Genomic DNA, 144,179 nt, shown 5'->3' with positions numbered 1-144,179 from the left:
TGCTGTAATAAATCTCCCTGTGAAGCACAGGACATTGGAGCCAAGCACAGAGGCAGCTGTTAACATCCCTGTCCAGCTCTGACGTTGCTTACGTTCCTTTGCAGCTTAGGAGAGATTTGTCATTAATACCTAATGCTAACCTCTGTAACCTCATAGACGTGCTGTCATCCTTTCTGCTCCTGACTGCATGCTTATCATTCAGAGCCATCACACAGGTCTCCATTGATATTTTCTTGATCTACGTTGTTGAGGAATAAAATAGTGATCACAATAACAATTGAAACCAGTTGCAGTTTTTATTCTACTTATTCATCATATTTTACTTGGTTTATTTATCAATGCAAATGTTTACAGCTGTATAAAATGTGTCTAAAAGCTAAGTATGTTTTATCTCTTCTAAACACTGTTTTAAAATTTTTTTTTCAGGTTGAATCTTGAGAAACAATCTCTAGGGAAAAAAATAATGTAATTTATTTGAATATCACCCCACTGCCCAGATTGGCTCATCTTATCTGGAACGAGATGCAATTAATCACAGTGAATTGAATATTAAATGCAATAAAATCCCCTCAGTAAGTTAATGAAACATCATTTTTACCAAGGAGGACAGAAGTGTGTAGATTCAAAATACATACATTCCTTCCCATAAGCTTGATCTACAAAGAAAATCCCCCCTTCAATTATTGAAAAAGACTGAAAATAGATAAGCTGGTTAATAAAAATTACATTATATGTTTTCTTAATCTGCGTAATAGATTTTTCACTTAAATATGTGACAATTTTTTTATCATTAGCAATTTCTTTGTAAGTAAGTACTATGCCTGGAAAGCTGTTCCTATGGATAAGTCACAGAAGAGGTCTGAGATAACAAGATCAAATCATTCATTGGATCTTCATATCTCTTCAGTGAGAAAAAAGAAACTACAATAACAGCTTTGCAAGTGGTTACAACTGTGAGATGGAAATTTGTGCATCCAGACTACCATAAAGCATGAATCATAAAGATCTCATTATGTGATTATGCAAATATACATTAATTACACCATTACAAGCATCTATGGTGATGAAATATGATTAATTATATAACTTGGTTCACTTGCTGAATGCAATGCCATTAGCTGCTAGAGGTCCATAGATGTGTTTCTTTTTTTGACTCACTGACATTTTAATATTATGAGGGAATTATAAATTAGTGTAACAACAGATGATAAAAGCAGATGGAATAAACTTAACTGAAGCCAACATGATTTACACAGATTTAAACTGAACAGTTTGTGTGTTTATCTAGCTATAAATGTTTTGCTCCATGCTGATGAGTTCTGTTTGGAATGAAAGCTTCAAAAAATAGTGACATATCTGGAAAAGACCCTTTGAACCTGTGTATTAAAACATTAAGCTGTACTGAACCAAAATAATCAGTGGAAGGTAATGTAGGGCTGCCAAAGACACAGCTGTACTGGCACACTTGGAAAGTAAGAGTGTACAATCTAGCTTACTTGCCTTGCTTGTCCAATACAGTAATCACTACCAGAGAACCACATATATCCTACCTGCCCCAAACACCACTCTGGGGACAGATCAAGGGCTTTCTGCGTGAGTTTATCTCTTTCTGTTGATTAATAAGTCTTGATATCTAACTCAAAGGTGTTGCTCTGTATAGAGGTATTTGACATTAGCAAAGGTGAATCCTACCTACGCATGTGATTCAGGATTAGACCTCATGCAGGAGCACGGGGTAGGTATGATAGCTTAGATAAATAAAAAGGAGTAGCTTGTTCTCCTTAATATAATGTCTCTTGTTCTGTTTTGGGTGTAGGTCTCAATTCATGAACAGCTGCTTTGAAATACCTTACATAGTCAGTCTGCCATTAGTGCTGGGACTAATTGCTACTTGTGTAGGATAACTGAGGTGTTCTACAGCCACTTCTCAACTTCTTGGGTCCAGTGCATGGCTGACATGTCTTGCGTGAAATCTTTCACCATGATCTTCACAGAATCATGGAGCGGTTGTTTGGAAGAGACCTTGAGGTCACTTGGTACAATTCCTCCAGCTCAAAAAGGGCCACTTAGTTGCCCAAGACCATGTCCAAGATGGCTTTTAAATATCTACAAGGATGGAGGCTTCACAACCTCCCCATGCAACCTGTGCCAGTGCTCAGCAATCCTCACTGAAAAAGAGTTTCCTGATATTCATGGGGAACCTCCTGTGTTTCTGGTTGTGTCTATTGCCTCTGGTCCTGTCACTGGGAATCACTGAAAAGAGCTTCTCAATCTTTTTTCTCCCTTCGGGTGATTACATGCATTTAAAAGGTCACCCTGAGCCTTCTCTCCTCCAGGCTGAACAGTGTCAGGTCTCAGCCTTTTCTCGTAGGTGATATCCTATTAGAGAGTCCCTTCATCATCTCTGTGTCCCTTTGTTGAACTCTCTCATGTATGTCCATATCTTCTGTACTGAGCCCTGCACTGGACACAGCAGGTATAGTCTCACCAGCGCTGAATGGAGAGGAATGATCAACACCATTGGCCTTCTGGCAATTCTTTGCCTAATGCAGCCCAGGATACCATTTACTTTCTTTGTTGCAAGGGCACATTGCTGCCCCGGCTTCGGCTTGATTTCCCCCAAGACCCCTGGGTGCTTTCGTACCACACTGTTTTCCAGCTGTGTGGCCTTCAGTATTCATTGGTGCCTGGGATTTTTCCTCCCCAAGAGCAGGACTTTTTTGGTAGAGGTCTGTCTGGATAGAAGCACAACCACTCCTCCCATGCAGTCTCAATACTGTATTTTACTTTTGACCACTACATGGATCTTCTGTTTGACACTGAAAATTCTTCTGACTAATGAAGAGAACAAAGATACTACTTAAACTATATCATTGTCCTCCAGCTTGGGCTTGGTCCATACAGACCAGCAAAGTCCAATATGAATTCTGCTAATCTACTCCTTGCCTTTGCATTTGTGATGAAATAGTTGCTGCAAGATGAAGAGGAAACCTCCTCCTCCTCCTCCCCACTCTACACAATAACTTCATAAAGTGTGATTTTTCCTTCTAACAATAACTATGTCACAGAAGAGAATCTGCAGTTTTTAAGACGGCAACTATTTATAAAATGCAGGAAAGTTCACTAGTAGGTCTAGCAAACTTCAGATGAAAGCATAACCTAATCTGTCTGTTCTCTATTTTTTTCACTACAAATTTAATATCTGACTATCTTTTAATAGATACAAAAATAAGGTCCCTTCTAAGCACTAAGATGAAGCACTTCAAATACTGATTACAGTGCTAAACTTGAGATGTACTTTTATATCAACAATGGGACCATGTCAGCCCTAAAATTAATTTGATTTGCTTGTTCATAATACAGATAATTGAAGACATTTAAGAAAATACAGATATTAAAAATTAAATGGTTCTTTATGATTAAATTATTATTTGTAAAAAGTGGAATAATCTTCCAAAAGAATACACCTGTTAGAAAAAGTCAGCTTGTGCAGAGGTGCTTGAAGTCACCCTCATTTCTTGTTTAGAAATAATTTATTTCAGAAAACTAACTTATGAGTGTATTCTTTTAACATTTGTTGTTGACCCTAACCTTTTTTCACTGAAATCAGAGGTAAAAATTCAAGAAGACTCATACTAAGTGCTTTTGAATATGTCAATTAACAGTGTTTGTCTTTCTTGGTGGTGAACTTCTGGAGCCTTCCTCTGAGTTCACTACTAATTAGAAGCTAGTATCACTCTGAAAATTCATGGAAGGTCTCCACACTTCTGACAACATAAAAGTTATTGTACATTACTGTACATTAACACAATCCATTCTCATTAACACCATCAGTAACAGACCTCTGTGCCTCAAAGAAACCACATATATGGCTTCTTCTTTTGTGGTAGGAGATGTGATTCTCACAAGCTGCTTCATTGCTTTTAAAGGATTGACAAATGCATGTTTTCCACTGACAGAGACACTGAGTCTCTTGGGGAAATATCCTCAAATATGTCAAAATAATGGGTGTATTTCCCTGGAGAAGTGGTAGCTTATTAAATATACTTACTACAGAGATCAAAGTCTTTCACTTACTGAAAGATGGCTGTAAAACCACTTTCAGAGGCTCTGGGATAATACTAGGGACTGTCCAACTCCATGGCTCAGCTGCTAAATACTTTCCTAAGCATCACACACCAAATTAGGCTTTCTTTTGGGATATCTTAGGGACTGGGACCCAGGAAAACAACGGGGGGGTTGTTTTTCACATAGCTGTAACCTACAGTTAAATCTTTAATAGCAGTTGATTTGTACAGCCAAACAGGAAAGTAGAGGAACTCAACCAAAACTAGAGGAGAGGTAACCTGAACATGCTCATAGCCATTACAAATTACTTGACTGAGTAGCTTACTAATATATTTCTAGAACACTGTGACAGTTAAATACTAAAACAAGAATAACATTAGCATCTGATAAACCTTAACAATGTGTTGCTGTTGTATCACATAAAATAATGGTTTCTGCCTCAAATGAATTTTGGGATAAAAGGATGATAAGGAGCCTGGTTTTCTGCCAAAGCCAAAGCCAGTCATCCAAGTCCTGCTGGATGCCAGCTAGTCTCAAACTGCAGCTGGGGCCAATGAGCATGTTAAAGACCTGGCTATATATCTCTATCACAGCTGTGTAGATGCTTCTGGCTCACCTCCTCAAAGTCCCTAGAGATCAGACAAATAAAGCCAGGGTTTTCTAGGACTCATCTGCCCAATGCCATCCGAGCACTGCAGTCTCAGGGTGGGCTCCAGTAGGTGGGGAAATTATATGGGGCCAAGAGGTACCAGGGAATGCTTCTCACAGTGCTGGGTTGGACCTGCAATCCTGAGCTCCATCTGCCAGCAGCCTGGAGCCAGCATGGGGTTTGCAGCTGTGGGTGGGCAGGGGCCCACCTCACCTGAAAAGGCATGTTAAACAATACCTCTCTCTCTTCCAGATGTTACCGAGCAAGCTAAAGGAGTTAAGTGAGGGATGGGGCTATAGAAGGAGCAGCCAGCCGATCTGCCAGCATTTGGGGCACAATCTACCATGCAGATTAAAGATTTCTTTATAGAAAGTAAAGTGGAGATCAGAAGCTCATACCATAGGAAAACCTCTAGATCTGTGATGCCACTGAACTTGCAAACACCATATGAGTAGAAAAGCAGCCCATAACAGGTTAAAACTTTCCTTTCTACCTGATTTTCTCAGAGAAGGCATGAACACTGCAATTCTCATGCCAGTCATCCTTTGACCCAGAAAAATTGGTTGACTTCACACAGCCCAGTCATAAACCCCCAGTTTGCCAAGTGGAAGACTGACGTGTCGTGTTCTGACACTGAATTTGAAAGCCAGATCAGCCAGTTGGTTTTATTTTCATGACAAAGTGTCTTTCTCATTAATAAAAACAGGGAAAATAAACTCTGAGGAAGAAACAATCATTTATAACATGATCATGTAACAGTAAATATATGTGTATATATAAATAAACATATATTTATTTATAAGTTAAACAAAAGTCAACATTTCCCATGCAAACTCATCTGTCAGTTCAAGAAGTAAAGGAAAGTTCCACTCTCCTTTTCATTTGAAGCAAGTACTGTGAGCCAGGTTTGGTTCGTATTTTCAAAATTTATAACACTGTGATGCTAGCCAAAAATCCTTAATTAGATCAGAGGAGCAGCAAAGCTGTCAGATTCAATAGCAGAGTACAACGAAGGAATAAAATATTCTGGGGTTAATTGGATAAGTTCATTCAGCCAGTTTTGCCAGGCTAGTTTTCTACAATGATTCACAGACAGATCATGAGGATGGAGTTTTTCTCAGTAACAATAAAACTGATTTATCAAATATGTTTCATTTACAAGATCCCAGAAATTGTTTATAGCTAACTTAAATCAACAATCAACATCACCCTTCCCACAGCACCCATAAATTGTGAACATTTCATGAACTCAGTTGCTTAGAGAGCAATTTGGGTATCTCACTTGTATGAGAATTCCATGGCAAGTGCTGCTGGCTGAGTTCTGCAGTGAGGCTGAGACTCAGTGACACCTCTAGTTGCACAAACTATTTGGGCTTTCATGTATTCAGAAGAAGGCTGTAACACTTGAAAGGACAGAGTAAGAGAAGATGGTGCTAAACTCAAAAATGAGGCTGTAAACCATGTTTCACCTGATTCCCCCACTTATTTAGAGAGCTCAAATAAAATATAACATTCAGAAGGTTTTATTTGCCATACTTTATTAGCACAAGAACATTTCTAAAAAGGTAAGAAATAATATTTTTAATGGAGACTCTGTTTTTATGTGAGACTTCTTGGTAATAACCTTAGTCTTTTTTGGTTGTTTGTCCCCCTTGTAATGGGCTCAGTACTCTAGGGACATATCTAGAGGGAGAGCAGAATATTTGATCCCAGGGTATTTGACCATAGGGAAGAAATAAACCACACAGCTTAATGACACAGGAGGCAAAGGCCAGCTTGTGCATCATTTTGAATAGGCCCTTCCAAACAACAGCTGAGTGCTAAAAATGCAGCACAGCTATTCTGTAAATGTCTTGCCTTTTGTTAAGCCCCAGAACAGCCAGTCAGAATGAATTCTGCTAGTATAGTGCTCTACTAAATCATGTCCCAGCCAGAGGAGAATGTTATTTCTTTATAAAAGAATGAGCACTGAGATACTTCCTTTTGAAAGGAAAGAATAGAGAAGTCTTGCCATTTGATCTAAGTTTTGTCTGTTGACACTGTAGTTAGTACTCACAACCACTACTGTGAAGTTAACAAGTAATTTAAAGTACATCCTATGTAGTTCACCTGATAATGTGAGTATTATATAAAAAAAATTTAGACTCAAAATTGTTTTGAACACCCTAGCATGATTTCACCAGTTATTTGGGAAGATTTTATTGTGAAATAAAGTGCAGTGATCTTCTTCCAGAGATCCAAACAGACTTTCATAATTCAAAATACTTTCCTGTCAATTAGGGAATAGCACAAACAAGATTGATGTCACATCTGGCTCTGCTAAAGTCTACACAGTGAAAAGCAAATTTGAAGAAGTAGGGCTATGAGCAGCTGCTTCAGTGGGAGTTCATATGTAGCTGGAAAGGAGCAGATGGAATTCTTCTTATCATGTTTCTGTGTTCAAAAGGAGCTTTGGACTTACCTGAACACTGTTGACAGTACCGCAGTTGCACCCTGCTCCAGGGTATCCTTTATTTCTTTGTGGTGTGTCAGACAGTCCCAAGCCCTCCTCTTCTCTGGAGACACAATGGAGGACCTTGTGTAGCCATGGTAAAAGCAACATTTGGCCTTTTCTACCTGTAGGCTCTTTCATCAATTAATTGCTTCTAGGAAATGTTTAAATAAGCTGAGCACAACACTATCAGTGAAAATGGAAAGATTAAATAACAAAAGCATACAAGTAATTCCTGTATTATGTACTATTATTCATGAGCCTTCTGTTCTTCTGAAATGGAAAGGGGAAAAACTGCAAGGGGGTGGTCCCACTGAGAAAATAGAGAAGTACAGGGCTGACAGGATACATAATGCACATTACACCTGTCGGCCAGCCTTGATATTCTGGCTTGCTATTGCAGGCAAAACAGTATCAATACAGGGATTTTCAGATAATTCGTTGTAAACTAACATAATGTTTTCCTTATTGATTCAGGTATTGAGAAACAAAAAAAGACATAGACAATTAAACAAACAACAAAGACGATCACGTTTCAACCCCCTTCCACAGGTTCAGCTTCAGTCCAACGTGCCTCCTCCCCATTCCTTGTCTCTGCTGGCCTCATTTTCATCACATTTATCTCAATCCTTCCCAATCCTGCCCCCAATGGGGCAATGGGCAGTGCTGGAAGTCGATGTTGGTGAAAAATAGTTTCTTAAATCAGTCCCTGTTTCTTGTCCTTCTCCTCCCCTCCTCCTTGCTTGTTAGTGTTCTCAGCTCCAGTGTGGCTCACCCATGGATCACAGTCTCTCAGGGGTGTCCCTGTTCCAGCATCAGTTGCCCGGAGACCCAGTCTTGTTCTCCTTCCATGAATGCTCTGCAGCTATGACCCCAACAATGTCCCTTTCTGTGTCTTCTTTGCTTTGTTTCTACAAAATGTCTCCTCCCAGTTCTCCTCACGTGTCCCTGTTTTGTGTATCCTCCTCTGTGTCCTCTCACAACTCCTTCTTATGCCTTCTCCCATGTGCCCTCGCATGTGTGGTTTTGCATCTTCTGTTATGCCTCTTTACAGGTATCCTCTGGTGTCTCCTGCCCAAGAGACAAACACTCTTTCCTAAGCATGTCCACACAGAGCTACCACAGGCTTCACGCCTGCCTTCAGTTTTGGTGGGCAGTGGGTTTTCCCACCATTTTGAAGCCATCTGAAACCATCTGCAGCTGGCCCAGAGCAGTTCATGCCTCCTCCCATACAGGGCACCCCACCAAGTACGCCTGTACACAGGATCAGAGTAAAACGCAGGACAAGGGAAGGGGCGCTCAGCATTCAGGAAAAGGTTGTAGGAAACAGCTTGTGCATTATCTGTCTTTTAAAGGAGGATTGCAGATGTAGTATTAAAACCACTTACCCTCTCCCCTAGAAAGCATTGAGGGCTACATGATACACAAGTTTTTACATCTTTGTGCCTCTCAGCATAAACGACAATCAGTGCAGAATTGCTGATTCCTCTCACAAAGATATTTGTGCTTGAATGCAACAAATTCTTAGAGCCCAGCAAGCACAACAAAGGGTGCTCAGGCTGCTCAGTGGAGCTGCTGTGGCCTGTGTGTATCAGACTGGGTCTAAGCTCATGCTATGCAAATTGCTGAAGCCAGCAGGTATCTGAATCATGGGAACTGGAGAAGGAAAAAGGGTTGTTAGTTCAGTTTGCTTAGGGGGCATCTACCCAAGGCCACAGACAGATCCGCTGCAAGAGACAGGAGCATTCCCTACTGCATTTTGTGAACATGGTCAGGTTTTCGTAGCAGTGGAGACTTTAGAGGTGGCCTTTGTGAGAAGACACCAGAGGCTGCCCCTCTATTGAACAAAGCCAGTTCCAACTGTCTCCAAAACAAACACACTGCTACCCAAAGCTGAGCCCATCAGTGACACTGGTGGCACCTGGTAAATAGCATATTTAACAAAGGGTAAATTACACTGCACAGCACCTGTGGGAGAGAGGAGCAAGAAACAAAGTAGGGGAAACAACTCTGCAGACACTGAGGTCTCTGAAAAAAAGGAGGAGGAGGTACTGCAGGTACTGGAGCAGATAGTCCTCTGTAGCCCATGGTGAAGATCATGGTGAGGCAGGCTGCCCCACTGCAGCCCATGGAGGACCCCATGGTGGAGCAGACTGAAGGCCCTGAAAGAGGCTTTAGCCTGTGGAGAGCCCATGCTAGAGCAGGTTCTTGGCAGGAACTGTGACCTCTGGAGAAGAGCCCACACAGGATCATTATTTCTGGTAAGACATGTAGCCCATGAGAGACTTATAGAGCAGTTCTTGAAGAACTCCAGCGTGTGGGAAGAAGCCACATTGCAGAAGTTCGTGAAGAATTGTGCACCTGGGTGGAACCTCATTTCGAAATCTGAGAGTGAGAAGGAAGGAGTGGCAGATATGGTGTTATGAACTGACCACTGCCCCTGTTCCCTATCCTCCTGCACCACTAAGCAAGAAGAAGATGGAAGAGTTGGGAAAGACATTGAGCCTGGAAAGAAAGGGAGTGGGGAGAAGGTGGATTTAGTTTTATTCCTGTTTCTCACTATCTCTATTTTTAATTGGCCATAAATTAAACTAATCCTCCTCAAGCTGAGTCTGTTTTGCCCATGATGATAACTGGTGAGCAATCTCCTGTCCTTATCTCAACCAACAAGATTTTTCATCTTATTTTTCCCCCCATCTTGCTGAGGAGGGAGAGTGAGAGAGCAGCTTGGTGGGGACCTGATAGCCAGCCAAGGCCAACCCACCATGCCTACCCGGCTGTTGATATAGAGCAGATTCCTGCAAGAGGACAAGAGAACTCAAACCTACTCAGTTGTTTTGCAAGCAGATACCGGGTTTCAGTCACCTGCTGTCTCATTCCCAACCTTGTACCTGAAGTATAAAGACAGCTTCAGGACTGGAATATGTGAAGTGGAATATGTGGAGTGAGGTGAAATTTAACAGCTCACAGAAGAAGGTCATGCACCAAAACCTAACAGCAAGAATTTCTGAAATAAAGGAGAAGCTTATTCTACAGCAATAATGGAGGAGGTGAAAGACCTGCACCAGGCAGAGAGGGGTTACAGTGAGCCCTCACTGCAGTGGGGCTGTGAAATGAAAACAATGACCCCAAGAAACATTAATGAGTCTTTTCTACAGGGAGAGACACATTACTGCCATTGCACAAGAACCAGCTCAGTCTCATCAGGAATGTGGAACATGACCCTCATTGCCTGTACTCAAGTGAAATTGAATCTGTTGCAATACACACAAAGGAGAGCTACTAGGATGACCAGGTGAGTGGTCAAACCAGTTTTCAATATAAGGCTGAAAGACTTCAGCAAAAGTGGAGTTTAAAACAAGGACATGGACTTTTTTTCTGTATGTATATGTGGGAGATATGCAGGAGGGGATTTGGAAGGGATGGATGGATGAAGGAGAATAGCAGGAAGGAAAAAGATGTTTAAAATATGTGTTTCTCTGGCAGGAGAACAAAAGAAAATATAAACTAGGAAGGAGTAGAAATTTTAAAAGCTTTTCTGTTTCCAAAATGATGAAGCAGCTTTTTGGTAGGAGGAAAAAGTGCAAGAAACATATGTGGGTTTAAGGTGGTTCCTGACAAATTTATGAATGGAATTATCTGTCCCATACAGGAATCCAGAACTGTCTGGTTTAATGACTTCCAGGAGTGTCTCCAATCCTCTGCACGGACCTGCTTTTAATAAATTTAACCTATATATATCTCCAGATTAAATTGTTTGTGATGTCTTACTGAATTACATAGTATTACAGACTCGACAGGAGTTCTTTTTCAGTTCCATTTTAGTTTAAAAAGCCCCACAAAAAGGGAAGGATTAAATGGGTATACAAATATATATGCAAAAAGATGTATAATCAGATATACGAGACAGAGTAAGAGAGATTATTATGCAAAACTAAGGAGAAGTAAGTTGAAGAGAAACAAAAAATGTACTAAGACTTAACAGAACACTATAAAGAGTATAACAATCAATTACTCTCATTAGTCAGTGAGGCTGAACAAGAAATACTACCAACTAGATTAAAATGCAGCAGGGAAAACTTATAACCAGAGGAACAGTTACATAATGAAACAAACTGACAGTGAAGGTTACAGCATTTCCATCACCGAAGATATTCAAATCTATTTTAAGAATAATGGAATCCATTCACCAATGATTCAGACTGATGGACTAAGATGACCCAAGACTCATCTCTTCTACTGCAAATGATTCTATTCTTCTGCAAGCACGCAGATGCTTAGTAAGAGCTGCACTTCAATGGAATGTTTCATCTCCTTTCTACAAAGAAATCATGTTATAATAAATATTAAGTGGAAAGATAGCTAACTGGTTTTGTCAATTAGTGGAAAATTATGTTTCTGTTACCTACATTCTGAAATGTTTTTATTAACTTTCAACTAAATCTATTCACACTGCAGTTCCTCCAAGAAACAACTATTTTCAAAAGCAAAAACCAGTCTTCTGTCATGTGTAGTATTACAACAACTTACTGTACATATCTATCTAATATATTATACACATATTTAAGAAACAGTAAAAAATCCTCCCTCTTTCATGTAAGTCTGCATTCATGTATTCCACTATTTGTATGCATGTTAAGCACATTGAAATGAGCCTTGCGTGTTTTCTATTTATTGGAATTGACACAGTACGCATTACTTCTGAACACATAGGCAGTATTTAATCCCTAACAACCCAAAGTTCAATTAAGATTATTCTCTTTATGCTCTTGCTTGTTACTCTTCTGTAACAATCATGGTTCGTCAATACCTCAGAATCGTCTATGCGGACCACGCACATAGAATTCATGTAATGATTAGGTGATATATTAGAAAGGACTGTATCCACTGAAATAGTCATCATATGTCAAACTTAATGGGGAACACCTAAGAAATAAATGGAAGAATTAGGCTGGTTTTTTTCTGCCTATTTAACCAAATATATGTTACTATTGCTAAAAAAAAACAGAAACTATATATAAATGTATTTTGTGTATTTGCTATGGACAGAAGATTTTCTAGAACTGACATCAAACTGTCACAGAGAAACTTTCTCAAGACGATTGCCTTGGTGTCCTAAAAAGGAGATCAGATCTTTTAGTCCCTCTCCTGGGAAACACATATTCTCACACGTCAATCTTGTATGTGGCTCTTTGTGTCTGAAACGTCATCTACTCTCAGCTGGCTGATTGCAGTGTACCTGGGAAACTGCTTCTGGTGCCAACAGACTTTATACAACAGGTGAATGAAGCAGGTGTAGAAACAACAATAGCACGAAAAACATCAGTACAAAACTCTACATTTTTGGTTTCTTGGAAACAAAAAAGAAAATACAGACAGTAAAAAGGTGGCCTATAAAGGACTTGCAAAAGGATCCTTCTAGTAATCCAGAATATTATCTACAAAACATCATACCACTGCAGAATAAAAGAAAAAAGTGTTTAATGCGGTAGTATATAATAGTTCTCAAATATATGATTTCAGCAAATAGAATGGGCTTAGCTTGATTTTGCCACTTTACCTAGAAAATGTTGTAAGGAAATTATAAACAACATTAAAGAGTTATAATTTAAGAAAAGATTGGATACGTTTCTTTTAGTGAAGGATACTCTGTACTGTACAATCAGTAACTTGTCTGTTATTTTATCCCATATTAGAAAAAGAAGAAATTAGAAAAAGAAGATGATTATCTACTGTTCTGCTTTCAAATCCTTGAAGTCTTGATATTATGCCTATTCCTGTGTCAAGTACACAGCAGAAATAATTTGGTTTTCTGTATAAACAGATTGGCAGACTGAAAGAAATTAGGAGCTTCAAAAGAGTTACCTTTCATTATGCATGCCAAAAGTTTTATAAATTACTTTTATAGTTGCATTAGTATTTAGCAAAGCTGCTCCTAAGTACCATTTGAAATAGGGCATTTAAGCTAATAATAACTGAATTGCATATTGAAGGGCAGTTGCAACATCCACCTGAGGAAAAATGCATCCTGTACTTAGCAAAAGGGTGTTCTCTTTCAATTTGTCTTAATCTAAACTGTATTTGTTATTTGTCTGTCCCTTTTTTTCCGTTCAAGAAGTACTGTCACCCTACTCCAGGGGAAATTTTGAAGGTCTGTAATTTGATCTTCTGTCTCTTTCTTACCAAAAAAAGAAGCAAGGTTTGCTCATCAGCTTGTCTACTATGAGCACCTGCACCCTAACTTTCTTCTGAATATGCTCTGTTTTTTCCAAAGCAGCTGCAGACTGGGACTGGGAAGGCCAAATAAGGGGGGACGGAGTAAAACTTCATCAGTTCCTGCCGAACCCTTCCACACAAAGGTGTGTGTGCAGGTACGAGAGCACATGGATTCACAGAGCTCTAAAACATGGAATGGGGAATGAGAGAGGAAAAGGGTCCTGTAGTTTAGGATATGGATTTTTCATTTTGGACATGTATTTCTGTGACTGAGAGTGGTAAGTCTTTCTGCAGCTCTGGATGTCAGAGGGGATGATTTTGGACCTTGAGGAGAGTGTGAGATGTGGAGAGGACAGATTCTCCAGCCTGGGTGTCTCACCACAGGTCAGGCAAAGTTGCAGGATCCAGGAGGGTCCCTGAGAGGTCAAGAAGATTGATCAGGTTATTAGTGAGGAATAAAAACAGCCACATGGGATTGTATACATGTCTTACAGATAGTTCGAATGAGGTGATAGTGTCAAGTGAGCAATGAGGAACTCTAGAAAAAAACAGAGATCACAAAGGTATTGCTACTGTGGGTAATCTGTTGATGTGATTTTCGTCTTGAAATGAAGAGGGATGTCATGTTTCGTCTCATCTCTTCTGAACTTCCTTCATTAGCAACCAAAAACTCAGCAATATAGTTTAAATCAGCATCCAGTTTTTTATCTCTTAGAAGTTATCAACCTGGAAATAATGTATACAAATAAGCCGAATCAACTTCCAACCTCATAGGTACTTATGCTGGCACAGCCTTTTGCATATTCCAAAATCACCAGTGTTAGAAAAAAAGTACTCACCAATTACAAGCCTCTGAACTGAGTGATGAGATGTAAAGGAAAGTTTTTAATTTTTTCCTCTTTTGCGGACAGAATAAGGGAAGGATACTGCTAACATTAAGATCTTCTTTGAAAAAAAGTATTTTAAAAATTATTTTGAGTGCTTTGAGATCCACTTGCTCACTTTTCAAGGAATTAATTATGCAAAATCCCCTTTTATATGTCTGGATCACAGGTGTTTTAAATTGTTTCAAGTAAAGAACAACAAAAATCTTACTTAGCTACCAAGAGACAACTATATAGTTGGTGTTCACTCAGCTAAGACCAGAATATATTACAATTGCAGTATCCACATCAGTTACACTGGACTGGAAGAGGTCTGAGGTAAAACTACCATGATAAAACAGCCACTTCACTTTGCTTGTGAGCTCAGCTACTAACAGAGTGAGCTTTTTCTTTATTTAATCAAAGATCTCTCAGGGAAGGGAACTGACAGGCTGTGGTTCCCTGGAAGTAGTGTAAAAAATAATAAGCTCTTTGAGGCAGAGACTTCCAATGAAAATTTTATTCTTGATTTTCTTTCAAAAGGACAGTGATTACCCTCCCCAATATAAAACACATTTTAAACCTCTAGCAGTAATGACAAGTTATCACCAACAAGATGTCTCTAGACTCTTCAATTTGATTTTTAGAAGTCCCATTGAAGAAAAAACATATACTGAGAAAAATTAAAATAATTAAGTCTTCAATTAAAGCACTTAAACTTCGACTTAGAAACAAGAATATTCTACCCTCTTGAGAGGCATTTGTAATTATTGTTTGCTTTATGACTGCAAATTTGTTTTATGACTGGGATAGTGGTGTGCTGTGATCAGTAAATAACAGTTAATGTTATGCCCCAAAAACACATTACTGCACAGGGCAGCACAGCTTTCCCTGATGGATGTATCCAGACTAACCCAAGCACTGGCCTAGCTCCATGTGCCAAGGGCATCACCCTTATAACCTCCTTCTCAGGAGTGTCAGCTTCACAGGAGGGAAAATGAGGTGAGGACAGCACTGTATTAGCAGCACTGTCCATCTTCTGGTGGCTCAGTTACAGTTTGCTTGGGTATCTTTTTGCTGCTCCACTCTGTACAAATAAACCATGAAGGCCAGAGACAGGAAAGGAGTAAAAGCTGATGAAATAGCACCAGAAATGACAGGTAGATCAGTACTGGTCAGCATGTCAGCAAGAACAGACGACTAGCCCATCTATTAGCAAACTGCAAGTGGGGAAAGAAAAAACATTTTTCTTTCAATGAAGAACAGAAGAAAGTAATTCTTCTGCCAAAATATGAGAGGTAACATGGGACGAAGTGTGTATCTAAGGAGGGAGGTAGAAGGTGCTACTATTAAAGGTCTTGGAACGATGGCAACAATAAAAAATTTGTTTGTTGTAGGAGAGAGAAGCATCTAGAAAGATACAAACAAAGGTACACAGACCAAGGAAGAGGCAAAGAATATCATCTTTTCAACAGCATTCTGGAGAGAAACAGGGTAGGATCAGGAGCTTTTGGCTCCTGTTTTTTCCCGTTTATAAGTGGGGTTTTTTTAAATGGAAGAGTCAGTTGCAATAAGGAGAAATTATAAGAGAAAGAGAATGTAAAGAGAAAATCAAAACACAAGGAAAGGAATAGGTCACTGGAGAAAGTGGAGGAGTTAGAGACATGAATGAAAAACTGCACCTGTAAGAAAGAGAGTTAGTGAGAGTAGCAGTAAAAGAAAGGAGTAAGTGGAGGTGAGCTGATGGGAAGAACAAAGTAACATCCCACCTTGTCGGTTGCACCTTTTGAAACACCAGCATGAATCTAAACTAAGGCAATAAAGTGAGTAACTGAAATTCTATCTCAAAAATAAGCTCCTTTTCAGATCATTACTACATACAATATGGTAGAGCTCAAAATGTAATCTGTAGTAGTATGTATGATATAAAACAACTACCAGAAAGCAATCTTACCTGCCAAAAAGGTCACAGAGAAAACGACTTTTTACAACAGGTGTTTAAAGCAGAGAAAGGAAAAATAGTACAGTAACAGTCAACTTGATAAGATGCTGACCGAGATAATACTTTCTTCAAAAATAAACTAAATAAGAATGTCTCAACATAAGGAAAATCCTAGCAAAGGCCATTTTTCTGACAGGGTTGATAGGACAGGACAAAAAGGACCACTATAGAAAAAAGAAAATACAGAAATGTTAAATAAATTTTCCTAGCAGCCCCAGTGAATTTGGCAACCTCAAATATATTACAATGAAAACTAGGCTGTATCTTCTATTTTGATGTTAATTTTCTTGAAGCACATAATGTTATATCCTAGGAATATAATATGCTGTTATATCCTAAGAATAACAGTACGTGGCGGGCACTGCCCAGCACATGCACTTCTCCTTCTCTTGGCTTTGAGGGACACTATAACTTCTTTTCCTCAGTACTGGAAAAATACAGATTCTGTGGTCAGGGGATTTTGCCATGGGAGCAGCAGTAGAGACACCTGCCATCTTTCTGAAGTCATTGCTAGAGCTTTCAGCAAATAGAAGGAATAAGAGCAGAGCAGCACATAGGAGGTGTCAGGTTTTAATTGGAAGTCCTTCATCTGGCTTCTGTAGCAGACAGCTGTGGTACTCTTGCGAACCCTCCCTTTCTTTCAACAAAACTGGAGGGGGGGAGGAAAAAAACCAACCAAACCAACCAAAGAACAACAAAACAAAAAAACAAAACTACAAAAAAAAAGACCAAAGAACCACAAACAAACAAAAAACCAAAACAAACAAACAAACAAACCATAATGGAAAGTTTTAACCTCTTTCATTATTTCTTTTAAACCAAATAATTTTCATCTGGCATGTTTATATATTCTCTTCTATTTTTGCCTGTCTCATACACTCAACTCTTCTTATTTTGCACCACAAGAGCCCTCTACTTGGGCTGCCTACACTGATCTACTGTGAATAGTTGAGTTGCAGAGAGGAATGGTTTTTGTGATACGTTGTTGCACATCCTATACACATTCAGGACTGCACCTGGCTCATGACCTTATTAAATAGAGATGCAACCATTTGGTTAGGTTTTGTGAGGTCTCTAGAAGAATTGCAGAGAGGGGCTTGACAGAGGAACAGCAAGACCTGTTGATAAAATGGGCAAGTGCTTTTTCTTCATCTGCTTTATCAAAGTAGTCTCTTCAAAACACAAGTGTCATAATTTTTTTTTCTTCTGAGACACACAATGTTTCCCTGACCTAAGGGAAGAATAATCTACTATATGATTCAGAAATAAGTTTAAAGTGTTTTTCCCTTTCATGTCTCAGTATAAAACCAAGAACATGATGACACTTTCAATCTAATTATGAAATGTTTCATTTTTTTTATGCAACCTTACAAAATCCTTAACAAGAATTCCCAGTAATATTTTTTAGTGTTTTCCCACTCATTTTCTATGCCCTTAAATTAGGTATTTGTTCTTTAACTTTTCTAACTTTCAGCTTTCAGCTTGTTAAAAATGGAAACTAATTGTTCTCCTAGACTTTAAAACACTCTAAGAAATATTAACTTTGGGGTAATTTTGATACATAAAGTGATTTTATTTTGACCCTGTGCTGTCAATACATTTACATTGGAGCCTGGCACTACACAATGAAAGCTTTTGGGAGTAAGAATTGTTAATGTTGTCTAGTTATAGTGCATAAACTATGGGGACTCTTCACTGGCAACACTTAGTGGCACCAGAGTACACCTACTGGAATTATCTCATTGTATCAAATGGCCTCATAACCCATCAGAGATGAGGATGACTGCAGGAGGGCCTGAGCATTAGAGAAATCTTCCTCTGGATGCATCAGTTTTACTTAAAGTGATTATACCAACTGTAAATAATAACAGTAATAATGCATTCTCCTTGGGTATAGTTCCCTTTTCAAATACGGAAAAAAAATTTAGCCAGAAGTGCTTGAAAACTTATGGACTGCTTTGAATTTAAGTTCCTCTCGGTTGTTGTTAAGGCCCCATGTACCCCCATTAAGAAATGCTCTGTCAATCAGAGACCACACAAAAAATTCAGGAAGTAAGAACTGGGAGTTGTGTTCCCAGGGTTGAGTTCAGCAGCCCCTGCCTCCTGGGGAGAGAGAAAGTATATTCATCACCATTCATATGGCTTCACCTGCTGCCACTACTGCATCTAACATTTTACTTTATTTACAGGTACTTCTGGATCCTGGTTTATAGCAGCTGTACTTTGTTTAGCCATTTTGTGGCACCAAGAAGGCTTAATCCATTGCCCAATTTGAATAGTGAGAAGGAGCTGTAAAGTCTCTATGAAGCCTAAGTTTGTTTTCACTGTTTCAGAATTGATTTGCTACATGCTTTTCTACGGCTATTGTATCATTTATAGAAGGGCTATTGAAAGAGTCCCCAAACGCTGAGAAAATGGAATATATGACAGTGTAATTTTTCAGTGTACCTATTGTACAGTGCAGGTCACATTCTGATTGGTGAGGTGAATTTCGAGCTAAATTCAATTCGCTCATTTCGCTGGCACAACTACCCACAGGTAATACAGATGCAGAGATGATAAGAAATGTGACTAGTTTGCAAGCAACAGCCTCTAAAATGCTAAACACACACGCACAAATAAACTTGTGTTCATAACACCCAGCTCTGCATTAGCCTAACTCCTTCAAAGTCATCTGAGTCACACTGGCTTCTTCCGGTCCAGGGAGATCCATGGCTACTCAGGACTGCAGCACACAAGCCTCAAAAAGCTGATATCAAACACTCGAAATTAGAGTTCACCTTGAAACAGTGATTCATCTGATACCTCATTAGCTTGGTTTTATTCAAAGCTTTATTCTTACTCTTACCCTTTCTATTCCTAAATCAAGCTGTATGACTGAGGATCATCTTATGCACTTGCCAGACAGGATCATGAACAAGCATAAGAAGTCCAGGAAGCCTTTATACACGCTGAAATGTGCTTATATGTGTCCAGAATGTTAGACCAAGTTCAGTCAGTGAATTGTGACTTTCAGCCAGATGAGCTGTATTACGGATGTGGAAACAGTTTTTATCTCCTGTGTGTAGATACTGGTCTTCATTTAAGTCGACCAAGTGAGAACATCAATTGTTTTAATTGCTCCCTGAGAGTTGCCATCTGCTCTTTTTGACTAATAGAGAATGTATATAGGTATCAACACAATATAAACTATATAAATATAGAAGCTTTTCAGGTACATTACTTTGTTTTAAACAATTTGACTTTGGTTGCTGTGGAAACACTATCCAAAATATTTCAGTGGGTTTGTGAAAGTTAAACTCTAGCTGAGGTTTTTGGATGATCTTTGAAAAAGGTGTGGAATCTGGGGTTTTGTTTGTTTCTAAATACCTCCTGACATCCAGATTTCTTAGTCTTCTCATCTACAATAAATAAGTGAGCTTTTACAGCCTTACCCTATCTGACAGTCTGCAGTTCTGATATATGAAGCCTGAAATGCGAAAGATCTCCAAAAAGTTATGTTTTGCTTTAAAAAGCTAAAGCAATTAGTAATAAAAGTTTCTCAGAAATCTATACATATTTTCAGTATAACAGTATTCAAATTAAGGTAAGACTATATGCCAAGAAGTGTTGTCATAGTTTTTGGATAACAGACCACAGACACAGAGATTACTCAAATCCTGAATAATGACAATCACTTGGCTATAAGTAATATACCTGGTTTGTGGTTTTTTTAAAGTATATTTTCAATGCCCATAGTTCTCTCCGTGGTATATGTTTCTGGTTGTTCTTGAAAATGTCTCAAATTTCTTAGCTGGACCTGTGTCCAAACTTTCAAACCATGAGTCACATGAAGAATTCTTATCTATGTGGAGTGAGACATTACTTGTTGGGTCATAGGGCTGTGAAGGACCTCAGAACATTATCTTGTCTGTTCCCAGACTATCCTGTGGGATCTGCTACGCAAAGGTTGTTCCCAATACATGTGTATTAAGACTGTGCTTGAAGTTTTAGTGAGAGAGAGAGAGAGAGAGACACCACAGTGTCCTTGGGAAAAGCTGTTCTTCTGGTCCACCTTTCTTATTCTGGGAAAGTTTTCTGAAAATGTTTTACCTGAATGTCACATGTAATATAAACGTTCTTAATCATGGAGAAGGTTTTAGGCTGGTGATGATTAGGATTAGAAGAGAAAACCTATTTATAAAAGAGGTACTGCTTATACACTGCAACCTCATAAGACCATTGTGGAATATTTCTGGCCACAACTTAGTGCACAATAAGTGAGATGTTCATGGAGTGAAATCCTCTGAGATGGGTGAAGAAGAATATCTCTCTCCCCAGCCACACCATGCAAGCTAAAGGCTGGCTGTCTACAGGGATGCAGAATTTTATGTGGGATGTAGGGGGAGAGAATTTGGGCATTACACAAAACTTATTATGGGTTCTTTTAAGGGGATTGTGGAAATGCATAGGATTTCCTATGGGATGTTTAGAGAAAGGACCAAAGGCAGGGAAAGGAAAGGATCTGGGTTAATAAGGAACAAAAGTGGACAAAGAGCATTAAAGCAGTCAGTCCTGTAAACAGGCTGCTGCTCCGTTCACTTGCCTGACTGAGCCCTGTGCTTGGTCACAGCAGTCTATTTTCTCATTTAATCCTATTTCTATCTTCTATGTGTGTGCAAACCCTGGTCTTTGCATGCATGTGTTTGTGAATGCCAGCAATTTTTTGTCAGAGTAGACAATGGGTAGGATGAGAGGTCTGAGTGCCAGCAAGTGGTGAGGGACCACAAACCTCGAGGACTCAGAGTTTCAGGGCCAGCACCCGGGAGGCACCAGGGAGTCAAAATGCCAGCACCTGCCCACATCAAATGTCCACAAAGAGATGCTGGAGAGACCCACATGTTGTGTGTCTGTGCATCTGTATGTCCCTGTGTGGGTATATACAGTTAGCAGATTTCAATCCTCATCCACTGGAGAGGAAGAGTAGGATGGATCTATCCACACTGTGTGAGATCGTGTGAGCGCTCCTAAGGACATCTCCCTCTTGTTATGCTGATTTGTGTGGCAGGCCGTGTGCGTATGTGTGTGTGTGTGTGTGTATTTGCATGTGCATTCACACCCTCAGCCTTGACTGTATGACCTAACAGCTGGGACAGAAGAAATCTCGTACCTCCCAAGGCCCACAAAATTTGACTGTCCCTGAAAAGTCTGCCCATTAAAACCAGCATGGATGCATACTACATGCTTTTCAATGCCCAGATTTACACATATATACAAAAAAATATGTGTGTATATTAAGCTAACCATTTTCTGGATACATGAACAAAAAATCTTTCATTATTTTTCAGTAGTTTTAGCCTACGTGAAAATACTGAGAATCAGAAAATAGCATAGAAACTTTACAAAGACTAAACCAAAAATTAATTTAATAGCTGTGTGTCACAATGTGTAAGTCCAGGAAATTAAATCTACCAGGCACAGATAGTTATCCAAAAGCATATGCAGTTATCCTCCAGCTGTCTGTCATGTAGTAAGTCCCAGGTTTATTTATTCTTATTAGTTATTTGCCTAAAGTCATCACTGATGGATACCATGCACCAGAAAGAGCTGATAAGCCTTAAAATGCAGAGATCTTCCAGAGCACAAGAATAACTGAACTGCTCTAAAGCACATAATTCCTAGGAGAAAAATACATAAAGATTGAGGAACAAATTAAAAAAGCAAGAAAGCCAGGTAGGGTACAACCAATTTTAGAATTATTCTGAGTCTTCTTTTTAACATTGTATCAGATTTTGTTCCTATCAAGTGTTCACTTTAAGCGGCATCTATTTGTCAACAAGTTTAGAGAGAAGACTACCAAGAGGTGTAGGTGAATGTAATGTATTTGTCAAAACAAGACAATTATTTCATAAGAACTATCTAGACATCTCAGCCTCAGGAGACAGCGGGCTTTGAAAAATACAGAGTAGGTTGCTAACTATAAAACAAACCGCTGAACTCCAGCTCTTACCTGAGATATGTGTGTGGGTGCACATGCACATGTGTGGAGGTGTCTCACAAAAGCTACTAAAAACCCTTGGGCTTCTAAGTACTCTCAAGTCAACAAAGCATGGAGAGCTACACTCGCTTTGTTTTGTAAAAATTAAAACCACACAATGAAAAATGAAAGCATGTATGAAATCAACTCCCCAGCAACTGTAGGAAAGTAATAGTTTCATTATGTTTCTAGCATACAACTTTGAAACAGAACTGCCTCTGAATCAGAATCATATTCTTAAAATACATCTTCATTAGCTACCAGCTGAGAAGGTATAGTATGGATCCCATGTCCTGGCTGAAGTGACGGGTCTTTTCTTTAGTTCTTTTTGGGTTATATTCCTGGCCTAATACAGCTGGACTTCAGGAGATTCATCCTCTTGAGGAACATTTTGACTAATATTATTTCTGTTTGGAAGCCAATGGCAATTTTGCAATTGCCTTTCATGGAGATAGCAGCAGACCTAAACAGGACTCAGTTAAAGCTTGGGATTTGTTAATGGATGGGATAACTATCTCACAACTCTTTTCTCATATACCTTAGAAAAGACAAAAGCCAGGAAAAAATATTTTGGCTTTTAGGAGGTTTGCATTGTCTCCCACAGGCTGTTACAAAGTCTATGCTGCAAACTGCAAGGGAAAATGTCTATTCGCGCAAAAATAACTAAAATTCTTCCTCTGTCTTGACTCAACATGAAAAAAAAACAACACACAATACAGTGAGATGTAACTAATATAAAATACTTTACCTGTGGAGGTTTAATTGCATTGATACTGCTTTTCTGCCATTTTATCTTCATGCTGTTAGACATTAAACTAGCAATTACTTATAAACTCATACAATCTTCAAGTATCTGTACATCTTACCATTAAAAAGGCAACATTAGCCAATGAATCAACTAATTTCTTCACTAGAAATAAGGCTGCACAATGGTATCTGAGACTTTGCTACAGAGTAACCTAGCAACCATTTCGTTGTCTGGGTGGTGATCAAAGTATATACTTTGAAAAAATGGAAAATGTGTATTATGGATTGAGACAGTATCAAAATTGCCACAAACCTGATACTGTGTATGTGAATATGGAACAGAAAAATGTAGTAGCTACTGAGGTAAAGCTTTGCCAGAAAGACTTCCACATGAATTTTTTCAGATTTGTTTGTCTCCTGTTTGTATGAACATTTTTTAGTTTTGCACATTCTCCTGCATAAGCACACATTTGTTTTCTGATTATGTCTTCCTCTCTTAGACCTATATGGCCAGAACCTAGTGATTTATATAAACTTTAAACTATTTTATTATTTATACAAACACATGAAGACATCCAAAATTCTATATTCCCAGTAGTTACGATACTATCTTTAGTGTTACCTCTTTGTCCTGGTGTCCTTCAACATAGAGGGAAAAGCAATTTATACCAAACTTTGTATTGCCTCAAAATTACCTACTGCCTACAGGGAGTCCAGGTAAATGTAGCATTTGCCAAGACATTTAATGTAAAGAGTGATTGTCAGTGTATGTGTTTGTACACAGCAAGTTTTCTGTGATGTAGATAGGGCTGATCACACCCTGACAGAAAGGAGGTAACATTACCTCCACAACGGGCAAACAACTGGTTTGTAGTGACGTTAAGTACTTGGCCAGTCAGCACTTCAGTTCCTTTACTATATGGTCACCACCAGAATTTTCTTTCTTACAGAATTCAAAGGTCTGAGCAGTCTAAAACGAGTAATGCTCTGAGAGTAGTATTAAAATTTGATGCTATTGATTAAGTGCCAGATTTTAAGAACTAAATGACAAACCTATCAAATCCTGAAGGGGAAGTGATCTGAATTTGAGTAGATCTCCAAGGAGAAAAAGAGTATATAGTGCGGCACTTGTCCAAAATCCCAGTTCTCCCCACTGAAAGCAGTGCCAGTTATGAGGACCTGGTCTAAGAGGTGGATCTCAGATAAAATATCTGCTCTAGACTTTTTTAGCTCCATACGTGGGAGAAAGAGCAGAAAACCTTGGATGGCTGGCCTGCAATGTTGAATTTTCTGCCAGGTATGATCCTCTTTCATTCGTATGCAATTGTACATATAGAAGTGAGATGAATTGTTAGGACTCCTGTAAAAGTGTTTTCCCAGGTCTTTTACTTCTGAAATTTTTGGTGCTAGGGTGGCAACACACTGGCATACAATTCATTGGGGAATAGAGATCTGTAAAGAGAGATCTCATATATTCCCACATGATCAACAATTTAATATAAGATCAGGTAACTCTATAAAGGCTGTTCCTTCATTAAACTGCAATGGCTAACCTAGGATCTTGAAATACAGGTTATTGATTTGAAGACAATCTCTTTTAGTGCTAAGCACTAGTCAGACACAGATGTGCAGTGGAAGAAATTATTTGAATCTTGAAGGTTTTCTACAAGTTTGTAATATTCCAGTATGGTAGGAAAGCCTGTAACTTATGTAAAAGTATGATGAGTTGCTGAAGCAAAAACCTTTCACCTACAAGTAGCCTACAAAACACCTAAATTTATTCTGTAGAGTATTAGTGGACTCCTGTAGCTATTGATTGAAGAGAAAAATGAGGAGCAATTTTTTGACAGAAAGCTTTCAACATCCATAATTGTAAAGTGTTGCTGTCCAAATCTGTAGCGACTTGGCTTTGCTTGGGCTGCCAAGTGCTGCAAATATCTACCTGCCTAAAAAGCAAAGGGGCAGAAATAGAAGAAGTATACCTTCAAGTAGATTGATCTTCCCTGTGTTGCCACTCAGCCTGCCTGATACAATCTGACAGTGAGCTTTAATGTATGCTAAAGGCAGGTCTTGATTTAATTCAGAAACTAAGATCCCTTTAGTTACTGTTCTTGGATTGACAGATGTGTCTTTCTGTCATTCCTGAGATTGTTCCTAATGTAAATGTCCTGCTGCAGTTCCCCAATATAAGTGCTGACTGATTAATTTTCATCTGATTCCTTGGAAGAATGAGTAGGTCAGGCAGTGGAAAGACTGCTAGATGAGGAGATAAGTGTTTTAAAAACATCCATACAAATCTTTTCCCTAAGGCGCTGTTTGTTGTTGTCAATATAATGCTAAAGCCAGGGAATTTACTAATTCTTCAAGAGCAGTTCTGCTTTATCCTAATGTTTAGCTTTTTAACATAAATTTACAAATGCAACTTGCCTTAATCCGGCAAAATAAAAGTAAATTGGATTAAAACACATGAAAATGAGAGCACTCAGTGAGCAATGGAGACTTGCAACAGATTAGCAAACATGGTATTATACAGTCCTGAAAAAAAAGCATATCACCTGTCAGAAGGACCAACAATTTGTCAAGACAGAGGTCAGTTGTCTCTGTGGACCATTTCAAAGAATTTGTGTGAGCCACAAAACTAGGAAAATTTAATGCTTCACCATCAAAACCACTGGGGTTCATCAAAGGTAAACTTACTTACTTCCACTGGCACAGTTAAAATTGCTGACCACTTTTGTTTTTTCCAAACTCAGAAGAACATCCCTTGACTGAGATGGTAAGATTTTGGTTTTAAAAGATACAATCAAAGAGTCTGACAGCACCTTCATTGCACTCACTTAAAATACATGATAAATCCATGATGCTTGATCCTGAGGCTTTGGGATTATTTTTTTTTAGCAAGTAGACCAGCCATATTCATTTTAGTGTTTTCACTGAAGTTTAAGTTGGGGATACCACAGAAAAAATAACACAAACTTCTGAAGCATCAGTGAAACCTACATGTCTGTAAGTGATGGGATTTATCAGCATATTTAGGAGTTAGTTTTTGATTCTGATCTTCTCCCTCCAACCAAAGTCACAGAAGTTCTGCCTCATGAATGGACCTGCTGAACTCCAGTTAGCCCTGCAAAGAAGCTGCGACCTTTCAAATGTAATGCTATTTATCAGGAGAAAAAAGAATCAAAGTTATGAAAATCTGGGGTTTGCTTAGCAGATTATTCCAATTAAAGAAATGAGAGTTTGGCTTAAAATATCTGTGAGGTAAAATAATCATGAATAAACAAGTGATCTTGAACAGATGCATGCACAAGTAATGACAGCCAGTCCATATTTTATTTTGTTGCTGAAAACAAACAAATATCATACTTCTCTCTCACTGAAACAATCCATATTTCAAACAAACATTTAAGCAGCTAGAGGTTTTCTTAGCAAAAAATCAAATCTGGTTAACTGAACAAATATTCATGTGACAACTTGTCACTGTGTTACTTTTTATTAATGGATTTACTTAGTTATCTTTTCAAAAGACACAGTTTAAGAGCCATAATTGATAACCATGGTCTTGATAGTCCTTCAGCAACTTCTTACAGCAACAGTGTACTACAGCTGACAAATTATATCTGTAATTTAACACACATACTCCTAAGTGCAATAATGGACATTAAAAGCATGCTCCATAATGTATCTATTAAATCTATTATATAAACTGCTATAGTAAAGTACCACCTGGGCTTACTTTCAGCTATTTGAAAACCATTAAAAATTCATGTTATATGAACAGGAACATCCAATACTCAACTTCCGTAAGCGAATATTTAAGATGCACCATGAATTACAGTGCCAACTAGCAGGGCTTTAAAGCACTCTGGATGTTAGTAAAATCATTGTACTATAATGGACACACAGAATAAGTCACATCAGCCTACTGGTGCTAAATATTATGATATATCTGTAAAACTCAGGAATTCTGTGAGGCGATGGGTTCCAGTCCCATAACAAGAGTTATGCAATATTACACTCTTTCATGCAGAAGTGTGTCATGGTTTAACCCCTGCTGGTAACTAAGCAGTACACAGCCACTCACTCACTCTCCACAACTGCACCCAAGCAGGATGGGGGAGACAGTCAGAAGAAAAAAAGAGAGAAAACTTGTGGGTTGTGATAAAGGTAATTTAATGAAACAGAAAAGGAGAAAAATAATAATAATGGTAAAAGAACTAGAATATACAAAACAAGCGATGTGTAATGCAATTGCTCACCACTCACTGACCAGTGCCCAGCCAGTTCAGAGCAGTGGACTCCAGCTAGCTTTCCTCCTAGGTTATTTCTTGGCAGGATGCCATATGGTATGGAATATCCCTTAGGCTGATTGGGTCAGCTGTCCCGAATGTGTCCGCTCTTAGCTTCTTATGCCTCTCCTTCTCAGTGGCAGGGCATGAGAAGCTGAAAAGTTCTTACCTTGGTATAAATACTGATTAGCAACATCTAAAACATCAGTGTGTTATCAACATTATTCTTATACTAAATCTGAAATACAACACTATACCAGCTACCAGGAAAAAAATTAACTCTATGCCAGTTGCAACAAGGACAAAGAGTCAATTTATAATTTTTATATTTGATGTTACAGCCATGGATGCTACCATCATACTATCAATATTCAAAAACTCTTTATCCTATAAGCTTTTACTTAAAAAAATTGTAATCACTTCATGAAAACAAAACCCAAATGCTTTGTAGCTACTTTTCTATTCTCAAAATCCCATTACTTTATTTGTATGAATATCTCATGGAACACTTTTTTTTTCAACTGGTGCTGACAAGACTTGATGAACTAAATTGTTCAATAATGCATCAACACATTATTTTGTATTTATGATGTAGTTGTTCCCTATCCCCTCATAGTGCTGTGCTGAAGTTTGGAGCCAAGCATGAATTACAAGCCTGCAAAGCAACACGTGTGCTAATTGTACTTCATATATTATTAATATGCAATGTATCCTGATACCAAGCTTTCAGAGCCCCAAGGCCTTCTGAGAGATTTAAAGAAAGAAAAGAGGAGATTCCACTTGTCCTCAACATTTTCTACCTCCTTTTGTCAACTTTCAGCTAATGCTCATTATCATAACTGGAGGGAGGCAGAGCTTTGTGTGGCAGTCACTCTCCATCCTGGTCACATCGCTCTGCCTGTCAGAGCAATGTGCACATCTGCACTGCAGCGTTATCTCACTTGAATTTTGGCATACAGTGTCAAGCTGTTTATGCTTTTGCTGACATGGATGCTTTCTATAGTGTTTTCTCTAAGAAGACCCTTTCCAAGAAAACCTTGTTAAGCACCTGACAGAACCAATCTTCTTTTAATTTCAAGACACCTGGACCTTTAAATGTAATTACATGTATAAATAGAATGACTCATGCAATTTTGCTGCTGTTTGTAACTTACATTTCATAATTTTCATTTAGCTGACAGAGAGCTGACAATTGTAGTCGTCCCTGGAGACGGTGTAGTGAATCCAATTTACAGACATTCCTTGTAGCTGTTTGGCAACAAACTGTCTGGGCATGCATTTAGGCACAGAGGTGAACTTATATATATGAGGATGAACCCAGATCAAAGTACCACATCTTATTTTATTTTTAATTAAAACAGCGGAAATTTAAGGGTATGGCAAACTGTACAGGCATGAGAGCCCATCTGGACATATTTGACAGGGCTCCTGACATGTTGACAGCTTTCTACAGCTCAGTGGTGTCTGACAGATTTAAAAACTATTTTCTGGGCATATCGAAAGAAAATTGAAAGGGTAATAACATGAATGGTCCCTGACTGCTGCTCAGCACTACATCTGCTCTGCTGTTGTCCTGAATGCAGGCAGTTCTGTGGGCTGCTACAGCTGGTGTGAGGGGACTGCTCCAGAAATTAATGTGCTACCTGCTCCTTGGTAAAAGAGACAGGAGAACCATAGAAGCTGCTGTCTTCCTGGCAAATACGTCCCTAAAACTTAACATCTCCCTTTGCTTCTCTTAAATTCACTACATTCCTTACACATGTTGCCGCCTTTAAATTCATTATACAAATACAAAATTAAAAGCTTTGAAAATACTAACATATTCCTATCAAATAGAAACTTCAAGTTTGTTCTTTTCCATGACTTCATTGAAGTTTACCCAAGTGAATACTCCCAGCTCAGATGTACAGTCCCAAATCTCACATGGAGACTCATGTGCCTTTGGTACTCGGCATGGCTCAGTCAACTGCATGGCAAAGATAATACAGAAAATACCATCAAAAACTGCAGCCTTGGAGTTCTGAAAAGGAAAAGCATAAAAATACAAACAACTCGTCTGGTAACAGCTTCATATTATGCTCCCTCTGGAAAGTAAATACAGTCCATAGGGAATTTTCCACATAACTGCAAGGCTCAAACAAACTACAAGGGAAAGAAGAGAGAGAGAAAGAGGGAGGAGGAGAAGTTATGGGGACCTAGAAAAGTTACAGAAGTTACAGTCTCAAAGCATTCAGTTCATTTTTAAGTAATCTGTTCCATGTCTATTAAAAGAACTGGCAATCAAAAGACATTTAAGGCCATTTTGTTTATTTACTGGACCTTTTGCTTCTAAGTACTGTGACTTTTTTTAAGCAGAGGTTATAAAAGTACTGACATGCAGTTCTAGAAAGTAAACGAAAATCTTACTGAAGTCCAAGGGATTCTTACAAAATATGACATTTCCCTGTTGCATTCAGTTTTAGTTAACACAGTACTACAGATAAATGGCATTGTTAATGGATTAAAAAATAATAGTACAAAAGACGTGACATAATATAACAGGAATTGCTGTAACGATTATGTGTTCCCTGTCCCTTCAGTCTATTTGATCCATTACTTCTTAATTAGTATTTTATGTGTATTACACATTAATGTGACAGCCTGAAGCAGGAGTGCACTTCTGAATCAAATCTCCTACCATTTCTAATTGCCCCATTTTGTTTCAGATCTCAGAGTGACCTGAGAGCACACAAGCTCCATTTCATCGTATGGGCCTAAATGAGAAGCTGAACTTCACAAGCTCACCTGATGTGCTCCAACCACTGATGGGTAATCAGTCTGCAGGACTTAGAAGGGAGTCAGTCCCGTTGCATGACAGGACTGCTGGGCCTTTATCACCGTTTCCCCCTAAAAAACTTCGTGTTGCACTGATCTGCCTGCTAAAGTGGACATAGTTTTCTTTCATTCTTTCTAACTACCTTGCTACTACTATTTACAGCCTGACTAAAAATGTAACAAATCTGAAATATGAAACCTCCTTAAACCTTGTTAAAATTCTTCTTTGCTGTTAAACACCTTGTTAACAACGTAATCAAATTCTGGGAGTTTTCTGGCATGCTAGCCATAAACCTCTGGAGGAGCAACATCTGAAAACAGCTCTGTATAATTTTTACACCAATAAAATAATCAAATAAGTTTTCAAATGTGTCACTATCAGAAACCATCAAATAGTTTGCTCTATTGCTTCACTGTTGTCCTGGTTTTGGCTGGGATAGACTTAATGTCTTCTCAGTAGCTAGTATGCACTATGGGTAACAAACAAGAGGAGCTGGAAGCCATCATGCAGCAGGAAAGCTGTGACCTAGTCACCATAGTGGAAACGAGGTGGGATGACTCATGAGACTGGAGTGCTGTCATGGGTGGCTACAAGCTCTTCAGAAGAGACAGGCAAGGTAGGAGAGGTGGAGGGGTAGCTCTGTAGGTTAGGGAGTCTCTTGACTTTGTAGAACTTGGTTAGTGATGATAAGGTTGAGTGCCTGTGGACCAGAATCAGGGGGAAGACCAACAAGGCTGATATTCTGGTGGGAGTCCTACAGACCACCCAACTAGGATGAAGAGGTGGAGGAATTATTCTATAAGCAGCTGGTGGATGTTTCAAGATTGCCAGCCCTTGTTATTCTGGAAGACTTTAACCTGCCAGAGGTCTGCTGGGAACTCAACAAAGAGGCAGTCTAGGATGTTCTTGGAGTGTGTGGAGGATAGTTTCTTGTCGCAGCTGGTGAGCAAGCCTATCAGAGTGAGGCCCTGTTTGACCTGCTGTTTACAAACAGAGAAGGGCTGGGGGGATATGTGGTGGTCAGAGGTTGTGAAATGATAGAGTTTTCAAAACTCAGTGAAACAAGGAGGGGCATCAATAAAACCTCTACCCTGCACTTCTGGAGGGCAGACTTTGGCCTGTTCAGAGTACTGATTCGGAGAGTACCTTGGGAAACAGCCCTTAAAAACAAGGGGGTCCAGGAAGGATGAACATACTTAAAGAAAGAAATTTTGAAGGCACAGGAGCAGGCTGTCCCTTTGTACCGAAAGGGGAGCTGGTGGGGAAGACAACCAGTCTGGCTCGGCAGGGAGTTTTGTAGGAACTCAGGGAAAAAAAGAGGCTGTATCACCTGTGGAAAAAGGGGCAGGCAACTGAAGAAGTGTTTAAGACGTCGTTAGGTCATGCATAAAAAAAATTAGAAAGTACAAAGCTCAATTAGAACTTAATTTGGCCAATTCTGTAAAGGATAATAAAATTTTTTTTTATAAATACTTCAATAGCAGAAGGAGAGGCAAGGAAAACCTTCATTCTTTATTGGATGTGGGGGGAATATTGTTACCAAAGAAGAGGAAAAGGGTGAGATACTTAACACCTTCTGTGCCTCAGTTTTCAACAGTAAGACCATTGTCCTCAGGTCATCCTGAGGACAACTGGTCTCCTGAGCTAGTAGACAGGGACAGGGAGCAGAATAGCCCCCCATAATGCAGGAGGAAGAAGTTTGTGACCTCCTGAGCTGGTTAGATGCTCACAAGTCTATGGAACCCAATGGGATCCATCCGAGGGTGTTGAGGGGACTGGTGGAAGAGCTTGCCAAGCTTCTCTCTGTCATTTATAAACAGTCTTGGCTCACTGGGGAGGTCTCAGATGACTAGAAGTTCACCGATGTGATGATGCCCATCCATAAAAAGGGCCAGAATGAGGATCCAGGAAACTACAGACCTTGGGAAGGTTATGGAACAGGTCATCTTGAGTGCCATCACATGTCACGTACAGGACAACTGGGGGATTGGACCCAGCCAGCACAGGTTTAGGAAGGGCAGATCCTGTCTGACCAACTTGATTTCCTTTTATGACCAGGTGACCTGCCTGGTGGATGAGGGGAAGGCTGTGAATGTGTCTATCTGGACTTCAGCAAAGCCTTTGACACCATCTCCTGCAGCATACTCCTGAAAAAGCTGGCAGCCCATGGCTTGGACAGGGGCACTCTGTGCTGGGTTAGGAACTGGGTGGTGGCCGGGCCCAGAGAGTGATGGTGAACGGGGCTGCATCCAGTTGGCGGCCGGTCACCAGTGGTGTCCCCCAGGGATCAGTGTTGGACCCAGTTCTGTTTAATATCTTTATCGTTGATCTGGATGAGGGGATCAAGTGTACTGTTGCCTAAAGAAAACTCAGGGAGAAAAAACTCTGAGACAACTTAGTACAGAGGTAAGGTAAAAAAAGGATTTAATGATGCCTCTAAGGCAATAGGGTTACAAGACATGCGTGCCTTCTCTGTCTTAGGTGTTACAATTTATAATACTGTCTGTCCAATCCCAGGTTTTTCCAACCCCTGGCTTTTGCCCTGATCCACCCCCAGCCAGCCCCTTGGCTATTGGGTCTGGGGTCATTTTCTTCATCATCTTCATCTTCCTCGGAGCACAAAGGGCACACAGTCACCCAGTTCTTGACTGTACCCCGTGGTTCAGACTATGGATTAGATGTTCTCAAACAGAAAATACCTACCTTGGAAAGAGACTAAACATTCTAATGGAATTTAGGAGAATTGATATGGGGTATTGGGGTGAGAAGGTTGGGGAATGTGTGTCTACTGTGCTAAGGGTAAGGGAATAAATGCTACTGCTTCTAAAACCTACATTTTCTACATAACTACTTATAAAAATTAGAAAAATCAAAAAATCAAAAAGACTCTAAGGCATCAGTACCATTAGCAAATTTACAGATGACACCACGTTAAGGGGGCATGTTGATCTGCTGGAGGGTAGGAGGGCTGTGCAGAGGGACCTGGACAGGCTCAATAGATGGGCCAAATCCAAAGATGTGAGGTTCAACAAGGCCAAGCACCAGGTCCTGCACTTTGGTCACAACAACCCCCTGCAGCGCTACAGGCTGGGCACAGAGTGGCTGGACAGTAGCCAGGCAGAAAGGGACATGGGGGTACTCATTGACAGGAAGCTGAACATGAGCCAGCAGTGTGCCCAGGTGGCCAAGAAGGCCAATGGCATCCTGACCTGGATCAGGAACAGTGTGGCCAGCAGGACTAGGGAAGTGATTCTGCCCCTGTACTCAGCGCTGGTGAGGCCTCACCTGGAGTACTGTGTCCAGTTCTGGGCCCCTCAATTTAGGAAGGATGTTGAGGTGCTAGAGTGTGTCCAGAGAAGGTTAATAAGGCTGGTGAGGGGTCTGGAACACAAGTCCTATGAAGAGCGGCTGAGGGAGCTGGGGTTGTTTAGCCTGGAGAAGAGAAGGGTCCAGGGAGTCCTTTTCACTCTCTACAACTACCTGAAATGAGATTGTAGCCAGGTGGAGATTGGTCTCTTCTTCCAGGAAACCAGCAACAGGACAAGAGGACACAGTCCTAAGCTGCACCAAGGGAGGTTTAGCTTGGACATTGGGAAGAGGTTCTTCACAGAGAGTGTGATTGGGCGTTGGAATGGGCTGCCCAGGGAGGTGGTGGAGTCACTGTTCCTGGAACTGCTTAAGAAAAGACTGGATGTGGCACTTGGTGACATGGTCTAATTGACAAGCTGGTGTTAGGTCATAGGCTGGACTCTATGATCTTAGAGGTCTTTTCCAACCTAGGTGATTTTGTAATTCTGTGATTCTGTGATACAGTGCTGTCATTATCTCAAGCCTTCGGGCCCTATGCTGGGTGCCAAAAAGAACTGTCCTGGTTTAAGCTCAGCTGGCAACTAAGCACCAAGAAGTCACTGGTTCAACACCCCCCCACCCCAGCGGAATGGGGAAAAGAATCAAAAGTAAAACTTTTAGGTTGGGATAAGAACTTAAACAAAGAATTGCAAACAAAGTAAAATATAATAATTATAATCATAGCAATAATAATAAAATACAGGTAAAACCCAAGGAAAAATAAGTGATCTACAATAGAATTGCTCATCATCTGCTGACTGATGCCAGACCTCATCCCTGAACCCTGATCAGCCCCCCTTCACGGTAACTTATGAGTTTATACAATGGGCATAATGTTCTACGGTGTGGAATAGCCCTTTGGCTAGTTTGGGTCACTTGTCCCAGCTGTGCTCCCTCCCAGTTTCTCGTGCCCCTCCTTAGTGGCAGAGCAGTGAAAAGTCCTTGACTTAGGGGAGCACTACTTAGCAACAAGCAAAACATCAGTGTGTTAGACATTATTCTCATGCTGAATCCAAAACACAGCACTGTACCAGACACTGAGAAGAAATTAACTCTATCCCAGCAGAAACCAGGACAACTGAATGTAGCAAACTCCCTTTTCTCTGATAGAGCTGAAGAAGACACAGATCAAACCAAGCATTTCTCAGAAAACCTTTTGTTAGCTGAGTTGTTATTAAGCTGTTGTTAATAGCTGTGATTATTTGGACAGTAAAGTCACTGGTTCCCTCACAGAGTTTCCAGAGGTGCTCACTCACAGTCATTCAGTGGGATGAGCAGCTGTGTAAGAACAAGGCCAGATGTTCACTCAGAATCAGCCAACTGCACTGGCACACCAGTGGCTTCTACGTAGTGTTGGTAAAATCTCTCATAGGGTCTCCGGTTGCATCTGACAACTGTATAATTCCACAGTCCCTGTCAGCAGGTATTGACCTGCCCAGTCAATAGGTTACCCAAGGCCTAGCTGATGTTGGTGGGCCACGGCTTCTTGTGGCTTTGGCCAACATCAGGGGTGTATCACTTCTCGTGGATTTCATGGGACCATTTACAACTTCTTGGGAGACTTGTCCCTAAGCACATACTTTCCACCCTTTGGCTGCTGCTATCTGGTAAACTTCTCTCCATCCACACACATAGTTACCTACAGTACATGTTCACAAAGACTCACAGAGAAGGAGTTCTCATAGTAAATCCTGTATCTGCTTTGCATCATGTGCTGAAAGCTGGAAACAAATAAGAATTATTTTCTAGCTATATGCTCAACCAGAAAAGACTTAAATTCTTCTTATCTTCCAGAAAAATCTCCTGGTTCGTTTTCTCATTCCATTCCACTATCAGGCAGATAATATTGTCCAAACAAAAAACAAATCAAAAGTTACAATGTACCTTTTTTATTATGTATTTTAAAATAAAGATAATGAACATGGAGTTTTACCATAAATCTAAATATTATACTTACCATGTTTTATTCCCAAATGACAACCTGTCTGGATATTTCTCTTTTTTTGTTCCCAAATTCAAGTGATGCAACAAAAGTTACCTATGAGAAACTATAGCAGTCTTGTCTGGACTGATATGAAGGGGATTTTTTGCTTCTTTTGTTCAAGGTCTTCAAATACGCTTCACAAGTCCTGTGTCTAAGCTCCATCAATTTATATTAAGCTGGAGAAAAATTGGTATTTTCCCTTTTAAATACACAGAAAATTCGCAGTAAGATAAATGCCATCAAAGACCAGGGTGAAAGTCTACAGCACAATTAGAAACAAAAGCCAGATTTACAGGTTCATGGGCCAATATGTCAACAAAAGCTGCTTGCTCTCTTTGCCATGGCTGAGAATCAGAACCACTGCTGCTGAAGTCCAAAGTCCAGACTTTCAGCTCTCTCACAAAGGAGTAATCATTTCTTCCCTGACATCCATTCCACCATATTTTCCTTTACACAAATATTCAGTGGTTTCTATCCTTTCTGCTTTGCTGTGTTAGCTCTAGATTCTCATTCATTTTGTCCTCATTGAATAGTCTTAAATTATTTTTGAGAGTTTTATTTATTTACATTTAATTAGAAGTAGAAGATGCACAGTTTAGAATTTCATGTAAAACCAATTAATCAGTGCAATCTTGAAGGGGATTTGTATGAGAAGAAACTTGTTCTTAGCTATATCTTCATCCTTTTTTGGTGTTTTTCTCTTACAGTTCTAACAGAAGTCTAGCTGTACTCCACCAGACTGCTCTGCACCTGAGTAGATGGGTGATTCAGCAACATTTCAGCTAGAGATTTATAAATGTATTGATATGGTTTTGGAGGCTGAAGCAGAGAGACTGTTTGCCATGGTTTAGAAAAAGGCAAATATCACATATGTCTTCAGAAAGGGAAAAAGGGAAGATTGGAAAACTACAGACCAGTCATCTTGTCTGGGACTTGGAGTCAGACTCAAAACTGGAAAAAATAGTGGAAAATTTGCAGTAAAACACTTTTTAAAATTCTGTATTCATGGAGCTAAAATAACAATATCTGAAAAAGAAAGAGGCTAAAAACAGACTGAGGGGAAGAAATCCTGAAAAGAAATGACATGGCAGAATGAAGCTACAGAAAAAGTAAGCTAAGAGGATATTAATGCTAAAAATGGAGAAAAGAAGTATGTGTGAGGTAAGAGAAAGATATAGAAAATAAAGGAAGAAAAAGAGGAAAGACAGCTATATAGAAAAACAGAGGGCATAACATTAATTCACTTGGCTTAAATTACCCTTGGTAGAAAGGCAGCCCTTGGCTCATCTTTACTCTGTAAAATGTGTTTGCCAAAGTTCATAATGAAGTCTAGATACACAGAGAATCTGTTGTGAATTCTCTGGGCCTTTGCATATTTTTAAATCATTCTAGATATTACAGAAAAGAAACTGATAAAGTAACACTTTTCTATGTCTCATTCCAATTCAGTGAGAATTTATAAAGTTCATTTTTTTTCACATTGCATTCCTCATGTAATAGTAATTTTTAAATTGTGTATTATAATCAGAAGAGATCATTACCACAATGTAAGTTACCTGCAGACCAGAAACCTAAGTTATCCTTTAACCAAAGGGCAATAATATAAAACATTTTATAAAGATTTAAATCCTTTAAATTTCCAGTACAGTAAAAGAAGTTGAAATTTTTAGATCATGTAGGAAAACCAGCTTGCATCACTGCAGTGCTTCTTCTGTACCATTTAAGACATTGTCATCATTATTATAATTATGAAAATCACACTGCTTGCATACTACGTAATTAACTAAAAGGATACCATAGTTCCTCATTAACAGTCCTGCATTCCTATCCTGAATCAGTGCATGGAACATATAACTGGGAAATGCACGAGAGCTATTCCAACAGTCACAGGAAATTCAAGGTACCAGCTGAAAGGCTGGTAAATCTGTATGTCATAAAATATACTGTACTACAGTTACCTTGTGTATGACAGACAAACCCCCCAGGTGTGAAAGGCAGCTATGCAATGCAGCACACTGCTAAGGAATTGATGCTTCTTTGTACAGTCTATATCCATGTATAGCTAGGTAACTATCAGCCAAAGAGAAGAGAAAAAAACAAAAACAAACATCAGCTTGATGATGGCTGTCATTTATCCTGTGTGTGAGATACACCTCTGGCCCCACCAGGGAACAGAGACTCACAGAATTCAAATAATCCAGAAAGGTCTCTTCAAATTCTTAGTCACAACTTTACCTAAGACACCAAGTGTATTTAAACTGCAAAAGCAAAAGAAAATAAAAATATGTAATGTTCATTTTTCTTTTTAATAATGAACAATCATGTTTAAAAATGGCACCATAAAGAGGCCCTGATGACACTGGTGCACAAGGCTGTGCTGACACCAGCCTTCCTTGTCTTCTGTCTCCTCTTTTTTGTTCTCACTTGTCCACAGCACCTCTGTCCCTATGCTCTGAGTGTTATGAAATGCCAAAACAACTATTGAAGTTATGGATCTTAGGTTTTTTACTTTTCCCTAGTTATTAATGGAACTCTGTGTTCTAACTGAAACCTCATTTCTTGAAACTTACTGGAACCTAATCTTGTAATCTCTCCTGTTCACTGAAAAAGCACAGCAACACTAGTTGAAGCAATAGCTATGGGAGCTATGGGAACAGAGAGGTGGCAACATGAATATTGAGGAACTGTTTTTCCGAATAGGAATGGCTGTTTAGAGACCAGAGGAACACACCAGCCCATCAGCACATGAGACTTCTCTCTACCTCCTTTCTTCTTGTTAGATAAGAGAAGAGTGACAGATTTTTCCAGAGATCAGAGGCAACTGTCTGATCCCAGTGGGCTTTAGGGACCTGAGAGGTCTTGCTGAGGGACCTACCACTAGTTAAAAGCAAACAGCTCATCACACAGCAGGAAGGGATCTGAAAAGATGGAAATGAGGCACACAAATAGGAAGGAAGGATTTGATGACAGCAAAAGTGGTAAAGAAAGAATAAAAAAAGAATTAAAAAAAAAAAAAAAGAAGGAAAAAGCAATAAAATACAGAGGGATGAAATAACCACAACCCTAGTTTGCGCAGGACAACATCATAAACTTCCTGGGCTGCAGTCCTGTTTTGAAATTCCACAAGAATCAGGAGGTACTTTGAGCTGACAGTAAGATGCAGAGCACCCCCTCACATTTATGGGAAGGGTTCTCAGGTGAGGGGAAGTTTTTCCCACGGATACAACAGAATCATTAATTTGCTGGCCCTCGTACTTCAACACATTAAGACCACATCCTCCTCTCTCCCTCTGCTCATGGGGATGTTTTTTCCTGAATCTCCTGTTCAGGTGAGTGGTTTTCCACTGCTGACATTTAATATTGTTCAAGGCAAAGAGACTGTGTGACCAGACGTCTTTATCAGCAAAAAAGTAAACACATTTTTAGTGTTACTAAATTTTGTTTGGCTGCCTAAAACGAAAACTAGACTGAGTGATAACAGGCTGAAATACCCTGAGACTCAAGGAAGTCACAGACTACTTTAATGGTGACCATGAAAAGTCTTTTGAAAAAATTCAAAGAGCAAAATACTATAGTGGCAAAAAACCTGAATGCTATCTTGAGGGAGTGAGTTAGTTACTTTTCCTCTCCAAAGAAAGTCAATACAAAAAGACACCTGCATCTTCTGATACCAAAAAAAAAAAAAAAAAGTGGACAAATAAATATGCTTGCCCAGAACTCTTCTCAGTTGCACCAGTTCTGTCTGGAAGAGCTCTAGTGAAGACTCTATAAATATTGTTTCTATAGTATGGGCTTTTGAATGCGGCTGTAGCTTCCTACCTGCTGACTGAATGGAAGAATACATCCAGAAAACAAAGTTCCTTCTTGATCAATAAAATCCACGAGACAGCTTCTGCCATTGAATTACATACACTCTACAGGAGTTTTCAAGAGAGCCTCTAGAAAAGTTAAGTGAATATGTATTTTCTTTCTCATAGATAAAATACTCAAGCGTAAAAAGACTAACTGATACTAATTCTGTGCATGAGGCAACCCTGTCTGCCAGTCCCCTTCTTTTGGTGACACACCTACACCCACAAATATCCATCTTTGCTGCGAGACTCCTCTTGAGGGCCTCTTCTCTCAATGCTTATACAAAAAACAGCATCCAAAGGACACTCCATGCTGCACTGCACATCACACTTACAAAGCACTGCAGATGTATATGCGTGTCAGCCTTGCATTGTGCAAAATCCACCTTCACAGTGACACCAGAAACAAATGTGTCCACCCTCACCACGCATCACCACTGATTTGGGAGCTTCTGCTCAGTTCACTCTTAAAGCCTGTTTTGGTTCTGCTCATGACTGCTAATGCAGCAGCTATCTATGGACTGTTCGCTATCTGTTGCTCTTGTCGCTGAGGTGACTTGTGATTTCTGCTTCTGAATAGAGTCAGCTCAGATTCAGAAATGATCTGGTCCTCCATCATCATAGGTATTGTCCAGGGCAGCACGGAGTAGCTGCCAAATGGCCCGGTTTTGGCCATGCGTAGTCCCCACCACCAAGAGCTTAGTGCAATCCATCTAGTATGTGACAGTCATTCCTTATATCTGACATGTCTCTGGTCACAGTGCAGGCATTAGGAGATATAAAAGTCTAAATTTCCCAGAGCAGGACATCTACATGTCCACTGCCATGGTTGCAGTTGCATAGTAGTACCCACCACCTTCTTGCCCAAAGGCTACTGTCAATGCAAAGGACACATCACTGACTTCACATGGGAGGTGAGGAATGTTTAATGAATCTGCATGAACTGGTGATGAATGATAGATGTTGCTCATTATTAGCAAAGAAAGGCAAGTACCGCTTGGAGTATTTTGACATGTTAGAGACGAGTCATGGGAATTCCTTATTTTGGATTTTTAAGAGTCCATTCCAAATAAAGAAAATAACTAATATAAAAATAGCTATTTTCAGCTTCCAAGCTGCCATCCGCTGAGTTCTTGTACCCAGAGAAGCTGGTAAGCATCTAACAACCTTTTGTTACAGGAAGGTAAAGCTGAAAAGTGTGAATTCGTTTGAGTGACAAAGCTGGAACTAAAACTCAGCTCCTCACCCCAGCTCAGTTGTTTATACCATATTTCTCCCCTCTAAAATCTTAGAGTGGTTAAATATGAAGTTCAAGTCATTCAAACAGAACCCGATCTCACTAGCATATCAACAGGAGTACTACTGTTAACAATTCGTTGTGAAGTCCATGAAGCTGCTGGAAGAAAGTGAGTGTCCACAGCTTCTCTCTGGAGGTAGATGGAAGGTTAGAGAAAATTATGTTTTCTTTAAAATGGGAAAGAGAAATTGTCAGATGATTCTCCAACTTCAGTATTGTTAGCTGTTGTTAAATTAATAAAACATCCAGTACGTGAGCAAACTATCAAGTGGCTTAAGCACAATTATAGTGCATTTTAAATATCAGTTCTAATAATATTTTCCTTTGACAAAGTAATTACACTTCAAGAAACTGCAATCAGAACAATTTTTCACTGCCAAATCTGAGAACAGAAGGTGAAAAAGGTGCATTTAGATGATTTTATAAATGAGTAGCTTAACTTTTATATAATAAAAAACCATAACAGTAGAACAGCTTAAAAATAGACTAGAGAACTCGCATTTTAATCTTATTTTGAGTCATTCAATGATTTATAATTTAATGAGCCTTAACACAGAGCTTGTATTTAGTTTTCTTTCCCTCCATTAGCTTGATTTCTTGATATATCAAGTTGTTTGGCTGCTATAGAGACAATACATATTTTTAGTCCAAAATTCACACAAGAGCAAAATTAAGCACAGTCATTTCCTGTCCCACCTCATCTTCACAAGATACTCTGAACGTCTGTTAGAGAAGACTGCAAAATACTCTTGTGAGGACTGAGAGGCTGTTTACTTTGTAAGGATATCAGGTTCAGGGTTGATGAGCATAAAAGACTGGGACAAGAGACAGGAAGAGAAAGAATAAATTAAAAACCAAGACACATAATCCAAAAAGAGCAGGATAAAATTGAGCCTATACCAAAGACCAGAGCTCTCACCTTGATTATTAATGGGGCATTGCTGGAACTACTTAAAGCTTTAAGGAGCTTGCACCAAAACTCTTTAACTGATAAGGAGGTGGAAGCAAGATTACCATGGCTGTTAAGGACATAACCGTACTATGAGATATTTGAGGAAATTGTGGCAGTGTGATAAACTTATTATGAAATTTTAGTGGGAGAGGAAATATAGACATCAGTGCAGGTAGGGAAGGACCAACGATGGAAAAAAAGGAGAGAAGAGAGGGGCAGTTCAAAGCCACCAAGTCTGTGCTTGACCACTGCAGTATGTCATTGTTACACTCCATTCCTAAATATTACCCCAGGTGAGAGTGCTCTCCAGTCTAAGCAAATCTACTCTAGAGAACTTCAAGACAGAGTAGTCAGTGAATAGTAGAGATCGGGGGACAAATACCAGAAGTGTGAGAGTTGACTAATGGTGGGACCCTGGGTCTGAGCCAGCTATTGGGCAATCCAGGGGCCTGAGAGGTGAAGGACACCATAGGGCTGGACCTGCTACCAGAGAGACCTATTTGTGCTTATGTGTGCATGTGTGTGTGTGTGTGTGTGTGTGTGTGTGTTTGTGTGTGTCTGTGTGTGTGTCTCTGTGTGTGTCTGTGTTTGAGACCTGCTAGCATGGCTGGATCCCAACTAAACAACAAGTAAGGACCACTTGTATTTCTCACGTTTATGTCAGATGGCCACTACAGTCTGAAAAACAATGCTGTGCCCCAAAGCCTCCCAGACTCATCCTCCAACAATGCTCCCACTGTAATCCCACTGCCTTCACATAAATACGCACACATCTCTGGATGTGCTGTGGATGATCAGAACCACTCTGTCAAGGCAACACTGAAAGAGAAAGCATCTTCTCCATCCTTGCCATGTGGATCTGATGTTATTCCAAGTGGAGGCAGCAAGGAATGTATAGAAAAACTCCCATGTTTCCTCCGTGCTGACTTTGATAATCACTCCTTCTGGACTGACAGCAGTGGAATAATATGATAAGAGCAAGAAATGCTGGTCTCCAACTCTTCTTTCCTCCTTACAGTGTAAAGCACAACAGTAGTTTCTGATAGTAAACAGAATACTACGGATTTAATGAGGCCTGTAGGGTCCTCTGTGACAGAAGGCCAAGAAAAAAGACTGCCTCTCCAGGGCAGCCTGGTGACTTGGATGCAGTATCTTTTTAAGCTCTACCTCAGTCTCAAAAAGTATCAGTGAAGTCTGAAAAAGTTTCAAGTAGCATTTGACATAAGACATTAGCTACTTACCTCCCCTTAGTGCCCATGAGAAAACCACATACTCAAGATAGCTCACAGAAAAAGCTTGGTGGAGATGCAGGTAAATAGCGGGTTTATCTGCACAGCTGACTAGTAGCAGATTGAGAGAGGGAAGATAATTAGCAACTTGGGGATGCTGGCAATAAGCAATTTCAGACAAAAATATTTGCTTTGAGGCTCTGGCTTATAGTTCTGGCTCCATTTCTGTTCCAGTCTTCCTTTCTAGATGCTAGAGACAGTTCAAATTCTGGCTGATTGCTGTTTTATCCCCCTTTCTTTTCCTCCCATAATTAAAGTATGCTACTTGTTTTTGGAATTAGATAATGGCATTCAAAGTTTTCCTTTTTTCCCCATATTCATCTAAAGAGCATCACAGCTAATAAATTTGAAATGTTTTCTGGTTTTCAAATGCCACCCACCCTCAACTGCAAGTTTCAGGGCCACTGCAAGCATGTAGCAGCCTCCCATGTGCATCCAAGCAGCTCGTACTTATTTTCTTAAGAAGGAAATTCTTAAAGCAATGCTGTATAGCAATTAGAATTGCTAACCTGGCTCTTTTTGCTGTATTCCCCTCATCATTTTGTGAGGGGAATCTCTTTCTCATCATTTTTCATTGTTACACACCTTTTCAGTGTCCTCCCACAGTAATGCCAGAAGTTGGGTCAGTTGTTTCTGTATATACAAAGTGGTTTGCAGGTTGATGCTGGGACCCGAGAGGCTGTGGAAACTGCCTGGCTGGGCCCCAGGAGTGCAGCACCAGTCTGCCACTCACATGAAGGACCTGGGAGTGATAATATGCACATTAAAAAGAAGTTATTGGGATGTAACTGTGGAAACAGCCTCCATCATCCTTACTGTAGTATATGTCTGGAAAAACAGTTCTATCTCATAGCAGCACTGTGAAGAATAGTAATTACACCTGAGACCATGCAAGCTAACTGGACTACCAAGCCGTGTTTTGACTCACTTCTCACCAGATTCAAATCCCAGTTCTCATGTGAATACTGGAAGGTACAACAGTATTCCACCCATCTAGTGTCTGGTTGTAATTCATAGTCAGGTTCTGAATACAAACAATGTCCAGAAATAGTTTCTTAAAGGCCCTTTTATAATAGTGATCATGATGGGAACATAGAAAAAAAACAGATTCAGGCATATTGGTATTCAGATCCAAGCAAAAAGCATTAGTGTAGTCCTAAAAGTCATTGGCCTGATTTGTTGCCTGAATTATTAAATTCCTTCAGGGTTTCAGTGATGACACGCTTGCCACATGCTGTCTGTTTCACACGGTTCTTAGTCTTTCTCAGAATTATTCTGTAAAAGTCAGAATTTATGTAAAAGAAAACTAAGGGAAGATTAGAAAGGCCAGGACTGTGCTAGGCCCAACATACAAAACAGTCAGCCAACGTGCCTTATGTATTGTCGCCAGTGGCACATCTGTCCCTTCTGCTTTCCACCCTCACCCACAAAACATCGTTGGTTTTGCCTTGAATATCACATGAAAATGCACGTGAACATAGGCTTGAGCCTGGGGTTCACAGCAGCAGGGCTTTGGTGTTGATTGTGAGCCATTCTGATGTTTTCCACTGATTACCATTCATGTTTCTCTCCTATTCAACATCTAAAATGATTACTCATTTCTGTTGTCCTCTCTCCTAATGTAAGAGAAAAGGGCATTCCCTAATACTGAAAGGCAGATGCAGAACACTTTCCCCAGGCAAAGCACAATTAGCCTGTGGTCAACTTCTTTCACAATATTCCTTTCTGTCAACATCTTTGGTAGATCCCCCAAATGATTATGCATTTGTACTGATAAGGAGAATACCAAGAGCTTTGGTGGAATATGTCTCCTCATTCTTCCTTCGAGGTACAAAACTGCTTCTCAGTCAAAGAGACAAAAAAGAAAGCTTCTGTGTACTTAGAATATTAAATAACTGCAAACTTTGTATTTCTGTAACACATCTAGTACCTCCTGTGACTGGAGGCAAAATACTGAGCTGGATAGACCAGTGTTTGAATAACAAGGTTACTGTTTATTAATATCATAAAAGACTTCCACTGGTTAGTCTTTGACAGCAGACCACTCAGTTCTTTTATAAATGCATGCCAGCTCTTATGTATAAGATAGACAAATGCAATATCAGTAATTGTTGATGCATTTTTTTTCCTTTGTTTCATAGTGTTTCTCTCTAAGTCCCATTAGCAATCAACAATTCAACAGTCTCACAGGTTGCCCTAGTCAGAGCAATAACTTATTTTAAACTTGACTTATCTATTCCTTCTCAAATCACCTACCAGAAGCAGAAATTTTACAGCTTTAAAAATACATTAATACAAAGCTGGAGGCAAGAGTTAATGACAGTCATTTCTACTTTTCTCTAAGTACTGACTTTACATGCAAGGGCTCAAAGAAATTCTTGTTTCTAACAGTATACATCCTTCACTACAACACGAGGAATGAGGTGAGTTTCCTTTCTTTTCCAGGAAGACAGGTTTTAAAGGACTCAATATTGCAAAGGAGTCATAGGGTAAAACAACACCACCATGCTTTCCCTTATTATTTCACCCCAGGTTGCCGGCACACCAAATATGCAGCTGAATTGTCACAAAATCAATCAAAAGGAAATCTAGAAGACACTGGGGACCTTCAGCCATTACTGCCACACAATATGTGAAACAGTGCCAGGGAGACTCAGTGTGTGTGTCCAGTTTTGGTATTTCCCTTGTGAAAAACCCCAAATGTTAACTCTTGGCTGCTTCTGAAATCTTGAACATAAATATTCATTTTTTAAATAAATGGATAAGTTTTTAATTATGAGTCACTCATATTTTAGGGATATTATTATTCTATTTTATTTACTTATTGACAGGTTACAGACAAGAACAAAAACTATTCTATTAATGATAAAATATGACAAATGAAGAGACATGTACTATGCTTAAATGACTTTTCCTCTTTAAGGCTTTGTAAAAAGTAAATGTTTATTGTGTGTTTAAGATCAGACTGGCAGTTCCAAGGCTGCAGGTTTCCCTACACCATATATTTAAATAATTTAAGTATTTAAATGAGCTATCGTGTAAGTCTGATCCTTTGAGTCCATATCTACCCTGCACAGTGACCGAACTAAATGTTCATTATTAAATGCAGTTGAAGAAGCAAGGAAGGATGATAAATCACCACCACACTAAGGAAAACAGCCCTTTAAGCTGCTAAAAGTGTGTGCAGTCTAGTGTCTCTGAAGCACTTCGTGATGTATATCCTCTAAAACCTCACCTAAGACAAGCTTGACAAAGAACTGAGGTAGACATCACTGTGGCAGGCAGGCACCAACACTTGGAGAATATAGGGACATTTTAGCTACTGTAAGTATGTTTAATTCTTAAATCCCACCTTTCTCACCTTGTACTGTGAAGTTCAAGGATACCCAATAAATGACTCCTATCTCAGGTTGTGCCCTCCCTTTGAGACTAATTCCAATGAAGTTAACAGCAGGATTAATTTATGATTTAATGAGAACTACGTATGATTAATTTCATATCTTACTCTGCACAGCTTATACTTGCCATCACTAGGAAGAGTCTAACCAAAACAGAACCTCTCTTACTTCTGCAGACACTGCACAGCTGCCGAGAAGTGCCTTATGGATACACAGGAGAGGTCTGACACCTCCCAGCCCACCAGGTTTACTGTCCAGTTGCAGACTGACCTCCCACAACGTGGGCAGATAGTTACAGACATATCAAGCTCATCATGCAGCTAAGCTGCACTGAAGCTAGTTGCTTTAAACTGCTCTACATGAGGAACTCCACCAAAGCAAGGAGCCTGGCAAAAGCTGTAGTTTGTATTAAGATAGAGGTACTTTTCATGGCTTTAAGCTTTGTTCTTTTCAGCCTCTTCCTCTCATTTCCTCAAGCCTGTGAGCAACTGTGGACACGGCTCATGGCTACAATTTGTTGGCTGAGAGAGGAATTTCCCAATAGCTCAAATCCTGGAGCTGACAAACCTGCTCTATAAATAAGGGGAGTGGCAGTTTTTCATCATGAGTTTAAATTAGGTTTGACCATTCTGAAAAACCTCCAGTGAACCTGCAATACTGATAAGAAGTGCACATATTTACTCCTTGTATAACCTTTCTCAAATTAACCTCCTTCTGCCCATCTAAGTTCTTTCCATCTGGAGGAAATTTTGTGACATTCTGATTCAGATGGAGAAAAAAGGCTCTGGTACTTCATCCAAAGTTTTGTCTCCAGCTTGAATGTTCAGCTAATTATGGAGACATCTATGCTTCCTTGCTAGGTCTTGAGCAACATGGTCCCAGGGTACTGTTGTGCGTGCTACCAGCATGTGTCCCACACTTACCGTCACACACATATCTCCCTTTTCCACTCCTTCCACTTGCTGGTCCGATGGAAATGAACCCATCAGATTTTCAGAAGGCACCAGCCATCTTGGGCTTCATTAAAAAAAATAACAATATGAGGGAGTAAATTTCCCCTCATGCCCAGCAGGCAGGTTGGTGCTTGCTGTCTTGTTTGCCAATGATGTAAAAGTACAGATCCAAATCCTTCCTCCTCCTACACCTTACAAGAAATCTCAAGTACAAGCACAGACTTCTAGCAAGAATATCTTGATTCTTAGATTACATTTTCATTTTTCCTATTGGAATTTCTCCACCTTTTTATGCAATTATCCAATATATTTTGGAGCAGAATTTTAATGTCTGCTTTCTGCACTTCTGACATCGTCTTGTGGTACATCTCAGGAAACACACATTTGAAAAACAATGTCTGCAGAAGATGTGCCCCTACAAAAAAGTATTAAGAGTGCATTAAAATACATTTGATTGCCCTAGTGAAAACTGTCAGAGGCCTACTTGTTCTTCAATGCAGAAAAACAAAAAAAAAGGCTTTTGGTTTCTATTGACAAGTCCCTGAGCATATGCAGCTTAGTTTTTTTCCTCCCTTTTTTTAGATTGAGATTTATTCTCAAATGAAGGGATCAACTTTTACTATTACAGAGATCAATGAGAACATCACTGGCACTATAGGGATCAATGATAACATCACCATATATTTCCCCCTCTCCCTTTCTGGCTCTATCATTTCCAGAGGAAACAACTTACTAGGCTTTTTCTGTCTTAACCTTAAGGTGAATTTCTAAAAACATTTTCAAAATCAAGAAAAATACACATTTCCTGTGTATTCTTTCCTATTCTGTTGAGAGTTTTTGTATTCAAGACAGATGTTTTAAATTTTTTTTGTGCCTATTTAGCTCCTTTTCCAGTGAACAGACCCTCAGATGAAAGCAAGGATTTTGTATATTCTTAAGCTAATAAAGGGAATTTTATTTCTTGTTAGTATTAAAAATTGCATCTGCTTGAGCTTATTCACTGGTAAATTTAGTTCATATATTCCCTTATGGAGGTTAGGTAACCTCAGCAAACATGAGTTTTACCTCTTCACCTTCTACTCTTTGTGGATTTTCTTTCAGAAGTAATATCTCAGCTGCTAGCACTACATCCTTATCCAGCTTGAAATTAATAAATATACCATTTCCTTTCATGCTGGTAGTTCTCTAAACTTTTGCTGCAATATTGACAATTGATTCTTATTATATATTTTATGAGGTAATATTGTTGCTGCAATCTTCTTAGCAGATTGTGTATGAAAACCCTACCAAAGCAAATCAACACAATTTAGTTCTCGCATGTTGCTGCCTGGGGTTGAGTGGTTTGATAGATGTGCTGAGTATTTGCAGTCTCAGCCTTTGAACTGAGCCTGCCTTCCTGTCCTGGGTCTATTTTATCATTTTGATTCTCTGTCATACTTGTAACAGCAGAACAGTCTTCAGCCTTCATACGGTTAAAACTGCAGCATGTTATTCACTTTTAAGGGTAACTTGATTTCATTTATTTCACATTTATATTTATTCAGACTTGGATCAAAATATGCTAATCTATATATAACATTATAATAAATATACTAACATTTATTAGTTGATCTATAGGCAAATGTTTGCAGAAAATGAACTTTTCTCATGACCCAACACAAAGACATACTCTTGCAGTTATTAATGAAAGTGTAGAAAATCTCCATACTTGAAGTTACTAGAAAGTCAGTTGTAAAGGTCCACCAGCAGCCTGATCTAACTGTAAGCTTGAGTAGAAACTTGGACCAGATAGCCTCCAGGGATCCATTTCAACTTAATTATTCTATTTATACATAGCATTAGCATCTTATCTTTAATATTGATTTTCTTACTATAGTTTGCTGTCTTTTGGGAAGTTTTGCTGCAGAACGAGCTATCAGTTCAGTGCTTATGAAATCACCAGACAACAGAGATTGCCTAACCTTCATAGCAAAAGCATAGACTGTGTAAGCTTCCCAGCTGTTTTTACAACTACACTTTTTAGATACCTTATTCTTCTTTTTTCCTGTCCAGGGAAGAACTGCAGTGCTAACTGTGTGGTAGATCAGTGCTCTGAACATATGGTACCCTAAGCCCTATATGTTGCTTGCAATTGTTGCTCTTTAGGTAGCAAATCACTTAATAAAATTCAAACGTATGAGGACAAGTATATGTCCCATCAAGGAATATTTTCTCCTGATGCCTATGTGTTTCTCTGCAGCCACCCCTGGCATAGGAGCTCCCAATCTGCACACTCCTGCTGTCCATAGAGTCCTGCTGAGCCAAATCAACCAGCACCTTTCCTTCAGCAGCACTCTCTTCCTATCCCCTTCCCACTGAGTCTTTCTGAGTCTGCTATAACAGTGTTTTGGGATGTTCATGACTTTCCTAGCAGAAGACCTTTCCAAAACGGACCAAAGTGTGAGGACTTCTCTGAGTGACATGGATCAAAGTTCAGCTGGTGACAATAAACACACACATTGCTCATTCACTTATGGAGAAGGCTTCAGCAAAGCCTAATTAGAAAATAATTGCCAAATGCAACCACAGCAGCTTCTGTCAGATACCAATACATCACAGCATCTAACACTTCACCACCATCTTCTAGTCCTTTTTCAGTATGATTTAATCCTCCCCCACATGGAATTCAGGGTTCTGGGTGTTTCTACTGTAGGCAGATAGGTGGGCACTAGGAGTTTGTACTGCTTAGGGCATGGAGCAAGCACTAAGTCTGAACTGACTGGAGTAGTATAAAAGATAGACAGATTGCAGCTATCATTCCTACTCTCCCCTATCACCTAAACACATAAGGTTAGCAAATATGATTTTCTAGGGTGATGAGTTTGATCCTATCAATAGATTCTAGCTATGGAAATATCATTTCTTTAACTGTCCAACTTTGGAAAGGGTGATATTAGGCAAGGAAGAATGACTGTAGTAGAGCAAGTTAAAACAGAAGGAAGCACCGAAAGGGAAACCACATCTCTGCAGAAAAGGCAAAGTCACTTCACACACGTACCAGGGAAAAGACAACAAAAGTGTAACCAAGTTATTTGAGCACAGTCTTTATGCAACCAGGAAATCACCTATGTGAAATAAAAAACAAAGCCTGAAAAAACAAAAGCAAAAGTAGAGTAAATTTTGCATAATGTGTCCATCCTAACCTAAGGCTTAGCAAGTAGAAATCTACAGAAACTGATTTAAAACAAGGAATTAACTTTGAACTATGGATGAAGTCAGAAAGGTAGAACGCATGGTGCTGACACTGCTCAGAATGGAACATTTCCTATAGCCAGTTGGGACAGACAAAGGGATGCAGAATTATTTAAATAAGGATTATAATTTAATCCATGAGGCTCACCATTCTGTATCTTTAGGATTTAAATCATAGCATTCATAAATTTTCTTGTATTTGAAGACATTTATTCAATCCTTATCATCTACCAGAGCTTTCCGTACAGTAAATAAAGTTTCTAATTGGAGAACAAAGATCAGATCTATTTTTGTAGCTTACTTGAGTATATAGATCCCATGATTAGCAAAAAGAAAATAGTTGAAACAAGCAATAGTGAAAAGCTTATGAACTGAAACACTCTACTCAGATGACTTGCTATATAAATGATCTGAAATAACTGTATTTCCAGCTGTAGCTGGAAAAATCAAGGTTTGTTTGAGAAGGACCTGCAAACAAATGGAATGAGAAATCTGCCGTGACCCAATCAACTTCACAACCTTGCTACATCCCACAATCCTAGTAAAGATGACTGTACAATATTTCTAGGTGACAAATGCCAGATACAACCAAACCATTTTACTTCTTGTGACCTACAATGGCAAAGTGACACACAATAATTAGTTACTTCAGGATTTATCACAAACTTATGATTTCAACTTTATGAGAAATCAAGTGTTACATCAGACATTACAGGACTCTGAATCTTCTGCAGAGCTGGAGCACATGCTCAGTATGTTATGCAAGATCTGAAGTTACAAATGATACTTTTAAAATGGAACATCAGCTTCATCCTTTCCTTTGCTATTGCTACTGCTGTACGTAGAGACAAATTTTAACTGATATATTTCAGAAAGGATTGGGCAAGTCAGTATATTTGTTAAGGTGAGTTGATGAGTACATTGCTTGCATGACATACACCAGCTGAAAAACTCTTTTTATGCTGCACTGACCTTTTGTCTCTAATTGTTTTGTATGATCTTTGCTTTTTACCTGCAACTGCATGCAACTGCCAAATTGTTTAAATGTGTGGTTACTTATTTTGTGGCCAGTTAAGGATAAGCAGCACTTTGGGCTGTAAGACAGCTGAGTTAAATTGTCTTACTGAAACCACCCACTGAAAATGTAACAGTTAAGTTGAACTTATTGCTAACTGTACTTTTTCTCCCTTTTCTCCCTTTGTTTCAGGTTCCTTTGCATCCTACTCTCACCACATACTTCGTGTCTAACTTTCCTACTTAAGGAAACCTTCCTAGTTTTAAAGGGAAGGGAGGGAGTAGCACAAAAAGAATTGTAGAAATATGTAAAGTCCAAAAGGATTACTTTAATCACAAGCAATTTCTTCAATCATTTTTAATCGAGCAACAAGAACTCACATTGTGATAACTCTCTGCATTTTTTTAATAATTGTCCCTCCTGAGCTGATGTTAGTGCCCAAATCAGTACTCTTTTAGGAAAGAACATTATAATCTCTTATTTCTCCTTGTCAAGCAGTGTGAAATACATTAATTCTGTAGATCAGTTTTTTCAATAAACATAAAACCAACGATGTCACAGCATGTGTGTACTCACTGCAGGAAATTTTGGCCGCTCTGAGAACCAAAGGTCCAGCTAGATCCAGCAAAATGTCCATGTCCTAATGTGAAGTTTCTCTACAATACAAAATTCATAAGAGCCTCAGATTTCTTCTCCCTTGCACTTACTTTTACTAGTTGTCCATCCGAGAGATGTTCTATATATTATAAGTCTCCAGTCTTGAGCACATTATTTGAATATCCTGCCATCAATGGGCTTGCTGAGAATCATGTAATTAACAGGCAGGGATAGAATTTTAAAAATATGAAAACTGAGGTCTACTATCCTCTGACAAAGATGCAGTTTTGTCCCAACTAATTAACATTGACACTGAGTATGCTACACAGTAGCTAAATTGCAAGCTGGTTTGTTTGTGCTAATTGCTCTGTTACACATTATTTATCTGTCCTGAATTAATTTAAGCAAGAACAGTTTTTGTTCTCTGGATTTCAATGAAGACTGTATTAAATATAGCTGCTTTCATTTCCTTTGCCATTTTTCCTTGATGTTGCAAAAAGACCAATTTGAAAAGAAAGAAGAACACAGTAAATTTTGGCTCAGTGGGAGATGCACTCACAGTTGGATTCCTTCTTTTTATATTTCTCATAAATGCACAAGTATGTTGCCTCCTGCATTTTCCTAATGACAGAAATTTAAAGTCCTAGACAACAATCAACACTACAGGGGCAAAAGTAGTGCAATTTTATTACCATAGAAATAAAACCAAAAGCTAGATTTGAAGCTGTACATTTTTCAACTTTATCGTAATTTCAGTTTTTACCACTTTTTCTTATCGTACATCAAAAAAAATCTCAGAGTTCTCAAGTTATTACTGAGTATATCAGATCATTTTTAAATTAAGTATGAATAATAAATAGCGAAAGTGGTGATTTTCTTTGTGAACATGGTATTGATATGAGTAGCATGTTGACAGAGGATGCTGAATCCCAGGCAGGTTAAATAATTTACTCAACCCCACACAAAGAAGTGGCAAAAAAGGGCATGGGTGACAGTACCAGGCTGTTCTGCAGAACAGGAGTCAATTCAGAGAAAAATTGTGGGGACTAGAGAAATCTGCACAGACAAAACGCAAACAGACTTCACAACTCCCACCGACTGCAGTAAATTTTCTGACATTTTATGAGATGACATTTTGGAATGTCCAGTTAAAGCCTTGACCTGCAGTGGGGAAAAATTAAAATAAGCATAAAATTCTCATCCAAATTAACAAGCCTCTAGCCGTTTCAGACATTTCTAGCTGAAGGAGAGGAAGAGGCAGCACTAAGATTATGATTTTGGTGCAGGTTTGTTTGAAAGATCAGGACAGGGTGGTCGTGTCTAAATGGGGTGAAATAGCTGCCTCAGGGATTTAGTGAGTACATTAGTGAAGAAAAATATCATGTGCCCCTTCTGTTTCTCTTTTATTAATGAAAATAACTAATGTGAGATGAAAATTTTATTAAGAAAAGAGGTTTATATTTGCCATAGTAAAGACCTTAATAATAAATATGGATGAGGACATAGGATTTTTTTTAAGGAATTAAGGAGGTGGTGAATACTCTCAAAGCAACATTCTCCACTCAAACTCCCCTTGATTTAAACATTGCTACAAGAATCACTAATGCACTGCAGAAATAACAGATGTCCCTCAACTAAAGAAAATTACAGGGAGATCATCACAGAAGTACAGCCTCAGCACAGAGAGATATCATTATTTTCAGGCTCTAGCAATCTGCAGACTCTGCTGAAAAGAAATATAGCCACAGTCAGACCTAATTTACACTAGTGAAAATCCATGTTGACGCAAATAATTTATTTTAACTAATTATTGTGAATGGAGTTTGGAATCCATTCCAGAGCCTATAATTTTTCCTCATGCCTGAAAAAATGTAGTCTAATGGAATTAGATATCACAAGACCATGACCTTATAATTCTCTGAGAGACTGGATAATGAAGAAATGTCTGCAAGAAAAGAAATCCCAACTTCTACTCTGGACTGTGTTTGGCAGATGGACAGCCATCACTAGCTCTGCACTACCTCTGGTGCGCTAAACCTCAACTTCACTGGAAGGTGTATGACTCCATGCATTCATAAGACAGGACTAGTTAAAAACCATTCTTATTAAGTATGAAAGATATCAAACCATTTGAGACTTCCAAAGAAATGAAGATTTTTAAAATATAAATATGGGAAAAATACATACAGCAATGTTGTTTAGGCATCGGTTTGCAGCTATTTTAGAAAACTAAAGCAATAGGTACATTCTCAGATATGTAAAGGGAATTCCATTATATTCCCCTATAAATAAGGGAGAAGGAAACAATAGAGTCACATTCTTCTTCCACACACTTTTATGTCTTCTCTAATATTAGTGCTGAATCTGCTTAGAGTACCACACAGACCAGTAAATTACTATTGACAATATGCTACATGAGCAAGAAAATCACTACTTCAATCTACGTTATTCATAGGGAGAAACACTGTATTGTTATTGCTTTAGCTGCTTTTGTAATTTTTTACATTCCTAGCAGCAGCAGAGAAGGATGTATTAAACAGTATGAATGATTCGCCATTTCTTGGGTGCTAGTGCAAAACCTGAATTTTGACATCCTTTGCTGAGCTCTGTCCAGGCTCAGGAACCTAAAGCACTTTCAAATTGCAACAAGCTCTTTATTCATACACACAGCTCCATACAGAGCACTACAGAATCTCTACAACCATTGCAGCTCAGCAGAGCAGCTTTTCACCACTCGCAGTAGCACTATATGGTAATTGTAAGGACCAAACACTGAACAATATATCCAGTGAAGCTGTGGGGGGTCAGGAACACAAAATATAAATTAAGATATTGTAAACTGAACTGGGACCAATGCCTGCAGTTAAGGTCCTTTATCAGGCTCCAGATTCAGTTGCTTGCAATTTTAATTTAACCATTGAGCTAGAAGTTTTCTGTCCCAGAGGCTGTCTTGAGTTAAAATTTCAGATCAATTTTTTTCCTCTGTTCCCAGAACAAGGGCATTGCTGGTGAGGTGAGTGCATTTGGCTTCAGGTGTTCTGAAAACTTGAACAGGTTCTAGTTACCACTGCAGCAACAAAAGAGGCCTTGCAACCATCAGCTACTGCTGGGAAGGCTCACACAGGACCAATATGACAATTAAACCTTCAGATTCATGGGTCTGACCACAAGAGTATTCCCACCAGTGCCATGAGTGTAAGGAAAATATATCATGCTTGGGCCATACATTATTGTCATCTGTTTTGTTGTTAAGCTTTAAATGAAGTGTTTGAAAATTAGCATGAAAGGTACTATTGAGGTGTTGGAAATGACACTGTTCCTATAAGAACTCAAAGGTTAACCAAAACTACAAGGCTTTAAATAGACTTGATTTGCCATAAAATTATGAAGGTCCTGGGTAAAGAGAGGAGACAATCTCAGGAAGGATCCATCTGGGGAAAGAAGCAGCAAGGACTCAGGGTGTTGAGTTAAGGGCTGCTCTCTGTGATCTCTGAGACACCTTCCATGCACTGCAGAGAAGAGGTAGTCAAGACCTCAGGGCACGAAAAAAAACCTGTATGGGAATAGAGAAAAACAGGGAAAGTAGCTGGGGAAAAAAATAAAAGGCCATCTATTAGCAGAGAGAAGGAGATAGCTGAGGTTTGAGACAGAGCAAACAAAATAGAAAAGGTGGGGAACTTGGATACTGCAGGCCAGGTGGGATGGCAGTGAATGGGTTGGAAGCAGAGTGGTGGTGACGGCCAGGGCAGAATTCTGCAGAGTGATGAGAGGAGACAGCAGAGCAGGACGTGCAGCACAGAATGCTCCTCTGAAACTCAGAACCAGAGACAGTTGTTCTGAATTTCTTTATTCCTCTTCTGTGCTGTTTTTCTCAGCCAGGCTGGAAAAAACAGAAAGCCTGTCATACCACACCATATGGGCCTATCCTGAGGGCCAGTCATCTGAAATCCATCACACAAGTGTGAGCTGAGCGAGTGACTGGGAGCTGCATTGCATGCTTATGCCTTGTGAGGGTCTGCAATAACTGAGGCACTGAGAATATTAATGGATTTTACAATGGCTAGAGGACAAATGAGGATGCATTTAAGTTGGCAGACCTTAGGAATAAGTCCAAAAGTATTGTGTGACTGAATTTCTGTGTATTCAGGTTGGTGGGGGCTTTTGTTTTTGTTAGGCACTAAAAACACAACACTAGTGTCAAGAAAGCTAAAAGACATACTCAGTAGTTTTCTGTACATGGAATGAACATTGTAGAAAGGAGTATGTGATTCAAAGCAGTAACATGATGCATAAATCCAAAGCAGTTGAATTTATTTTGCAAAGAAAACCTTCAATCTAGAATTTCACAACTTTCCCAAGTTTGACTTGCACTTTAGTATTGCCTTACTGGGTAATGGAATGAAGGAATTATGCAAACTGTGGTGCAGAGGCCATGGGGATCATCTCATCACCTTTCTTACCAAAGTAGCCCAAGATTTTTAACTAGTGCAAGCTCATTTTCAGAGTCAGTGTACCCCAGTTTTAAGCACTTGCTGGAAATGCTTCTCTTGTTCTGCGAAGTCATCATACTGTGTGAGGAGCAGTGGCTCCAGAGACACGAGAACTGAGTGATCTGCAAAACCAGGCATCTCATCTGGTAGGTCTGGTTTTAAAAGCACCAGTCTAAATGCTGGGGCAGACATAGAGTGGCTTCTGCAAAACATGACAGGACCCAAAGAGGCTGTCTAGTGTCACAGGAGACTGCAGAGCAGAAAGTTATTTTTGGAACCATTCCTTCTTCTGCAGCCTATAATTACTTTTCATTTCTTAAACTGCTTCTATAAGCAATTTCTCACCAGCATGGGGTTTGCGCTGTCAAATGATATACTTTATCTACCTATCTCAGTCCCATTTTTGTTGGATTTTAGAGCAGAGAACCACAGGGGATCTCCTGAGCTGGTGTAAATTCTTATCTCATTATGGAACTCATTTCACTGATGGTTGAAAAGTGAAGACTACTTTGGATTTGGCATTTGGGCATTCTTTGACATCAACAAACAGAAGAGCCCAGAGAAAGCACCAACCAGAAAAATAATCCAATACAAAACAAACAAAAAACAAAAATGCACAAAACCATTTTTTTTCTTTAATTATCATTTGGACTTCTTCCACGCCCACAAGGAAAACTTAGGAATGCTGTCAAACACATGTGCACAGCTCCCATTTCCCACTGAAGTTTCCAAAGAGTTTCATATCCTTAGTGAAGGGTAAATAATTTTCTGTGAGCCTCTTGATGTTTATTTGCAGATGTGTTAGAATCTATATGACCAGTATGCACAGACATTATTGCATTTTCTTGTCCTTCAAATGTAAGTTGATTTAGAGAATAAAACTTGTTACACAAGTTCAGCAACAGCAGGCTTATTTTGCATTTTTGCAACACAAACACAACCACTACAAAAACTGAATCACGAACTGTTGCTTTCATAAATTATGAGATATGCCTTCTTAGCATTTCAAAAATGAATGAATAAGTAATATTTGAAAATGTGTCTTCAGTACATTTCCAGTTATTTTCTTTTGGCTTTTTAAGTCTATATTGCAGTAATAGCATCATCACCACTCCAGGCATGCTAGGAATCAGTATCATCCAATATGGGTCCTGAGCATTGCTCTTTGAAACATGTTTCTACCATGGCAATAGTTTAATGATTGCTTAATATATAAAAAATACTTTTAAAATTTTATAGTATCATCATGCCACCTAGAGGTGGTAAATCACTGAGGCTCCCACTTATGCTCAGAAAAAAGCAACATCGTTAGAGGTATAGTGGGATGGAGGTCTTTAAAGGTAACTTTTCATTAGTGTAGAGATAGTGCCATATGGCATGGACCCCATGGTGGGCAGTGTATCTGGTGATTCAGATCCCATGGGGGATAGCAGTGGAAAGTAACCCTCTTAGAAGATGTACCTTTGGGGGTTCTGGTTATGCATAACTTCTGATCCCAACCCAATAATACGGACTTGTTTCTGACTCTTCATATCCCATACGAAGCCACTCAGCTAAGCAGAAATCAGCCTTCCCAGATGCGTCTGGTTAGGTGCTTTAGTGGCAAGACTCATAATTTAAAAAATGGCAAATAAGCTTGCAATTATGGAGAAAGTCCCTAATTTCAGTGAACTAACACACCTCTTTAGTTACAGCTCCCATTACAGAGAAAGGCCAGGAGAGATGGAAAGCCCAGTAACATGAAATATACTTTTTTCAAGAAACTGTCCCTCTGGGACATGGAGCATGGACTTTCTGTGTCCAAATAGTCCATGTCACCAGCTGCAGAAGAACTGTGGGCCCATTTTGCTATAGTTTGTGTCTAGTATTGAGAGAGGCATGAACTCTGCATGAGATGACCTGTAGGGCTCTTATCTCCCTGCGCTTACCTTTGATTTCCCCTGCACAGACCTTCATCCCAGTTAGTGCCTCAGCTGATGAGAGAGACACTGACAGAGTCTTTCTCCATCGCCTAAATTCTTCCTCTCATTAAACACATGGAAATGTAATATCTGAGGCTGCTCCAACAGATTTGGTTTCAGTTAGGCCATGGGTTCCAGCACTATTAGTAAAGGACAGGATATGTTGTTGGCTAGGACTCATTAGGAAGTAAGTTAGGCATTCAAAGACCCACTGCTTACGCACAAAAGAAAAATAAGCAATGGACAATCTGTTGCTTTTCTACCCAGCTCCACTAGAAACTGTGCTGCATCTGGCACTCCAGATTCACCTGCCTAAGAAGTCCTACAGAGGAATAAACACTGTAAGGATCAATGCTGCTTGAAGTAGTAAGATGAGTCAAGTCCATTTCAAAAAGGAAAATTTAAAACAAACCGCAAGCCTTGCACTCACCAGATGCTCCGCATCTGTCTTCATCCCTTGATTTCCCAATACTTTTCCTATTTCCCTGAAGTAACAGATCTCTCAACAGGCACCAAGTATTTCTCACAGAATTAAAGGACCACCAGATAGTTCACCCTGGAACTGGCCTCAGAAGGTCTCTCATCCAACTTCCTACTTAAGCAAGGATAAGTGTGAGATCAGAACAGCTTTCTCATAACATTGTCTAGTAATGTCTTGAAAACCTGCAAGGACAGAGACAGCACAGCCTATATGGTCGAACTGTTCCACAGCTCCACTGTTCCTGCAGGGAACAAGTTTCTCATTGTATTCAGTCTGGGTCACCATTTTTCAGCTTATACTGCTCCACCATGCATCTCCGTGATGAGGCTGGCTCCATGTTTTCATAACTTGCTTGTCTGTACTCCAGGGATTTGGTCCCTTCTGAAGTCATATCGTCTGCAGGCTGAACAAGCGGGTCCTTCAGTCTCTTCCCACGGGAGAAGTGCTCCAGCCCTGACCACTCTGGGATCCCTCTGCTGAACATGTTCCAATTCATTGTTGTCTGTCTTCTATTGAGGCCCCAAAACTGGCTGTAGTAATCCAGGTGTTGTCTAATGAGTTTAGCTCATTAGCAAAGCTCAGCATTTGCTATAAATTTATTATATTTTTTAGCCTTTTGTACAACATTTGCCTTTATTATCTCATGATTTCTGCCTCAGTGAAGCGCAGGAGATGTATGTGTTTCATACATCTGCGCAAACTCTCTCCTTAATAAGGAGAGCAAAAATAAAGAAGAAACGGAAGGACTACTGACAGGAGGTTGCTGTTGGAAACTGGCAAGAGATACATGATTATGTTTAGTTACGATTCTCAACTTCTTTTACCTTCAGGTGATTCTTGTCCCGTTTTTAAGAATACAAGAAGAGTAAATTAAATAAGGGTATTGCATAGTAAAACTACTGAGAAAAACAGAAATATCTTTTCCCTCTAGCAAAAATCTATTGCTTGGTCTACTTTATGCTTTCTGTTACATATAAAACCTATGGCTGAATTTGCTTTACTATCTACTGTTATATTCCTATATCTAAAAGTACAGAACAAGCAAACGTCGGCATTGAAAAATAATACAGAAAATAAAGTCAGTGCCCTTGTAAAATAGCATCAAAGGCATTCTGGAAACAACCCTAATCACTAGAAATATATGTCAAAAGTAGCAATTAGTATTGTAATTATCCTACAGGCTTGGCATCTGTCTTATATAAGCATTTAACCCCCAAGAAAGCAGGTCAGCATGACTTCAGTTGACACTTGCAAATCGATGAGATTGGAAGAACCAACCAAAACTCAGAAAAATATCATGCTAGCCACATCTGTGTTCACTTAGTGTTACATGGGATGTTTTCACCAAGCTCCCAATACCATCTGTCTATGTTATCCAGCAATTCCTCCAACGTAGAATTCATAAGCTGCTTTGGAAGCAGGAGTTACTCCATTTCCAGTCATATCTCTAAATAAGGAACAATCATTTCTACCGTGCTTCATGCTGCATTCAGGGTTCTTGGAACGCTAAGCACTTATGTCTCCTATGCTGAGAACCAGGGTGATTGCAAAGCCACCATGGGCCGTATCAAAGAGGCTCTCTGCCCATGCCATGATACACATCACGACCAACAAGCTGTGGTAGCAGAAAATTGAACCACTGAAGCTACTATCTGAAGTAGCTCCATCTTTGGCTCAACCTCTTTGAGATACATTAGTCTTTCCCAGCAGAGAACTGTGTTAATAGAAAGCAATGACTGTAGCATCATGGTTTGCAGCCCAACACAGTGAGAGCAGACAGACTCTGATTTGGGTTTACCTGGAGTACAGAGATCAGTCATTCCTGTGGCACTGGGAGGGTATCTGTCAGCAGGGCAGAGTGACCATGTTCTCAGCTGCCCTTCCTCTGTCCATGGCTGCCACAGTCTGCTGGGGTAGACAGTGCCTTAGCATCCATATCTCATTTTGGTTTTCCTCTATGGGCACATGCACTTGTGTCACAGAGCCAGCATCTGGTTAATTTCGGCTTGTGAGGATAACTTAAAATTTCTTCTTTGCTGATTTTTTTTCTCTAAAGCAAAAGAATAAGATAAAAGACTCAAATAAAAACAGCTCCAGATCCAATGCCATAACAGACCTGCCTTTTTTCCCATCTCTGAAACTTCAAGTTTCTTAGGACTGTAAAACCAGGTGCTTTGGAGTAATAATAGCAATAACAATTTTATCTCTAGTCATGTAATTAATATTCTGGTCTTATTCATAAATGTTTCTAAAAACTCTGGAAGTTTGCTGTAAATATTATAAGTCGAGGCTATCTGCTTTAAAAAGAGAAGTCCAGGATTTAACCTCTCCCTAATTTTTTTTAGAACAATTCATTTACTTCAAGATTCTCAATTTCATTTCCAGATTATCAGAAGCTTGACTCCCAATATGGAGCTATTGGCTCCCAATATAGAGGCGAAATTTTCCAAAAACTTGGTACAAGGCTACTCAGCTTGTCTTGTTTCCTGAAAATCAGCCACTTTTTTTGAGCAACGCTGAGAAGTCACAAGTCCTGAGACCTCAAAATTGTCAGTAAAATTTGAGAAGGTTTTGGTATATTTTTATATATATATAAATGAAAGAGATTATTCATATGCATAATGAAATGTGATATATTTATTAGATATGAGAAATTTATTACAATGTGAATGCACATTTCATGAGAAAATTCATGGTCCTTTTGTTTCCATAACCACGGAAGCTCATTTAATTTCATCTTTTACAGGATAGGCAGTTATAGTGTTCGGTTTCCTATTCCATGAGTTAATGCTAAGCTTCTCAGCAAGTGTCTGCCTTGTGAGTTAATCTTGCACTCATTATCTACACCAGTAAAATATACCCTTGTGACTGAAAGAAATGGTACCTTAACAGAAAACAGAAAAGTAGATGCCCACTGTGATCAGCAAAAACAACCGGAGCATGATGTTCCTTGAGGATCTCTTTGAATTGATACATAATGACAACCACCATCAAAACAAAGATAATGTCATAAAACAGGAATGGTGAGAAGGTGTAGTAATATTTGAAACAATAAAACTGAATTTCTGAAAAAAAGCCTAAATAAAGAACATACTAATACAATCAGGGAAAGAATTAGTAGAACTGGATTTCCTTCTAAGCAATCCTGTACTTTTTTGCTATAATGATGAGCAATCAGTCGAAGAAAAAAACAACTACCCTAGCCCTTATGTGGTGCAGGAAAGGATTTATAAAGAATAATTTGCATTCACAATACAAGGAGGCTAGTGAAAAACCCAGACTGTTTCCACATGCACCACTAAATTCCCTTTCCAGCTAATGTGCGAATCTTTTATACTTTGAGATTCATCTCCTTGTGCATGTCATTCACATTAGCCATCACCCAAAGAAAGATATAATCACAGAGAGGTCCAATGGAAAAAAAGCCCAGAGACTCCCAGGCTTGTGACCCCTACTCCCTGCTGCTTGTCCTGACCTGACTTACCGCCCCACACAGGAGGTCACTGTTGCACAGAGTTGATTAAAGGCAAGTTCTTCTATTTCTCACAAAGTGAAAAAAAAAGGTCATTAACAAGGCCTACAGTACCTACACAATTTTGCTAAAGTGACTGCACTGAAGCTCTACCCTGCAGCAGTGGCACCCCACATACTGCAGACAGGACAGCAGCAGCATTCAGCCCACCTTCATCCACCCTCACCTCACGTCAGATTACCATGCTCACAAAGTTCACCTGTGCTGAACTAAGACCTACACGCCCATCACATCCTCTGTTGAGATGTGAGCATTTTTTTTGACTCAGTCCTGATCTTCTGCATACTGCCCTCCTCCTCCTCAGCCTTTATCACTAGCTCCACCCTCCAGCAAAGGGAGAGTTGATAGCCTGTGTAAAGTTAACCACCAGTAGGTCTCTTACCAGTACTCAGGAAGGAATTAATATAAATACAGTCTTGGCTTCTCTGTTTACTAGTGATACGGTAAAATGTTTAAGTCCAACTTTTATTCATTGAGAGCACTGTTCTAAGCCTATCTTTGTATTATCTGTTGCTATGCATACAAGAAATATAAATTACCTGTGCAAGTAGAGTAGTCCCTGAAAACATCTTGCACTGAACTCTCTCAAAATACACCTTTTGCTCCTTTCTTCTGTTTCATCCACTTTGTAATCCTTTAATCTTTGCCAGCACAATGCTTTCTAAAAGAGTTATATCCATAAAAATAACAAAACCTCTTTGCGGAGAGTGATATGAGTGAAACAGTAATACCAGAGAACACAAAGTAGCACAAAAGTGTTCAAGAATGTTCATGCTGGGAGTAGCTAAACTCATGAATTGTTCCCCCTGTAATGTGTCAGGTCTATCATTCTCTGCAACACTGATCCATGACTGAGACAAAGAGAGAACAGCTTTGTGTTCTGTGTGTCAAAAGTGAGGTCTGAGTGTTTGCATACAATGCCAAAAGACAGAACTTTCCAGAAACATCTGCCTTATCTCTACAGTTGTCTGATTTTTCCAAAGACCCTTTCATTTTGTCTGTTCTGCTTCAAAAACATGCTTGTACCTGTCCCCCTATGAAGTGCAGAGGCTGTCCCTTGTAAAGTAAGCTCTTCTATAAGCAGCACACACAGGGCACTGAGCTTCATATGTATCCTCTATTCCTTGCAGTCACCATCTAGTTACTTCACTGTAACTGCTCTCTTCTGGCTTTCCTTTTCACACTGGTCCATACTGTTGTGACTTCTTCCCCTTTTGGTCTTTGTGCATATGTCTGAGCAAGGGTACATAAACATGTGAGGTTTTTATTTTGTCCACAAGGGTTTATGGCCTTTCTCTGAAAACTCCTGCATCGATACAGGAGTGATTTTTACCTTTTTTTCTCTTTTATATGCCCCCATGTAGATGGAAGTGCAGGAACAAGAGGAAGCCATTCATACCTATGAGTTTAAGTCCAGGGTTTAAACTTTTTTAAGAATTTAGCATATTTCAGTTACCATTTTGCACTGTGGTCTGTGCAGATGTTCCTCCCACCCTTACAGTGAAAAGCACAAAAGGGTAAGCATTTCAAAATGAATGTGTCAATTTGTTTTTTCCACAGGTACCTGGAGAACAGAGGTGGACTACCAACAGTCAGATCAAGGGATGGCCATCACTAAGGATTGTGCACTACTTCCTGCTAGGAAAATTAATGGAGGTCCCAGAATGATGGCTACATATTATACTGACAGAAAATGTATCTCAGCCACTGAGAAGGTATTTCAAGATATATGATCACAGTTTCTGGCTCATATGTAATTACTGGAGAGTGAACAAGCAGTAGGGTTTTACTGTAAAGGGTCTTAGAGCTGTCTGACAATGTACAAGACTTCAGAAGCACAGGTTCTGATACATGTGCCCTGGGTACACCCAGTAACTGTGGTCAGAAAAATTCCCACATTCCATCAGACCTGTACTACCTGTCTTGCATGCACCTGTGTACCCCAACCTGAGTCTGTCCATGTTCCAACATGCCCTCCAGGCTGGGCCACACCTGCTCCTGTAGCAGTCACACTCCCAGGGTCAACTGTAAAAAAAATCTGATCAGGATATTCTGATATTCTGAAAATCTGATCAGGATATTCAGTCACCTTCTGCCAAATCTATGGGGTTTGGTACTTATTGTAGGAATGTGCCCTTGCCACCAGGATACATCCCATCCCACATGGCGATAAGGACCAGTTCTCTTTAAGCTGGTTGCTGCAGGAAAATAATAAAAAGTGGATTCTTTGCTAGTGGTTCACTGCCTTGTCCATGGAGAAGGTATGGGTGTTTGTCTACAGGGGGAAGCCCAGGCAAGACTGAGATTGCACTGACCACATCCAAAATGCTGTGGCCATGCAGCTCCTGGCTGGGCAGGGCAGGCATCAGCTCACAGTACCACAGTAACCTCTCTGTCTTCAGCAGCTTCATGCAGGTCCTCCTTGGATCTCCTGATATTTTAAGTGCTAATTTCACTATATTTATCAAGTACAACCTCATGAAAGAACTACTGTGCAGTCAAAAAAGAGGAAGTTCTTAACATGGAAGGATGAAATTCCTCTATTTTTGTGTGCTAGACCACTGAACGAGAGATATCACGTGAGTGGGTGAATTGAGTAGGTTGTTTTTTCCTTTGATACCACATAAATAAAATTAATAAGTAGATTCTTTGTTTATTCCAAAACCATCTTTTATTTCAGATTTACTACAGTGTCACTACAGAGACAAATTTTGTTATGATGTTCTCCAGCACAAGGTTAAATAATTGAATTGTCAGCCAAGAAACTAGTTGAGATTTTTAAAAAATATTTATAACTGTCTAACACAGAAGCATTGTAGTGTTTTCAGTACTAATTTGTTTCCTCTTTAAGGCTTTCAGATCATTCAAATTGAGACAGACATTATTTTTTTAAAGTATGTTTCTAATATGTTATTATATTATCTATACAGAAACCGAACATTTATCAGTCCAGGCAAGGTTGTCAGCTTTTGGAACCACAGATATTTACGCATTATGCATTTCTATCAATCACAGCAGAGGTATCCACATTTTTCTTTTCTAAAAAAAAGAGATATACACGTCCTTTATTATTCTCTTCTCTTTAAATGCTTCTAACATACAGGAATTGCTATTTTATATCTTAACAATTGGTAGTGTTACATATTAGGAACCACTCTGGCCAGTCTAGGTTAGAAATTATAGCCAGATTTCCCAGACATCAGAAAATAAGGTACCGTAGCAGCTTCCTTAAATAGAGAATTGCAAACACAAATCCAAAGCCAGGTGGAGATGGAGATTGAAAAGTTTACAGAAGGATTTGGTAAAGTACTGCTGATTGCAACAGCACACAGAGGGGCACAGACATGCAGGAGACCTTCTCTGGTTATACAGTCATTATATGTATTGATATATATGGTGTTGTAATAACTCCATAGGGCTACCTTCATTCTCCAGGCTGTACCTCCCCTGCACAGTGCTCCTGTGTGGAGAAAGGATGATGGTGTGGACGTGCCTCTCTGAGTGCAAACTTCAGGAGAAACCAAAAGCAGCCCACGCCTTCAAAGCAGCTCCAGTGCTGCCATGCCCCTGTGCACATCCAGCCACCACCCTGTGCCCCTGTGCCTTGTCACGCAGCAGGGCCATGCACCTGGCCCTCGCTCCTCGGGCAGCCCCGCTGGCCATAAAGTGCTCTTTGGAACCGCTGGGTGTTCTCCACAAACAACCTTAATTAGTGACAGCACCACTGATAATCAATAACAACAGCCCTAGTAATATCCAGCTATAACCGTGCAATAAACAGATATCAAATCTTTCATATTTAGTCAATGAATCAGTAGGTAATAAGAGTCTCTTAAACCATCAGAGTGACATTTTAAATAGATTACTGAGACTTTAAAAGTTATTTGATGTGGGCTTTATCTTCCGACACGGCGTATTCTCAAATTTTTGCACTACTTGCAAAAGCACTGCCAAACCTGTTTATTATCAATACAAGCAGCACTACCTAAGTCAGTAGTAAACAGAAGGCTCAATATCAGCATCAAGTACAGCAGCCTGTGGGACTGGACAAACAGGGGAATGAACAGCAGCCTTTGAGCAAAGAGTTCCAGGAGGGGTAATGGAATAGCATAAACAAATAGGAAATCATCTACAGTTTAAAAATGAGTGAACAATTGGTCTACCTCGTAAAGTAAATAATGAGTCTTTTCTTTCTAATTAATTATTCATGAGGCTTTCTATTGAATCTTTTCATGCCAAATCTCTGGTTTACACTTAAACACATTATACAATAAAATCTTTTCTATATTGATCACATTTTTTTCCTAAAAGAGCAGTTTTTATTGCTCATGAGTACATAAGAGATGTGGTTTCATCCCTCACAGTGAAACTAGAATATCAGCATAATCCTTCTTAATGCTTTCTTTTCTACTTTAGCTGTGTAATCGTTTCCAAAAATATCTGTGTGACTAGGGATCCAAGTGAGCTCAACAACAGCTCCAATTGATTTCAGTTGTTCATACAGCTGTATGACTTAAGAATATATCTTTTATCCTTTTCTGAATTGCTAACAGAGTCCCAGTAAAATCCTGTAGGATTTTATCCGTTGGTGTGAAACTGACTCCTGATTAATATTAACCTGCCAGTTTAAAGCTGGGATAATACAATTACCTAGAGCTAGATCTTGTAGCCCTACTTACACCTGTGAACACAAAAAAATTCAGGAAACATTGAGAACAGGGGAAAAAAAATCCAACCAGTGTGATGAGTGGATACATATATTAGTGTTTCCAAATTACACAGTTGAAGTCAATGGGAACTTTTATGGAAGCCTCTAGAAAATCTGCATCCTTGGCCAAAATTGAAAGATAAGTACACATCTAGGGCATTATTAATGTTACTATATCATATCCATGTCATTAAAATCAAAGACAATCTTTAAACTGTAATTTTTAGAGTATTACAAGGCACACATGAAGGTGAGAAGCAATTTTGACTGACAGGTTACTGATTTATGTAATTTTAACTATACCAACGTACACCAAAGTTTTAAGTACTAGTGACACTATCACTGAGTCATCAGAGCTAACAGGTGCAATTAAAACACGGGGAACCAAAAGGTTTTGCTTTCTATCTGATGTGGAAAATGCAAACAATTTTTTCATTTAGAGTGTTTCCTGATTCTGAAGTTTACATTGTGTTGGGTTGCACATCTGGCCGCTCAAAAGGCCCCTTTCTAAGAGGAAAGTGCCTCTCCCCTGCTATGCTGACGAGAACCATCAGGGTCCCAGAGGGAAAGTATGTTGCTAAATCACACCAAGAAAACAGTGACTAAGCATTTTTTGTAATTAATTGCATAGATGATGCAAAGAAAAGGTGGCTATAATCAACATTTGCCACTAAATAGCTATAAAAATAATTTTTGATATTAAGTTTAGCTCTTTGGTTTAATTGTGATCAAGTATTTGTCACATCCTGAAAGCACTGGGGAGGTAGTCTACCTTGGTTCTTGGGAAAAGAACAAGCTCTTACAACAGTGTGCTACCCTACTTAGACCATAGCAGCGTTCTACATCGCTTTCTTTCAGATATTTCTTCAGTCTATTCACATGATTTTCAAAGTACTTCATCCCATTTTACTAAGTGTTCCATCATTGATGACTCCCTTTCAAAGAGTTTTCCAGGAAGTGTTTGATAGCAGAGTTGCCTACAACATGACATTGTACATTAGCAGCACAAAATCTCTGTAAGTGAAGAAACTTCTCCTATATGATGCATTATTTTTATCTTTAAAGAAAATATCACTTCTGATAGTTCTTGGTTTTCCTACTATAAATCTACCACCGTGTTACTTACACTTACACAAACTCTCTCAAGATGTTTTTCAGTGAGCCTGCAGGACCGTATACTAGTTTCACAGACCATCCACATTGCCTCCTTCATATTTATATTTGCCTTTATGTTCACAGTGTGGTTTTTTTGAAGAAAGAATTGTTTTTACTTCAGTGGCATTGCTATCTCACACATCTGCAGTTCCACTGCTGACGTATATTTCTATATTTGCCTTCTGCCTGTTTACAATAGAACATTAATTCTGGAGAGAGTGAGAGACCCACTCAATCTGACATGCATTCTCCCAGTTTGAAATATAATCTGTATGTAAAGTTCCACTTCAACTAATGTGTTTTTATGACCAGTGTGAAAGACTTTTAGGTAGATCATTAAGATTTTTATTCTGTGACCATTAGCTATATATATCTAAATATATATCATAAAATAGGCTTCAGACAACATAGTTATAATAGAATGACCAACATACCCTTTTGTGCATCCATTTGCAATTATTCAGATACACACTTCTCAGTTTATAACAGATCATTGCAAAAATTTGTTTAATATTATATAACAGGATGAACTTTTTCATCCTCAGTTCAGTCACTGTCACTTAAAAGGTATGTCTCTTCTGTGTCCTACATCTGAGCACATTTCAAATGAATATGTTTTGTGATGATCAATGTTAACAACTTTCTGTGATGATCACACATCCAACAACCACCTCCCTACTGAACTTTTGCTGTCGTAACTAGATAATTTCTGTTTGAGTTATTTAACTTTTCACCTTTGTTTTTCCCAATTACTGTTAAAATAGGCAGAAAAAAATCCTTTAGGGAAAAGATCTTTCAACATTATTTCCTAGTGGTATTTGTGAAACAAGTGCACATCATTAAGTTCTATATCAACATTACATAAGTGGACATTAGTTAAGTGTACACCTGCGTATAGGACTATAATGTAACAATAAATAAGACATTTCAAAAGCTGTTATAAATTTAATTTGGAACAACACAGATTTGTCAATATAGGATAGAAATTACATTCTACAAGACAAAAACAGTAACAAGGAAGTTAGTGACCACATGGCATATAAAGGATTGGAGAACCAAGCCCTTCGTACTTTTTTAAAGAAGCGTGTGTATTGTCATAATAATTTAATTCCTTTTTCTCTGGTAATTTTATAATCCTGGATCTCATTTTAAAAGCTCATTTTATATGATAAACAGAACATAAAAATCTACATGGGAACTGCATATTCTTCTATTTAGTACAAAAAATATATTGAGTATATGCAGTTCCAATGATTTGAGCTGGAATTTAAGAAACAAATTAAATACAATCTCTCTTCTTGATGTGAGAAGATTACAGTAACTATCATGGTAGAAGTAATTTAACATTTAATGATTTTCTTCTGTCTTAGAGATGTTTTGAGAATTATTCCTAGTGTCAAACAGAAATAAATCCTATAAACTGGCTATAATAAACCAGTAGGAGTTTCTACTGTGTCTGCAACATTTAGATGGGACAGTTACTTTCCCTTCTGGCAGATGCTTTATGGGTCACATCATTTAGTACACCAGAGTTTTATTGTGAGGCACCATTGCATGCTGCAGAAAACGTCACAATATTCATCTGGAGGAAAGAAATCCACCTGAGGATTCCTTGATGGTGCTCTTAGCTCACAGCTCTGTAGCAAAGAGCAGAGTTTTCACTGCTATGAGGAAAGTTTGGAGTCTGCTCTCTCACCCAGCACACCTCCAGACAACTACAGGATAAACAAATGCCTGTCCGGACAACACTATTGCCACTGTCTTGTCTATCCCTGCTCTATCCCAGACCTCTGAAAAGGAAGCTGCATATAAGACAGCACAAGCCCTGGGAAGGAGCATTAATTTTTGGAAGCAGTTAAAGAAACACCACCAGTGTACTTAACTCTGCTTTCTTTCGTGTTTGATTCAAACAACACTTTTGGACAGGAGACAAGGAAAAGTCAGTGTTGACAGAGAATTTTTTGTGGTCCACAGTAGATTGTTCCCTCTTTCCCATTTCAAACTTGATCTTCTCCCTCCCAGGACAGGCACTGAACAAGCCTGAGGCCAAACCAGGGCACAAAGTTCCAGCCTGGAAGGAATTCTGTTCCATGAAGTAGGTAGTTAGAAATCCTCCCTGTGTCCTCATTTCCGTGACATCTGTATTCACTTTTTTTAACCATCAGTCAGACCAGGCTCCTCAGAAGAGATAAGCTGCAGATCTCAGTAGGACTCAGGCCTGAAAATGAAGCTAATTTTATGCAAGTTGTTTTTAACATTTTCTTTCCACGTAGCAGGATTCATTTGCGTTGAATGTGGTTTGATTGACTGCATATGCTGTATAACTGAAAAATGACAGCTGTCAGTTCTTAGACAAACAAACTAACCCAGAACATAGGAACCCAACTCCTCCAGGAGTCTTCATTTTGGGTTCCCACCTCATAAGGCTGATGAGACCCATGCCCAAGACTTCTTTGCTTGGTTCCACAGGGCAGAGCTGTACAGCCTAACAAGCAGGGCATTGTCATTGCTAGTAGGAGCCCACAAACTTTGTATTATGTCTGGAAAGCCTTGGAGCTAGGACATGCTTGTATTATCTTGGACTTGCCTGAACCTTTCTTTTAGCTAGGTGAGCTGTAACAGAAATTGTTTAGCTGCCAGGTGAATGTTACCTAGTTTGTTTAAGTTTTAGCTTAGCTTTGTAGGTTTGTGTATTGTAATACCTATTGTTAAAACACTTCTACGATTTCTGTATATAATAGATAATAGAGGAGCAGTAGCTACTTTGTGTAGAGCAGCTATGACGTGGAATAAAACTAGCATAGAGGATTATAGAGGCAACTGATTATAGAAGAGGTTCTGTAAGTGTGGAGATAGGATGAAACCAGACACTCCTGGGCTATAAGCAAATCACTAATGATCAGTTACTGGTTATTAAGCCCTTTGGAAGGCCAATAAAACTGGCTTTAGAGATAACAAAGGGAGCAAGGAACAAATATTTACAATGAGTAATTAAAACATACTATATATATTTAGATATAAATTGGAATTTTGGACTGATGAAGAAAGAGTAACGTGCGGTACATGCTAAGAAACATATAAAAATAGCCCCACACTGATCCTAGAGTGAGGTGAAAGAAATCCTCAGCAGCACTATACTTCTTCCAGTGAAGAACTCGGGACACTAACAGCTCACCATAGCTCTCTCCCCTGCTTCTTGAGGACTAACAGAAGGGTGAGCATAACACTGGAGAAAGGGGTAGACATGAGCAAATTCGTTTGTACTAGTATCAATTGCATCATGACTTGGACGAAGCTACAATAATTGGAAAATTTGAAGTGATGGTTTCCTCAAAATGGGATTAACAATAATGCTTTGATTATACTGCAAATACCTTAATTAATTCCTGGATTGATATGCAAGGTTTCATTTTTCAGCTCATATAAATTTTGTGATATGGGGTTTTTTTGTGTATTTTGCACCCATAATTCTTAATTGCAATTGTGGATGCAATGCAAAAATAGATTAACAAAATTGTTATTCTCTGGAGCATAAGATCTACACGATGACAAAAAATACTGAGTACATGAGACAGAAGTTGAAGTATGAGTTAATACTAAACCAAGCATACTATCTACAGGAGACGGAGATTTCAGAGAGACAATTGTGCCTATTGCTTGGAAGAAGAAATAAAGCCTCTTTGGTTTAGAGAAGGTGAACACTTTTTATTCTGACAACTCTGTTTTCCCATTAGTAGCTTCCCAAGGCATTGCCATCAGATTGTTGACAGAAATGTGGTTTTGTAAGTATTAATTTCTAGAGGGGTTGGCTCTGTCCCTTAGGCCATAATTTTTGTCACAATAGAAGCAGCTTTTTACATTGCTAAAATTAGTCTTTCAGTTGACTTTGCAGGCAGAAATATGACAAATGCTTCTGAAAATTCTTATTAAGCAAATTTCATGGAGGTATTTATTCAATTTCTTGACATTCTTTAAAAAAATGCAAAATAGAGTATTTTTCTGAGGTATATGACACATTTAAATAACGTCTCACAGAAATAACAGGGTGTAGATGAGAATGGTCAAGATGACAATAGCTTTACTGTAATACATGCCCGTGTTTCCAGTACCATTTCTAGCATCTAATACAGTCCACCTGAATCTTCTACCTGTTTGCATTTTGATTTTTCTAAATAATAAAATGGACAGAGGGAACGGAGAACAGAAGGCCCAATAAAACAAGGTAGAAATTTTTCTCTTGTTCGTTTAAAGTCTCTTGGGGCTGTTGTTGGCATATCTTCCAGTCCATAATCACCTGCCTGTGAAATACTACTTGTGAAACCTGGAAGTCCACATCTGTACTTGTTCTGTAAGACCTCTCATTCCCACTTCATTGAGTTAGCCACTACCTTCACAAAAAGTAATCCTAATGTGGCTGGGGTAGCATCTGACAAAGAAACCAGAGAAAAGCTCACTGATCATAATAAGCATATTTTAAAAGAAGTTGAAGGGACAAGAAATCTAGAAGAAAGAGAAGAGGAGCAGAGAGAGCAGGGTCAGTGCTCTGAGGTCAGTAAGAGGAAAGTGTGAAGGGAAGAGACTTTGAGACTAGACCATTTGTTGTTCAACGATCAGAAACGAAACCTTTTGGAAGGATTATGTCAGTTAATAACAGCTCACAATCATTTCTGAAGAACTCATACTCATCCTTTCAGTGAAACTCTTCCTACCCAGTGAAACCAGCACCTTGCATTGTTCAAATAACTTTCTCTTTTGTCTTCTGGTTGGTGGCCAAGTATAGCAATGATGGCCAGTAATACCATATGCACTCAGAAGCCCTGAATAAACTACTGAGAAGTCTGAGAGGCCTGATAGCACTACAGACAAAGTCCTCTATATCATTGCCAGGCTGGCACCAGAAGTCATTTACTCACTTAAGTACCCTATTCATCTTCATGTCTCCTACTTATTGCTCTCTGTCATAATGCAGTATAAATTCTTTTTCTGTGATTAATTATAACATCATAAATGTATCACTAGAAAAGAAGTTCTACCCTTCTTAAGGGAGCACAGCTAAAAAGATATAAAAATTACTTCTCCTAGGCAAAATGTAAACTTTTATTTCTGTCTGCGTCTGCTGGTTATTGCTCACATTATAATGAAGTTCCTGTTTTCAAAAGGAAAACAAAGAAAAAGATGGGAAACAAAAATACATTCTGTATGTCAACTAGCCTAGAAGCAAAATGATGCTTTACAAGCTCTTCCAGTGCTGGATGATACCAAGAAATATCTACCAAGAAATCTGTGTCCAGAAAATTTATGTTTACAATGGGTAAACAAGGATTAAAGCAGGACACAAATACCGTGCACATTCAGTCAGACTTAGTCAGACTGGGCATTGAGCAGAGCTCAGAGGAAGAGATTTAAACTAATACGGTAGTATTCACTGGAATAAGTGGAGAGCATGGGCATAAAGAGGTAGTCTGGCTCAACTGATACGTAGTAATTCCTTCAGCTGCTGTGACTTGATCATCTGTTTGAGTATTTTCACAGTAGGGGTGATTTTGTCAGCTATTGAACTCAATAAAAAGTCTGGCTATGCCAGTGGTGTGATTATTCAGCTGTTGGAGTGGGTTGCTCAGAATGCATTTGGGGCCTTTTTAGTCTTTCTGAGTCCATAAAATTGACTGGTTCACCTTTCTATATTTTCCACTATTATTAGGGTTTATATTTCTCCTTGCAGCTTATTTTTTAATTAGCTAGAGAGTAGCTGTAAAGACATCACATAAATAGGAACAATAGTCTGGTATGGTTATGGGCAGAAGTTCTGTAGCTTATTTTCTCTCTCACAAGCAGTTCTAAATTTCCAAATATGGTTGCATCCCAAATGTGGGAAAAGGATACAGTGGTCTTGGGGTTTTTTAAGTGGAATTTTAAAAATAGTTTCATTTGGAAGATCTACAACATTTTTCAGGTCTATAAACCTCCAAAAGAGATATTAATCTTTCCAGAATACATCAAACACCTCTTGTTAACCTCCTCTAAATATGACAGGTTAGCTTCATGGAATGGAAGCAACTTCAGCTAGAATTACAAAGCAAAAAATATCATCCTCTCTGACTTACGGATGTTTGTAAATTCTTCTAAGAAAAAGCACTAGATGTAAGGGAATGACATTCAGGGCTTGTAGACCATAAGGATGTATTCAACATAGCCTAGGCAGATTTCAGTTCAAAGGCATTATGGTCTGTAAATAAATATTTCTTAAATTTACCTTTTTTTCCTAGCCTCATTTTGAATCTAAATATAAATCTAAAATACAGCACCCCTTCCTGTGAGCTTCAGACTATGATGTTTCCAGTTGTTGAGGACACTCTACAGACATAAAGCACTCCCAGTAAGACACCATTACTTTTGTGCAATGTTTGTACCTCCCCACAGCCCAAGTAAAAGTACACTTATCCAAATACAAAATACATCAGTCAGAAGCTCAGAATGTAGGCTCTGCTTTGGGCCATTGACTGAAAAATTTCTGTGTGCTTTACATCATGCTTTTTTTTCACTGTACCTAAATGTTCTTCACAGAATAATTCAGCGGTAAGTATTTTGTCTTCCATCTCACGCAAAATCACAGTACAATTTATCTGTGAAATGCTAGGAAATTAAAATCCTGCATATTTCTCTATAGCAGACAATAGCTGCCTTGGGAGATATTTTGGCCTCCTGGTAGGCACTGTCATTAGCAGAGTATGTTCCCAGAAACTAAGTGAGCAATAGTGTTACATTTTTGTTGTAATTTAAGAAAAGACTAATTAGAAACAAAGCAACAAGCCTGAATGCAACAGGAATCCAGAGCAGTCTTCACAAATGCATGCACAAGAGCTCTCTCTGGTCACAGGGTAACTTTATCTGCTGAAACAGCAAGGAAGGCTGAACGGTATTATCATCTCAAAAATGGAAGTGTCACTCTGTAAATAGATGATAAGTGCCAGCTGAACAAAATTACCTTTATTTAGCATAAAAAATCATGATGTTTTAGCTGCATGTGTCTTCAGCACCTTTAATTCCCACTTGAAAACCAAGTAGGAATTTTTGGCAGGTAGCCAAAAAAATAGAAAATAACACCAAGAATGTAAAAGCTTATACAGTTACATTTTCCCATCTCCTAGTGACACTATTACAAGTAAGAGGTCCCTCTGGGATCATCTTTACTGATCTTCACATGTACATTGAAAACTAATGGGATACAATGAAAACCTGAGACATCTCGTATATATATATATATGAGTGTAGTTCCTTTGAAAATATTAACTTTAGAGGAAGGAATCTAAGAGAGAATTTGGCTTTGGCCAAGTTGGGAGCAGCAAACAGAAAAATGTTTCAGCCATTACAGACTTTCAGCCACTCATGTGTCAGTCTCACTTAAGACAAGAAAAATTATTCCCTTTCTCATGTTTCTCACTTCTCAAACACTTTCTAAGATGATCACAATGAAGCATGGACAGGCTGGACAAGCCTAGTGATTTATTTAGGAAGAAAGAAGGTAGAAATGACTGTCTCCTCCAAAAAGTCACTCGTTCCCTTAGCTTTGAACCTCTGTATGTATATATTTGATTTGTGACTTCACTCACTGAGTACCTTATGAAATGCTCTTTATCTTGGTCTGCAACTTCTAGCAACATGTGTTTCTCACCAGCTTGCATGCCCAGTGCTTCCCTCATAGTCTTTACAGATAAATAACTTTTCAGGAAAGAAAACTAAAGCTGTCAAAAGTTCTGGAGCTTATGCACAGTAATGGTCTGGATACTCCCACTCTGTAGAAATTGATAGCAAACACTGCCAGCAGCACCATCTGAGCACATGAAATAAGAGAAACATCACAGGAAATAGTCAAGCAAAGTTCAAGAAAATTTGTTGACTTTATTTGATCTGTCTCCTGAACACCTCTTTTTTTTTTTTTAATCAAGTTTCACTGAAGTTACTCTGAATTGTTTCCAACCAACGATGGTGCCATTGTATGGGAAAACCACAGATTTAACAGTGACACCTGTAACTGTGACTTTGTGAAGGGTAATATTGTTTCCTGATTCTGGCAAAGCTGACGTCAAGTCAGCTACCCCTAAACACTAAGGACCCAGTACTTCACTCCCAAGAAACTATGCTTTGTGCAGAAATGCCATGATAGGGGCAAAGAATACAGGACAAAGCTTATATTTAAATCATGCTACTGCATGCCCTGCTTTCAGGTAGAAATGCATCTTACTGTGGCATCACTGACATTAGGATTAACTAGTCTACTTGATGATGTTTTGTCATCTCTAATGCATAAATCGTCAAAGATGTGTTGATTTCCATCCTGAATACCTATGCAAACTTGGACTTCAGAATAAGCTCCCAGCACAAGATCTCGTTTATTATGTTGTCTGTCTGTGAAGGTTGCACACAACAAAGACAGGCTTTAAAATGCTATAGTCAGAACTTTTGTTTCAGATGCTAAAACTTCTACGTACATTCCCCTGACTATACCTTCCCTGCTAAGGAAAACATAATAATAAGTATATTTCAAAAAGTGATACAGCTGAGTGGTACAGATGTTTATCAGTAGCCTTGAGGCTGTATTTGTCAGTAAATTTCCATCAGCCTTTGAGGTGTCCTGTGGTGTCCCTGTGGGCGTGCTGGCTCCCCTAGGGCACAAGGACTGCTTCTCTCATGGGCAGATAGCCTAGCTGTGTGTCCTGGGTCTCCCCGGTTTCAGTGTGTGTTTGCTGTCTGATGGAGATTTTGCAGCACAAAGTGACAGGCTTTGTGCCTCTTCTTCTCTTTCCCTTCTGGGTTTTTTTAGAAGGTTGTCATCTCTTCTTCCACAGTAACTATGAGCCTGGGGAAACAACCTCCTACAAACAACATGCAGCTTTGTAACATCATTGCTCTTTTTTTTTTCCCTAAAAAAAGGAGCACAGGCAAGTATGATATGAGAACAAATGAAATAAACAAAAAAGGAAGGTGAAGTGTGAGAGATGAGAGCTCAAAAATGTATGACAAGGACCCCAAAGATGGACACCAAGAAGAGCACACCCCTCACAGCAGGCTGCTGTGGGTTGTCAGGGTTGTTGGCCATCTAGGAGTGGTAGGTAAGCCCAGTGGTTTCAGCATCCCCCCTCTTGCGCTCTGCTTTTTTGGTGGCAGAGATGGACAGAGTGGCCAGAGTAAAGAGACCTGCCAGCAAGCAGGTCTTGTGATTTACGGGTCTTGTGATTTATGGGTGAGGCAAAAACTGAGAGCTGAGACAAGGAGAAGATTCAGAAGCTGTGAGAAGTACTGGGAGGGAGTACTCCCAGAGGAGGTACAGAGGAGGGACTGCAGAGAGCTGCCACCTGCACATGCAACTGGAGGCTCTGCAGGAGGGATGCCTGCCTCTTTGTGGCTTCAGGGGTCCTGGTTGCTTCCCCATCCCAGGTGTGGACAAGGTCCTGGGAGAAGACCAGCAGCCCAGAAAAGTCTCCCAAAGGCAAATTACTGCAGGGATCAGTAGAGGGTGTTCACAGCAAAGCCCTTGGTGCTGATGGAGGAAAGAGCACATCGGCACTCCCCACATCAGACTGCCTGCTCCAGAGAGAGTGTCTCCAGGGCCTGGAGGAGAGAGGTCTGGAACCAGCTATGTGTGCAGACCAGCAGCCCTAACCTTTTGTCCTCCGGGGCCAGGAGGACCCTCCAGCCCATCACCTGTGCAACCCTGCCAGAAGCAGCCCTATGTTCCTGGGCCCAGGGTTCATTCTGTGTTGGAGCTGGTGTTTCTGCCACCAGCATCGCACAGCCTGTGAAGCACCAGCAGCTCCCAGAACCCCACATGACATCTACATGGGTGCATTTCACCTGTCTCTATACATCTACATGGTATTTTAATTCCTTTTTCCATGCTTTTTGGGCTGAGCAGGAGAAAACCTTGACACACACTACAGTTTTCTGAAGTCTTCTTGTCAGGGGCCAATAGTAATAGATAGTAAGACTGCCTCAGAAAAAGAAAAATAATGGTTTGGATCACAAACACTCAGAAAGCATTAATAATCACATCCTCTCATGATCCAGGGTTTTTCTGTAAACACTTTGACTAGGTACAGCCATCACAAGGCCAAGTACCAGGTCCTACACTTTGACCACAACAACCCCCTGCAGTACTACAGGTCAGGCACAGAGTGGCTGGAGAGCAGCCAGGCAGAAATGGACTTGGGAGTTTGGACTGACAGGAAGCTGAACATGAGCCAGCAGTGTGCCCAGGTGGCGAAGGACAATGGCATCCTGGCCTCCATCAGGAACAGTGTGGCCAGCAGGAGCAGGGAAGTGATTCTTCCCCTGTACTCAGCACTGGTGAGGCCACACCTGGAGTACTGTGTCCAGTTCTGGGCCCCTCAGTTCAGGAAGGATATTGAGGTGCTGGAGCAGGTCCAGAGAAGAGCAACAAGGCTGGTGAAGGGACTCGAACACAAGTCCTATGAGGAGCAGCTGAGGGAACTGGGATTGTTCAGTCTGGAGAAGAGGAGGCTCAGAGAAGACTTCATCACTCTACAACTACCTGAAAGGAGGTTGTAGCCAGGTGGACTCTTCTCCCATGCAACCAGTAGTAGGACAAGAGGGCACGATCTTAAGCTGCACCAGGGGAAGTTTAGGTTGGATATTAGGAAGAAATCTTTTACAGAGAGAGTAATCAGACATTGGAATGGGCTGCCCAGGGAGGTGGTGGATTCACCGTCCCTGGAGGTTTTTAACATGAGGCTGGATGTGGCACTTAGTGCCATGGTCTAGTAACCACAGCAGTGTTGGATCAAGGGTTGGACTTGATGATTTCGGTGGTCTTTTCCAACCCAGTTGATTCTATGATCCTATGATCACCATGGCCACATTACATAGGGTATACCTTATTCTCCTTCTAAACACAGTTGCTAAGCTGAGACTCACGTACAAGAGGTCCCTGGCCTTTTCCTCACCCATTTGAATCTTGAAATTATTGGCATATATGCTTTAGAAGATCTTCCCCAGTAGTGTTTTTGAGTTCACCACTCTCATGTTTCCAGGATAAATTTAATCTTGTATTTATGATATGAATTTTTTCCTGAAGCATCTCAGCCTCAGTAACCATTGTTGTAATAAGAGTGATGAACAAATATCTCTCTGGACTTGGTTCCATTGTCAAATTCTCTAGAAATCCAGCTTACAATTTCAAGGATATATTGAAGCTGCAAGTCACACTCCATAACTGAAAAATAATGAAAAATAACCATTGGCCAGACTCTGTTTGGTAATTCCTTATGATTTACAATCAGTTTCAAATAGCACTGGCCTTCAGTAAATAAAAATGTATGGGTTTGTTTATTTCCATGACTGAGATTAAATCTTCTTTTTTTTTCCCCCTGTGAGTATACCTAAGTTTTTGTTAACTCATAAACTACTACAGTCTTTTTTTATTATTATTTTCCACACTGCTTAGAAGGACTACATCAACATATGCCCTGAAATCCTCCATGGATGATTTACTTTAAGGTCTGAAATGTCTAATTAATTCCTTCTTTCTCAGTTTTTTCAATAATTACATGTAAGATGATTATGACAGCACTCTCCAGAAGCTACATTAGGTACATATTTCTCTTCAAAATTCAACATCCAAATACTGTTGGAGAATACATATTGATGAATATTATCTGGTGATTTACTTGGGTTTGTGCCAATTTTTTTTCACGTATGTTATTATTTGTATTACATAGTATTTACAGTGTTGTTTGTCCAGCTTCAGCCCAGAAGGACACTTTCTTTCTGTGGCTGCTCTCAGCCAGCATTTTTCATCAAATCTAAATGCCATCTGTATAAATCTTACTAACTTGAAAGGCATGAAAAATTTATCACATTTTTCCTTGGGTGCCAAATGCAGCCTAACTAGGCATGTGAGAAAACAGTGCAGCTCACAAAGGCTTCAGAAAGTTCAAAAAAACCCCACCCTTTTATTTTTGCTACTATGAATACCTGCCAGGAGCCCCATGATGTGTGAGGGACAGAGGTATTTGTCACTGACCATATCTCCCCTTGGTAGTGTAACAGACCTGTTCTGTTTCTTCAGGTCTATCAATGGACAAACAAGGAGTTTCAGTCATCTTTTCTATAACTGCAAGAACTATTCTGTCTATTCTTCCAGTCATTCCAGAGCGATGCGCATATCCTGCTCCTCTTTAAAGCACGGCCTTTCAATGTGAAGGGATCACATAGGTGTGGGAATTGTTGGACAATTCAGTGCTTTCCTGAATTTTTTAGTATTCATAAGGTATTGATCCACTATAAAATGACTTCAAATTATTTTCAGCTTTTTTCGCTCGTGTTCTTACACAGGATCTAAATGCTTACATCACCTTGATGCACTGAATTGCACTGCACTTTCCCTTTTTTCCATCTATTATGAATTTGTACATTTATTTCTCATATATCTTCTGTAGACTTAGCCCAGTGGTTTTAAACTCTGTGACTCAACTATTTTCCTTTCCATTCCCTTTAATTTAAGTGTAATAACACAACTTTTGGCAGCATCTTAGTATATGGGTCACCTGAAAATCAGTACTACTACTATCCCCAGACAGATCCACTGCCTTGGTGTCCTTTGCTCCTGTAAGACATTCTGAGACAGGTCATATGCTCTGCATATGCCATGTGTGCCTTGCTGAAACTTCCAACCTCTTCCAAAGTGATATCACCTTTTTCAGTTCCTGGATCTTTTCCAGTTGTTCAGGTGTCACACTTTGTCACAGTGTACAAGTGATACAGACTGTTCCTCTCCTAAGTCTCAAACATGATCTGATCCCTTCTCTAGGACTCAAGCTCTCAAACACTCTTTCTTCAGTCCTAGTGCAGTTAAAAGTTGTTCTGAAAGAAACTTCTTCTCCTCTCTTTTTGTTTTTAGAAATCACCTTTATGTTTTATGTTTTCTATTTTTCCTTCTTAGTGTGTTTTCCTAATTAGTTTCCAGTAAGTCTCCCAAAGGCAAGATTGTGTAACAACATTTTTTTTTTTGTTTTCCTCTTTAATGGTAGACATTGATTGCAAGTCTAGAGTGCTATATTATTTAAATCCCTTTCAATTCATTTTTCAAACTTATAAAGTATCAGTGCTAGTGAGACTGTATTAGACCCTTTCTCTTATCTGGACTATGATCCAGTCCAAAGATCTCTTGATGCTCAAGTCATCTGTTTGGAGTTATGTCCCATTCCGAACAGATATGTTACGTCAAAAAATTTGCATCCTCACAGCAGCTTATCCCTTAAAGACTCATTTCTCAATACATATCCATTGAAGACTCTGGCTCCACAGGATAGCTCTAGCTACCAAGAATATCTAGAGAATCTCAGAGATCAGGTACTTTCAAGTATCCCCATGCCAAATTCCATTCATTCCAATGTGACATTCCTATTGTCCCTACTCACAGGTAAAATGGCATAGGACACAAAAAAAGCAGTTCTCCTTTCAGGCAAGCATTTGCTGTTGTGCTTCTACAACATTCTTGGCTTCTGCAATTCTCGGGTTAGGCTTCCAAGAGTAGAGAAAGGCAGCCAAACCTTAGGTCTGGCCAGTAGCCAAGGGGCAAGTCAGTGCCAGCATGGCAAAAGCAACCACAGCTTCACCTCAGCTGTAAATACAAGGTCTGGGACTTTCCCTGAGACTTTGACGGGAAGTTCTTTCAACTCGCGCAGACAGAAAAGGCTTGCGACATCCCCTCATCTGTTTCTCCCCTGTGCACTCACCCCAGCTTCCACTAGATAAACACCAGACGGGCTGCCAGAGTTTCTGCACTCTTCTCTGCAGCTCCTCAGATCTCTCTTGGTCCAGCACATACAGCATCTCAGCAGCTCGGAAAGCACTGCCTTGCTTAGGGGGACTGGATCAGGTTGAGTGCGCAGGTGAGTTTTATATAAATGAGACAAAAGTTTCTCTTATTTCTGCAGGTGGGAACTGGGAACGAAACAGCTAAACTGTTGACCTGGGAAGCTTAGATGGGCTCAAACTTAAATTTTTAAGTCTTCTGATGAAATTTTACCCCAGTGTTTCTCCCTAGTAGACAAAAAACCCACAGATCTAGGCCATGTCTGCTGGTATTTTATTGACATTATACAACCTATTTGTAACTAGGAGCTGATGTGGATGTGTGGGAGCACTGAGACATAGGAAAAGTATCTTTATTTGTAAATTTAGGAAAAACCAGAGCTTCATATTTGTCAATTAGTATTCAGAGAGCTTACGTATCAGATAACAAGTTTATTTAATCTTCCAGAGGTATTTGCTATAGTTAAAGAAGTCAAGAAAGCTTCTGCAAATAAGGGTTGGCAAGTGGGCTTTAAATGATGGATCTAGAAAGCGGATTTCCTTTCCTAAGCCAGAGCCAAAATATTGGTTTGAATTTTAGTAGCAATCGCAGGGTGTTGATTTTCCCCAAATTATAAGTTATAACTAATAAAAGTTGGAACTAATGATTCCTCTGGACTTATGTGTGGATTTCAAGTTTTCTCATCCCATTCAGGCAGCATTCCAATTTTAATCCTGTTTAATATTTTATAAGTAAGGGGCTTCAATGCTGCAGAAAGAAATGAATTTTTCTTAAATATTGTCTTATATCAGCTCCACATTATTAATTCAGAGAACATTTGCAGCTGTCAGAACGGTTCTTCAATTTTGATATAGGAAATTTCATATCCCCTCTAAATCTGGAACACAAACTGTCACTCAGACGAAAGGCCAATTTTTTCAAGTCTGTTGAGACTTCATAAAATGATGCAATTAGTGGAAGATGTAAATCTTTTTTTAGATGTGGCCTTTCTGAAGCTCCTAGATTTGTTAATAGCAATGATTTAGACTAGCATGAAGTAGCACTGAACTTCATACCAAAACATTACAACAGCCATTGAGAAATCAAGCATCCCTGTACTTTCTTCCTCCATACTGGAATTTTCTTACACAAATACATTAGGCATTTTTCATATTTGTGCATTTTTAGGCAGATGACATGTTTTTAATTTACTTCTTTTAGCTACAGGCAGAAATGATGACCACATAAGAGGTCTACATTGTGTTCAGAAATTATTCACAAAGTGTGTAACCTACATTAGTGTTTAATTTCTGAGCAGAAGTTCACTTGGGAATTATTCTGCTGCCCTTCACCAGGTATTCTGCGATGTTTCACATGACAGAGCAGTTGGGGACATGCAACCTCAGCTGCTCATGGGTGAAACAAAACAATCTCACAGCTAATTGCAATTAAGATCACAGGACCAGACCAGAGCTAGTCCAAAGTAAAAACCCCATCAGCGTGGGTGTTGAGTGCTCAGGTTCCTCCATATAAACCCAGTTCCTCAAAAACATAGACAGCAACTAAGGCTTTCAGGGAGGGTAATTAAAATCTACATATTTTAAAGCCTCTTTCACTGCTTCCCCATCTATTTTTATTAAAAGCTGTTTATTTGGTAACTTCAATATTTAAGCCAACCATTTCTCCCATTCTGATCTTAGGTGCTGGAACTGCAACTTTTTCAACATTTTATTTTCTGTGACACATTTTAGAGATGTTGGCATTTTGACATCATTTTTACTCTATTTAGATTTTAATGTATATTGACTTTGGTGTTTGAAAGCTTTTTTTTTTTTTTTTGGTGAAGAAAAGGTAGGTACACATATTTAAATGTCACATTTACATGCCCATTCCAATCCAAACATGTAGGGTCTTTTTGTCCCTGCATACTCTAAAGCAAAAACCCCAGGGTTTTTTTCCCTCTTTTGACATCACTGTTTAGAACCACATACTCTCTTCTTTTTCAAGATTTCTCCAACATGTACTCCCTTTAGTGAGAGCACTGAACAATGTAAGAGTCAGTAAATTCACTTACTTGGTGTTGTAGGCAGGGCTGTGACAAAGGGGTGCACTCTCAAATGTCCTTGTGAGCTCTTCCTGGGCTGCTGCTGACAGGTGTCCTGCCTGCTGCAGCAGTTTGGGCAGGGTGCTCAGTGTGTGGTGGGCAGTGGGTGGCAGGTCAGGTAAGCACTGGTTATATTGGTGCTTCTTGGACAGAGGAGGAGTAGGAACAGCTGCTGGCAAAGACTTTAATTAGAGGACTGACAAAACTGCTTCCCAATTTCATAGTAACTACTGAGTCAGCCCTGGACTCACAATTGCGGTGGTGACTTTTGGGGGTTTTTTTAACTTTACTAAATTGCTGAGGTGACTTCTGGTGGGGGTTACAGGAGAAATGCTCTAACTTTGGTGGTGGCAGTATACTGAGACACAGGTTCAGGCCACCCAGCTTGGAACTGCTCTTCTCATGCTTGGCTGAGCTGCCTCGCGTGTTGCGCTGGCAGAGCGACGCAGATCACCCTGGGTCAGGAGAAAGGCTAGGTCTAACCTTGCACTGGGAGATGCATTCCCATGACTTGCTTAGGAAAACATGAAGTTAAGATTAAATCAGGAGTGAGGACAGGTTCTTAGTTCTGGATGATTTCCCTCCATGTGCTTTTCTGAAGTGGAACAGCCTCACCAGGACTAATCAGAATGTGCAGAAAAAACATTCTCATAAATGGCATCATATTCCTAAAAAATAAGAACATTACTAAATTTCATTTGAATCCTGCAACTTGAACTGCACCAGAGCCTCATATAACTTGGCAGTTTAAAGGTGTTTAATTATAATAACCTGCTACAAACTACTTGATCAATACTGAAATGGCTCAGCCACCCAGTTCAGACAAGTTACACTTGAGGAGTTACACCTGAGCACCTGGTGATTGGGATCAAAGTGTTTTACTGCTGCCTGTCACCAATCCTTTAGTGATAGCACCATGTGAGCAATTTTCTGGAGGCATCTAAATAAACAAGCCTTAAAAGCTAAGAAATGTAGTGGAGAGGTTGATTGCCAAAGAGCAAAACACTTTCTGGCATCATTAGAGCACAGGAATGTTTGACAAAGGATTGCTCTGGGTGGTCCCATGCTATGATGACTGTGAGAGCAGGAAATGTGTAAAAAGAACACAAGTACTCAGAACAAGTGGATAATTATGCAATAATAGTAATAGCATAAAATGGTAATCGAATAAAAGACAATGGGTTTATTCAGAAAACTCAGTTCCTCATTTTGTATTGCATTTCCTTGCTAGAAATTCAAGAGAGGGTCACCCAGCAGGAGGGAATTATTTTGTCCAATTAGGCAATTACAAAAGCAGCATGACACTGTGTTTTGTACCTCCTGGCACCCTCTTCTTTGCTCTTCAGCTAAGTTTAGTAAGAACACACAAGCTTTTCATTTGCCTCTGCTCTACACCATGTCCCAAATACCCACGTTTTGCTTCACTCCTTTCTTGCTTATTGCATGGTCTTGATGTGCAGAACCAAGAGGGTGACTTGTGCCTTGAGCCCAGGTATTTCACAGGGGTAGGAACAAGAGAGAGGCAGTGACTGAGACCCAGGAGAAAGTAGAAGACAAAAACCAGGGTGATTTCCCTCCAAAGACTACACCCTCTGCATAAGAGCACACAGGCAGCAGGGATCTGTAAGAGATCTCGCTAAGGTTTCCTGTGCCCCTGTGCAGTGAGCCATGGCACAGGATAACACCGGCTGCTATGGGCTGCACTGCAAGCAATTCAGTGGCAACTGCACCCCAAGAGCAGTGCCTCACAGGCAGTACCCTGGCAGACAGGTGTCATTTATACCACCACCATCTTGGCTGGGAGCCAAGGTAATGTCCCACTGCTGTGCACACCCATCCCTGCTTACCAGGTGAGGAAATCAGCAGCAGCAGCTCAGGAATCTGCAAAACCAGGGCTGAATTCACAGGGAGCTTTGATTAGAATAAAAAAAACAAAGTAGATCTTTCATGCTGCCCTGAACAGCTCTGTAATTTTTTTACTAATCCCATTACTGTTTTATTTTGGGTTTTTTTTCTAATTTAAAAACGTTTCTAAATTCAGGCTTTTCAGCAATTAATTTTCAAAGCCTATAGGTTAAGGTTATTGCTTGAAGCATCTTGAAATTGTTGGCTCAGTAAGGAGAACTTCTCCCATCTTGCGAAAGAATTTTTAAAAGATTGCCTGATAAGAATTTTACCTTATTGAAAAATGCAACAGCATTTAAAACTGTTTTTTTTCTTGTTTTCTTTTTTCTTTTTTCTTTTTTTTTTTTCTTGGTGAGGAACATAATTTCATCTGAAAATATCAGTATTCATTTTGCCCTGAAGGCAGGCATGCCTCTGCAGATGTCACTTGCCTTTACTCAAGTGGGAGAGGAAAATGTTCAAGTCCACATAAAGGAAACCAAAAGGAGCAAGTAAACACATTTAATACACCTAACATTAAGTGAGTAAGGGAGCTGACAAAGTTATCTACTGTCTTGGATTGTCATTCAATCGTATGTCTTTAAATGCATTTTAGTATATAAGCTAGTGTAAGCAAGAACACAGGTTAATGAACTTTCTGTAAAATCTGATTGGCCCCATTCAAGACATGTTGTGAACACACATTAATTTGTTTCGGCTCCGTTTCCTTAAATCTTTCATCATACTCTCACTCCTCAGATTTCTAAGGGCATAGGACAGCCAAGAACACTGTCACTGCACCACAGCAGCCACCTTGCCTCTGTTTTTATCACAGGTGTTATGAAGCAACTGGGCTTCATTGTTTTTTCTCACTTGTGCAACCCCATCCAAACATGGGCTAACTGAAAACCAACAATTCATTAGTGTAAACAGGAAGAGAGTCAGGCTTGTCACGCACTCCTAGAGCTCATAATAAATATGTGGCATGAACTCTTGCATTTTTAGTTTTCTGAAGCTCTGGTTTTAGTGGGTTGCTGGTGTAATGCCAGCTAATTCCAGTCTTAGTGTATGCTACTGATGGCCTGTCAATGAAAGTTTCCTGCAAAACATCTCCTGATTCGTCCTCCATGACTTTTGACCGCAATAACAGAGGGTCACAGTTGAAAGCCATTCCTCACTTGCTTCCTTCTCTTTTGGTGATACAGACATGCATTTGGGTGTATGTACATCACAAATTTTTTAGGGTGTCCATTATTTTAGCTTCATTTCTGCAGGAAGTGAGATTTCTCTGCTCATGCAGGGGTATGTGAGCGTCTTATGTTTGTGTGTTTCTCAATAACTTTTTTAGTGATGATTTTAAATGTACCAGGAGGGTAGAGTGCTCTCCTTTCCATATGTTGCATGAAAAAGGGCAGCTGAAGACCCCAGAGAAAAGTTCTGAAAAATTAAAGAATGTGACTATATACATTTGAAATACCTAAAATCCACTAGAAGAAGTGTTCTAGGAGTCATCTCCTGTGATTGGAAACAGTCTCAAACAGCGCTTGTAATCAGCCAAGAAACACAAACCCCTAGGAGGTCAGGCTTCATTATTTCTAGTGTTATTTCTCTCTGAGATAGAGCTATTTGTTAATGTCTCTAAATGGCAGATGCTCGAAAGAATAGCTTCGCAGTGAGGGGAGGACTCCGCAGGAGAGCAAAGGGTGCTTCTCCATGCATGGTGTATCTGCAAGCATGTCTTTCAAGGTCTCAGCACATCTTTTGGGCCAATTGGGGTAAACCCAGTGCACCCTGCACTGTAGGCAGGTCTGTCTCTCTTTCTCACACTTGACCTCCTTCAGCTGTTTTAAGAAATATTTTCATTCTCCTTTCAGTTGACTAGGCTGGATTAAAGCTTAATACCTACACACCTCAGAACAGTACAACAGCCCTGAAGAGACTGAGGAAATTACTCAAGTTATAGCTGGTTTATGGGAGCAGCTGGAGGTGGTGAGATTTCCAGTCCTCTCAGTACTTTGCTATGATTTAGACAACATTAAGCACATCTATTTAGGACGATACTTCATCTGTTTGAAGAGCCTCCAGGCAGCTTTAGTGTACTTCCGATAAAAAGTGAAGATGTGGTAAATGCGATGTCCTCCGTAGGAGGATTTATTGTCTCAAACAATTATTTTTTTATCAGCTTTGTCAAAACTTGGAGCCCAGGATTTTCTGCTGAGAAGAGCAGCAGATATTCATTTGCTTGAAAGAAAAATCATGAATAATTTGTTGTAATACATTTGTTTGGAGCTATTCTGCTGTTTTCTTTATGTGTTTAAGTACTGGATTAATCATGGGAGAGTAGTTTAGCCATGTGCCTTTCAGTTTTAGGTGTATCAAAAAACAGAAAATGTAATTTATAATTTAGAGCAGATTTGGTTCCACAGCTGTCAACTTATGAGAAACAGTATTTGTTATAGAGTGCATTCTTTCTCTTTCTATGGGAATAGTAAAATGAAATTTTAAGTAAATGAGATTGCCTCCAAGTAGTGCACATGTCTTTCCAAGGAGAAATTTTAAATGGCATTTCACCTGTTTTCCAAGCTAAACCAGAATTACTGTATATTATGCATGTGTGAAATACTTCATAAAGTATTCCAAAGCTGCAGTATTACATATGTAAGAAATGAAGCATCAGTCTCTCTCTTTTTCTATTGTAAAATATAAAATATATATATATATAAAAAGTATGTATTTTAATGAATTACTATATGTAATTTTAGTGTATTAGGGTATTTTTGTCTAATATACACCTTTTGATCATAGATTACAAGACAAAGCAGAAGTTTCATTTAGAAAAAAAAAAAACAGCAGTTGTGGATGACTTCTACTTGCCAGTACATGCAAAAAATATTTAAAACAATAATGACAATTAACTCTATTCCTGAAAGAAACTGTTTAACTTTGGAGAACTCAACAGCATGGGAAACTAAAAATCATCAGTGCAAAAACTATAAATCCAAACAAAAATATGTACACATTTACTCCTTTGGTTCAAGTTCACCATGCCCATCCACAGGTATACAGAACTTAAAGGAAGTAATGAAAAAAAGAGGGTTGATATAAATAAATAAATACATACATACATACATAAATACAGACCCTGGTTGTTTCCACTGCCTTTGTCACTCTCAATCATAGGCACTGTTCTTCATTGCCACCAGCTTATGTACGTGTCTATAGGCTGGTGTCAAAGCACCATAGTCATCAGCAGTGCAGCCCAGCCATGATTGAAAAGGATGTATGTTTATCAGGTAGGGAGGGATTAGGTGTGCACAGAGGCATCAGGGAAGCAAACCTGATTAAACCTGCTTGGTCTGTTCAAAGAGGTATGAGGAAGGTCTACAGGACTTGGGGCAAGAGTTTATTTTCACCAGTTCAGCCTTAAACGCAAACTCAAGATCAGCTCACAGTTGCCCAGCAAGTTCAGGATGAGTAATCATGTTAAGTTCAATAGCATGCAGGGCTTTCTGTCTGTAGTGCTGGTGGGAATCTGTTTTAAAAGTGTTTTGTAAAAGACATGCTGTAAACCTCTTAGTGAAATGAGATGCCATGTGCCCTGCCTGTGTGTTTCAAAATATGTAAGCAAGTTCTTGAATCCATGTGAGGAACTGCATGCTTTCCTGACCAGAGAGACACAGAGCTTTAACTGGAAGAAACCTCCAGCAGAGACTTGAGGACTAATACATGTGGATGGTGTGTGAGAAAGTTCAGCTGATCCTTGCTGTAGTGACAAGAGATACAGAAGACCAAAAAAAAATAATCAGAAACAGCTAAATCCTTTGTGTTAAAAGACCAGTGGAGTTACAGCAAGATGTAAGAAGTCATGTCAGCAGTTTAAAATGAAGGTATAGTCTGAATCCAAACTGCTTATTCCAGATGTCCCTGTCGTACCAGCAGAGTTAAACACCAAAGGTTAGCAAACCTGAGGGAAGAACTAGTTTCTTCATGCAGTAAGATACTATTAGAATTCAGCTGTGCAATGGACTAAATTCAATAAGCTCCAAAGTCAATCCAAGTGTGTCTCCATCATTATAGAAAAATAACCCTTTTGAAATCTGGAGAAACAAGGTTTATCTAGAAAGGGGAACCCAGAAAACAGACTTCATACACATATCCTGCTACACAGAACTGCTGGAATATGCAGTCTACACGTCATGGCTTCTGTATAACTATGTATGAATTCACGCAGCTGAATCTACCCCAAGAATTCTATATAATGAGCAAGATGAATTATGGCAGAACCTTAATTTGCCTCCAGAATGCTGCACTGGAGCAATGGCAAGCTACCCCAGAGAGGGGCCATTCTCACTGTTTATTATTTGCATAGTGTAACAGAATCCTTGCTATTATTTACAAGGAAATAGCAGTAAAAATATTTTGTTTACTTAGAAAGAAGCCCTTTGAAATTTCATTTTTTAAAGTTATGCTCCCATAATATTTGTTCTGCTTTTAATCCTTATCCCATCTTTGGGATTATGATTCTGACAATGAGTTTAAAAAGGGAGGGGAAAAAAAAGATAAACGGATCAGCATTGTAAATCTTGGGACTAGTTCCTACAGTAGACAATACCATAACCTACTTATAAACCTTTCTTTTACATGGCAGCAGATCAAATTCCTGGCAATACTTCGGCCACTTCTCTTCTCACAGTCCTTATATCCTGCTTTGTCTTCTAAATTTTTGCCCTGAGTCAAAAGATAAAAGAATATAATCGCAGTAGAAGATTTTGGAAAATGATAGAGGGAAAAATATAGAGGGTCTGTCACAGCTGGGAGCCAGCACAGGCCACCAGGCAACATCAAGTGCTCAGAAACGGATTTGTCCACCTAGCAGAATAATAAACAGAATATACTAGACTCTGAAGGTGGGAAAGTGATATTCCATGAGAAGTATAATTTGAGGAGAAAATAAGGTCAGGAGATTTGGCAGCTGCTTATAGAGACTGTTAAAAGTAGAGACATAAAGATTGCAATGCAGAGCAAGTGCTGAAGTAAGCCATGCAGCTGGAGCTGTCAGTTCTTCCAAAACTTCAAAATCTAATAGCATACAGAAACCAAAATCTATGGACAAGCACAGAATTGTGCTGATATATAGGTAAGATTTGAAAAGACAAAGCACAAAAAGAAACATAATTAGTAAGGTACATACAGAATAACAAGAAGTTTCCTATAAAAACATGAACTGTGGAAGAAAAATCAAGGAGAAAATTGATCCACCGCTCAACTGAGAGAAAGCTATTGACTAACAACTCCAAGAAAGCCAACTCTGTAATGTCTATTTTGCTCTTTGTTCACTAGAAGGGTCAACCATGATAAAAGGGTTTATATCAGTAGCAAAGAGCTGGAAATTGTTGCTAAATGACAGAAGAAAGAGATTAGGCCTTGCTTAGGTGAGTTAAATGACCTGAGATCAACGAGGCTGATGGAATTCACCTCACACTGTTCAAGAGAAAACTGAAGCATCTCCTCAGTTGTAAATAACTATCTTTAAGAATTGTGTGGAAGAGGTAAAGTTTTAAAAGACTGAAAAGGCAAGAATAACAGCTATCTTTAAATGTACCAAGAAAGAGGAGGTGCAGAATTACAGCCCAATCAATTTAAATACAGTTCTCAAACAAGTAGAGGAAGCAAATAGAATATAAGAAAGAAACAGGCATAAGGATTAATCAAGAGTAAATCATTTTAAACAAACCTCGTTTCCTCTTATAAAAGGACAATAGGTCTTAGGAATACAACTTGGCATGAGCAAAGTTTTTAGTATGTTATATGTCAGGAAAAAAATTCAAAAGCAAACTTGGAAAATGCAATTTAGATTAACCTTACATAAGGTAAAGTTTTGTGGAAATAACAAAAGAAACATTTTTCAGTCTCTCTGTTAAATATTATCAAAGTAGAAGACTGCATTTACTGCAGATATACAGGAAGTCTCTCGTGGCAAAAGTCCTGTTCCAGAATTTAATTAAAAGGCTGGAATAGATGCTGGAATAGACACTATACTCATGAAAGCTGACAATCTGACAAAGTTGAAAAGGGCTGCAAGCATGTTAGAGGACAGGCTTGGAAATCAAAATGATCTTGGCAAATCGAAGCTACAGTTTGAAAAAATATGGTGCTATGCAACAGGGACTGCACAATGCAGCTCTGAGTTGGAAAACACTGCAGAAATGGATGGAATAAGGATGGAATAAGTGGCGTGGGAGCAGTCCAATTAAAGGATTGGGTGTAACAGGATGCCATTGCATTAGTATTTCTGTTCTGATGAGATGTAGAAGCAGATCGTCACTTTTCAAGCTTTGCTTTATACACAGAGACCTCTTGAAACATACGAAACTAGATTCCTTTCCACAAAATCTCACCCAGAAGACATGTTTTAGGTGGACTCAAATGCACTGCAGCTGTTAGCTAGCTAAGTAGAATTAGTCCAAGGTGGCAATCTCTGACACATGGATAGTGTGAAAATCATGAGCTCAGCATCAGCTGTTGCACTCCACATCATGGTTCCTGTTGCCACACACACTACTTGTTAAGGCACTCATCACCTTAATGCATCACAGGCTGACTATGAATCAGCTGTGTTGTGAATAAGACAAATCTGACAGCAGGATTACATGTGATGTGTGACACAAATGAAGCAATCCTTCTAGTATCTGGTAAGATGTCTGCAAGAGTACTGCATTCAGTTTCAGCAACATACTTTTAACAATTGGAGCAGTTTAGCCTAGAAAGATCAGAAAGATCAGAAGAAAGCCATGAGAAAGATCGCCACTCTCAGAAGCACAAGTTGCAGGGAAAGATTTGGGACTGTTTTATCTAGAGAAGAAAAGGGTGAAATGGTAACAGCTTTCATGTCCAACAAAGGCTGCTGCAAAGAGAGGGGGGATAAATTGACAGCTACTGTGGGGGAGGCAATACAGATTGCTAATAGGAAAATCTGCCTAATAGAAGGGCCGAGAAAGCAGTAAGCCAGGAAGACTTCGGCATCCACAGTACAGGAAGGCTTTACAAACAGGTTAGACAAGCATCTGTTAGACTTGATTTAAACACAGTTCATTCTGCCTTAGGAGGGGAGGTAGACTAGACAATCGCTTGAGATCACTACCAGAGCCACTTGTTTTGCTTCTGTTATAAATGTAAATAGTAAAATTACTCTTTCCTGCTCCTTTCATCTTGTCTTTCTAACTTTTGAATCATTCCACTGATCTTCCATCTGCATTTCATGTCACATCTTTCTGATCTTTCCATTATCTATCCCAGTCTATGTCTTGATCCCATCTCTGCCTTTCTGATTTTGGCACTGTACTTTATTCATGGCATTGCTTCTGCTAGGATCCTTCCTTTTGCCCAAGTGCAAAGCAATGTGCTTGTCAATTCAATTCCCTACATAATCAAAGCATTTGCCTATAACTGCTTAACTAAACATTGTTTCTTCATTCACCTCCCCTAAGTGTTTATGCAATGGGTAAAAATGACAGTGTTGCAATTAGGTTCTATTTTTCTTTCAGCACCTCCTTTTATTATTACTGACCAAATAAACTCAGAGATTGCCACCATTTTCCTTAAAACAGGATCATTCAGTGTACAAGAATACAGCAACAATGCAGAGGAGAAGCTTACATGGATTACCTTTTAAATAACAAAAGGCATCACTAGTGCTCTCATGTTAAGGGAATGGATATAAGCAAAAACATTATGTGTGGATACAAAGCTTTATGGCTTTTTCTCAGTTAATCTTTGGCTACTTATGTAAAAGAACAGACAGTGGTTACCGTATGTTTCTTTGCTGGTATTTCTGCTTTCCTCTGGTGCTTTGAGAGAGCCCAGCATAATCCATCGGCATGAAGCAGAGCCCCACTGCCACCCTTTGGGCTGAACTTCAAGTTACTAAACAAGCCTTGTGTCCCTTGTGATACACTTCTGCTTCCCATCTTTCACACTGACATGACAATAAAACACCATGTCCTATAGAAAATTACTATCCTTTTGCATTGCAGCTATCGCAGTCATGAATCTGGGAGTCCATTCTTTTGACTTTACAACCACACAGTTGCCATTAGATGCTGCATTTTCTACAAATACACACAGCAAATCCAGAATTTTTCTATGCGCTCTCTATATGCTTGCAACTTACTGCCTGAGTTAACCTCCAGAAGTTCACTGCCAAGCCCACAACCTTCTTTTAGTTCAATAACAGCCAGCTGGTACAAAGACATGTTGAAAGAAAGGAAAAGTAGGATTCTATGGAGAAAATTAACTTAATTTCTGTCTTTATTAGAAGGAGGCATGGTCCAGAAGGCCTGGGATTTAAAAGCAAATTTGCCTTGTCTTAAATGTGATTTTCAGAAGTAGCAGATGCACTATTAAATTACTATCAGCTTTACAATATACTTAATTTGTTAAAAAGTTCATTGGTGAGCAGTTTGTTTCTAATATACAATATGTGCCATCAAAACAGCTATGGGCATCTCTATTAGGTAATTATTAAAAAGAAAAGGTAAACTCTGCTTACTTTATTCAAGCAAATTGTATCGCTTGTTAGAAATTGCATTAAGATAAATTAGACCACCAATACTAAAGAAAACTTTAACTCTCTTCAGCTTTCTATGTCTTCTACATTCCCTTTACATCTTAGATAGCGCTTCAAGAAACTGTATTTTGAAAGAAAAAATGTTCCTTTCATTAATTTTTTCTTTTCATCTCCTTCTTTTTCTCTTCTCTTCTCTGGCAAAATGAGTTCAGTGTTCACTAGCAAATGAGATATTCAGTATAAGTGAACAATGGAAGCACTTAATAGACTTATTTCTTGCTGGTGGATCCATTTCTATAATAAATATTTTTCAAGCTCAAGCAAAATATAACTTGACTGATCTACCAAATATATTACCTGATAACATCCATTTGAGTTTTGGAGGGTGTTTTTCCAGTCTTACTTTGGAGAGGAAAATGATTTGCATAGTTCACTCAGCAATAACTTAAGGATTTCTTGAGGACAAACACAGATGTTTTCAACTGGATGATTGTGTGTTACAAATAAGTTTTACTTTTGATTTTAGATAGGAGCCTACTTTGTTAAAAAGAAAAATTAATAAAGGAAAGTTGAGCCTTATTAGGTATTGAGTTGGACCATTTATTAATATTACATATGCAACTCTTCTCTATTTTCTGAAATACAGACCATCCCCAAAAAGGAAATTCATAGTGTTAGTCACATTAGAGCCTCGTGGGACATTAATAAAGCCCTCAGAGAATGATTTTTAAATATGTCGAAGGACTTGCAATTTTATGCATGTGCCAGAGTCCCCAGATATTCAAGACACATTCAGATGGGAATCTATGAGGATTTATTTTCATTTTCAGTGTGCTACTCGATGATGTACATGCATAGCTGGGACTGCAGCTCAGCAGAGCCAGGGTGAACACCTTGCTGCGCTGCAAAGCCTCCAACAGGACCTGTTCAAGCCACACAGATCCTCCAGCACCCAGATACTCAGGCCCTTTTCTGCCTGAATCCACACCTTCCCCTAATGACCAAAAGCAACTCTGTTGGCAGCTCTCTAAATTACAGGATTCCCACAGCTCATTGCAAGAATGGTGCAGAGCAGGCACTGATGCCAACTGAGGGCTACATAGCTACACACAGAGGTAGTCCAAGCCAAAATCTTCATATACAATTCTCAGAGTAAGCATTTATGTGTCCATCTGTAGTGGTTTGAACCTTGTTTTCCCCCAGAGGCTGAAAAGTGGTAACCCCCAGGGGTGGAAACCCCTGGAAGTTTTGAAGTTCTGTCCAATGAGCGCTCCTGCAGAAATGTAAACATGTCACAAGCACCGGAAGAGAAGGGTTGTAGTTTTGGTTAGTGGTAGAAGAAGTAGCCATGTTGTAGGAGCTCTGCAAAGGGGCCCGGAGCCCCTCGGGGCCTCTGGGGCCCCCCAGCCCCAGTTGGGGGCTACAGAGACTTGGAACAGTGTTAAGCTGGACTATGTGTCTGTAGCTGTGAGCTGGGAGATGTTTTCCATCTTGAGTGAGCAGAAACAGAGCAGAAGCGGCGGCAGCGTCCAGAGGTTATGGCTAAGAGCCAGGACAGATAAGAACTGAACCGGAGGAAGCAGCAGAAGCTAGCAGCAGAGCTACGGAGTTCTGGGGGTAAGAACTGATATCAGAGCCCCCAAAACTCCTTTGAGACCTCCAGGAAAGGAGGGACATGGGCTCCTACTAAGGAGAGGAGCCTTGGAGTGCTACAGCACTTGCAGAGAGGAGCTGAGAAGCTCAGTCGTCCTGAGAGCTGAGCCAGGATGGTGTGAGAGGTTGGCCTTGGGGGCCCTCCCTTGCTGCAAGCTACAAAGAAGCTCGCAGCCTGAGACAGGGCACAGAGGCCCTGCAAGGAGCTTGAATCTCCTGGAGATACCAGACTGTCACGAAGACCCCTCTGCGTCTTCATGATATGACGTGGTGAAACGGCCTTGTCTGGGGTTACGAAGCCCACGGAAGACCCCTTTGCCTGCGTCAAGGGGCCGAGGGGGATACCCCCCTCGTGAGTGCTGGCAGAGATCCAGCTATCAGCTGCTGCATGCATGAGATGAGGAGAACCTGTTGCCTTAGAAGAAGCTGCTGCCCTGAGAGACTGGAAGGGATCTGTCCTTCTTTCCCTCCTGGACTTTTATTTGGAGGGGAGAAAAGATCTGATCCATTGTAAATACTATATGTCATGGTAGAGATAGTTGTGATTTTGTGTATAATGTATTAGGATATTTATTTGTGCAGTCATTGTAATATATTCCCTTTCCCCCATTCTGAGTCTGGGTGTGTTTTGTCTGGAAAAACCTATCTCACATTGGGTTGAGATGTGGGAAGGGGAATGGAGCTAGGGAATTGGATTTTGGGGCTATCTCAAACCATGACACCATCTCACTAGCAAGGCTTACACCCTACAGCATAGGCCATGGATGTTTGAATCCTTGACCTACGGCCCTTATCTCTAGGTGATAGCAGGGTAGGGGAAAGTCCAGGTTTGATTTTTTGTTCACCAAACATATGCAAGGTTTGGGTCAAACAGTTTAAAATCATGCCAGATTTTTAAAAAGCAAAAACGGTTCTGATTAGAGAAAATTACAAAAGAAAGTGAAGAACATAATATCAGTGTTTTTAAATGGCAGTATGTTTAAATTTCAGCATTCTGAATGGTGCTTCACAGAATAATGTATGCAAAAGGTTCATAAATAGCAGAAGCAAAGCAGTTGTTTTGTGTTTAGCTAACCATTTCACGCATTTCTTTCCTGCAAATTAGAATATCTGTTATTCCTACACCTCTAATAAGGACAGTTACCTGTGATGCAGTGAAAGACTTACCATCAGGGCTCCTGCTAATTAAATTGCTGCTCTAAGTATCTAATTGATGGCCAGTTCAAGAGAGGGGTCTCTCAGGGTCTGCTCTTCGAGGTCTTAGGTTGTCTGGTTTGAGTTCACCTTTTGTAAAGGGAAAACAGCATGTGGACCTACTGCAAGACCTTCGACATTTTTGATTGTGTGTTTGTATCATGGGTCTCACTCTGCAAGTACAGAACATACATACTGCTGTTGAATGGATAATACATTAAAGACTTGGAATCTACCAGGTACTGTGATATATAAAACTTTCAAAGAGAATTTTATTATGAGTAATATATAAATCTATGTTCAACATGAAATATTCCAAGTCCACTGCCTAAATGCTTCACGGAAGGTTCTTCAGAAAATCGCAGAACAGCAATAAAACAAACTGGTACTGACTAGTTGAATTAAGGAAATATTGAGGACAACAGATACTTTTGTAGCTACATTTTATAATATCTCTTCTTCAAGTATTCTGAAAAACGCTTTCCAGGTTCTAATCTGATTAGAAACACACTCCTCCTCAATGTTTTTCTACAGCATAAGTAAGCAAAAAATTACTCTGAAATATGGGCTACCCTTACTCTCTGTGCTCCAATGTCTTTTCCTCCTGTTTTCCCTTTGAGAGAGGAACACTGCAACAGTTCAGCTGAATGTAAAAATCCATAAAATGAATGGAAAAGAGAGTGCCATATGAGAGATGGAGAAATGAGTATTCAGACTGCTCTTTTAAAAATTGTACAGATATCTTCTGAGAGTGTGTATTCAGAAGAGTGTGCAGGAACCATATTAAGCAGCAAGAAAACTCTGATTCCTGAGAGCTATACTTCCAGAGTGGATACCAGTCTTTCATTTTCAAGAGATTCATGTTTTGCTTAGTTTGTTCCTATTACTTTTTTTTTTAACAGATGAATACAAATTCTTCCAACGTGATGGCCTTGGCTCCTAACACTTCTAAGAAAAGAGAGACAGTGTGCATATTTGGAACTGGAGATTTTGGACGAGCTCTAGGGCATAAAATGATTCAGTGTGGCTACCACGTGGTGTATGGAAGTCGGAGCACCCAGATATCAAACCTGATTCCCAAGGATACAGAGGTGTTGAGCCACGCAGAGGCAGCACAGAAAGCTGCCATCATCATTATAGCAATCCAGAGGCAACATTACAACTTCCTTACACCACTAGCAGAAATTCTCCGTGGAAAAGTTGTGGTGGACATAAGCAACAACTTAAAATTAAACCAGTATCCTGAATCCAATGCAGAGTACCTTGCTCAGCTGCTGCCAGGTGCCAGGGTTGTGAAAGCCTTTAACACTGTGTCAGCCTGGGCCTTGCAGTCAGGAGCGTTGGATGCAAGCCGGCAGGTAAGTCTGAGCTACAGGGATTTCCTTTGTCATGGAGTTATTCATTGTATGGCTTCTTATTAGCTAGACAAAACACACATGGGACATACAAATCAGATAGGGTTGAAATGGTATTTTCTCTATAATCCCTCATTTCAAAATAATCTGAGCTAAAATTTCCTTTGGGTTTGTGATATGGCATGACAAGGAATATCAATAGCTTGCCTCTGAACTCAGTGTTTAGAGACGCTAGAGAAGCAAGGAAAGAAAGATGGCAGAGCTACAAAGAGAGAGACAGCAAATCAGGAGGACATGAGGGTTGCATCAGTTGTTCATAGGGGTTGTAAAGTCAAACAGAAAGGAGATAGGAGGAATATAATGAAGCAAGAACAAAATGAAGAAAGAAAAACCAGGGAGGCAAGGGATATGATAGGCCGGCAACAGAAGTGAGCTAGAAGATGAATAAATTACTAAAATTTTCTAAATTAGAATCTATCACCACCTAAGTTTAACACAACATCAGAGTGTGCAAACCATTTTAACCTGCTCCTTAACCACAGGCCAGCAAGTACAGAGCTGGGCATAGGAAGCAACATGACAGCTTATTTGAAGAAAAATAATTTATTATTACCCTATTTTCTGCCACTTTGAGGGACAGTGCTCTTGTACAATGCATGAAATCACCCAGCTACTCAAACCATTACTAGCTTTGTTTTCTGCTGCCATATAAATGGTTTTGGCTAAACCAAAGGTCAAATCTTCTATGCAAAGGCTTATACTAAGCATGTTACACATTATTCTTTCCAGATGTAAAATTTTGCCACTTGAAACAATCTCCTTCCCAAAAGAAAAAAATCATATTCTAAGTTCATGGACCGGTTGGCCAAATGTACCTATAGGCTACTTTTTGCCTGTTTTAATTAAGGTCAGCAGGGAAGTCAGCAAGCAGCCTAGGAAGCTTGTGCTCATTGTCTATATCCAGGACCAGCATGGCAGCAGAGAATGTCACAAAAATCTGTCAAAATAAAACTTCTATTTGTTTTTGGCTGCAGGTGTTTGTCTGTGGAGATGACACAGAAGCTAAAGAAATGGTGATGAATATTGTTCGTGCACTGGGTCTCACTCCACTTGATCAGGGATCCCTCTTGGCTGCTCAGGAAATAGAAAATTACCCTCTGCAGCTCTTTCCAATGTGGAAGTTTCCCATCTTTTTGTCCCTTGGCCTAACTGTATTCTTCTTCTTCTACTGTTTGGCTCTTGATGTAATTTACACTTACATATACGAAAACAACAACTTTTCATTTTTTATTGCAATGACCATTCCAAATCGGATCTGCCCTGTAGTGGCACTCATCCTTCTTGGCTTGGTTTATCTTCCTGGTGTACTTGCTGCAATTATTCAGTTATACAGAGGCACCAAATACCGTCGTTTTCCAGACTGGCTGGACAAATGGATGCTGTGTAGGAAACAACTTGGACTAATAGCCTTGGCATTTGCCTCTTTGCATGCTGTGTTCACTCTTGCTAGTCCACTTCGCTCCTTCGTAAAATGGAGAAACAGCAAACCAATCATCTCCCAGGTGAGTTTTGTTCCCTGCGCTAGGTCTCCCTTTCTTCTGGCCTTTTTATAAATACTACCATCTATTTTGAGCTTCAGAAATACATGTGGACAACCTAATGATCTTTACAATAGGGTCATATTCCTAGTTTCTGTGTTCCTTTTAATCATTGGTATATCTAAAGTTTGTTGGAATTATGCTGAGCTGAGGGGATTTCTGGCCCCAGTCTTCCTTCTAGATAGTTGACATATTAATAAAATAATCAGGGAAAATGTGAACATAAAGAGTACTTAAAAGAAGCATATTTCCCTATTTCTTCATATACCTTTAAGAATAGAATATATTTTTACTTTCTGATTCTACTTAAGAAGAAAGGATCACATATCTGTCTCAATGGCAGATAAACAGATATGTAAAACAGGTACCACAATTACAGATACATGGAAACCACACGTAATATAATGCCTCCTTCTTGAGCAGGCATTCAAAGTAAATCTCCAATGATTTTCAGAGAATTAATGTATAACATTTATCTCCTAGTTACCTTAAAGGATGGGTTTTTTCTGCTTATTGATCCTAAAACTGCTATCATGAAAATATACCTGGTCTTCTTTTCTTTAGGCACTGAACAATAAAACAGAACCACTCGACACGACTAATGCCTGGCTTAGTGACTCTTACTTGGCTTTGGGAATTATAGGGTTTTTTTTCTTTGTTCTTGTGGGAATAACCTCCTTGCCTTCAGTCAGCAACAGTGTCAACTGGCGAGAATTTCGATTTGTACAGGTAAGAAAATGACTTCTAGAAAAAACTTCTTCCCTTATAAACTATGGCCACAGGCAGGTTACTAGAGACTTATGTCTTTCCTCCATTAATATCTCCAAATGTGATGTGTGTACTCTCCATGATCAGATAGTGAAAAAAAAATCTACACAGCAATAGAGCTTAACTGTAGAAACACACAACTGCTCTGATGGCTGCTTAAGGCACAACTGGGATTACTACGTAAACAAGAGAAAGTTGGGAAGATGTGAGCTCCTAAATGACAAACAGGAAGCTGACTTTGATGTCAAATACCACAATTACACTAAGTTGCAAAATAATTTAGCCATTTATTGGGATAATTTTGTTGGTTTATAAAATAATTCACTTAAAATGGATTTGAAAAGTTACTTTGTAACTTGAATCTTCTCACTGCCAAGCATCTAAAGAGAATCTGCAACTTCTGCAGAGTGCAAAAACTGATGTGCCTATAAACAGGTTGCCCTCACTATAATCTCAGCCCTCTTTTAAGAGGAAGTTTGGTGCAAGCTGCCATGCCTCTGCAGGAGCTGAGCTGGATGGGAAGGGGGGCAAGAGAAGGGGAAATTACTGTCAATTAATGTTTTACCAAGGCGAAAAACTTGCACAGTATGGTACTTCTGGATGGATAGCACCAGAGCATAAAAAATCTTGGATCTCTCCGCTGAATGTCAGCACTTTCTCTGCTTTTTCACAAATATGACAGCTACTAGGGAATATGTGTGAGCCAGGAAAAATTATCATGGATATTGACAGAGAAGAAAAACTAACTGTGTTTCCCCAATATCCATTTGAATTAATCTTTATTAGAAACAATAAGAGCCTTTATATAAAATAGTTTCATGTCACCAGTCCCCAAATTGGCACATGCCACAAATCTTACTGTGTTCTTAAAATTGCATTTGTTCTGTTTTAATTTTCTGTTTTAACCTCCACTTCTTTCTCTCTTTCTTTCTTTCTTTCCTTCATTTTCTCCTAGTCCAAACTGGGATATCTGACACTGATTTTGTGTACTGCGCACACGCTGGTTTACGGTGGAAAATGGTTCCTGAGCCCATCAGCATACAAATGGTGTCTTCCAAACATCTATATGCTCTCCCTCGTTGTGCCATGTGCTGTACTGGTAGTCAAATTTGTGCTGATATTTCCTTGTGTGGACAAACCTCTCACAAAAATTCGACAGGGCTGGGAGAGGAATCCCAAATCCTCGGAACAATCAAATTACATTATAAACAAGTCTGCTGTATAATTAGACTAAACTGTATCATCAAAAAAATATTATGAAGACATATAAAAATGAAGTCTTGAGCCTGCTCTATCTGGAGAGGGAGAGAAAAAGTGAAAAACTTGGCCAGACCCTGTGTGAAACAAAGTTATCCCAATGACAAGCTTAAAATACAAATAAAATGAGGCCATTGATTTTGTACACCCCAAGCAGTCTTTCACACAGGTGCAGGGCCTCTCTTCTGCTCTATATATTCCCCCTTGCCTGTTTACCCTCCATTTCTAAGAAAAGTATGTGAGAAGTAAGTGATGATCCATGTCCCTCCTCTGTAGTTTCATGCCTCCTCCAGAGCTGGGCAGATCCACAGTAACCTTTGCTGTTAGGCAACGTCTGCTCCTCGTCCCTATGCTGCCCTTCAGGACTCAGGTCTACATGCACCTACACGCATCCACAGAGATCCATATACACACCTGCATGTATTTCCACACATTTCCCTGTTTCCACCTCCAGAATCTACCAGCACCAAAAGAACAGATGCACAATGGATGCTATCTCTTCCTCCTAGCATTAGTTTATCCTCCATTAACATCTGATCCAAAGAGATGTATGTTCATACCTTAGAGATAGTAGAGTAAGATTTGTTTAGTTTATGTACAATGATATTCAAAGGGTATGGGTCAAGGACTGCTGAATCTTTGCTTGTACTGCTCTACCAGAAATTTGGGGGCAAGGGGAAGGAGGAAAGATCAAAATGGCAGAGAGATGTGAGAAGGGCTCACAAGCCCATGCTTCTCAAGTATAGGCAAAAAATGATCTGTGATCTTTTATGTAAGCAGTGAGTTGTAAGGAAAGAAACTGAAGGAAAATCCTTTCTATATGAGGTGGTTGTATTATATGTCATAGTTATATCTCATGAAGATAATATTGTTGGTATTTAAAAAAAACAAATCTTTGGATATTATATTACAAATATTCTATAAAAATATACATATTTTAAAGACAATAAAGATTTTTTTTTTTACACTGTTGAGTTCTGTTATCACTTCCGGAACCTCTTTTGCTATGATGCAGCTGCTGGTGTGCTCAGTTGCACAAAGATTTTGGAAAGCTTCAGGACAAATAATAAAATGGGATCCTGCCTTCAGACAGCTGCCTGGACTCACCTTCCCTGATCTTTGTTTCTTGGATGCTCACATAAGCAGATCTTTGCTTAGTCAACCAAGTTGGCTGAGGATGTTGTGGAAAAACAGGATCCAGCTGGGATGGTGACCTCCTCTTAAACTGCAAATAGAGGATCCAACAGTGTCCTTTGGATTAGAGAATAAAGAAAATGCAAAATGTGCTTGTTTTTATAGGAAGAGAATTGCTTACTGTTCTTTTGCTTTTCTGTTGTCCTCCTCCCTGTCCATACAAAGAATACTCACACGTGAAAGTATGAGCATGCTAAGTAGTATAGATAACTGTGCTTTAAAACAAGCATTATCAAGCAGCTCAAAAAAATAAAAAAACCCCCCCACAAACAAACAAACAAACAAACCTATCTGAATGATACTTTTCCAAACATTTCTCAACAATAGAGCCTTTTTTAATTCCAGACACACATCCCCTTCTCTTGTGATCCTCTGGCCCAGAAAGAATCTGTTCTTAATACCCAAAAGAATGGTAAAGGAGTTTGGGATATCAGCAATTGATGGAGCCAGATTTCTTAGAAATAATTCTGGCACCAAGTACTCTCACTAACCACCACTGGTGCATGTTATACTATCCTAAACTGATACACATATATTGATACAAGTCTTTACAGAAGTCTTCCTTGACCTGTGCCATGATGGAGTAGTACCACGTTTCAAGTTTCCTTCAGTGATTTTCCACATTAATCTTACAGAATCATTTCCTGCAGAAGGGCCTAATGACAACACTGTTGTGAGGATACCTGTAACACCTTTACAGCTCCCCAGAGAAGAGAGGGACGGAAGCAGCAGAAAGAGAGAAGGAAAACAAGACAGAACAAGAGAGAGTTTGCGCATGTATATAGGTAAAAGAGAAAGGGGCAGACAGAGCAGAAAATAAGTAGCAGAAGCCTCAGTTAATATTCTCTAGATTTGCCATTTTGGGGGCAAATTCTAGTCTCAGTGACACAGTTACTTGAGATTTATATTATTACAAGTAACACCAGTTCCAAGTCACTGACACATATTGGGGTTTTACATCAGTTTTTAAAGGATATATTTTTGGGGGTTCTGCCTATCTAAACCTGATCTAAAACCTACCTTTCCTCTCTCAGAGCTCAGTCAGTGAGTTGGAGTTTAAACTGCAACAGCCATGGCAAGTCCCACCCATTTACAAGCTATGCTCTGCATCCTTTACGTCCAGCGAACAGGTTCTTGCGTGTTTCTGAGTGCCTTGGGATAAGGAGAATCACAGGCCCAACCAGGTCTTCTTTACCCTCACCGAGAACCAGTGCACAGTAACAGTGGCCTGACTGCACACTGCCTTGTACACTCACTGCCATCTAAACCACAGCCTCGAACACCCACAGAATTGTTGCTCCTGCAGGAAAGACAAGAGAACTTCTTTGGAGATGGATATCTCATTGTTTTGCTAAGTGAAAACATAGGCCGCGATGTACTGGAAATGCTAAGTGGCTGGGTACAATTTGCAATTTGCTGTTTGCTCCAAGGATAAAGTGCCAATATCTGCTGTGTACAAACTGAGGAGGCAATACTGTTTGCTTACATGGGGGGTGTGCAGCAGCTCTCAGGAGAAGATCCAGAGCCCTTGCATCTGAACTCAGAAGCAGGTGCTTTGTTGACTTACATAGATAATAGGTCAGATCCTCATCAGCACTTGTTTTTCCAGATGGAGTGAAGGATTTCATGCCCTGTTATTCTTGGGCAGCTGGGGAGTATTTGCCTTACAAATTTACATATTTACTTCTTGAACATGGTAGAGAAAATCAATTTCTTCAGTAATTGTACATGACAGTTAAAGTATTCAATAGCAGTATTTTGAAAAAATATAACCAATGCCTCGAAAACTGTTGGTAGCTTGTATATACTTCTCACGGCTGAGCTCTTGGTATTTTTTTTTCTTTTATGTACTGACAAAGCCTGGTCAAAAAGAAGATCAGAAGGATCATGAAAGGAATTTTGGAAAAGGTTTTTTACCTATGGTTCCCAGAAGCCATGAAAAGTTTTATGTGCATATATATACATAATGCCATTCTAAGAATTCCTGCAGGAATATGGCATTGATTATCAGATCTACTTCTAAATCAGAATCAACACCTGGAAAATAGAAATTACAGCTTTTAAAATAAGTGGTCACATTGATATTGTCATGATAACAACTAAGTTTGGATTTCATTGCATAAGAAAGTTTTATTCTGATGCACCACAGCATAGTTGGATAGACAACATAGTGTGTGTAGACCTCTACATCCTTCATGATACAGCTAACTTCACTTTCTTTGCCTTTTTATTATACCCGGGGAATATCTATTTCAACCAAAATGTTCACTTATTACTGAATTAATTAGATTTGCTTGAAACAGAATGGGATGTCAGACACACGCTGGCCTCAGGGGATGGAGCTGACACCATCTGACTGGCACAGCTGACACTGCTGGATCCTGAATCACTGAGATCTGAGCAATTCCCTTTAGTTCCACCACACTGCACTGCAAGTCCTGAGATCTGCAGCTTGTTTTGTTCTGCAGCATGACCTTCTGTCAGGCTTCTCTGCCTTATCTAAGTCACCTCTCACTCCAAGACATGAGGCTTCATGATCCAGCCTACGAAGCTCCTTTTTTGCTGTATGTCAGGTTTTTGTAGCTTTGCTTTTATAACCTCCTCAGACACAAGATTTTACAAGAGCATCTTTTGTTTCAAACACTGGTGAGCATGTTGGAGTCACTAGTCCAAATAAAGAACTAGTGTATAGTATGAACTCTTGTAGTAGCTATGTAACTTATGTTCAGCTGCTCTTTCATACTGCAATTAATATATTTAATAAGCATCCAGTTTTCCCATAATAGTCTAAATATGGCTTCTTCCACACACTATGGAAGCTTTTCTCTCCTACGGAGATTCTTTTCTTTTCTCTGCATTATACATTTTGGTGTGGATCTCCATTTCTATCACGAATTCCTGACCTTAACATAAAAGGTTCACTCCCTCAAAGAAGTTGACATTCATCAAGACATAATTTTTTTATCTATCACCACAAAAAACTGCACATCTCTTATTCTTGCACATTGCTTTAATTGAATGTTCTTGAATCAACGAATACAGAATAGACATAAATAGTAGCTCTGACAAGAATGGACCCCTACATATTATTTTCTTATAAGGAACCTCAGTGCTACAAGAAAAATACACTGCAGAACCTTGAGAGGACATTCACAGACCTCAGAGAACTGCATAAAACTTAGCTAATGCCTCCAAATGCTGCAAACCGGAAGGGGTAATATTTTGTCCATGTGGCTTCACAGCATCCTTTATTCCTGTCTTTGTTTTTGCTTCCACATCCAGATTTGCTTATTATTTGAGAAACAGCCCCTTCATTGTGCTTGCTTTTCTTCACACTTGCTCAGATTTAAACTAGGAAAAGCTTAACTGCAGTCAGTAGTCTCAAGCTATTAAACATCAGTGCATAGGCCTTTCCTACTTTATTACCCATTAATTTTTTGGTCCCCAGTTTTATGGAAGATGGTAAAGAGTAGTCTTTATAATCCTTTCTTTAGAGACTTCAGAAAGAAATAAATGAAAATTGAAAAAACTTAAGTTATTGTAATACACTAATCATTACAGGACACAAGTGGTTGAACATCACCAGACCAAATGAGAACGTCCCAAAAAAGGCATTTTTGGGACATATTATCTATGATAAGAGTGTTGGCATCAAAGCAGGAAGGTATTTTTAATGAAATATTCTGGAGAAAAGTATATGGAACAAAAGTAAAAAATTTATTAGAATGAGGAAGTGAGAGAGAAGGAAACAAAAATGAGGAAGACAAAGCTGGTTTTCTTTTTTTCTGCTGGCTTCATGACAGAAAATGTCATGCATTTTTTATTGCATGGTACCAATTATTTCAGCACCTTATAAAGAATTAAACGACGTGTTTGATCTTGGCAGTCCCGGAGTCCAAATTACCCTTTAGGATCCCTCCATAAGCTTCTTTACCCAGTCAAATGGGTACAAATCTGCTTCTCATCCTTTACAACAACCTTTCCAAAGATAGTTGCCACTCCACTCCACACCACTCACTGTTGAGCAGCAGCAGTAGCAAACCCAGTTGTGCATCAGGCACAGTATTTGCATGTCTTAGAATTGAATATAGTTGGAAAAATGGTGTCCTTGGGGTAAAAGAATTAGGAGAGATGCCATTGTCCAATTGTCCCTACTCAGGAAGGAGACTGCTTAATGGACCGCTCTATTTCAATGTGGGACACCATCATCTTCATTTTACAATTAAAGAAGTAAAATCTTCAGGATCTCACTGAAGAAAAGGTAAATCATTAAGGTGGCATGAAAATTTGAACTAAAGGAAAGCCTACAGTACTCAATGAAGAAGACAAGTGAGAGCTGGAGAGACTGAGCAGAACCTGAAGAGGTGGCTGAAAGGGTAGTCCTTTCCCCTTCCCACTTGTCTAGAGATGAAATAGAGCTTTGGGAGCCCAGGAACAGGACAGATGCAGGGTCCCTGTCCCTGAGAACCAACCCAGGCAATCACAGGAGATGGGTGCAGAAGCAATTGCAGGGAATTATGTTAAATACATACAGGATTACGGTTGGTTTGTTTTGCTTGTAGCTTCTGGTTTCCAATCTCATAAGCAAAGATTGAAAATCAGATCCCATCTTTAATTGGATTGGTCTAAAGGTCAAGTCTCAAATCACATGACAGAAACTCCAGTCTCGTTTTACTACTAAGCCTGCCTGGGCATTGTTGAGATAAATAAACCTTTAGGATACCCAGTCTTGACAGGGCCTGAGGGATATCCCCTGTCCAGTTACAAAAGTCTGAGAAGGGTGAAGAGGATGACTTGGAACAATATCATATACACAAACATCACTGAATAACTTCTAACATCTCTTCTTCAAACACAAATCCATGTTTCTCAGCAAAGCTGTCTTCCCTGTCTTTTACAAAGAAGCTGACACTTAGATTCACACTTAACTGTCATCACAGACATATCCCAAGTTTCTTTAATGATCCCTGTGTCAGTAACTCATAAAACATCACACAGGAAGTCAGAGACAAGGAGAGGAATTGGATGCAGGTTTCCTGGAGCTAAGGATAGTTCTCTAATTACGAGGAGCTTTACAGATTAGAAAGCCAGAAGGCAACCTTGTGATTAGCTATTCTCTCTTCCTGCAGAAGATGAGCTGCAGACACTGCCTAAATTAATTCCTTTCTGAATTATCAGGAGTTGTCATATTTTTCGGTTCACAGACCTGCTACAAATTTTCCAACAGTAATACAGATTGCTGTAAAGTTTAAGCTTCCTGACAACATGTAGTTTTATCCTAGCTACCATTTGTTACTGCTGGCAGGTAATCCATTAAAACAGGCTGCATTAGAGATATTCTGAAAGAACTGCTGAACTTGATTTAAACGTTAGAGAGCTCACCACAACTTTTGGCAAATTATTTTGACAGCTGATTACCCTCACTTCAATATATAGCCTGGATTTTTTTCACTTTAGTATTCAGCCAACATAACTTATGATTTCCATGACTTATCTGAAGTGTCCAGAATGGTGGCAATATATGGAACATATAGATTACTCCAGAGAAGAAGCCCAGGTAAAAGAAGAAAAAGTGTAATATATAGATACAAATATAGATATAGAGGAATATAAATTCAGCTGGTCCTACTGCATATGTGGAAATTCAACCACACACTGAAACTTCTTGGTGATCACAATGAAAAATTTGAGGTATTTCCAACTATAACTTTTTTATTTTAAAATTAAAAAAAACCTAACAAAGTAAAAAACTAAAAATATTAACAGTCACCATGAACAATCTCAAACTTGACCATAATTTCACCAACGCCATCCCCCAAACAAATGCTAGTAAATGTTTGTTAATAACACTGTGAAAACAAGGATGTTACCTGCAGGATTACAGTTTTTGTAACCTACTCCGGTAAATTCTTATGGAGAACAACTACCACATAAGTCGGTTTCTAGGGAGTTTCTCAGGAATTAGTAGCAGACCTAGTATTACACATAAGAAGTCTCAACAAACAGAAAATCACCGCTGAGGAAATGTGCAAACTACATTACCCTGGAAATCCTTATGCACAATGAGGGCAGATAGAGATGGAAGCAATTAGATGGGTGGTGCATTTTCAGCCATAGCCCCATTGAATCCAGCTCTGAGGAAGGCAACTGTAGAAGAAAAAAGACTGAGACTGCATGTCACGCTTCCAGCCCAAGGAGATGTAGCCTGGAAAGCACCAGCTGAAAATCATTCACAGAGGGTCTACTAGAAAGGGTTATGAACCATGTTCAAAAATTCTAAGTGGGCAGGAAAAAGACGACAGGAGAAAGATGTAACATGCTTTTGTGATTTTCAAATTCACAGAGAAGAGAAGTTACTCAACTGCTCATGAGTGGCTGCATATTGTTTCACACTGTGAAAGGGACAATGAAGGCTGGTAAAAACTCCATTACACCAAAAACGGTGCAAGAATGTGGAGAAATTTCTTGCACTTGCAGACTACAAGAATTTAATTGATTCATTTTACAAAAGAAAATTTAGAGATGAATGCAATTAAAAGTACCCACATCACTATTCTACTTACGAGATGTCATAATCCAGTAACTAGAGAAGTGAGAGAAAGCAGCTTGTCTCTTCTACGAAACAGCAGAAAAAACTTAATTTATACAAATATATGCAACTCTGAGATTGTTTAACAGAGCAGTGGATATGAGAGAACCATACAGCGAGTATCACATAAGCTTCAGATAAAACCACAGCGTACTTGGGCAGATTTGGCTTGGTTTAAAGTTGAAACTCTGCTCAAATCACTCTACCCGGAGGCTGAGAGCAAAGAAACTTGTTCATTTCTTCCCAAATTTAGGTATTAGATATTTGATGCTGCTGTACTTATTTTCAAAGAACACACATAAGGAAATATATGGCTCAATTACAACTTCCCTTTCTAAAAAAAAAAGAACACAAAGAGTAATAAGCTGTAAATGCTTGGGGTTAGGAGAAGCATTAGAACCATTAGAGAGACGAAACACCAATATCAAATATTATTATCCCAGCATGAGAAAGATACAACAAAAAAAGCTCAGAGATAAAGGTAAACAAATTACATTAAAAACCTTCTGGATGTGCCTTGAAGACAAAAAAAAGTTGAAAAATCATCCTCAGGTATCAGGTGAGTATTCTTTAATATGGGTGGATTCTCTCTTGCAAACATCAGGTCAATCATCATGGATGCCTTAGTCAAGCTTAAGTCACCAAGTTTAGCATACAGTCAACAGCATTAGATTAAATGTTAAATGCCCGCGTAATGCCAAAGGTTACACTACATCACAAAATCCTTGTTTGTTCTCTAAATTATGGGAATGACTGTGTGAATGCTACCACCTGCATACCTTTCATTTACTCTTCTGAGATTTCCTAAAACCAGACAACTGAAAAAATGATCATGCTGTTTCATCATCTCCTTCTTTCCCCACACAGTTATGAGGAAAAAAAATGTGAAGAGTTTTTTAAGTAGGTCATCTAGCACAAGCACAGAGTATGTGTAAATAAAGAGCCATGGATTTTCCCCTTAGCTATCTGGAGAGAAGTTTCAGTGATCAGTCCAAACACTTTTTCTGTCAGAGAGGTGCTGGAAAAAACAGTAAAAATAAATTCAGCGGAAAATACAATAGCAACAACTTCCTAAGTAGGGTTCTTTAGGTTTTAGAAAATACACAGTAATAAAATAGACTAATTAAATTCAATCTGTTACATATGACATGAAAAGCAAGCTGAAAAGGGATCACAGTGCTAGAACTAGGGGCAGTGCTAATGTACTCTGGGAATGTGCCATAAATCCCCACCTTGAACATAATAAATGCTTAAATAAGATTACATCTGCTGAATATTCATGCTGTCCTTAGTTGAATTATGGAAGTACTACCTAAAGATTTTACAAATTAAATGGAAAGACTCCCGGGGGAAAAAAAACAAAACAAAACAAAACAAAACAAAAAAACCACCACGAAAAGCCTTGTCTTCAAGGAAGTAAAGAGCTATTGTTCAAAGACACATAAAACTAGAGGCATCTGACCACTCTTGACCCTCAGCTCTAACTACTGCAGTAGAAGAAAATCAAGTACCTCTCTTTGGGTGCAAAGTACTCATACTTAATGTATATCTACATTGAAGACAACTTTTAAAACCAGATCTTTCAACCAGGATAGAGACACCCCTTAACATGCCTCCATGTTATGTTCCGGAGAGGAAAGGGCAGTTTCTCTAGCTTTCTCACCAGTTTTATTATGAGTGCACGAGAGAAACAAAATAAAGCACTTAATCCATATTCATTCTCCACCCCTCCTCTCCCTGCACTCACAAATCTCCAGAGGAAGCAGACTTTTTTACCACTCAGATAAAAAAACCCCTGGCTACTTCTACAAGCATGACAGATACCTGTGACCTCTGCTCCCAGGAAGGTTTTCAACAAAGGGCTTCACAAGATTGATTCAATCTTTACAACCATTGTAAGTTCCTGTGCAAAACAGGACTGTGCAAGTACAACTCACTGGGCCCACTACCAGAGAAGAACTGTGGCTCCTTAAATCCAAGATAAGGATGGTCATAAGCTGCCATAAAACCATCTCATGTGCCAGAACTACTACACAGTTGGCTCTGCCCTGAATACATATTTGCAGTTTTATCGGACCATATCTTGCAGGGTTTTGTCCCAGTCTTCAATATTTTCATTAGCCTCTATGCTAAAACATGAAGAGAACACTAGTTTAGACCAAATTTTTTAAGTATGTATGTAAAATATGTATGCGAAAATCTGCCAATTCTTTGCAGTGTTAGATGTGGAGGCATTGTGCTTAAGCTAAACTACCAAAAAGGCATTATTAGATATTCACTAATACAAAAGATGATGAAAAACATCCGGAATGAACAAAGACACAAAACCTGTGGATGAAAGCAGAAATAGAAGAGGATGGGAACATCCTTAGAGTTATATAAACACGCTTGTCCAGAAGAGTGTGGAGATGACTGTGCTTATCCAGACTGGGCTCCCACATCAGAGAGCAGCTCCAAATTTCAGAGTGTGTTTTTAATGTTTACTGCCACCAACCAATTGTTCTAACTTTTGCTAAAATAAAAATCAAATTAAATCAGAAAGCTTTGCTGTAAACTTGCAGAGTGCTACTAGACAGCTCAAGGCCAATTCATTCCTGACTGTAACACGTAAAGCATGTACAACACAAATGGAAAACACCAAGTGATTACTAGCATCTGCAAAGATTCCTGGAACAGGTCTATTATAAAGAAGTAAGTATTGTTCTTAATGACACTATGCAGTTATCAGAAAACAAAAAAGTAAATTTCTGTAGCTTTCTCAAATTGGAGAATCCTAAACATTTTGGAGTACAGAGTACAGCAACTGACAGCCCATTTGGTCTCTTTATCCCTTTGCTTTCTAATAAGCCCTGCACATAGTTTCAAACATATGTGGATGTTTTAATTAAGAGGTGATATAGAACCTGTATTTTATTTTGCTGAAAATTCTAATCATTTTACTGAAAGAATAAGGAATAATCACCTATGATGTACATATTAACAATGTATGAAAGGATTCAGCTACAAAAGGACTGGACAAGAAAGAAGCAACAATACTGATCATGATCTCATTTGTAGACAGTGCTCACTCTTTCTAGGTGGACAAAAAGATTCTTACCCCTAACAAAGGGAGGAGAAATGTTCCCTGATACATATAAAATATGTCAAAATAGAATATTTTAAGTGGCAGATTTATGGCTAATTTTAGAAATTACACTGCTTAACCAATCTAGTTATTTAGAACTATCGTATCCAAACATTTACATATTAGCCAAAAACTTCAGAATGGATTTCCAAAAATATATGCATAAGCCTATGTTAAGTTTTTCCCAATAGAAAAACCTATATATAAACTCCTAAACCACTGACAGATATTCAAAAAGGGAGTTTGGTACATGTAATTCCTCAGGAATATTACAGCTCCTATTAGAGGTCATCCCTGAGATCTAAGGAGCCACTTCTGCAGCAGGTACTTGAGGCTTATCTAGGTAAGTTCTGTTTCTACCTTTGGCAGAACTTACATTTGTATATGGTAAAAAACAGGTATAGGTTACGAAGCCATCAAGCAAGGGCTGATGTTCCCGTATTAGAAGTACCAGTGTGACATCTGGTGGGCACTTTTTGGAACAGCAATAGCCTTTTTAGCAACTTATAAAGGTCGTGAGAAATTAAACAAAAGGAGCAAAAAAGCTAGTACGAGGAACAAGAAAAACAGCACGGACTAGCTGTGTGAGAAAAAGCGACAGTTGGAGGAAGAAGTTTTGTGTTCACTGGTATTGCTTTCAGAGTGTGCACAAGTACGATAAAATTTTGTGACAGGAACTGCAAATACGTCTCATGTTGGCCACTTGGGGATGTGTGCTGCAACACTTGAGGCATTTCCAACACACACCCCATGCTGTAACAGAAGCATTAACCGAAACAGGCACTGAGAGGAGACATCATGATCAGGAAAGTGACTTTTCCCTACAGGGTGTGGCACATCTCTCTCATTCCCAGCATGTTGAAACATGTGATTCCTCCAAATGCTAGAAACTCCACTACCTCATCGGTGGTAGTGGGGAACATAAAGAAACGAGTAAATAAACCCCAAACTTCGTTTTCCTGAAGATGTTTATTTGCATGCCACTTCTACTGTATGAGGCACATGCAAAACAGCCCAAGACATTTCCTCAGTAATTTGACCAGTGATTAGTTAAGGAAATTGCAGACCAGCAAAAGAAAACTAATTCTGGTAACACTGGAGTGGTGTCAACTCAGTTCAAGCACCGGACATGGAGAAAATAAACTCTATCTGCCTAGATTCTCAACAAACTTAGGAGGTAAAACTGAGAGCCCAAATGGACATCAGGCACCTCATGGGTGACAATCATAAAATTCAGACACCTGAAACAAAATTTCTATATTCTGCATGCTGTTTTTCTGTCCAGAAGTACTGTCCCATGGCTGACTAACCAGCTAGGAGCTAATTTCTCACCTATCACCAGAGGTGATGGTGCAGAGCATAATTCCTAAATCCTCACATGGCACAACTAAGTTTACTGCAGAACAATGTGGGCAGAACAGCATAATGCCTTTTTTTTTTTTTTTTGGGTTGCATAAATAACTCCTAATGCTGAGGAGTTCATCCACCAAGTGGTAGAAATGACTTTCAGGCTACCTAACAACAAGTTGTCCTTCAAAATCCTAGCTGAAGGGAATTTTGTAAAACAATATGTTTCAGCTCACATGTGCCACTGTGAAACTGGAAATTTAATCAAGAGAACAAACAAGTAAAAAAATTTTACTTTATCCCACAGATTAGGCATTTCAGACCTGGCCTCCTGGACTATTTGTCCATTTTTTCATTAGGTTTTTAATTACATCATTCAGAAAATAGAGAGTGGAACCAGGAATACCCCTTTTGTAGCTGGATACCCATGACACTGCTTCAAAAGAATAAGGCTTCACAGCACTTTCTTTCCATACGCATCTGAGAGTTTTACAAAATGATGCTTATCATCCAGCCAGTCCCAGACTTTCAGAAGGTAAAGTAGCATAATATATACTCTTATTTTTATCAGAACATATATGCTGACACATATGATTGCAAAAAGTGGTGCACAGAGGAAATCAGATGCCTTATTGCTGAACTTGTTTTGTGCTGCAATCATTTATACACAGTTCATATTCTGGCTTCTGCCTGGCAAAAACAGAGACCTGGATCCTGACACCATGGTATTCAACCAAAGGATTAAAGGAGCTTACTTGACCTGCTTCAGTTGTCATCAATCTGTTTTAAATTATCCAAGCTTTTGGTATTGAAGGTTTTGAAATAAGGTACATAGATAGTAAGGGAAAAAAGATCAGTTGTAAAGGGATATGCTAAGCAAGCAGTATTGTAAATGTCTTTTCCAAGTCATGGGCATGTATCACTGTTATCATCAGACATCTTTATATTGTAATTACAACTTTGGTTAAAGACCACCTTGGGAACCATCTGACTGTAACATACCAGATCTAAGAAATTAATGTCATTACTGAAAAACTGCCTTTCAGCTTTCGTTCTGTAAAGAACTCATGCCTGGGGAATGAGTTCTTCATAAATACATGCCTGCTGTATTTATAATTAAATGGGTGTGGTAAACTGTGTTATTGTACTGCCTTGAATAAAAGCTGACCATTAGCCCCAAAATCTCAATATCAAAACTAACTGTACCATCCACAGTTAAAGTTATCTTGTCTTGGGCCTTCAGTGATACTTTTCCTGATGTTCAGTAAATGATGAAGAATTTCACCAATTTTGAACACAGAGGAAACAAAGAAGGGAATGAGTATGGAGTAAGGAAGTTGGTTCCCACTGAATCATCCATTAAAGAAGCTGAAGCTGGGACAGAAAAGTCTGGAAGACAGATGAAGTTGCAGAAAAATTGAAGTAGCTCAAATGGGATGATTAAAATGCATAAAAATTTTGATCAACATTCTCTCTTTACCTATAAAGTGTCAGGAATGCCTTTCCCCTGTCCCCTATCCTTTCATTCACATTACATGATGAATCCAACATAAAACTCGGCTATTAAAGAAAATCCCATACGAAGTACCTGGCTGCAGAACTGAGCATAAATAATGGGCAGTAAATAGAAAATAAAGGGGAAAGGGGGGTGTCAAAGAGAAGAAAAAGCAGCAGAACAGTGGAGCACCATTCCTTCTGGGCACCATGTGAGGCATTACGTTAACAATGTCTGGTCTGTAGTATATTTACTGTATTCACTTTTACTATATTTACTTTTACAGGAACCTGCACGTGAGGCCGCGGGGTCCCCCCTGCGGAACTGCACAGCACAGAGCCGCCCCCAGGCCCGCACGGGGCCACCCCCGGCGGGGGAAAGGAGAGGGGGAGATTGGCCGGCGTGGCTTTGCGCCCTCGTGGGAGAGGAGAAGGGAAGCCTTGGAGCACACAGAGGTTTGCCGGTCCGGTCTGGGGGAGGGGAAGGGTGCTGGGCAGGCGGTGGGGGTCCTCGGACTGGCGGGAGGGCGGGTGGGGCAGCCCTGCATGAAACGTCGCAGGTAAGTGGTGCGTGGGAAGATATGAGGTAACACGGCGGGGGGAGGATAAGGTCAGGGTGGATAATGGTTTCTTCTGGGGGGGTTGGGGATCTTGGCCAGGGTAGGGCCTTGAGAGGTACTCGAGCCCCAGGTGGGTACGGGGTCGGAACGGTTTGTTCGTTTGTTTGTTCCTGCAGATGATAAGGTCATTATCCTTGGTGATTTCAATGCCAGAGTAGGTAAGAATTTTGAAGCTTGGAAAGGAATTTTAGGCAAGCATGGTGTTGGAAACTGCAACGATAATAGTCGACTTCTGCTAGAGTTTTGTGCAGAGCAGTAGCTCACCATCACTAAAACTATCTTTCAGCAGAAAAATAGACTAAAGACAACCTGGATGCATCCTAGATCCAAGCATTGGCACCTCATCGATTATGTCGTGGTGCAATGGAGAGGTGTTCGCGATGTCCTCCATACCCGCGTGATGCCCAGTGCAGAATGTCAAACAGACCATCGGCTTGTGCGCTGTAAACTTAACTTCAATCTTAAATTCAAACCTAAAAGGGGCAGTATCCAAAGGAGGAGACTCCAAGTTAACAATCTCCAATCTCAGCCACAGTGAGAGACAGATTCCAGGCAAATCTTCAAACTAGGCTTGAAAACCATTCCATAGATTCTACAGATGCCTCTCCTGAAACACTTTGGCACCATATTAAAAACAGCATCCTGCAGTCCTCTGAAGAATCCTTAGGGTTCTCCTTCAAGAAGAACAAGGACTGGTTTGATGAAAACAATCAAGAGATCCAGGAATTGTTGAGGAAGAAGAGAACCACTCACCAAGCACACCTTGCACTGCCATCCTGTCACGCAAGAAAAACAGCCTTTTGTCTCGCATGCAGCAAGCTCCAACAGAAACTCCGTGACATCCAGAACAAGTGGTGGATCAATCTAGCTGAAAAAACTCAATTATGCGCAGATACGGGTGATCACAGAGGATTCTATGAGGCCTTGAAAACAGCATACAGGCCTACATACCAAGTCCAAAGCCCTCTACTCAGTGCTGATGGTCAAATGCTCCTGACAGATAAAACCTCCATTCTGAATCGATGGTCTGAACACTTTCAGACTCTTTTCAGTACCAATCGCGTAGTCCAAGATTCAGCAATTCAGTCCATCACACAACAACTGGTGAAGTATGAATTGGATACTACCCCCACTTTAGGAGAAACCCTCAAGGCCATACAGCAGGTGAAAACTGGCAAGACAGCTGGGGTTGATGGAATTCCACCTGAAGTCTGGAAGCATGGGGGCCTTGCACTCCATGCTAAATTTCACGAGTTTGTGGTGTGCTGTTGGGAACAAGGTGTACTACCATCAGACCTTCGTGATGCAGTCATCATCACTTTGTATAAGAAGAAAGGAGTTAAATCAGACTGCTCAAATTACCGTGGTATTACTCTGCTCTCCATTGCTGGTAAAATCCTGGCAAGAATACTTTTGAACAGACTAATACCCGCTATAGCAGAAGAACTTCTACCTGAAAGTCAATGTGGTTTCAGAGCCAACAGGAGTACCACAGACATGGTATTTGTTCTCAGACAACTGCAAGAGAAGTGTAGGGAACAGAACAAAGGTCTCTATGTAACCTTTGTTGATCTCACCAAGGCTTTCAATACTGTGAGCAGAAAAGCTCTATGGCAGATTTTGGAACATTTAGGTTGTCCCCCCAAGTTCCTTAAAGTTATAATCTTACTTCATGAGGATCAGCGTGGCCAAGTCAGATATGGCAATGCACTTTCTGAGCCCTTTCTAATAACCAGTGATGTGAAACAAGGCTCCATCCTTGCACCAACCCTATTCACAGTCTTTTTCAGCAGGATGCTCCAAAGGGCCACTGCAGACCTTGATGATCAGGACAGTATCTGCATTCAATACCGTACTGATGGAAGCCTTTTCAACCAAAGGCGACTGAAGGCCCACACCAAGACCTAAAACCATCTTGTCCGGAAGCTGCTCTATGCTGATGACGCCGCCCTTGTCGCTCACACAGAAGCAGCTCTGCAGCATTTAACATCCTGCTTTGCAGAGGCTGCTGAGCTTTTTGGGTTGGAAGTCAGCTTAAAGAAAACAGAAGTTTTCTATCAAACGCCACCTCAGGAAGTCTTCTATCATCCCCATATGACCACTGGCAAATCAGAGCTCAGATCAGTCCAGCAGTTTAATTACCTGGGTAGCCTCATCTCCTCAGATGGTAAGACTGACGGAGAGATAGGCAACAGGTTAACAAAGGCATATAGTGCCTTCGGAAAGCTTCATAAAAGAGTCTGGCAAAATAAACATTTGAAGAAAAGTACAAAGATCAGTGTTTACAGAACCATAGTGCTGTCCACTCTCTTATATGGATCTGAATCATGGGTCATCTACTGCCACCACCTGCGACTCCTAGAACGCTTCCATCAACAATCTGTACAATCCTAAACATTCACTGATCAGATTATGTGACTAATACATCTGTTCTAGAGCAAGCAGCAGTCACAAGTATTGAGGCCATGTTACTGAGAACACAGCTGCATTGGGCAGGACACGTCTCCAGGATGAAGGACCACCGCCTCCCTAAGATCCTGCTTTATGGTGAACTTGCCACCGGCTGCTGCATGAGAGGAGCCCCAAAGAGAAGATACAAGGACTCCCTGAAACAACATCTCAGCCTTGGCCATATTGATCAACATAACTGGTCTACTCTGGCCTCTAATCGGGAGGTCTGGAGACACACCATCTATAATGCTGCTGCTTCTTTTGAGAAAGCACACAGGATCACTCTTGAGGAGAAAAGGCAACGCAGAAAGAATCATGCCTCGCAGAATTTATCACCGAAGGAGTCCTTCTGCTGTACCTTTTGCAACCGGACATGCCTATCTTGTACTGGTGGCCTTTGTAGCCACCATTGCACTTGTAACACACATGGGTAGAGCCCTTGCCAAATCTTCGTTCGCAAAGCCTAGCCATGAACATTTACTTTTACACTGTTTAAGTTTATGCCTCTTCTCAAGTTATTGCAATTAAAAGACTAAGGAGATTATTTCTTGTCCTTCCTTAAGCAGTATACTTATTCAGAAGTCTTTATCCCCTCAGCTGTGCTAAGTAAACACGTCAAGACATTCGAACTTTATACTTTAATTCCCTATTTCCTCCCTAGCTTCTTTTATTGCAGTTCTGGAAAGGACAAATTCCACACTTGGCTTGCCAGGAAAGCATGACACCTCAGAATGCCAGCACCAACTCCCAGCCACTACACCAGATGGGAACATAACTGGCAGCATGATGTAGCTCAAGGCTTTCAGTTCAGGGTGACTGAACCATGTGTGAGCTCATGTCAGGGTTAAATGGACCCAGACTCAGAGGGACAGAAGTAGAGAAGATGGGCAAGCAGAAAGTGTGTGACTTGTTGTGGGTTTATGATAGCCTTTGTTCCCTGTGAGGAGGTGTGGTACATACAATGAATGTGACTTGTGACCACAGTTAAAGGCAGTAATGTTTAACTGTAGCTCCATTTTGAATTTCTTCTTAAAATCCTATTACAAAGAATCCAGCAAAAGCTATGGAATGGAAACTGCATGTAATTTTCACTTTCTAAACAAAATTATTTTAATTAGGTCTTTTCTTAGGAAAATATACTGAATTATCTCAAAAAAAAACAAAACAAAAACCGAACCCCAAAAAAACCCAAAAAAACCAAAACTCCACAAGACAATAGTACTAGCTTTACTTCAATTTTCCCACTAGAGAGATTACACGTTCTTTGAGATCCACAAAATCAGAAGCTATTTATTCTACACAGATTTCTTACTGGTTATTTCCAATACGATGATCTTATCATAACTTAAAATGTTAACACAGTTCAGCAGCCCTTGAGAAAGCAGGTGTGTACTCATTAATCTCCTCAAACACCCTTCCTTTGTAGCCTTCTTTTTTCTTAGATAAGGAATAAACAAGTGCAAACAAAATGCCTACCCAATAATCCATATAAAATACATGCCTTGGTTACATCTGTCTCCTAGCTCTTTTGCTCATGTATGTTTAAATACAAATAATGCTGCAAATGCCAACTACTGAGTGCAGTGCATTTGGGCCCCTCACTAAAAAAAGACATTGAGGTGCTGGAACGTGTCCAGAGAAGGGCAACGAAGCTGGTAAAGGGTCTGGAACACAAGTCTTGTGAGGAGAGGCTGAGGGAGCTCAGGGTGTTTAGCCCAAAGAAAAGGAGGCTGAGGGGGTTGGAGTGAGGTAGGAGTCAGTTTCTTCTAGCAAGTAACACAGGATAGAATGAGAGGAAAAGATCTCGGGTTGTGTCAGGGGAGGTTTCAGTTAACTGGATATTAGGGAAAATATCTTCACTGAAAGGGTTGTCAAGCATTGGACCAGGTTGCCCATGAAAGCGGTTGAGTGACCATCCCTGGGAGTATTTAAAAGACACGTAGAAGTGGCACTGAGGGACACAGTTTAGTGGTGGACTTGGCCATACTGGGTTAACAGTTGGACTCAATGTTCCTAGAGATCTTTTCCAACCTAAACAATTTTATGATTCAATGATTACCAGGAGTCTCAGTAGAACTACTGCAAATGGAGGAGTACCAGGTATTTATGCTGAGTTAAAGCAAGAAAAAACTCCACCCCAAATTAAGAAACACATCTTCCTTTTCTATACAACTACAGTTGTATAGTTTAGTATCTTTATCTACCAACTGGTCTGAATCTTATCAGTTTTTTTCTCACTGAAGTAGTTAAAAATTAATTTCTATTAAGCTACCGGCAATATATATATACTTTTTGATGTTTTGCTTATCAGTGCATAACTCTTCAAATCTTATCACTTATATTCTTTGCCACTTATTTTCAATCTTTCCACCCTTTAATATTTTTTATCACGGTTCCTAGGTCCTATTTTAATTAAGAATGTCTTGCCCAGACATTAATATGTGTACTCTAACAAAGTTCAGCCCAGGGTCTAAAATAACCTGCACTACACGTGATTAAGGCTGGTGAATAAAACTATTTGACCACCACACAGTTTGATATCAATAGACGCTTAGTCAAATACTCTTGTGAGATATGTATTTCTTAAGCCAAAAAGCTAGCCAGGTTCTTGACTTTGTTTCTCAGCTGCCCTGAAAAGATGGGCTTCATATATGCTATCCTGTGTGATGAAGGTATTAAATAATGCTTTGGCTCTTTCATTTGGCAACTCTATTGATTATTAAATTTCACAGAACACCACAGTACTTGTTTTCATGTCACTGGCAACTGTTAACAGTAATTAGTAGGTGCTTAAATAAATATATGCCATATAGATACTATCTGGAAGTCTTGTTTACTGGATCACTTAAAAGATGAGAAGGGTGACTCACTTTTAATAAAAAGTTTACTATAAATTAGCATGCTCTAATTAATAAGGTCCTACTCAAGGTTACAAATTTCTTCAGAAATTATGTTAATAAACAATAAAATGTTATGTGTCCAAAATTCTGACAGTAGACCATTTACCCTTTCAGGTCAAATCAGTAGATTTGTTTCAGTCATATAGACTCTAGTCTATAGACTCTAGAAAATCATTTCTCATCATTTTAGGACAGAATTAAATACCTCTCAGCAGGAGGGAGTTCTAATGTTTCGCAAATATGCAGTCCAGCTCAGACCCAGCTGAGGTCATTTCAGCTGATGTTACTCCCCGGAATACAGAGTGGTCAGTGGGATCAAACCACGGGCTGTACTGGTTCTTCCAGGCGGGAGGAGGATGTTGGATCAAAGCTGGGCCTCCTTCAGTTTCAGCTTCCTTCAGCTTCACTCCTTCAGAGTTGGCCCCTGCCTGAACACAAAAGGGCTCCCTAGCTCCAGTGGCACACCGGCATTCTCCCAGTTCCGGCTGAATTTGGACCTACAGACCCAAGAGAAATCGTACAGCCTGTTATGTGTCTTGGGGAACAGGGACAGGTGCTCAGACTTTGAAGAGAAAGCTGCGGTACTAAAAGAGAACATGTAAGGATGCGTTCTGCGATACACGTGATATATATTCACGAACTACAGAGTTTGAGCTTTGTGGTCTTTTGGTAAATCACGACTGGGTGACTTTAAAGTAATCTGACATCAACTCAGCCGATTCACCAGTGAGTCTGTTCAGAGCTTCCCTGGTGCCTTAGCGGGCAGCAGCCGACATAGAGCAGCGCTGCCCCCGCGGTGTGCCAGGGACCGGCCTCACCTCCGCTGCCCGCGGCCGCTGGCTCCGCGCCGCAGCCTCCTCCTCAGCGGAGCAGTGGTGTCCACGGGCGTGGCCTCCCACGGGTGTCCGTCCCCTGATGGCCGGGAACCGCAGGCGGCCTGAACCCGCTACCTTTCACCGGCAGTTGCGGCGCCCTCAACACTCCCCGCCTGCATCCCGCCCCGATGGACCCGCCCGTCCCCAGAGACCCACATCCCACGCCGCCGGCGGACGCCGGGAAGGGGCCACTCCTCCCCCCCGTACGGGCGGGCCCGAGGCAGCGCCGCGCCCCGCAGGCACTGCGGGCAGGAAATGCCTCGGGGCGGGCGGCCTGTACCACCACCATGGAGGGGGGAAGGTTAGAGGAGAGAAGGTTGGACGGCGTGGTCCCTCGGCTCCCGATGGCACCTCCCCGGTGACAGAAGGCCGCCGTTTTTCCCGCAGGAGCGGCAGCTTCCAGCTCCAACCCTTCCCGGAGCCCGCGGCCCGCCGCTGTGCCCCCCTGTCTGGACGGGTGGTTGCGGCCGGGCGCGGCCGCAGCCGTGGCCGGGGCAGGGCCGGTGCCGGTGCCAGGCGAAGATGGCGTTCCCCGGGCAGCCCGCGCCCGGCGGCGGCTTCTACCAGGGCGGGGTGAGCGGGGACTGTCCGGCCCAAGGGCGATGTGCCTGTCCGGCCTGAGGGGGGGATGTGACTGTCCGGCCCAAGGGGGATGTCCCTGTCCGGCCTGAGGGGGGATGTGGCTCTCCGGCTCAAGGGGGGTGTGGCTGTCCGGCCCATGGGGGGATGTGGATGTGGCTGTGCAGCCCAAGGGGAAGGGGTGAGAGCCGTGTGAGGCGCGGTCTGCCCGGCCTCCGGCCGCCGCTCCCACCGGGAGGTGCTGCAGGAGCCAGCTCGGGGCTGTGCCCTGGGGAACGGGAAGGGAGAAGAGGAGGGACACGCCCGGCACCTGCTGCCGAGGGACGAAAGTCAGTGCCGGGGATGTCATTCCGTGATTTTCAGTTAACGGTCAATTTTACTTAAAGGTTTTCACACTTAATGCATATTCTTCCAAGTATTTTCCCTAGAGATCTGTCTTGCTCAGCTTTTCTGAAGTGGAGAGAAACTTTGATGAGATTCAGTAGACTGTATTTAGATCAGTGGATTGCTCCGGTGCAATATTTTACACTGATCTGGTTACATTACAACAAATTAGTATATCAATACTAAAACTGAAGTTTGTGATTTTTTTCATAAGGAATTTCTTTTTTGATTTTTTTTTAGCATGGTGTGTATATAAAACCGTAAGTTGATCAGTACAGATTCTTAACTGAATCCCTGATTTAAAATTACTTTTCTTCTTGATTACTATAGTATGGAGGAGCTCCAGGAGGACCAGCATTCCCTGGACAAGCTCAGGATCCTTTGTATGGTTATTTTGCTGCAGTAGGAGGGCAGGTAAACTTCTAAAATGTTATTTTCTTCTTGATTTTTTTTTCTGGGGAATATTTTCTACATTAGCCTTTGGAAAGAGGAATGCCCAATATTTGCACTGAGAAAAACTACTATTTCAAATTAAAAAAAAAAAAACAAAACAAAACCAGAATTGTTTTACTTAGCCCATTTGCTATATGTAGGTGTGTCACTCTACAATATAGCTGTATACACACAGGAACTCTGCAGCTTGAATAATGCTGTTAGTTTTTATATTGTGTGTGTACATACATGAATATATACATGAACATATGCTTGTATGACAGTATTTCCTATATAGGTATATACAGGGTCTATATAGATGTATGAAATGTAACTGAATCTTGGCTCAGCTCTGGGCTGGTGAATGCTCTCTGATTCAGGACAAAGATCCAGAAACAATGGAAAGCATGGGCTGTGGAGATGGCCTGGCTAAGAGCAGGAAATGCTAATAGGAAAGAGGTCATTACGTGATCTTAATAGACTTGCAAATGGAAAAGCAGTCCTGAGTTGTTCCAATATCTGGGTTTACTGGTAGCATAGAGTGATTATGCTTTTAGAGGAAAGCATTCACAACTTTCTTTGTTTTTTCTTCCCTGTCATTCTGCAATGCATTTTTAATTTCTTTCCTGTAATTTTGTGGCATATATATTGGTTTTGTATGGTTATGTACCTTACTAGATAAGTAAGATAAATGTTGCTTGAACTATATTACAAAGTCTAGGAGCAATTGAGTCAGGTTTATTGAAGTTCTGTCTTTGTTGGCCATATGTATAACTGTTTATTGCACACTTGTAGGATGTGTGCGGATCTAAAATTCTGCTCCTGGGTCTGTTATCCACAGGTAGACATAACCACAACATGACAGTTTGAATTCAGCAATTTTAACTGATGTTCAAATTCCCACTGTAATTTGGGCTAGTTTTGTTCTCTGTGTTAACTCTTTTGAGTTAATAACGTATCTCACAGACTATATCTTACTTCTTTATAACTGCTTATGAAAATATTTAGACTGCGTGTTTTTGTAGTAAAGGAGAACACTGGAATGGCCTGTGTGTAGTGAGGCCTCTCTGGGAGGGTGGAGCCCAAGCTCAGTTCTCCTGATTGTGCTGACAAATTGCCTGCCAGCTGAGATGCCTCTGCATGCAGGTGCCACCTGGATGTGTGCCAGGAGTCAGCAGTGGAGCCAGTGACTGACACTGGAAGAATGAATAAGCTCCTAGTGTAAAGAGAAAGGGAGGCAGCAGCAAACAGGATGTGGAGCTGTGGAGAAGCGGTGACAGGAACTGGACATCAGCAAAACGTAGACCATTCCCAATCTTCTCAAGTGAAGCCTGGTTACTGAAAGCTAGGGAACCAGTGGGTTGATGGGTATGATCAAGTTAGCACTTTAGAATACTGAAGTTAGTCCTCTGAAATACTTTATATTTGTAGAAATCATTCCTTACTGAAATAAACTGGGTAGCTTTTGAAATGTTATCCTTGGAATTGGAGGTGTCAGTTTTAGAGACCAGTGGCAGTGCAGAAGTAAAAACCCTGTAAGGAGACAGTGAAATAGAACAGATAAATTATCAGCTGCCATCTGTGCAACTCTGTAAAAAGTCACATCTCAGTTTCCCATATGTACTTACTGTAGAATTAGTAGGTTTTTATTATGGTTTGCTGCTCACTGTGTTGGTTTTTATGCCTATATAATATATAATGGTATCTCTGAGCTTTCTTTGATGTAGTTTACAACAGAGATCTTGTCTTTGATTTATTAGTTTACTTTGTTTACAGAAGAAAGTCAAAAGTATTGTTTCAAATCTTTATTCAGTGTAATCGAGTCTGTCTTTGTAGGAAGTAATAATTTAATTTTTTTTTAGTCTGTTTGCAAAGCCCATGTGCCTTGTCTAGTTTAATTGCTTATGTTCTACTTAAAAAAAAGCCAAGGATCTTTTTGGTAATGTTAATCTTGATTACAGATCATGCTTGTCTGTCTTCCTCTGTTTTAAAGTTATGCAGATCCTACCTTTGCTTCAGAAGCTATAAAGGCTTTGAAGAGATTTGCTACTTAATATTCCTGGCTATATATCTTTTTTTTTTTTCCCTGTGAACATAAAGTGTTAAATACATCTGTATTGTTAGACTATGGAATAGATTGGAAGCAATTTTGGGTTTAGGTTCCATTTACTTTACATAGAATCAAAACACTGTTGCTCTTTTTTCAGACGTTGTCAAATATTGTTTAACATAGTAACTACTACTTGTCTTATAAATAATGATACTTCATTTTTGAAAGCTATCTGGCTGTGCTGTTCTCACCATGCCATTTAGTAGCATATCTCTGTTCTTATAAAAGAATAAAAATAAAATAAAAAAAAAAACTTAGCAGATTTAAAAGCATCAGGAAAATGCTGAAGCAAATAAATTTGTTTCAAATACAAAGCAATTCTCTTTTCAATATTATGCTTTAGAGAAGGGGCATTTCTATATCTACAGATATAATGTTCCATTCCTGGATGAGGTTAAATTAAACTCTCTGTGAACCCAACTTCATGTTGGGTGTGGAGGAATAAAACCTAGAATTCCAGCTCCACTTTTGGCAGATCATTGCTTTCTGTGAATTGGCAGTTGTTTTCTCTATTTGACCTTGAGCAGGATGTGTTGAAAGTGCACCTTTTTCCAAACCATGCAGATAGGTATCTTTTCTGGGTTTGTTTTGTTTTTCTTTTGAAGTTCTTTGCCTTCTGCTTTTGTTTGTTCTGATAGCAACTGACTATTTCCAAAACACCCCCAGATTTTTTAGTTTAGATTTGTCACTCTTAAAGCTGTCTTGAGAATAGGTTATGTATCTGGATTCCTTTTTGAAAGGGTAACTAATTTAATGCTACTGGAAAGGGAGTGGGTTCTGGGAATAACCAGACAGGGAACGGGAATTAAAACAATAGCTGATACCTCTTCTATTATCCAAAGGATGGACAAATAGATGCTGATGAGCTACAGAGATGTCTCACACAGTCAGGGATTGCAGGAGCCTATAAACGTAAGTTAATGATTTAAATAAACAAGCAGATCTAAGGCATAATAATTCTTCTACCATTTACTAGAAAATGCTTGTAGTTGTGCCTTGTCCAAAGATGTGCATGGTAAATGGGTTTTCCTTTCATGTGGACAACTTGGCAACGTAAATTCTTTCTACGCAGTTCTGTGCACATAATACTCCCCTTGTCAGCGTCTTTAATTTACCACTGCTGGGCTGTGGAGTCGGAGAAGTGTTTGTTTTGTAATGGACAGACAGTTCTTAAAAAGGTGTTTTGCTTTGGTTGAAATGGAGCTTTGATATTGACCAAAATCTGTGGCAGGACTCCTCTGTCAGGATACCTCCTGTTCCGTTTACAAAATCAAGCTTCTGTGATTACAACTGGCTTGCTCAAGCCGTGTCTATGGTGGAATATAAATGACCACTTTGACTGAAGCACAAAACTGTTATGCGTTGATGTATAAATAAAATAATTTTAAATATAACTTGAATTGCCTCCAGGTTGTCTACTATCAGTTTTTCTGACAAGTAATGGCTTTTACTTGGATCAAAATATAGTATGGCTGTATACAGGGGAACCAGTTATATAATACTTTATACATCAAATATACTTTCAGTATATAATTTAAATAGATAATAAATTTAAAATTTTACATTTGGACAAAACTGAAAAGTATGCTTTTAACATAATTTTTTTTTTGTTTTTCTAATTTTAACAGCTTTCAACTTAGAGACTTGCAGACTTATGATCTCAATGCTGGACGTATCCTTTACTATGAAATGTAAACATTTTTGCATTATATAAGCAAAGATGAGAGGGTGCCAGAAATTTGGGAAATGCTTGCCTTTACTTGATAAGTATTGTGATCATTATGATTGGGGAGCTACTTCCATTCTTACTGATTTTAAAGGATGGAGAAATAATAATAAAAGAGTCTCGGTGACTGATCTTCTTACAAGTGGTATTCCTCTAAGCCTGGGGAACTCTTTCTGCATTAATGTATGAAGAGTCAGGTCTGGTGGCACAGAATAGAGGTTTGTGCAAATCCCTTATTGTGCTTTTCAAATAGGACAGCTTTCCAATCCTTCCAAATTAGTTTTAAACATTTGTACTACACAGCCTGAATAAGCAATCTTAGTCCCCCTAAATCGTGTTCTTTGAATGAATCAGGTTTGAATATTTAATGGAGTGGTATATGGCATTTGGTGGTAGGACCTATGGAAGACATAGGTATACTGTGTAAGGTACACCTTGGAGTCATTTTAGCCAAAGCTTAAATTGTCATGTTAGAATGTTTTGCTGCTTCAAAAGAAAAAAGAATAAAGGAATCTTTCTTAAAAAGAAAAAAGCAGAAATAAAACTGGAAGGACTCTTAGCTCACCTTGAACAAACTGCCTAGAATATGAGAGAACTGATATTATTATTATAACTTAATTTTTTCTTTGGCATCTGTTTTTATTTCAGATATATATTCTATTGGTTACAGTTATATAGCAGCAGGTTAAAGAGAAGTGTGTGAACTAAGTTAAATTCAGAAAGAGCAAATAGTTTTAGCAGGTTTAAGTGGGGAGAGGAGGTTCTCTGACCTTTGGATTTGGGCAAAAGTATTATGTCCATCTCTGCTGGGGGATGCTTTAGGTAGTTTCCTACCAGAAGAAATGAATAATAGTAAAATGATATTAATATTGACCTTCAAGTAAGAGTTTATAACTACAGAGAGATGGCTTGCTTTGTTTGTTTGTTTTTGTTAAGAAGTGGTTTTCTTAGCTTTGAAATCAGAGAGATATGTCTGGCACGCTGGGATTTAATGAGTTTAAAGAACTCTGGGCTGTGGTCAATGGCTGGAAACAACACTTTGTAACTTTTGACAGTGATGGAAGTGGCACAGTGGATCGTCAAGAACTGGAGAAAGCCTTGATGAATATGGGTAACTTGTGAAATGTTCTTGCTTCTGACACTACGTACACCATTAACCATGAGTTGTCACCCTGCAGTAACTGACATGATATTTACAATGAAAAATGCGTTGGACTTTTTTAATTTACCTGTGTTTTCAAAATAGGACTTTTTATTTTCAAATAGGATTTAGACTGAGCCCACAGGCTGTGTCTGCAATCACAAAGCGATACAGCACTCACGGAAAGATTGCATTTGATGATTACATTGCCTGCTGTGTGAAACTCCGAGCTCTCACTGGTATGCTGGATTATAGCCTTATTACTGTCATTTCCATAATATACTTTTATTTAATAAAATCTGACTGCTCACTTATCTTAAGTTCAACTTTTGTGTACTTCAAATTAGGTTTCTTTCAATAGTCTACAGGCAGAACTGGTACAGTTCTTACTATAGATAAGGAATTCCAATGGAAAAATGGACTTAAAACTAATGCAGGGTTTACTCCAGAGGCTAGAAGAGTTATGTTATCAAAATTTGGAAACTGTGTTTATTAACAGAATGTAAAGGCTTGTATATGATAAATACAAAAATTTAGAACGGGAAATTAAGTCTTGGAATGAATTGCAGTATTCTTTATCGGTTCTCATTCATGTGACTTGGGGAATTTTAGAAAACTACTATACGTTTTTAAAAAGTTTATTAACTGTAATTTTTCTTACCTGGTTTCTGTTTTCTTAATGCATTTTTGCAGAATGCTTTAGAAGAAGGGACACAACCCAGCAGGGCTTTGTGAATTTCCAGTATGATGATGTAAGTGAATTTTAATGAATACATTAAAATTCCAGGGTAAAACCAAGGAAAAACATAAACCAGAAGACAATCGGTAATGATTTGAAGTTGTGCCTATCTTCTCTACATTTTTCTACTTAGTGTAGAGAAGAGACACTTAGAGCCCAAAAGTTCTGGGGCTTGTTGAGTATTGTCCTAAAAAGTTTTCGTGTATTTTATAGATTTTTGTAAAATGTTGTTGTGCTCTTTTGTTGGGACTTCTTACCACCCTGGTTCAAGAAGATCCAAGAAGCTACATTGCTTGACAGCATCGCTTTCTGTGACTTTTTTTTTTCATTTTTTTATTTTAAGGCTTGGTAGGGTTGGCAGAGGTCTGGTGGGGACAGACACAAATCACACTCAGGCTTGTGGTTATTGGCCTCCTGGCCACCTTTGTGCAGGAAAAGGAGAAAACTAGATTCAAACCTTCCTGTTTTTTAGGGTGGGGTTGTTTTGTTGGGTTGTTTTTTTTTTGGTGGGGGAGGGAGGCATTTGTTGGGTTTTATTTTTGTCATCATTAAGGAGATACTTTGTTTTAATTAACTATTTACTGATTTTTGTACTTAGTTTTAAAGTTTTGTTGTTCTTTACAGAATTTCTTTACAGAAAAGTGTAGTGACAATGAGTATTGTAGGAGAAAAAGTGAAAACTTCATCTCTGCCTTACATCTAATACGTGGTTTTCCTCTTTTTAGTTCATACAGTGTGTTATGAGCATCTAAATCAAAAGGAAGCAAGCCATGGATGATCATGATTTAACATTCCAGTTTGTGTTTTGCTTTGCCAACTCTTCCAATGATTGTGTATCTCAGGATTGGAAATTGCATATTTTATGAAGTACCGCTTTACACACATTTTTTTAGTCTTGATAATGAATATGAACTACTCACGTACTGTTGTCTATAACTTCCAACCTGTGATTATTAAAGATGCTTTTATTTTTATAAACTTGCAATTCACTATGTATAACTCAGATCGTGCAAATGGTAAGATTTTACGTGATGTGTTTACTTTTTTCCCATAATGCACTAAAACCAGTTTCTGGAGTGCAGCTTACCTTTTCTGTCTTAAACAGTAACATGTATGACAAACTGAAAGGGCTTTGGAATGGTCATTTTACACTGGTCTGTTAGAGCATCAGTAAGTTTTTGTTGCTTATTTTGTCAGCTGTTTTCAAGATGAATTTGTGACACCATGCACTGAGTGTGAGACTACCTGTTGGAACTCCTTGGAAGCAGGGATGCGACAAAATATAGCAGAGAACTCTTCTAGCCGCATGCTCTGGTATAGGGGCTTTTGTTCCTATAAGATTCTTGCTCTGATTGTGTCACTATATAAAATACTTTTAAACATCCAAAAGTTGTTCCATGTCAGTTTGTACATCAATTTTCCCTTTTAACAATTAACTTCTAAGCTGGCAGACTTCAGTTACATGTAAATGAATGTTTCTATCTCCTCCACTTTAAACCCTAACAAGTAGGGTTTGCCTCAGTATGCCATCTAATGTACAAGGGCCTAAACCCACTACAAAAAAATTCTTGCCAGATTAGTCTTTCAGATCACAGCAGTAGTTACCAATGCTGTAGCATGCTCATGAAAGCACATACAGAAAGACATATAACAGAAGTAATCCTCAGAGCAGAAATCTTGCTTGAAGATATTTTTTTATACCCTACCCTTGCTAAGAATACTATAAAATTCAAGTCTCTAGTTTCTGGGCTATAAATTCAAAGCAGGCTGGTCTCGCCTAAAGAAGCAACTCGTACTTACTACTTAAATTTAGAATCCTTTGGATATTGCTTCTAGTTTCATTTCAGGAGCTAGTTCTCTTTCTGCATAGACAGCATTATACTTTCAGATTCTGATAATTGCACATTGTCCTGTTGCACGTAAAGCTGGGAAACAGACAGAACGCTACAGAAAGCATTTCTGATGTAGTGACCAAAATTCATAAAGGTTCATCCGAGTCAAGTAGCCAACATCAGTTTTGCTGCAGTCCAAAATTCTGACAGCTGACAAGGTTAGTAAGAGTATAAACCAAAGGCTATTCTTCCTCTAGGGACTTGATAAGACCATTTTGCTTAAATACAGTATTCATCCTTACACTGTTCATTTTACCCTAAAAATGATGAGGTATCTTTAACAAAATGCTAATTACCCACACAGTTTTTCTCTACCTCTGCTTAGTTGTGTTTCTGGTCTTGTATTGGCTTTGCTGGGATAGAATTAATTTTCTTTATGGCAGCGTATAGGCTGCTGTGGTTTAGATTTGTGACTACTCAGCATCAGTAGCACAGCAGCATTTGAGCTGTTGCTGGGCAGTGCTTGCACAGATTCTCAGTTTCTCACTCTGCAATTTCAGTGAGTAGGCTGAGGGTGGGAGGGAATGGAATGGGGAGAGCTGACCCAAATGGGCCAAAGCACTCAAGGCCCAACGGCCCCAAGACTCAAGTCTTTCTCAGTTTATTTTGGCACCAGCCAGCTACTGGGCAGTGAAATGCTGCAGTGTGAATCAGTAGGGTTTTCTTCAGTGATCTTTGTAAACTGGAAAACAAATTGTAAACTGGAAAAAAAATTGTTCCAAAACCAGGAGAAAATTCTAGCTTACTCAAGAAAAAAAAAATGGGTTTTGTTCTCCCATAAGCATTTTAAAAATCCATCATATTCATAGGGACCAATGGGATAAATCATCTATCATGTTTAGACACAAACTAAGCTAATACATACAGAGGTTAAGAAGTTACTATACTATCATCTAGCTAAAAAAAAAGCCACCTGAAACCTTTGTGAAAACTGCTTACCCATTAAGAGTAGATTCAGTGGGCAGGTTGAATATACAAGTTACCTGCTTCAAAGAAACAGTTATTTCAAACTCAGAATTAAGGGTTTCTCTTTCCCACAAGACATACTGGCAAGGATGCTTGATACCAAGAGGTGTGATTGCTCTTGACCTTTGTGAAAACTATTGGGCATAGTTTCAAATGGATATTTTTTCTAGGTTGCCCTTAAACCTGCAAACTAAGGAACAGTAATTTTAGATTTGCTTTGAGAAAAATAAGCCCCTAAGATAAAGATTTGAGAAGCTCACAGGATCATTTTCAACCCTGGAATTTGAAAAAGAACATCGGTATTCTACTATTAGTCTTTTCCCATTCAAGCATCATCTTTTTTTTACAGAGGCCTATAAATCAGAAAGTGCTAAATACAAGAACTTAGAAGAACAAAATACACACAACAGTCTTTGTCATTGAAAATCACTTTACTGATGTTACAATATGTTAGTTACATTGAAAACCACAGGCATTTGTATTAAATACTCTCATAGAAGTGGATAGTGTAACGCTGTTATTATTAAAAGTGAGCAGGAATTTAGAACCCCAAATTACAATTATTTGATTTTATAAAAAGCAACATTTTGTTTAGCTACATGAAAGCCAGATTCATTCAACAGCCCAATGCCTGTAATGTTTATGACAAAAATATCACACTGAAAGCTAGAAAGTTGTAAATTGCAATACTTCGTTTTGGTGTTTGTCAAAACATTATGCTTCTGTTACCTCAGATATGATTTTTAAAGGATTTTAACTAGCAAAGACAATGATATGGTGCAGATTGTTGTTTTTGCCAATACTAGCCCAGCCACAGTGGTGAAACACGATTCTTCTTGCCTCTCCCAATAAGGGCTAGTACGAGTGAAAAAATAGCTTTTTTTTTTACAGCAATGCCCAAGTTAATCACTAGCACAAAATGAAGATGGCAGAGCCAGTTGGTCTATACCACTCCAAAAGCTTTGCTGAAAGAACCGGTCATACCATAAATAGTGTTTTCTCCAGCAGATTAAAAATTCTGTAATGCTTTGCTATTCTGAAAAAAATACTTTGCATTTATGCAATGATAAAAATAAGTACTGTATTCTATATAAAACATTACCTACTGTAATATATTTTTACCCTTAAGAAAAGAAAAATCAGGTTATATATTCACAGTTTGAATATGTTCTGGACTGTATTTCCAAGCATAAAATATGTAGAGTCTGCACAGGCAGTGAGCAGGAGTTCTTGTACCAATAATCAAAATAAATCAGCATTTACTGTTATACAGAGCCTTACAATATTGCATGGTTATCTGGTCGCATCACTATACTTACAAGGTCAGTCAGGCCTATATACAGAATTTCTAACATGGTTGTAAAAATAGACTCTCCATGCTAAAGTTAGAATATATTAGGTCTTAAGGCCTCATGTTGATTTTTTTTAACAAAAACTTATTTTTTTTTACTCATAGGAATACAGAAATAGAAAAAAAAGTTTGTTCCTTTGACATTTTATGCTTTAGCAATTAAAGACAGTGTTAAAGCACCTGTACTTCTCCCTCAGAGAACGTTTCTTTTTAACTGCTGTGTGCTTATTTTCCCAGATTTTCCTCATCTCATTCTGAGTTATATTGGAATTGCAGCTTAAGTAGCACAAGTTTTTAAACAGTTTAAAGCTGGCTTAGCTGAAGTGATTTTGATACTGTTGTAGATTGGATTTTAGAGAACTAAAACTGACAGACCTGGTTAGGTGAGCCAATTTTGAAGCCAGGTACAGAGTCTCAAGAGTGAGCAAATTACCAGATTTCTGTGTTCTGAACTTATTTTTACTGATTGTTTTGGTTACTTGGCTGAGATAACATACTAATGTTGACTGTTGTAGTGCTTTCTCTAAAGTTGCAGAAAACGGTTGTGGAATGACAAGATACCACATGCTGGGTGCAAAAGCTGCTGTTTCCAAAGCTTTAGTTTACATCAGCATCCATACTTGAGGCACCAGAAATGATTTTCATAAGCTGGTTTAGAAAATACTCACGTCAAAGCAGTTTCTTGGTGTAGATGATAGAAACTATTAACTCCTTTCCTGTTCTGGTCAAATCACACTTAAGAGAGTCCTATCTGTTTGCAGCTATCAGTTTCACTGTTTCCTTTCTTCTGCTTTATTAGGATAATAGTTAGGTGCACACAGGAACCTTACCCACCATGCAGTCATGGGATTACAACCTGCACATATGTGTGCAGTTTATTTAAATCTGTCTTCAGGAAATGTGATCAAAGTCAAATACCATATTGCCAATAAATGTCATATGATTTGGAAGCCATGCAAAGAGTGGATCACTAGCTCAGTAGTCTGATGGATAATCCATTCTGGGAATAAAAAGTCTTCAGCAGAGACCAAAATGCTCAAGTTCTTTAAAAATGAGGCAAACAACCTCACACTGTGGTTGATAACAGTGGTCCGAACAGTCCACTGTTATCCAGTTACACTCATACTCAAATAGTTTAGCTAAAGAAATGAATGATCTTCAGCCTTGGAGCAAGAGAAACAGGAAACAGCTCAACTTTTAGGTTCACAAACTTGGTGATTAAAGAGGCTTAGCCTTCAACAATGCGAAGGTGAGAAAGACACAGGATAGCTGAGCCACCAAGTGATTTTACCAGCTGTCATTGTGGTTTAACCCCAGCCAGTAACTAAGCCCCACACAGCTGCTAACTCACCCCCCACTCCAGTGAGATGGGGGAAGAGAACTGGAAGGGCAGAAGTGAGAAAACTCATGGGGTAACATAAGAACAGCTTAATAATTGAAATGAAATAATAGCAGTAGTAGTAAAAAAAATAATGAAAAGGAAATGAACTGAGAGAGAAATAAAACCCAAGAAAGACAAGTGATGCAAATGAAAAGAATTGCTCACCACCAACAAACCAATGCTCAGCCAGTCCCTGAGCTGTGGTTCCCCACTGCCAACCTTCCCCCTAGATTATAGCTGAGCATGGTGCCACCTGGTATAGAATATTCCTTGGATCAGGTGAGATCACTACTGTAGCTGTGTCCTCTCCCAACTCCTTGTGCACCCCCAGCCCACTCACAGTTGGGGCAGTGTGAGGAGTAAAAAAGGCCTTGGCTATGTGCGAGCACTGCTCAGCAATAACTAACAAATTCCCCATGTTATCAACAGTTTTCAGCACAAATCCAAACCAGAGCCCCATACCAGCTACTCTGAAGAAAATTAAGGCAAAACAAGCACACCAGTGCAAATTGCACAAGAGGTGAGGTGCCATCACCTACACTATAGCAAAAGCAAAAGATCATAGAATCATAGAATGATTTGGGTTGAAAGGGACCTTAAAGATCATGTAGTTCCAAGCCCCCCTGCCAAGGACAGGGACACCTTCCACTAGATCAGGTTACTCAGAGCCCCATTCAGCCTAGCATTGAACAATTCAAGGGATGGAGCATCCACAACTTCTCTGGGCAACTTGTTCCAGTGTACCACCACCCTCACAGTGAAGCATTTCTTCCTAATAAGGTGACCAACTTAGCAGCTTTCTGATCTCGGCCAACTCACACAAGAGGAAATTAGTGGATAAATCATTCATGAAAATGCTTTTCAGTAGGAGTGGAAAGGGGACGGAAGAGAACAGGAGCTTGATGAGTTTTACACTGGAGTGCAATAACTTTGCTTACAACAGCTATGTATGGGATTCACAAGTCCTAAGAGCTAACTGGTTATCCTTTAGGATTATGAAGTCTCATCCTTCTTTCACATTACATCCTATCCTATTCATTAACCAATTCATTAATGAAATTACTGCAAATTTGGTCAGAATTTCTAGTATATGCATGTCTATAGCATTGTAGGTACCCATTCTTTGCTCTGATTTTGAAACCAGTTGTCACATAAGTGTTGACAAGACCAATCAGTCCAAATCACCAACAGGGATTCGAGTAAGAGGATTTCAGTACACTAGCTATTGACACAATTTCTTTCTGATTTTAATTCAGGATATAGCTCAGAAGTCCACTTGTTCATCAGCACAATCAAAATTATTTCATGGGCGCATCAGTTCAGCAGATTCAACATCTCATAAACCAGAAACTCTTAAATCATTTGGAAGAAGCCATCTTCAAAGTAAAGTCACACTTCAAATCAGATAACTGGCAAGTAATGGCTTAAGTTCACAACTTAAGCAAAGGTAGGCTGTACAAAATTAACAATCTCCTTGAATCTAATTACTTAAATATAACAAAATTATACATAAATTATCAGTCACAACCATTTCTGGTATATTGCCTGAGATTACTGAAGTTTTTGAATCAACAAATACAGATATTAGCAGGAAAATTTTTACTTATTAGACTGTGGCATCATTGTGCAGCATTATTATTCGGATATGATCTGCATTTTCCAGTCTCCATCAGTTAGTCATATTAATTTCATTATAAATTATGCAAGATTCTTCTCCCACATTGAAATACCTAAAGCCAACTATAACTCATCCTGCAGGTCCTATGCTCATATGAACAATTATTTCTATTTGAGAAAAACTGATAACATCCCCACTTCAACAAGCATCTGCAGTGTAGCTGGCAAGAACTAGTTCATTTATTAAAATTAAAATAAAACAATAAAAGCATGAGTCTCAATGAGTCAAAATCACTGAGCTATCTTAGTGACAAGTACTCTACTTTAGTCTGGATGAGGTATTATGCAGCAATTTTATATTGCTATTGCCAGTGTAACTAACTATAGTGGATAGAAATATTTGCAATCTTTGAGGTTATTAATCTGGCAGCTTTCCAACACACTACATTTTAGAAGTAGGAAATGACAGATTGTAAGTAAACAACTTCTCTCTCCAACCTCCAGTGGCTTGGGAGGCTCACACAGCCCTGCCAGTTCAGGTTTTGTGCAACGACAAGGTTTCCCAACTTACCAACCTGACAGAAAATTCTCTGCAGCAGAATTTTACAAAAACCCAAGTCCTGTGATATTCTCACTCTAGACCAAAGCGAAAGTCAATATTTATTTAACTTAAATTTAGTGCTCATAACTAGACTTCCAGTCACTACATATTTCCAGATTTGAAGGTGACTGTTAAAGGTACACTACACACATAACTGTACCATCATATGCTACAAACAAATTATACCAAAACAAAAGAGTAGCTGGAAGTACACGCTACATTGAAAATACAGTCAGGAGAGCCATTTGTTCGCAAAACAAGAAGCTATGAACATTGCACAAAGAGCCAGTATGTTATATCCAGTTCTGTCTGCCAAACCTTGCTGCTCCTTGGTAAGGCAAAAAGGAAAGGGAAGAGTTAACAGTGGTAAACATAAGATAAGCACAGAAATCTAACAGAATTATTCAAAATAACACACCAGTCTGTATCCAAACAAATACCATAAAAGGCACATGATGAACAGTCCAGTTACTGAAGACAAGATATGAATATGGGAGGGAAAACTAGCTTCCAGGGAACAGAGTAACACAGTGGCTATAGGGTTAGCATAATGTCCTAATGTGGGTAAACTTCTTGAGAGTCCTGCTTAAAGTCCAGTGAAATCAATAAAAGACATATTGATTTCAAGTTACTATGGCTGAGACCCTAATTTCATGAGTTATATGCTACCAACTATCTTTAATCCAGTTATCTACACTCAAATCTTTGCAAAAATATTCTTCAGTGCTGATGGATATTTACCTTTCAAAAAAGTTCAGAACCTTTTCCTAAAGCAATTACAAGTGACTGGCTCCTTCCAGATGGTCTGTCTGCACCCAATGGCACTCACATTTGTCTTTTTCCAAAATACTTACCAGAACCCGTCAGCTGTGAAGGAAAATCATTTGAACACCAAAGCCAATATTTTGCCATAATCCAACATACAGCCTAATCATAAAATATAGTGCTTCTAAAAATCTTACATACTTTACACTTGCTGACATCTTTAAACATTTCTTAGTTTAATCTTAATATATCTAACTTTATTGAGAGACGTAAAAGTTAAAAAAATATATTAAAAGGTTGCAAGTGTTGGGGTCACTTATTAAAGGAAATACATGAAAGAGGTAGAAGATTCAGAAACACCATAGATGTTCCCATTACAATAATATCTAATTGATCATACTGCTGTTGGGCAAGGTATTCAACTGCACCACAGAGTCAGCTGTTTTATTCTGCAATGGTGCTACCCAAAGCTAAGAATCGGTCAATTTTGGAAAGCCAGAGAATTATACATTGATTTAATATGGTCCAGTTCCTTTACTAACTGAAAATTCCCAAATGGAAGATATTTGTTTTACAACAACCTTTAGAAGTCTCAGGTGTTAGAAATATAACAATCCACTGACTCAGGAGATTAACATCTCCATGGTAAAGGGTTTGTTGCCCTCCACCCTGTTCTTTTTAGGCTAAACTCACTTGTACTCAATTTAATGCCCCAAAAAATGTCAAGGGGTCTTCAGGGGCAGCAAGCACAGCATTCAAGCGCATGGTAACAAAAAAAATTAAAAGACAGCAATGAAACTGGCCACTTGCCCAGCACTGTTATTATCTAGTGCAGTGAAATCATTATACTTCTCATAAGCTATGCCTTGCCATCTAAAACAGTGTCTGAAATGGTCTATCAAAAATACACAGCAACTCTCACCAGACAGACTTCACATCACCACATCCTGAACTGACTACTTAGAAGTATTCCCAAATGTCCAGTAAGTTTGGGCTGCACATGACTTAAAGACTATGTTGTCTGCTAAATCATTCTTTTTTACACCTGTGAGAGGATACAGTGCTCATCTCACTGAACAATGGATTTTGGCTGGTTCCTCTTACGATGATTTAAGACAAAGTGCTGCTGTACCGGTTTCTGCAGTCTACTGTACAATTGAGATTGTCAAGACAGTATAAGATGGTTAAAAATAGTACAGATTTTGGTCAAACACCAGTTTCTGAGAGACACAGTTTTACAGTACTGTACCTTCAGTATTTCCAAAGATGTCTGCTCGTAATATTAGAAAATCTGAAGTGTGATGATGTTAGTCATGACTGTTTCTTTAGGCATTTGGCAAAATACACTTACATATAACAGCTATTTTTGACATTATCAAATGTTTACATATATACAATCTGTATATTGAGATTATAAACATGTAAGGTAAAAAAAAAAGATATGATCCTTGTTTGTTTGACATTTGTGTCAAATAGTTGCCTTTCAAAGCTTGAAATCCTGTCACAAAAAAAATCCTATATTTCTTACTCCTGCATGCTAATCTCTACTACAGCATGTTGTTTATCCCTTACATGTGGAAAGTAAAGAACACAAGGTTCATGCATACAGCGTACAAGTTTACATCGTCTGGGCTCTCCGGGAGGCACATTCCCAGTTCCATTTTGGTCTGACTCGGGACTGCAACAAAACAGAGAAACACCTCTCTTATTCAGGACTGGCAAATGGACTGCAGTTGGCATTCTAGGTAAGTGTATCTGTCATCATGTGGCATAGCCTTGTCACATCCGGGCTAATTATCCTCTATTAATTGTTATGATTTTGGTTGTTCATCAAATCTGTAAAATACTAGTCAACAAAAAAGAAAAAAAAAAAAAGACTGCTTTTTTCCCTTCCAGATGAGAGGAAGTTCTCACTGCGATCACGGGCATCTCTGTTGATCTTTCAAATTGTCTGAAGAGCAGATGAATGTGCAATGACTCAGTGATGCTGAGTTTCTATAAAATCCAAAGTAAACAGTTCTGATGTGACCCCAGGAAAACAGTGCAGCTAGATGGACGTCTCCCATAGCTGGAGAGGGGGAAAAGGAACACAAACACACATTGAACACCAAGATAAAACAGGCTGTTACCCAAACAGTGCAAGGAGCTTGTTTGGGGAACTGCATTTAAATCACTTGGGTTACCAAGGCTATGCTCTTGGTCTCGTCCCAGCCTCTGGTGGGTATCTGTTCAGACCACAAAGTCAGCAGACAGTCTCAAGCACTTTAGCATGACTTGCAGTTGGCATAGTAAATGTCCATGGCTGGGAGTGCAAAGTGTTTGAAGGAAAAATGTCAGTGTAGCATCAGACTTGTATTAGACAGCTTTTACCTTACAGTTACACTAACTAATATTAGTGTAGACATAATTTCCCATTCTTTTCTGCCTAACTCTGCTCAGAACAGCTTGACTTTCTGCTGTGGGTTTGAGCTGCGGCCAAAGCAGCTCCAGGGCTGAGACACATCAGTAAAGCCTGGCCTCCAAGCTGTGCTGAGAGACCCTGTGCTGCACCTCACACACTTTCTGCCCTGAGCAGCACCAGGAGTAGCAGCTTGCAGATTCCCTCAGCATCACTCCACTCCTTTTTTTCTTGACAAAAGAGGACAGAGAACAGTGATGAGCATCAGCAACATGAACCAAAGGTATTACAAGTAAAACTTCTAAAGCAAATTTCAGGGCTTTTTTGCTTATTCAAATACCTGCTATGTCTGAATTAACATAAAGGAAGCAAGAGCTAGCACTGCCTTTTGGAGTAGCTGGAAATCTCTCCATATGGAGAGTCCACCCACCATGCATTCCAGCGGTCCCTGCTCACCCTGGGGGTGTCAGGGTGGGGCTCAGGTCATGCAGCAGCGAAGTCCCTCCAGGTCTGCAACGGCTTGGTGCAAGCCCTCCACATGCTACATAACAGGAACTTTGTTACTTTTCTATAAAGCTGGAAACCAGCTATCCCCCAGCCTGAATGAGAGTTGCTGGGAGAAGGGGAAAGGAAGGAGAGCCAGACACACCACTTGCTCCACGGCTGCCTGTCCTCCGCACCCCAAAGGCTGCCCCAGGCACTCTCTCAGCTTGAAATAAGAAAAGTAGTGAAATCTGAGCTTCAGGGCAGGTTTAAGAGTAACCTGAACAGCTCTCTGTAAATACAGCCACCGAGGCTGCCTTAATGACTGCCAGAGGCTCAGCCTTCAGCAGCTTCAGAAGTTCAGGGTGCAAATCAAATGCCACTCTTGCTCTCACTGCTAGTCACAGGTGTTGATCTACTCACTTGCCTTTCAAAAAACTACCAGTAAATCAAGTCACTGACGAAATGGAGAGAGAAGAGGGATACATACCCTGGCACTTTGCCTGTTGGCTTTTTTCTCTTCATCAGGAAGTGGTGGCATCGGGTAAGGATATTTTCTGCTGGAAGCAATAGATCCAGTGGATGAAGATGGAGACTTTGCAGGAGACAGTGTCCTGAGATGTTGAAACAGACAAAATAAATGTGATGCTTTTGCACTCCAGCACTGCAACAGCAACTGCCATTACTCTGAAGCTTGGTTCAGAACCAAGTATTTAGCTTTTTATTGTCTCAATCAGGGGGATAAAATTGCTTCATCAGAAGTCTAATAATTTCATTATATGAATAAAGGTATTTATAGATTTCAGGAACACTGGAAGAAAAAATAAAATTTGCTACTTCTTATTAGAATTGTATTGCATAACAAAAAGGATTTCTTAAACTGTTTTATACAGTACTGTAATTATTAATTATAAAATTAATAAAACAAATCTGCAGTTGAATAAATACAGACCTAAAAGATACTATAAGGCCTAAATAGAAAGAGTAATTGTATAAATAAAAGCTGAACAACATCTTCTGCCAGTGACTAAATGGTAATTATCAGCGTCTTTATGGATGTATTTATATTGATACAAACATAGCAAATAAATCTATTATTTTTATAACACATTAAATTACACAAATGCATGCACTTAGAGGCCAAACTGTTAGTTGTGAAGTAACAAAGGCATATACAAAGTGCTAGTAACAAATTATTATACATGCAAGCATCATACAGTGCATATTGTTCCAGCCAAAGAAAGAGTCTGATGAGAATATACAAAAATGGACTGATTAGTCAATGGCAATCAGCATTTCTGTACAAGGTGAGTAGAGTAAGCAGGAGCAAGTAAATGTTTGTATCACATGAAAGGCATTCTTTTCATGTCAATAAGGCAGCAGCACATTATTGACTGAAATTTTATACCCAAGAAAAACTATTATGCTTCTGTTTTGAGATTCTGCACTTTTCCCACTTAAGAGGATCCTATCTAAATGAGAGGCTCTAAATCTGGGCAGAATAAAAGGGAAAAAAAATCCTCAAAGTAGAAAAATTGAGCTACCCTGGCCTCCTTGTTCTCTTATGCAGACCAAGGGAAGCCTCACACTAGTGCAGGCACATCACCCAGACCCTCCCTGAACACCACTACCTACTATCTTCTGAGTTTAATGCATCCCTGAAGATGAAGGATTTCCCTCAGTCCCTACAGACAGGTCTTCCAAGTCCCTCAAATGTAGAAGGGGGTTGCAGCATGCTGTGCAGCTGCAGACCCCAGTGATGAGCACTATTGCCAACATCACTGATTCCAAGGAATCACAGGAGTGACCGCTGGCAGACAGCCCCACATGCCTGGCTCTGGGATGTAGAGGATCAGGTCCTTTCATCTGGAGAGGACTACAGACAAGGCAGGGACTCTTGTGTCTGGAATTGTTTTGTATCTCTATTACTAAGTGAAATTTATTTACTTTTAAATAATTGTATTTTTTATTCTGGAGTAGTGTATCATTTGGTTGTGTCTGCAGCTCCCTACAACATCACACTCTCTTGCCTCCCATACAAACAATGACTGATGGTAGCCACGAGCAACAAGGTGTCAATGGAAATTAAACAGGGAGAGCTCTCCAGTCTGGCTTATGATCCTCTAATGACTCATGTGGTAGCCTCTAAGTTCAACAGCACTTAAAAGATTTGGGTTGGTACAATTATCCACACATGGAAGCATACATCTTCAGTACATGCACTTTGATCACCCATTAAGATGAAGTGGACATACATTAATGTTTTCAGGAAAAAGAACTTGAAACAGTTACTGCAGTATAAAACAAGGTTTTCATATGTCCAGCATCACAGATCTGGGCACCAAACTGCATGTAAGAAAAGAGGTTAATTTAAAAAAAAAAACAACAGGGAAACGTTCTCAACAGTGCCCTGCTGTTCACTACCCATAC

General features: G+C 39.5%; 3 protein-coding genes and 1 long non-coding RNA gene across 8 annotated transcripts in view; 2 read left to right on the top strand and 2 right to left on the bottom strand.

Moving 5' to 3' along the window:
* Positions 1-39,249: 39,249 nt before the first annotated feature.
* Positions 39,250-103,571, top strand: STEAP4 (STEAP4 metalloreductase). 4 transcript variants are annotated; one of them, XM_027639450.1, is made up of 5 exons: positions 39,250-39,434; positions 98,515-98,970; positions 100,002-100,529; positions 101,130-101,294; positions 102,289-103,565. In XM_027639450.1, the coding sequence occupies exons 2-5, from the start codon at positions 98,515-98,517 to the stop codon at positions 102,556-102,558; spliced, it is 1,419 nt and encodes a 472-aa protein (XP_027495251.1). In that variant the 5' UTR covers positions 39,250-39,434; the 3' UTR covers positions 102,559-103,565. The 4 variants fall into 4 exon arrangements, with proteins under 4 accessions (XP_027495251.1, XP_027495249.1, XP_027495252.1 ...); XM_027639448.1 differs by lacking the exon at positions 39,250-39,434 and adding an exon at positions 64,116-64,250 and having other exon boundaries at positions 102,289-103,571; XM_027639451.1 differs by lacking the exon at positions 39,250-39,434 and adding an exon at positions 71,536-71,612.
* Positions 97,586-98,955, bottom strand: LOC113945371. Its single transcript, XR_003527062.1, has 2 exons — positions 98,875-98,955; positions 97,586-97,702 (listed from the first exon to the last, which is right to left on the bottom strand). It is a non-coding gene; the product is annotated as an uncharacterized LOC113945371 (long non-coding RNA).
* A 20,062-nt stretch (positions 103,572-123,633) lies between the features above and the next one.
* On the top strand, positions 123,634-131,684 carry SRI (sorcin). The gene is made up of 8 exons (XM_027639452.1): positions 123,634-123,757; positions 124,478-124,561; positions 127,532-127,601; positions 128,318-128,361; positions 129,379-129,526; positions 129,682-129,795; positions 130,250-130,308; positions 131,021-131,684. The coding sequence occupies exons 1-8, from the start codon at positions 123,707-123,709 to the stop codon at positions 131,045-131,047; spliced, it is 597 nt and encodes a 198-aa protein (XP_027495253.1). The 5' UTR covers positions 123,634-123,706; the 3' UTR covers positions 131,048-131,684.
* Positions 131,685-137,110: 5,426 nt separating this feature from the next.
* ADAM22 (ADAM metallopeptidase domain 22) overlaps positions 137,111-144,179 on the bottom strand; it is a 128,538-nt gene continuing 121,469 nt past the window's right edge. For both annotated transcript variants that reach the window (XM_027639443.1, XM_027639446.1), the window contains 2 exons: positions 142,240-142,363; positions 137,111-140,936 (listed from right to left, as the gene is read on the bottom strand). In XM_027639443.1, coding sequence (XP_027495244.1) covers positions 140,916-140,936; positions 142,240-142,363 — 145 coding nt within the window. In that variant the 3' untranslated portion in view covers positions 137,111-140,915. The remainder of the gene's footprint in view (positions 140,937-142,239; positions 142,364-144,179) is intronic.

Source organism: Corapipo altera, unplaced genomic scaffold, assembly GCF_003945725.1.
Source record: "Corapipo altera isolate COAL_440 unplaced genomic scaffold, ASM394572v1 44, whole genome shotgun sequence".
In the NCBI taxonomy this organism is placed as follows: domain Eukaryota; kingdom Metazoa; phylum Chordata; class Aves; order Passeriformes; family Pipridae; genus Corapipo; species Corapipo altera.
This window is presented reverse-complemented; position numbering and strand designations above follow the sequence as displayed.

Excerpts from the sequence above, each read along its gene's own strand:
- STEAP4 (XM_027639448.1), top strand. The coding sequence starts at position 64,140 with ATGGCCATCACTAAGGATTGTGCACTACTTCCTGCTAGGAAAATTAAT. Across the intron at positions 64,251-98,514 it reads GTATCTCAGCCACTGAGAAG|ATGAATACAAATTCTTCCAA; the intron begins GTATTTCAAGAT and ends TTTTTTTAACAG. Across the intron at positions 101,295-102,288 it reads GAGAATTTCGATTTGTACAG|TCCAAACTGGGATATCTGAC; the intron begins GTAAGAAAATGA and ends ATTTTCTCCTAG.
- SRI (XM_027639452.1), top strand. The coding sequence starts at position 123,707 with ATGGCGTTCCCCGGGCAGCCCGCGCCCGGCGGCGGCTTCTACCAGGGC. Across the intron at positions 124,562-127,531 it reads TTGCTGCAGTAGGAGGGCAG|GATGGACAAATAGATGCTGA; the intron begins GTAAACTTCTAA and ends TATTATCCAAAG. Across the intron at positions 128,362-129,378 it reads TTATGATCTCAATGCTGGAC|AGAGATATGTCTGGCACGCT; the intron begins GTATCCTTTACT and ends CTTTGAAATCAG.